The 137,174-nt window shown below is 35.4% G+C and overlaps 5 protein-coding genes across 8 annotated transcripts; all 5 read left to right on the forward strand.

Moving 5' to 3' along the window:
* Positions 1-10,141: 10,141 nt before the first annotated feature.
* On the forward strand, positions 10,142-36,253 carry LOC123555027 (RNA-binding protein RO60-like). Of its 2 annotated transcripts, none has more exons than XM_053547511.1 (4): positions 10,142-10,293; positions 28,942-29,103; positions 29,396-29,559; positions 30,609-36,253. In XM_053547511.1, exons 2-4 carry the CDS (start codon positions 29,047-29,049, stop codon positions 32,125-32,127), a joined length of 1,740 nt encoding a protein of 579 aa, XP_053403486.1. In that variant the 5' UTR covers positions 10,142-10,293; positions 28,942-29,046; the 3' UTR covers positions 32,128-36,253. The 2 variants fall into 2 exon arrangements, with proteins under 2 accessions (XP_053403486.1, XP_053403487.1); XM_053547512.1 differs by lacking the exon at positions 10,142-10,293 and adding an exon at positions 26,218-26,342.
* Positions 10,373-51,560, forward strand: LOC123556074 (uncharacterized). Its single transcript, XM_053548949.1, has 6 exons — positions 10,373-10,789; positions 46,113-46,181; positions 46,456-46,511; positions 50,667-50,753; positions 50,984-51,085; positions 51,470-51,560. The coding sequence occupies exons 1-6, from the start codon at positions 10,784-10,786 to the stop codon at positions 51,558-51,560; spliced, it is 411 nt and encodes a 136-aa protein (XP_053404924.1). The 5' UTR covers positions 10,373-10,783.
* A 1,951-nt stretch (positions 51,561-53,511) lies between these two features.
* Positions 53,512-88,860, forward strand: LOC123555026 (transient receptor potential cation channel subfamily A member 1 homolog). Of its 3 annotated transcripts, none has more exons than XM_053547513.1 (11): positions 53,522-53,661; positions 55,761-55,913; positions 61,509-61,579; positions 67,901-68,097; positions 70,064-70,292; positions 71,837-71,971; positions 75,638-75,841; positions 79,426-79,596; positions 81,054-81,122; positions 83,531-83,695; positions 84,947-88,860. In XM_053547513.1, the coding sequence occupies exons 1-11, from the start codon at positions 53,655-53,657 to the stop codon at positions 85,217-85,219; spliced, it is 1,674 nt and encodes a 557-aa protein (XP_053403488.1). In that variant the 5' UTR covers positions 53,522-53,654; the 3' UTR covers positions 85,220-88,860. The 3 variants fall into 3 exon arrangements, with proteins under 3 accessions (XP_053403489.1, XP_053403488.1, XP_053403490.1); XM_053547515.1 differs by lacking the exon at positions 53,522-53,661 and adding an exon at positions 59,865-59,893 and having other exon boundaries at positions 55,795-55,913; XM_053547514.1 differs by lacking the exon at positions 55,761-55,913 and having other exon boundaries at positions 53,512-53,661.
* Positions 88,861-97,154: 8,294 nt separating this feature from the next.
* On the forward strand, positions 97,155-103,323 carry LOC123556075 (uncharacterized). The gene is made up of 5 exons (XM_053548979.1): positions 97,155-97,333; positions 99,586-99,713; positions 99,895-99,974; positions 101,166-101,399; positions 102,188-103,323. The coding sequence occupies exons 1-5, from the start codon at positions 97,169-97,171 to the stop codon at positions 102,217-102,219; spliced, it is 639 nt and encodes a 212-aa protein (XP_053404954.1). The 5' UTR covers positions 97,155-97,168; the 3' UTR covers positions 102,220-103,323.
* Positions 103,324-113,768: 10,445 nt separating this feature from the next.
* On the forward strand, positions 113,769-114,647 carry LOC128558755 (uncharacterized). Its single transcript, XM_053548950.1, has one exon. The coding sequence runs from the start codon at positions 113,769-113,771 to the stop codon at positions 114,645-114,647; it is 879 nt and encodes a 292-aa protein (XP_053404925.1).
* Positions 114,648-137,174: the final 22,527 nt, after the last annotated feature.

The following is a 137,174-nucleotide window of genomic DNA, read 5'->3' on the forward strand; positions in this document are numbered from 1 at the left end:
GGACCCTCGTAGTAGTCCTTTACCAAGATTGTTCATATTATCTCCTCGGGGTTAAACTGGCCTCGCCCCAGGGGCACATTATCTAAATAGACTAACATGGGGAAAACCCATTAAAAAGGTTCTTTTCTTAAACCATAAGGCCCAGAGCTTAGATATTTAGTGTGTCGCATGCTCTAGTGGTTCTCTACAAAGGTTGTTCAAATCATGACCCTGGGGTCAAAATGTGCCACGCCAAGGGGCTCCCTTGATTTACATTGACTTATATAGGAAAAAACTTTAAAAATCATCTTGTCCAGAACCTAAAACCCCAGACCATAGATATTTGGTCTAGTCGTTATCTATCATGTTTGTCTAATTCATGACCCCGGGGTCAAAATTGGATGCGGCCCGGGGTCAACAGTTTTTACATTAGCTTATAAAGGGACAATTTTTAGAAAGTTCTTTCTGAAACCATAAGGCCAAGAGCTTAGATATTTAGTATGTGTCATGCTCTTGTGGTTATCTACCAAAATTGTTCAAATCATGACCCTGGGGTCAGTATAAGCCACACCCCGGTGGTCCTTTGTTTTACATAGTCTTATTTGTTTTGGCAAAGAAATTTGGACCACACGTATAGGAGAGATCGTGTTTGTATACAAATCCGGTGTATTTTCTATTTTAGAACTGATAAGACAAGTGATCAGGTGGGCAGAAGCCAATCGTCCATGTTTTTTGTAAACAGTGGTGTTTTTATAACGGTCTAAACTTTCTTAAAACACAAATTATATCAATAATTTTTTGATCAATGGAAAGGTTATTAAACAAGCAATTTATTAATTACTTTTAATTGTTATTTCTAAATGAAATAGATAAATTATGAACGCCTAACCTATAGTGTTTTTCTAAATGTTTTAAACATCACTACGCCGCATTTAAAATGATATATCATTTAAAACGGTTATTCATTGAAAAAAGATATTTGAATACGAAAATATGATAATTATAAGTATTTCAAAACGTTTTGAATTTTGAAAATCCATAAATGAGCAAAAATGTTATTAAAAATTAAAAATTCCGACCCCATACACAAACGACGTAAAAACATCTGTTTTGCCCACCTCCAGATAAACAGATATTAACGCGTGACGTCACAGCGACCTCACATATAATAAAAATTTACAGATTTCAATACTCATCTTGAATAGTCTTAATTTTGACCCACTGCCCTTCTTTTTTTGTTTTAAAGTTACAGCATAGAAACTTAAACCACATGTATAATTTTTTATACAGATTTCAATACTTATCTTGATTAGTCTGAGTCATGATCTGTTGACCTATTTCTTGTTTTTGAAAGTACAGCATAGAAATTTGGGTCACGTTTATAACTTTTGATACCGATTTCAATACTTATCTTTAATATTCTTAACTCTGACCTACTGACCTTCTTTCTTGTTTTTGAAGCTGCGGCAAAGAGAGTTGAACCACCTGTTTAATATTTGATACAAATTTTAGAAGTTATCTTGAATAATCTTTACCATGACCTACTTACCTAGTTTTGTTTTTGTTTTTGAAGCTTTAGCAAAGAAGTTTGTACAAGCAAGCAACTAAACTCAGTTGAGCGATATAGGGCCATCATGGCTCTTTTGAATAGAGATGGTACCTTAAATTTTAAATTATGTAAAACGATTAAAAATAACGCAGGTTGCTTTTATATAACATTTAAGACAGAAATAATACTTATTTATTATTTATTGTTATTTAGGATCTTCAGATACTGGACATCATATATAAAATCAAGAAACAACTCTTCAGTATTTACCATTAGAATTGACAGTGTTACATTGAAATGACTTATCACTAAGTTTTTAACCTTATAGTTACTTCATTGTTCCTTTTAATTATAACTTGTGGATACAGGTGTATAAATAAATGCAAGGTAGGATTATAATTTTGGCCATTGATTGATCTCTAGTACTATGTCGACATTTTATACAGAATTGAAAAACCTAGTCCAACCTATCATTTAAGGCATCCGGCCATTCGTCCAAATACTACAGTTTTCAGTCGAGTATGAGACCAATCAGTCTTTAAAACTGTTGCAATTTTTCCCCCGCCATAAAATGGTGGTGGTGGGGGGGGGGGGGCATATAGTGTTACCCCTGTCCGTTTGTGTGTTTGTGTGAGTGTGTGTTTTTAGTGTGTTCGGGAAATGGTGGTGTTCGTGTCTGGGCCATAATTTGAAATGCATAGTCCAATTTCAAAATGATTAGCGTGAATAGACGATATGTCGTGCGCAAAACCACTTAACTAGCTTGAACGTCAAGGTCACATTCCTTGGTTGAACTTAGCCAATTTTCACAACATATATACTGATAATGTGGTCCTCGTGTCCGGTCCATAACTTTGACATGCATGGTCCGATTTCAAAATAATTTTACACAAACAATAAACATGGATAGACAATTTGCCATGATCAAAACCAGATCCATCGGTCTAAGGTCAAGGTCACACTTAGAGGCCAAAGGTCACATACAAGAATGACTTTGTTCTGAGCATTTCTTCTTCATCCATGGAGGGGTTTTGATATAAGTTGGCTCAATTGTACACCATCATGAGACAGAATGTCATGCGCAAGAACCGAGTCCCTAGTTCAGAATTACCTCCCTTTTTGTTACTATAAATAGCTTATATTGTAGCTGTTTTATTCCTGGTTGTAGGGAAAAATCAAAACCACTTTTCTGTTGTACAACATGCATGTTACATCCAATTTTGAGTAGTATTTTGACCTACTTGGTACGGTTTTTTTTCTAAAGATTAACTTCCCTTAGTTGTTACTACAAATAACTTATACCTGTGACCTTTCTTATGTTGCGGGGGCATCCGTGTCTGTGACACATTTCTAGTTTCAATAATAGACCTTGCGAGTTTAAATACTAGTAGCTCTCTGTTGGTGATAGTCTTTTACTTTTGATTTCTGTAGTTTTATCATTCCTAAAATGAATATAGAGTAGCTTTCGATAAAATAAAAATAACAAACCAAAGTCAACGTTTCGATGTCAATTTTACATATGTATCGGAAACTGATTTGGTTGTGTGCATACCTATTTTTGACTTCATGGTATATACACGAACCGGATGCTCATCTTCCGCATGTACAGAACGCTTTAGAAGTGTTGACCAGTCACAGTTTGTGAAAATTCTAAACATTGTCCTTTCTTATATTAGATCAAATTATTTATAGAGTTGATTACAGGATTTCCAAAGCATCATAATAATAATCTTCCAAGAAAAACAAACACGTGGACAGTCCTTGAAACTGGTCACATCACCGAATAGGACTGGTGTTGTTAAATAGACAATGTGCGTGTCGTCTATCAAGTTAAGTTGTGTTTCATTATAGTAAACTGTCCACTTTTCAAGGCAAATGTTACTAATTGGGAAACAACTCTTTTATCTTCCTGGTTTATTTCTTACTAAATGTTAATAACTTTTAAGAAAGCATTTGCGTCAGCAACTTTAGACGTGTGACCAACGGCACACTGTATTATATGTTATATCAAGGGTCGATAGGAAAGTCGATAGGAAATCGGAAATATCACTACTTTTAATGAAAAGAAAAGTTAATTTTTACGAAAATTATACCTTTGTTTCTATTTAGTTGTTTTGATTAAGTTTTTATATGTAAGCTGCATAAACATATTATATACGTAAGTTAAAATAATGAGTTTTTTTTTTCAATACCGAGCTAGATAACCACTAAATGATGGCCTGTTGCATCCTTTCATAGACCTTTCTCGTATGTAATCAAATGGTTCCGCTTGACGTACTTTGTTGGCCGCCACAGCTAAAGATAACTTCTTCTCATGAGCCTCCTGATGGATCTCTATCAAACGTGTTATGTAGTATTATCGTAAGGTCCTCGCTCGAGTTTGTTCACTGTTTCCTCTCAAAGCACTTGTACATGCCACTATAGCTAAAATAGAAACAAACATTTAAAAAATTCCTTTCATAAATAACTTTATGGATCTTCGCGAAACATGGTCAGTAACATTATCATATGGACCACTCTCAAGTTTTTTCACATGGCTTCGCATGACTTCTTTTAGGAATAGTGCTAAAGATAGAAAACCGTTCATACCTGTTCATCTCATGAACAGCTTTAAAGATCGTGATCAAACTTGGCCTGTTGCATCCTTGCATGAGCCTCTCTCTCAAGCTTGTTGAAATGGTTCCGATTGACATCTTTTAGGTGCAATCGGAGATTAAGAAAAGAGTTAATTATTAAAATCTAATGGACCTCTTTGCCAAAACTTTTAACAACCTATTTATATATATATATAAAAAAAACCAAAAAAAACCACATTTTTCAATTTTATTTAAATGTTTCCGTTTGACTGAGGTAGGGGCTGCAAGAGCTAGTATAGACAAATCTTTGAACGCTTCTTACAAACTTGAATGACCAATCTGGCCTGTTGCATTTTTCGTTGGACCTATCAAGTTTGCTTAAATGTTTTTGGGGCCATCGCAGCATAAAAAATGAAAAAGCAATATATTACATTTAATAAACTGCTAAATAGATGTTCACAAAACATCGTCAAAAGCAAGACCAAAACGTCAATGTTCTCCACATGTTAGTGACATAGGCCCATTTGGGCCTCTTTTAATTAAAAACTAATTTTTGTTAGTCATACGGTCAGCAAGGCAGGGATTAACACCGATTATACAGACTTCATAGCTTACGGGTCGGGCTCTGGTGGTAAAGGTCGCTGACATCAAATCACTTGCCCCACACCGACAGGGTTCGAACCTCACTCGGGACGTTGAACACTTCATGTGATGAAGTCATCCAGTTGGCTTACGGATGGTAGGTGGTTTTACCCAGGTGTCAGCCCTTGATGAAATAATGCACGGAGGGGCACCTATGCCTTCCTGCACCATCAAAGCTAGAAAGTCGCCAGATGCCCTGTAATTGTGTCATTGCGACTTCAACCCCAACATAAAACTTAACTTTATCGATAACATAAGCCTAGGCTACCACTGGTCATGATTACTGTAAATCACTTTATATTCGCGTGATCTTTATTTCGCGAATTTCCGCACCCTGAATTATTTCGCGGATTTATGAATTCGCGAGGGGAGGGTCAGAAATTTAAATTCGCGAAGGTTCTTATCTTATATTAGTGAAATTCCAATTCCAGAAGTCGTGATTACATTAATGTCCATTATTCCGTACCGTAACGAATTTATGCCAAAGACTCGTTAAATGCATGGTCCATAACGGCTATTTCGTATTAGTAATCGACAAATTGCTTTTGTTCGACTGAAATTGAGAGAGAGCCTTTTAACCCTTTATTCAATTTACCGGCGATTATTCTTATTACATTTAATAGCTGATAAAATGTTCAAAGTTTGTTACAGTCATTTCATAAATAATTGTACGGTACAAAGTATATAATACAATGGCGTGACACATTGTTGCTAATCCCAATTGTTATCTAAACAATCCCTATTGTTATCTAAACAGTATGTGTGAAAAATCACGCGCTCTGTTTGTTTGACACATACAAAGTGCATCAAGGAGATACTCTCCATAACCTGTTAAAAACAGTTATTATTATTATATCAGATTTATGTAGCGCCTTTTTCATGATAAACACGTTCAAAGGCGCTTTACATATAGCAAACGCAGCCACACAGGGCGCGAAATTCATCCTCTACTAGTACAGACACAGAACGATCTGACCAGAGGGACAAAATGAGATAAAGTCCCCCAGAACAGATAGAGAGAAATCCTTTTAGATACAAGCCGTCCGGCTAACTTAGCCTAGCTCTTTGCGAATAGACAGTCTGGTTCTTTAACGTGCCCGGTGTATAGCACCGATACACGCGAAGCCGTCTTTCCTGGAAAGAACCAGTACAGGCCTCATGGAGAGCATATCAAAAATTTCCAGTGCCTTGACCAGGATATTATGTTATATATATATCCCTGCCAGCTGCATGTAAATCCAACCTCTAGACCTTAGCGTTAATTCTGTCTTTAAGCAGTATATTCTACATGAAATGTAATTTCGATGATTTTTATTATATTTTTTCATAACATATTGAAATAAATTGAAGTTCTTTTAATAAACATCGTGTACAGGTGGCTAGTATTCATTGCTGAAATTGACCATATTTTGGACATTTTCTTTCGGATATGTCTGTACGTAATGGAAGGAAATCTACGCGGATTTATGAATTCGCGATGCACCCATTTCGCAAAAAATAACGGAAATTAAAACACCGCGAATAATACCGGATTTACAGTAGCTGTTTGGGTAGCTCTAGTTTGTATTCAACTTTACTTCTAGAAAGTTAGAAATAATTTACTCTTTTATGATCGACTCTCACTCTTTCTTGTGGAAGTGCCACCCCTCCAGCCTAACTTGCGACGCCACCAAGATAGACATTGTTGTTGTTAAGGTATGCATGTTTTCTGATGGTCTCGACTCGCAGCAGCGATTATATCCCCAAGTGGTTTATCACAAATATCACGTGACCATGAAAATCACATGTCTGTTGAAAAGAAATTCAAATACTTTTTTCTTGTATTCATTATGTTAAGCACATTAGAATTAAATCTCTTAAAATACTAAAAAATAACTAAAATCTATTTTCAAATGATAAAATAAACGATTTATCAAAACTTTGAAAAAAGTTCGGTTTGCATAGATTCTTTTACTGTAAGGGGTGACCACTGCGTAGGAGATTGTAGTAGTCTCACATAATTATATTCCTTTTTATGTGTCTGTCAGGGCCGGCGAGCGCCAATATGATCGTTAGTGAATATTATTTTTGTCAAGTAGGATACAGGCGAACGCCGCGTGCGGCCTAAAATAAAGAATAAATACAGTACATGCGCACCTGTATATCCATTTAGATATTTTTACGTAGTTTGACATTGAGGAATGCACTCATATTACTTTGTTCGGGCAGGGCCATTCTTTCGGAAATACCCTATTTGTTACCCTATTCGTACACTTGAGTTGTAGATACATTAATTGGAACAAAAAGTGTTGGCATTATCGTTTAAAACTTTAACTTCGAGTTTAAAGAAGTAAATTAAAGTGTATCATGTAACCAGAGAACTTTATACTCGGTCTAAGTGATAAAATTGTATTTAACAACCTTTTAGGTAAAATCGATATTTTTTATATTTTAGTTGTTTTTTTTTCATTAAATTGTTTGTTGCAGGTCGTTCACGCTTGATGTGAATCCATAATAGACAACCTTAAGTTCTTTTACGATATAGTGTCTCCATTTGTAGTTTTGGGTATTTGATAAAAAACAAATAAGATACCATAATCAACGTCTAGATGTGCCGATAATCTGTGTGCATGCATAACTTTCGGCAAATGTCGCCATTTTCCGTTATATATACGGATTTTAATATTTTTATAATTGTTTGTTGTATGTCGTCTGCGCTTAATGGGGACCCATAATAGACAACATTTAGCTCTTTTGCGATAAAGTTTCTCCGTTTGTAAATCATTTTGGGGTCCTTATTAAAAGTCTAGACACGTAGGTACCATTATTCAGAAGTATGGAGAGCTGTCCTACTCGACCCGGCGTCCGCACTTTGGTTAAAGTTTTGGTGCACTTTCTCTTTATCTCTGTAGTTACTTGACGAATTTGTTTTAAATTTAAAATAGTTACTCAAATCATATGGCCGAGGGTCATAACTCTCACACCAGTACTTCATGAATTATCCCTCTTTTTACTAAGAATTTCTGGTTGAAGTTTTGATGCACTTTCAATCTAACTCAGTTATTACTAAATGGATTTGATTCAACTTTGAAATAATTGTTCTTGTTCCACATTAGCATCCATGTCTTATGACTCAAAGTGCATAACTCTGGCACCAGTATTTCATGAATTATCCCCCATAATTTTGATGCACTTTCACTCTAACTCAGTTGTTACTAAATGGATTGATTTAAATGTAAAGTAATTGTCCCACTTTATCACCCATATCATATGACTCAAGATCCATAACTGTTGTTTATTTTTGTTGTCTTGAGTTTAAAATAGTATTCCATATTATAAACCATATCATATGACACAAGGTCCGTAACTCTGGCACCACTGTTTATGAATTATGTCCCCCCTTTTACTTAGAGCTTAGGGTTGAATTTGATGATTTTTTCACTCTGTCTCTATTCGTACAGAGAAGATTTGATTCAAACTTAAAATAATTGTTCCACATCATCACTCAAATCATATGACACAAGAACTATCACTTTTGTACCAGTTTTTCAGGAATTATCCCCCCTTTTACTTAGAATGTCAGGTTAAAGTTTTGGTGCACTTTCACTCAATTTCAGTCATTACTAAACGGATTGATTTAAACGTAGAGTAATTGTTCAACTTTATCACCCACATCATATGACTCACGTTCCATAACTCTTGTCTAATTTGTCATGAATTATGCCCCCTTTTACTTAAAATTTAAAGTTAATTGTGATGCATTTCCACTATATCTTTGTTCATACAGAGAGGATTTGGTTCAAACTTAAAATAGTTGTTTAACATAATCACTCGCATCATATGACACAAGGACCGTAATTCTAGCACTATTATTTCATGAATTATCTCCCCTTTTTACTTAGAATTTCAGGTTAAAGTTTTTGTGCACTTTCACTGTATCTCAGTTATTACTAAGTGGATTTGATTCAGACTTAAAGTAGTTGTTCCACATCATTACCCACATCATCTGATGCAGGGTGCAGCACTCTTGCACAAATATATCATGAATTATGCCCCTTTTTTGCTTAGAATCATATTTATTTAGTGTTTAGATACACTTTATCTTTATGTCTCTTATTACTTATTACTTTTGATACGGACTCTAGCTATTGTCCAATATCTTCATCCACATTGGAGTTATCACACATTCGAGTGATAGCTCCAGCTTCCTCAGGTGTGCCCATTTTCACTATCCAGCATCGAAATAGTCGAGCGCGCTGTCTCCTGTGACAGCTTTTGTTACTAGGAGGTGCGTGTCGTGGGAATTGAGATATACATGTAGTTTATTCCGAAGAATGCCGCTTGCCTACCGAGAGTACGTAATCACCGTGTGTCGTAACGGGCATACTAACTTATAGAAGTCTCATGAAGACTTTCAACAAAATTTACTGTAGCGCATGACTGTCTTCCAGGTTATTCGTGCATGATTATCTTGATATTTTTTTCTATAAAATATTTTTCGTCATCCTTGTCATAAAGTGGTATGTTATTATATGATAATAATGCTTGAAAAATATAGAAGGGAATCGTCGTCAAATCATTTTGAGATTTTCTCCGAGTTTTGTTATTTTCCTTTAAGCTTTAAGCTTTAAGCAAATATGCAATTTCACGTGGCTGCCTTCCAACTGTTGGCCTGTTTATATATGTATGGTTTTGCTGCTATTTTCATTAGAATTTGCAGCACACAAGTACGTAGTGTAAACGTATTTTGATCGATTTAGAAGGGTCTGTTAAAAGAAATATTTGAATGTCGAAATTTTATACATTTTATACAGAACTCAAGAACCAAGTCCAACCTGGACTTTGAGGCATCCGGACATCCGCCAGAATACTGCAGTTTTCAGTTGAGTATGAGTCCAGTCAATAAAACTGCTCTCGAAAACTGCGACAATTTTCCATAAGATTAGATCTTGTAAGTTTTAAGTACTCTCTGTTGTCGATAGTTTCTTACTTCTAATTTCTATAGTTTTATCATCTTTATATGAGAACAAAACTAACAAATTTAAATCAAAATTGTCATCTTTTACAATTGTATCAGAAACTGATTCGGTTGTCTGCATACCTATCTTAAAGGTTTATACGCGAAACAGATTCATATCTTGTGCATGTGAAGAGCGCTTTAGAAGTGTTGATCGGTCACAACTTGTGAAATTTCAAAAATTGTCCTTCGTTAAATTAATAGAATTATCCATAGAGTTAAATACAGGATTACCCGAGCATCAGGATGTACAGTATTATTACCTTCCGAGATAAACACGTGAATATTCTTTGAAAAATAATCAAATAATCGAATTTGTAAGTTAAAATCGTGATTATGATACTATCTATGGAGTTTCTCTCCTTCACTACGTAAACAATATCCGACTTTCAAGTGCAAACTTTACTAAGTGGGAAACACTTCTTCTCTCTTCCGGGTTGCTTTGTTACTTAATGGTGAAAAGTTTTAAGAAAACCGTCTGCGCTAGAAGTTTTAAACATGTGCACAACGGTATTATATTTTATATCAAGGGCGCTACTTAATGATTCAGGGTAAGTAATAAACTTTTGATGATTCTTCAATAATATTCTGTCTTCGTTCTAAAATGTACGGAATCCTGTTTGTGTTGTCTGTCGTCTTTTAGGTCGAACAGAGACAAGTCAATAGTAAATTGGAAATAACTACTTATGATGCAAAAAGTGTTCATAATATAGAGATCAGAAAATGTTTCAGTTCTAATAAATATTACATTCATCTTATGCTTAGATCTTTATTATAGTAACCATCATATATTGTCATATATAAAAACAAAACAAACACGTTGTCAGTATTGACATATCAAGGGAATGACTTGTCATTACGTTTTAACTCGACTATTCGAAGACAAAGTAGAACTATTGGATTCACCCGTACGTCGGAGTTGGCGTTCAAGTTTGGTTTACCTTTTAGCTCGATTTTTCGAAGAATAGTCCGAGCTTTTCTACTTACCCTGGCGTAGGTTTCGGCGTCGGCGTAGTCGTCACACGTTGGTTAAAGTTTTGTATGGAAGTACGTATAACTATCATTCAAAGGCATATAGCTTTGAAACTTATTTTCTTCTTTATCTAGGTCAATTAAAAACCTCACTGGGTCAAATCCCATAACACTAACATGTATATTTGGCAAATTATGCCCCTCTTTTGACTTAGAAAATCCTGCTTAAAGTTTTGCATGCAAGTCACTATCTCAAAAACTAATGCAGATATTAAATTGAAACTTCACATGTGTTTTCGGGGTTATAAAATCTAGGTGAAAACAAGTCCCATAACTCTGACATGTAATTTGGCCAAATTATGTCCCCATTTGAACTTTGTAAATCCTGGTTAAAGTTTTGCATACAAGTACATATAGCTATTATTTGAGGGCATTTAGCTTTGAAACTTATTTTTGATTTTTCTATGTCAATAGCCAACCGCACAGGATCCATTACTCTGACATGTATTTTGGGCAAATAATGCCCACTTTTAGACTTAGAAAATCCTGGTTAAAGTTTTGCGTGCAAGTTACTATCTCTAAAACTAATGCAGATATTAATTTGAAACTTAAACTGTGTTTTCGGGGCTATAAAACTAGGTGATAGCATCGATTTTTATAACTCTGCATGCATTTTGGACAAATAATGCGCCCCCTTTTGGACTTAGGAAATCCTGGTTTAAGTTTTTCATGCAAGTTGAAAAGCTAATGCAAATATTGAATTGAAACTTCACTGGTATTTTCAGATTTTTTAAAATTCAGTCTAGTATCAAGTACCATAACTCTGACATTTATTTTGCAAAATAGTGTCCCCTTTTGAACTTTAAAACTTCTGGTTAAAGTTTTGCATGCAAGTTACTATCTCTAAAACTAACACAGATATTAGATTGAAACTCTATATAGTAGAAAAATACCACGAAACGCGAAAATTTATTAAAATTTTTTTTTTAACTCTGTTGGCGATAATTTCTTACTCCTGATTTCTATAGTATTTATCATTTTTAGCTCATCTGATTTTTTGAAAAAAAATGATGAGTTATTGTCATCACTTGAGCGGTTGTCGGCGTCGGCGTCGGCGTCGGCGTCTGCGTCGGCGTTGCCTGGTTAAGTTTTATGTTTAGGTCAGCTTTTCTCCTAAACTATCAAAGCTATTGCTTTGAAACTTGGAATACTTGTTCACCATCATAAGCTGACCCTGTATAGCAAGAAACATAACTCCATCTTGCTTTTTGCAAGATTTATGGCCCCTTTTGTACTTAGAAAATATCAGATTTCTTGGTTAAGTTTTATGTTTAGGTCAACTTTCCTCCTAAACTATCAAAGCTATTGCTTTGAAACTTGGACTACTTGTTCACCATCATAAGCAGACCCAGTACATCAAGAAACATAACTCCATCTTGCTTTTTGCAAGATTTATTGCCCCTTTTGGACTTAGAAAATCAGTTTTCTTGGTTAAGTTTTATGTTTAGGTCAGCTTTTATCCTAAACTATCAAAGCTATTGCTTTAAAACTTGCAACACTTGTTCACCATCATAAGTTGACCCTGTATAGCAAGAAACATAACTCCATCCTGCTTTTTGCAAGATTTATGGCCCCTTTTGGACTTAGAAAATCAGTTTTCTTGGTTAAGTTTTATGTTTAGGTCAGCTTTTATCCTAAACTATCAAAGGTATTGCTTTAAAACTTGCAACACTTGTTCACCATCATAAGTTGACCCTGTATAGCAAGAAACATAACTCCATCCTGCTTTTTGCAAGATTTATGGCCCCTTTTGGACTTAGAAAATATCAGATTTCTTGGTTAAGTTTTATGTTTAGGTCAACTTTTTCTCTTAAACTATCTAAGCTATTGCTTTGAAACTTGCAACACTTGTTCACCATCATAAGCTGACCCTGTACAGCAAGCAACATAACTCCATCCTGCTTTTTGCAATAATTATTGCCCCTTTTTGACTTAGAAAATCATTTTCTTGGTTGAGTATTATGTTTAAGTCAACTTTTCTCATAAACTATCAAAGCTATTGCTTTAAAACTTGCAACAGTTTTTCACCATCATAAGTGGACACTGTACATCAAGAAACGTAACTCTGTTCTGCTTTTTGCAAGAATGATGGCCCTTTTTAGACTTAGAAAATCATGGGTAGGACAATATTTCTATTACACAAAAAAATCAGATGAGCGTCAGCACCCGCAAGGCGGTGCTCTTGTTATATGAATATGGAGCAACTTTTTTTTCGAAACTATATAGACATTTTAGCTCGACTATTCGAAGAATAGTCTAGCTATTCTACTCACCCTGGCGTCGGCGTCACACCTTGGTTAAAGTTTAAAGGCATATAGCCTCAAAACTTATTTTTCCTTTTTCAATGTCAATTACCAACCTCCCTGGATCAAATCCCATAACCCTGACATGTATTTTGGCCAAATTATGTCCCTTTTTGAACTTAGAAAACTCTGGTTAAAGTTCAACATGCAAGTTCCTATCTCGAAAACTGATGCAGATATTGTATTGAATCTTCACATATGCATCAAGTCCCATAACTCTGACATGCAATTTGGCCAAATTATGCCCCCTATTGGACTTAGAAAGTTCTGGTTAAAGTTTTGCGTGCAAGTACATATGGCTAGAATTTAAAAGCAAATAGCTTTGAAACTTTTATTTCTTTTTTCTAGGTCAATAACCAACCTCACTGGATCAAGTCTCATAACTCTGACATGTATTTTGGGCAAATTATGTCCCCTTTTGGACTTAGAAAATTCTGGTTAAAGTTTTGCGTGCAAGTACATATGGCTATCATTTAAAAGCATATAACTTTGAAACTTTTTCTTTCTTTTTCTAGGTCAATTACCAACCTCACTGGGTCAAGTCCCATAACTCTGACAAGTATTTTTGGCAAATTATGCCCCCTTTTGGACTTGAAAAATTCTTGTTAAAGTTTTACATGCAAGTTACTATCACCAAAACTTACGCAGTATTGACATAAAACTTCACATGTGTCTTCGGGGTTATAAAACTAGTTGATAGCATCTAGTCAAATAACTCTTACTTGAATTTTGGCCTTTGGACTTAAAAAAAACCTGGGTAAAGAGATTTGAAATTTATTTTTTCTTTTTCTAGATCAATTATCAACCTCACTGGGTCTAGTCCCATAACTCTTACATGTGTTTTGGGCAAATTATGCCCCCTTTTGAACTTAGAAAATTATGGTTTAAGTTTTGCGTCTGCAAAACAAATGAAGATATTAAATTGAAACTTCACTTTCACTTCGGCGTTATAAAAGTAGTTGATTGCCCCAAGTCTCATAAATCTGACATGTATTTTGGGCAAATTATGCTCCATTTTGGACTTAGAAAACTTCTAGTTAAACTTTTGGTTGAAACTCTATTGATATTTCAACATTGATTAATATTCCTGCTTCTGTGACAACGATTTGAATAGTCGAGCACTGGCTGTCTTACGGACAGCTCTTGTAACATTTAGGGTACTTTTCCTTTTTCTGTGACAACGATTCGAATAGTCGTGTATTGGCTGTCTTACTGACAGCTCTTGTTGCATGTACGCTCTTATCTCAGGATGCGCTTGTAGGAATGGATGGAAACTTCACACACTTATTCACTGTTTAAACTAAATACCATGCACAGGTTCAATAGCTGTTTCGCTTTTTAGAATGTTATGCCCCTTTTTCGGCTATCTGACATGTAAATACACAGAATCCATAACTCTGCTGTAAAGTTTTAGAAAGTTATGTCCCTTGTTTGAGTTTTATATTCATAATATTGACATGGCTGTTGAATGACTGTCGAGCGTTAATGTCCTCCGACAGTTCTTCTTAAATCATACATTTAGCAGATGTTTCTGGAAGGGTTTCAATCCAGTTTGAGTCCATATGGGAAGGTAATAGAAGCATGCCATACATGAACGTGTAGTTAAGTGTCCGATCTAGATCAGGTACCTGAATTGCTCTTTAATTTCTTTTCGTATAGGCTCAATCTAGCTTGCAAACCATCAGACTTAAACATTGTTATAATAGTGATAGTTCAAGAGCGAACGCTGCCTGGTCATCTATCTATATGACCTCCTAGGGCAACACAATTACCAAATCTTGACCAAACCTTATTATCATAAAAACTTATCCCTTTTGCAGGGCATAAGTGGCAGGTTCCTGTTATTTAGGAACTTGCACTTTCAAATTAGTAACTCGAAATTTACAGATACGTAACTCAAAATTTCGTGTGACTTATTTAAAATTCGACGTATCTTTAAATTACGAGTTACGTTACTCGAAATATTTGAAATAGTATCTTTAAATGTTGAGTTACTCAGTCGAAATTTCTAGTTACTATATCACAATTTCGAGAGTTATTAAAACATATTCGGATCACTAATATTCGCCGTATATATACAGCCATATATGGTACAATCTTGTAAGAATTTGAATCATATGTCGAAGTATTATCTACCCTAGCTTCAAAAGGTAGCACAAATTTCAAATTGTATCCAGAGCGAACACTGCTTGGTCATCTTGTATTACCCTCTAAGGCTACCCGAATAAAAGGAAATTTTCTTCTTACAATGACCAAATTTGATTTGTTGACCGCTTGTTGGATCTATCAAAATTGCTTGAATGGTTTTGGTGTCATGATAGCTGAAAAAAAGAAAAAACATTATATTACGCTTAACAAACTTCTTAATAGATGTTACCAAAACATGGTCAAAAGCAAGACCAAGACGTTAGAGTCTTCCTAAGGTTAGTGGCTCAAACCCATAAATATCACGAGACCATGAAAATCACATGCCAGTTGAAAAGAAATTCAAATACTGTTTTCTTGCTTTCGATTCTCTTAAATTTTATTAATTTTATACATTATGTCTATCACATTAGCTTTAAATCACTTAAAATACTCAAAACAGTTTCAATAACTATTTTCAAATGATGAAATGAACCAAAACCTTGAAAAAATGTTTGGGCTGCAGAGGTATCATCACTGTAAGGGGCGACCACTGCGTAGGAGACTGTGGAAGCCCAACATAATTTAAACAGTGGAAAAGTATAACAAATTAAAAAAAAAAAATTTTTTTCTTGTGGCTTCCAAAACCAGCAGGCGCCAATGCGTGTGGTGAAAATGACTCGACGTGAATATAGAATAAAGTACCTTCATACCTGTACATGTACTTCTATTTAAATGTTCTTTTACGAAATTTGACACCATTGAGCAACGTAATACACTCATGTCACTTTGTTCGCTAAGGGCCATTATTTCTGCAAATCTATTTTGGTACACTTCATAGTGCAGATAAATCAGTCGGGTAAAAAGATTTACATTATCGGGCACAACTTTACCTTCGAGTTTAAAGAAGATGATGGGTTTAAACATACTTATTCCTAACAATATACATATTTATATTTCTTTACTAACATTACAGTTGCAGTTGATTTAAAGGATTTGAATGAAATACAAGTCTTATAGAGTTCTTCTCCTAGAAAGAAGAAAACTAATGTGTATTCTGTGATCAGAGCTCTACAAATTTGGAATAAACCCATTTTATATAAACTTAATACTGAGTGATGAAATTGGATTTAACAACCTTTTAGGTAAACTCGATAATTTTTTGTATTTCAGTTTTATTGTTGTTTTTAGCTCACCTGAACAATGCTCAGGTTAGTTTTTCTGATCGCTCGATGTCCGTCGTCTGTCGTCTATCGTCTGTCTGTCTGTCGTCTGTCAACATTTAGCTTGTGTATGCGATAGAGGCTGTATTTTTCAACTGATGTTCATGAAATTTGGTCAGAACAATTACCTTGATGAAATCTAGGCCGAGTTTGAAAATGGGTCATCTGGGGTCAAAAACTAGGTCTCTAGATCAAATCAAGGGAAAACCTTGTGTATGCGATAGAGGCTGTATTTTTGTGCTCCCCCCTCTCCTCCCCACCCCCCCCACCCCCCCATGAGTGGTGGGGGCATATAGATTTGGTCTTGTCCGTGCATCCGTCCGTCCATCCGAAGTTCGTGACGCACCTGGCTCGAAAAGTATTTGATATGAATTGATGAAACCTTGCATGAGTCTTTATCATGATATGAACTTGCGCATCTCCTATTTTTTGTCTGGCTCCGCCCCTATTTTCAGGGTTATGGCCCCTGAAATATTCAAAAATGCACATTTTTACCTTGTGACACGCCTAGCTCAAAAAGTATTTGATATAGATTCATGAAACCTTGCAACAGTCTTAATCATAGTATGAACTTGCGCACCTCCTATTTTTCATCTGGCTTTGCCCCCTATTTTCAGAGTAATGGCCCCTGAAATAGTCAAAAATGCACATTTTCAGCTTGTGACATGCCTAGCTCAAAAAGTATTTGATATGGATTCATGAAACCTTGCAACAGTCTTAATCATGATATGAACTTGCGCACCTCCTATTTTTCATCTGGCTCCGCCCCCTATTTTCAGAGTTATGGCCCCTGAAATAGTCAAAATTGCACATTTTCACCTTGTGACAGGCCTAGCTCAGAAAGTATTTGATATAGATTCATGAAACCTTGCATCAGTCTTAATCATGATATGAGCTTGTGCACCTCCTATTTTTCATCTGGCTGCTCCCCCTATTTTCAGAGGTAAGTCCCCTGAAATAGTCAAAAATGCACATTTTCACCTTGTGACATGCCTAGCTCAAAAAGTATTTGATATAGATTCATGAAACCTTGCATGAGTCTTAATCATGATATGAACTTGCGCACCTCCTATTTTTCATTTGGCTCCGCCCCCTTTTTTCAGAGTTATGGCCCAAGAAATAGTCAAAATTGCACATTTTCACCTTGTGACATGCCTAGCTCAAAAAGTATTTGATATAGATTCATGAAACCTTGCAACAGTCTTAATCATGATATGAACTTGCGCACCTCCTATTTTTCATTTGGCTCCGCCCCCTATTTTCAGAGTAATGGCCCCTGAAATAGTCAAAATTGCACATTTTCACCTTGTGACACGCCTAGCTCAAAAAGTATTTGAATGTAGATTCATGAAACCTTGCATGAGTCTTAATCATGATATGAACTTGCGCACCTTCTATTTTTCATTTGGGTCCGCCCTCTATTTTCAGAGTTATGGCCCCTGAAATAGTCAAAAATGTACATTTTCACCTTGTGACACGCCTAGCTCAAAAAGTATTTGATGTAGATTCATGAAACCTTGCATGAGTCTTAATCATGATATGAACTTGCGCACCTCCTATTTTTCATTTGGGTCCGCTCCCTATTTTTAGAGTTATGGCCCCTGAAATAGTCAAACATTTTGAACGGAGAGCAACGTTGACGTTGAGCTGTTGTCCGAAGAATGCCGATTGCCTACCGGGAATACGTAATCACACGGAAATTACCGAATGGCATTACGGACACACTGCCTCAAAGTTGTGCCTTTATTCTATCTCATACAGTATTTCAGCAAATACAATTGTACCTTCTATTTTATCCGTGCATGATTATCTTCTTTTTTGTATAAAATAAATGTTCCTCATCCTTGTCATAAAGGGTTATGTTATATTATGATTATAATTATTCTTTATTGGATTTAAAAATAAGGATGAGAATCCTCGTCAAATTATTATCAGACTTGCTCCGAGTTTTATTCTTTTCTTCATACAGTCTTTAAGCAAATATACAATTTCGCGTGGCCGCCTTCCATCCGGTGGCCTGTTTATTTAATAACATGTGTGTTTTTGCTGGTATTTTTAATAGAATTTTCAGCACACGACTACGTACATGTAAACGTATTTTGCTCGAACTGGAAGTGTTTTCTCCAAAGGCTTTAATAGAAAAAACAATGAATAAAATTCAGACATTTTATACAGAATTCAAGTCCATCCTGTCATTTGAGGAATCCGGACATTCTTCCGAATACTAGTTTTCAGTCAAGTACGAGACCAATTAATTAAAACGTTTTCAAAAACAGTGACAATTTTCCATTAAAATTAGACCTTGCAAGTTTAAAGTGCTCTCTGTTGGCAATAGTTTTTTTTCTTCTGATTTCTATAGTTTTATTATCTTTACATGATTACGGAGCAACTTTCGTTAGAATAAAAATAATAAATCAAAATCAAAAGTGTCAATATCATATTTTACAAATGTATCTGACACTGATTCGGTTTCTGCATAACTATTTTTACTTCATAGTTTATACGCGAAGCGGGCGCAAATCTTGCGCATGTGCAGAACGCTTTAGAAGTGTTGACGGTCATATTTCGTGAAAGTCCTTTGTTAAATTAATTAAATTATTTATATAGTTGGTAGTAAATAATTTAATTAATTTAACAGTCCTTTGTTAAATTAATTAAATTATTTAAATAGTTGATGATAAATAATTTAATTAATTTAACAAAGGAATATGCGTGTATCAGTTGCAAAATAGGATTGGTGTTATTAATTTGGACAAAAGTTTAACCTATAAAGTGTATGATATAAATAACGAACAGACGCTACTTTTATGAATGAATAGGTTATTGTCGTCGAATAACTAACATTTTAAACTTTCGTAGCCACTTAGCGTAGTATCTTTATATCTATATTTTTACTACACCGTTTATCGGAGATTGTCCAATTAGCAAGTGTGCAAACGGTGGTAAGTTTTATCTTCCCTAAATGGAAATTACTTCTAAGAAAAACGACTGAACTTTAAACGTATTCGCAACGTCATTATATTTTTATCAAGGGCGCTACATAATTATACGGAATAAGTAATAACCTTTTGATGATTTCTCATTGATAATATGTCTTTGTTCTAAAATGTTAGATGCCCGTTTGTGTTATCCGTCGTGTTTTAGGTCGACACGAAGCACGACAGGGCGCGCTACAATACGACAAGGCACGATGCACGACATTAGTGTCGCAAAATTGTGTCATATTGTCACCTGTTGTATCGTGTGTCAAACGTCGTGTCGCATTGTCGTGCGTCGTGTTGCTTGCCGTCCGCCTTACTCGTCTATGTCGGTGTACGACTTGCGATACTACGCGCCACAAAAGGAAACAACGCGCAGTACGACACAAGACTAGTCGATAGTAAATTGGAACTATCACTTATTTTAACCTTAGAAAAAGTTTCATAATAAAAAGATCAGAAAATTATTTCATTCCGATAAAAAATCAGATCCATTATTTCAGCTTATATCTGGACATAATGTTATGTGTACTATATTACCTATCATGTATTAAAACAAAAGAGAACCTTTTTAATATTTACCTCGAAAACTGACATTTAAAAGAAATGACTTATCACCAATTTTTTAGCATGACTATTCGAAGGCGTGACCTCAAGACCTCCCCCAACACTCTCGGTAGGTGACTCAACTGATTCTCACCTTCATGAATACAATCAAAACTTTCCTTGTTAAAGGCGTGAACCGTTATGCAATTAAAATTGAGTGTACTTTATCCCAGAGAGAAATACTGGAAAACCTATCACAGTTCTCAGATATCTATTGAAAGGGTACAAATCTCAGTTTCTATTATCTTATGGGTGCTTGGATGAGTCATTTGATTTGAAAACATGATCATGTCATAAATTATATTAGTATGTAACGCACAACATATTATGCTTATTAGCGTTGCGTTTTAAGGGAATTAAATTTCAATATATAAAAGACTACAAAAACATACAAAAATATAAATTTATTGTCCTAAGAATTACATGTCTTTGTATAACAGCTAAATTAAATATATACTTCAGGTTACACCAAAATACAACATTATCATTGTGATAAAAATATATGAGCCGTGCCATGAGAAACCCAACATAGTGGGTTTGCGACCAGCATGGATCCAGACCAGCCTGCGCATCCGCGCAGTCTGGTCAGGATCCATGCTGTTCGCTAACGGCTTCTCTGATTGCTATAGGTTTTGAAAGCGAACAGCATGGATCCTGTCCAGACTGCGCGGATGCGCAGGCTGGTCTGGATCCATGCTGGTCGCATACCCACTAGGTTGGTTTTCTCATGACATATTAGAATGAAACTAGTAAATAACAGGAATGACAATTGAAAATTCAAGACTGATGAAACAAACTATTTATGTATATGTAAGCATGTTATATAAGATACTTCGTGGACCTCACAATGTAAATATTTCTTTTATCTTTGGTTATCTAATACATGATGTAGATGTTCATAAATTTAGTTCATTTATTCATATTTAGTTTAGTAATATGATATCTTAATGATTAAAATTAAATGATTAAAATTAAATTGATTTGCCCTTTAAGATTTTTGTGGAATGCTCCCTCATACGTGTGTCTGTTGGGGGTGGGGGGGCATATAGTGTTGCTGCCTGCCATACGTCCGTACTTCCCAAAATCTGTGTACAACCCCTCCTACACTATTAGCCTGTCAGTGATTTGTTTCAAACTTTCACAGATGAACAAGCTTGAGGTGCAGATGACCATAAAGGAAGGATTTTTTTCTGTGATTATTGTCGAGACCGCTGGCGGTGAGCTCGAAATAGTTGTCACAATGTCGATTTGGTGTATATGCGTGCGTGTGCCCGTCAGTCCGTACATGCGTGCGTGCGTCCGTCCGTCCGAGCCTGTCCGGGCTGTAATTTATCCATGGATCAAGGGATTCTTAAATAACTTGGCACATATGTTTACCTCAATGACACGGTGTGCCGCGTGCAACGACCAGATTGGTAGCTTAAAGGTCAAAGTCATACTTAGAGGTCAAAGGTCAAAGCTTGGTGCTGTTTTTCTTGTCCTGGCTGTAACTCAGCCATGGATTGAGGGTTTCTTAAATTACTTGGCACAATTGTTTGCCTCAATGAGAGTAGTTAAAAGGTCAAGGTCACACTTAGGGGCCAAAGGTCAAAAGTTGGTGCAGTTTCTCTTGTCTGGGCTGTAACGTAGCCAGGGATGGAGATGTTCTTAAATAACTTGGCAGAAATGTTTGCCGCAATTAGTTCTGTGCCATTGGGCATCTAGTTTTCACTGCGGTTATGGTACTTTGATAGAATAGTTTTGCTATACAGAATAAAGAGAAAAACATTGTGTGCCAAACTCCTCAAACACTATTGGAAGGATTTACTTAAAATTTCACAGATAAAGGTCCTTCATAGACGACCTTAAACAATGGACTTTTTCTGTGGCTATTTTTCTAGACTTATGGCCCTTTCTTAGTAAAACCTCTGCTATGTAGATGATGGCGCAGTATGTGGGGGCATCCGTGTCCTATGGACACAATTCTAGTTTGTAACAATTTCCTTCCTTTAAGGATCTCATATCTTTTTTTCTGAGCCTTGTATATTGAATGTGTGCAAAATGTAATTGAATAAATTTTGTGTCAAAGGTTGTAATTGATTATGGTCATGAATTAACCTTTTAGAAATTATTCTAAATCTATTTGATTTGAGTAAATAAAACATCGCTTCCCTGTTGTGACCTCTTTTTAAGTTAATTTAAGTCGACAAGTCATGTGTCATCCTGTTTTGCTTCCGCATACTTCATAACAAGTTAAATACAGATTTCCATGCTTTTTTCATAAAAAAATCTTTTCACACTCAGTTGTAATAATAAACATACCGTAAATATCAGATTACGCCCCTCATTATGCCCCCACACATTTATGTGGGGGTATATAGCGTTGCTGCTGTCCGTCCGTACGTACGTCCGCCCGTCCGTCTGTCGGTACATCCCGAAATCTTGTGTGTCCAACTCCTCCCACACTATTCACTGGATTTGCTTCAAACTTTCACAGATTAACAACCTTTTCCGCAGTTATGGCCCTTTGATAATTTTGCTATATAGAATATAGAGAAAAACCTTGTGTGTCCAACTCCTCGAACACTATTGATAGGACATGCTTGAAAGTGTCACAGATTAAGGACCTTTATGTGAAGATGACCATAAATAATAATCTTTTTTCTATGGTATTTTTTTCTAGAGTTATGGCCTATTCTTAATTTCACAATATAGGCCATAGTGAAGAAATTTGCTGTGTTCAACTCCTCATACACTTTTTGAAGGAATATATTCAAAGTTGCTCAGATGCATAACCATACCATTTGCTTCAAACTTTTAGTTGAACATCCTTCATGTGAAGATGGTCTGTACTAAAAACTTTGCTATTTAGAGGATGGCACAATTCTGGTCTTAAGGATAATGATAATGCATATTATTTCGTGTTATAACATCTAGCTGCTAAATCCTGATGAATTGATTGGTTCCAGAGCCCGGAAGGGCGAGGGAACCGATATATTCCGGGGGATGTTACGTGTGTTTTAGTACGTAATGAACATGAACTAACGCTATTCTAGCAGGAAACGTGTAAAAAGCTAGAAAATAAATACATTGTCCATCTCCATGAAATGCGCGTTTTTTCAACGTTGTTGTATAACGTTGGCGCCATTTCCTATTGAATTATCCATTATGGAGCCAATATACGTTTACTGTCCATTTAACCCTTTCAAAAGATGCCAAAATTACGTCGATGGTGTCGAAAGGCGTTAGAGAAACCTGACGTCAGTGGTTACGTTATGGTTAATTGATACGTTCATTGAGTTGGTTTTGCATGTGGTAGAATAAAGTTTTTCAAATTGTAGTAAATGAAAAAAATGAAACCTTCGTAAAGCCATTCGTAAGCAGATAGTTCCATATGCTAAGCAGTTAATAACTGTGGAAAAAATAAATAATTCGGATAATCTAGTTCACTGGGTTTTGAACGTCACTATGTTGATTTTGATCTCTCCAAATTTCCCTACATTATATATATGGATAATAACATATAGCTTTCCTCTGTTGTTAAATATTCTAGTAATAATTCAAGATGACGTAACGTTTGATAACGTTTGTTAATGGTGTGATATATGACGATTTTAAAAGGTGAAAAAGCTTAAACTTGTGCGGAAATGAAATGCTACTGGGAAGTGAAAAGCGTGAATCATTGGTAGACAATATGCGATATTAAACTAGAGTTATTTCTCTGCTCGGGTATAGAAATCGGAGATAACGTCCAGGCTAACAGGGTCAATGCTCAGATCGGTTCTGTTCGACAAATTATTAAGCTTTTTAAATTGCCTATTTTTATGAAGTAAAAGCAAATCTGATGTGGCTGCATAATGATTTCCAGAGACATATTGCCACACTTAACTGCCCTAACAAGAATGCGCTACTATGTTCCAAAACTTTTATCCAAAGTATGGCTGCTGCTGTCTGTTTTTTTAGCAAAATGATAACCCATCTAATTTATGTATCAGTTTTTCAGATTGATTAAAAACCACCTTAAGTATTTAAAAAAATTTAGTTGTATTCAATAAGATCAGTTGCATGTTCGTTCTACATTAACATAACACATAGTTTGCTTTCGTTTTTTCTTTTGCCTTTATGGCATACAATATATGGAAATCAATAAATATAACACTCAACATTGTCAGGATACGCCTTTAGTATCTTGAACAATGGTTTGGGTCCAATCGCTAAGGTGACTATATCTTAGACTAGCTGACAAACGATGTAGAATATCCTTTGTTAAAACGTAAAGCTGGTGAGACCAAATATCTTATATATAGAATTTTCCTCTGGCTACCATGCCTAAATGATTCGTGTACCAATGATTCGTAAATGATTTTAATTATGAGCTAGACAATTTCAGGGATCAGGCAATTCACTAAATGTTTCAAACTAACAATTTTCAGTTAGCTCAAACTCCTATAGGCTGGAGACTCTATACTTGACTGGTCTTTTTGTTGAAGTTCCCGTCAGACAATGTCTTTGAATCAACAACATACGAGTCCTATCGCATAGATGCTCGGCCTCTGTCCTCTCAAACTCTATATGATTGCCCTGACTCCTGGATGCTCAGCGCCTATATGCTATCATATGTAGCATTCAACTACCATATAGGTATATCCCCGATGTCTTGGCTGACTTCGCCAGGCCAGTAATGCTGAACTGTCTATAAGCTGGAACTCTCTTACTATCTCAGTAGATTACCAAACTCTGGGTTTCTGTCTCAGCTTTCCAATGCTCAGCCTATAGTTGCTATAGTCTGTGGCATTCAACTATCAAAAAGGTAAAACTCATATGCGCTGGCCCTATAGCTCGAAACCTTGTTGAAATTCTGCAACCCTTCTTTAGTCTTATGAACTTCAAACGTCTTCTTTTTTAATAATTTATCCGCCCTGACAGGGTAACTGCAATAGTCTCCTTATCAAGGTACTGGGATAAATTATTAGTTGAATCCTCGATGTGTCTTCTTTGACCGCTGGATACCGAATGCTCTCTCTGTCATCCACCTACCTATTTATACCTCAGCAGACGTGCTATTTATAGAACTTGTTTCTGATTGGTCCAAATTTATACAAAGTATTTTACAACGAGTACTTGCTCTAACAAATATCTGGTTCCATTTAACTGTCGTATATAACATAGTGTGTGATGCTGGGATCCAGCTATCAACATGATAAACCCAAATTAGCCACAAATGACCCAAAATTCTATTGTTAACAGCAATTCAACAATAATTATAGCGATGATAGCATGAAAAGGGAGTCAAGCACTATCTGTGCTTATGTGTAACATTATAAATATATTAAACATACAAATTATTCTGACAAACATATAACAGATGCTTAATATATTCATAGCCACCGAGATATTAAAGACGATATATACTTTTCTAAATATATCAAAACAGTATAATTTCTTTCAACCTACGTAAAACTGTAAGAAAACATTTTATCTTCAATGGGATTTTACGATATTTCTCAAGGACATATTCTAGTTACTGTATACCCTTATAATCAGACTCCTCTGAGCAGCGAATACCACCTTGTAAAGACGAATATTTTCTTTCTCAGTTGAAGTAATTCATAGTAAATTAACTTCTCAAGAACATTTTTATCTTCTTTGGGATTTTACGATATTTCTCAAGGCCATTCTAGTTACTATATACTATCTGATAAAGACACCTCTGAAGAGCGAATACCACCTTGTAAAGACAAATATTTTCTTTCTCAGTTGAAGTAATTCATAGTAAGTTAAATTCTCAAGAACAACAACATCTGTACAACAAATACATTTCCGTCTTACCAGCGGCGTCCGCTCTAGAGGTTGCACTGTGAATGCGTTGCATGGTGATTTGCTGAGTTAAACCATATGTTTTAAACTGCATTTTACATACATACTAAGTTTAGTTACCATTAACAGTGTTACTTGATTCCTTACAAGATTCCTTCTAGTATTAACATACATGTATAGCAGCTACATTATATGTAATTCTTATATTCTCTGCAAGTGACTGAAAGAAGTTCCTTGCATGAATCCGAGGTGGGCGACGTGACATGATTCTGTCTCCAGTATAAATCATTATGTTGAAAATATGTCTCGATGTGGGATGCAACACCTTCCCAGTTTTAAGCATTTTGTTTATTCCTGTTGAACTAAGTAGATGGAAATGATGTACTGATACAATTCAATGAAACTTATCAGTTTTCCATTCATTCAATCTTTCTTCCTCTTCCTCCAGGATATCATCCTACAACTTCGAAAATTTTAAGTAATTTGTTTTAGCCTGTTGAGCTAAATAGATGACAGAGATTTACTGTAACAATTAAAGGTATCATCGTTTTTTTATTCATTTAAAACGGATATGGCATTCTTTCTTTCGTTGCATGTTCTTTTAAATATGCGTGTAAAACTTACTTCAGAACAAAAGGTCAATAATTAAAAATTAAATAACTAAGACAGGGTTTATGTGATGTAAACACAAAATGTACAACTACGAACTGAACTGTAACAAAGCTACCTCTGTATTCTTAGAACTATGCAAAATTGCAAATATCACAAAATTATGCTAAAAAGCACAGTAGCTATGGTTGGCATGAGATATTATGACGTTCTTGTCTGGACCTTTTTGATTACAAAACTTGGATTGTGGCGGATGTTATATGACCGAAAGATATTAAGATATAATTGTACTTTTAAAATTATTTTATGCACATTTAACCGTAGTTTTGGCAGAATTTTTATTTGTTAAATGTCAGGTCAGTCTATGTTTACGTAAAAGAAATATCATTTACAAATATGCAGCTCCAAAGAAATATTCACGGAGAAAAAAATCAAATAATTAAAATTCAACAAAACCACATCTAATTAAACATATAAATGATATATTAAAATTTGAGTGTGTATAATAATTATAAGGTTTATTGTAACAAAGGTATGATACGGAATCGGATTCCCATCCAGCACATACGGAATTTGATTTCTGTCAATATGTAATTTTTTTTGTGAAACACAAGCCGCATTTTAACAAAATATATCGAGGTATTTATAGTCGCACTGCAGCAAATAACTGCATCCTATCCAATAAATTTGACCCGCAATTTTCCGTAACGTCATGTTTTAACGAGATTGCTCGAAAATGTTATATCTAACTCTGGAATTGATTAAGACTGTCGGATAATTTGGATAAAATGAAATGACTACTACACGAAATTTTCGTTAAAATGTCTTAAGTAAATATATCAGTTAGGTTTTTCCGCGCCTGCATACACTGATAACCATAACAATAAATTCTCGCTTAAATATGTTGTTATTATTACTTAGATCGCGATCATATATCTTCTTTATATTTATAGAAAAAATATATACCATATTTCAGATATTTCTTATTTAAAATGAAACGAACAAGTACAGGTTTCATGTTTGTATAACTATAACACAATTGAAGTAGTTTCAATAGCAAGGAACATTCCTTGAATAAAAACGATGAAAAGAAAAATATTTCAACAAGATACTAATTTGTCCGGGTTTTTTTAATGAACATGTACTGTACTGTGAACATATTGATCTGACAATTCTCGTGCAGTTTGATGAGCTTGAATTAATTTTTTAGTTTTTAAAGATAACATGCTACGTTGAATAACGTCTAGGTAGCCATCACTACACTCTTTTGTTATTTGTTCAATGATTTTCGGTATCTTGATGTTAAGAACATTTTATTTTGACATTTCTTCTTTAAAGATTCGAAGTCTCTATACAACTTTTACTGTATGATATCTTTGATCAGACTTACTACATTCAAACGACTGAAATTTATTTATTATTACGTACGTTGACGTCTCTTGTGTAATGTAATCTCAGAACTGACTTCATGATTTGCTTGTAACGTTTTGTATATTATGTCCATAGCAATATTTATATACAGGAGAAATATTTTGTGTCTGAGCTCGAAAAAAAAACAGTTGACTTCAGTCAGTTGAACGGTGTAAATGTTCTGTTCAGACCGGTGTCATTCGGCCCAGGGCACTCAACGTAATAAAAGTAATCGCCTAAAATCACAAGTGGTTAAAACACCCGAAAATCGGTTTTATTATAGGATACGTGTAACAAATATTTCACGTTTCAGTAAACATGAGCATTTCTGTTGCCGTCAGGTCGTCTATATCTAAATTTCAGCTTTTATAGGAGATCTGAATTTAATTTATTAAACTTAAAACATTTTCTGTTGTCATACAATATGCATTATTTCGCATTGACAAAAGTTCTTCCCTCAGTGATTCAGTTATAATTTGGGATTTAATATTTATCAAAGGTTTGATAAGTAGGACTTTTTGCATTCAGGAGCGGCTGGAGTTTCTAAAATTCTTAAATAACATGCTTCAAATAATAAAATCAAGACTTAAGTATTATACTTGGTCTTAAATGTTATATACAAGCAACCTGCGTTAATGTTTTAATCGTTTTTCATAATTTTAAATTTTAGGTATTATCTCTAAATGGTAGTCACTTATTTGAAGCCGAAGAACACTTTAATGTCAAAAATAAGTGAGATAATGAATAGGCGTACCAATATGTGAAATTCTAACCTACTCGACAAAATAACTCGGAAATCGTATTGAAAGCCGACATTTCAAAGCGTGACAAATACCATTTCATGAAACTCTAATGATTTTGTTTATCAAAAGAAACGTGAAATGTTTTATGTAGGATTTAGATACGAATATTAAATTGATCAACAAGAAAGTTTTCTAGTTTTATACGATGCATAGGAATGAATATTACATCACAAAGATACTAAATTTGACAGTTAAATGACATGAAAAGATTGGCTCAATATCGTTGTTTTGAGGTAAAGAATTGGAGAAATAATGGTTTCGCTTTAATGATCATATTGTATGTTGTCTCACTGAAAGTTATTTTCGGACTTTCAGATTCGGATAAGTCTCTTTGATCATCCTTAAAGCAGGACAAACAGTATTTTGCATAGATATATTTCCGGCGTTTCATATACAACCAGCCGTTTATAAAACTCACCCATGGGAAAAGCAGAGTCAAAGCACGAATGGACACCTTCAAGGAAACCTTGCCAAGAGGTGAGATTATTTCTGAAAAAAAATCAGTAGAAAAATAATTGTATCATTTTCCTGATTTAAACAAACAATTAACGTTACCCTAAGTTGTCAACAAACAATTAAGGTTACCCGAAGTTATCAACCATCAATTAACACAATCCAAAAAAGGTTTGGTTTTCCAAAGAAATGTAAGCAAAGCATATAATATTAAATCCAAAGCAAAGTGGTTTGTATTCCTACGATGATGTATTTATACATTTGTTTTATCTCTTGATCTAAATATACAAATGTATTTGTTTTGTTTCTGTTTCAGGATGAAATGCCACATCCGAAACAAGTTAAAACGGATGATGGTTCCTATGTATGGATTGTTGAAGACATGGATCTCTTAATGCGATTCGTTTTCCTAGGGTCAGACACTGCGTACAGTGCATCAAACAAACATCCAGAACGAAAGTATGCTGAATGTATAGACAGGTCAGTGAACAGAGCAAAATGTATACATGTATTACCGGGTATTTGCAAAATGATGTTTACGGCGTTTTAGTCGCAATACGAGTACAAATCCTCGCTCTATGTAATTTGTTAAAGTTATACATGTAGTAAAAAAACTTTATTTATCATCATGGACATTTTATTATATAGTCCGTGCGTCCGTTCGTCTGTCTGTCCGCCCGTCCGTCATATTTCATGTCCGTAGCATAACTCGTATACCATGTAGGTATTGACTTTAAACTTGGCATAAAGGTAGGTGGCGATGAGGCAATTTACCAAGCGTATGAATCAGGTTAGTAGATTAAAGGTCAAGTTCACAACTGGAACTGAAAGGTCAAATTTGTCCTCCATATTTCGTGTCCGGAGAATAGCATAATAATAATTCACGTTATTGACTTCAAGCTTGGCATTTAGGTAGGTTGCAATGAGACGATGTGCAAAGTACATGAACAAGGTCTGTAATTGTAAGGTCAAGGACAAATCTGTCCGTCTTATATTGTGCTCAGATCATAACTTTATTACTATTCAAGGTATTAACTTCAAACTTGGCATATAGGTAGGTGGTGATGAGACAATGATCATAGTTTATAAACTTCGCCGGTAGGTCAAAGGTCAAGGACACATACTGAGTGCAATTCTACCCTTTGTATTTTGTGTTTAGAGAAAAATTTCAAAACCATTCAAGTTATTGACTTTATACTTGAACTACAGGTGAATGGGGATGAGGTGACAAACTACATTACTCCCCCGCACCGCATCCCCGCTCCCCATAAAAATCACTAAATAGTTTAGTGCCTTAGTATTTGAGCGCACGAATTCACTCATGTCGTTAGGTCAAAAATCAAGGTTTGCGAAGCTCTTGTAATTTTGCAGGTTTCAGTTAGTTATAAATACATACAATGCTCGCTGGAACATCGATCATTCATTGGTATTAGTAGTTCCCTATATGTTCATTGATGTTACCATAATACTAGAATGGGGTTTCACTTTTCGTGCACCGGGTATAAATTTCATATTATAATATCTTTTAGATTGATTGTCAAAGGAAGAGGAGAAGATGTTGTGCGTCTTATATCAACAATAAGTCATTGTGGATGGGCTCCAAGGCAGAATTATTTAATATTTGCACTTGCAGTTTGTGCGAGATCTAACAACATTGTAACTAAGAAACTGGCTTACGACGAGCTGTACAACATTTGTCGTACTCCGACCCACTTTTTCTTGTTTGTTCATTATTGCAAACAAGAAAGTGGTTCATCAAAGGGCTGGGGAAGAGCTCATAGAAGGGCTGTATTAAAATGGTACGAAGACAAAAGTAGAAACCCTGAAGGTCTTGCGCGTCTTTTGACAAAATATAAAGCACGTAAAGTGGCTACAAATGATGGAAAGGTAGAGAGTTGGTCTCATAGGGACATTTTTCGACTTGCTCACCCATCACCATCTGATGATCTGATGAAACTGGTGATGAATTTTGTCCTGAATGGCTGTGGGAAAGCTCAAAATCTTGCGTCCAAGGAATCAGAAAATACTGACAGAGTTACGAAGTTTTTGACTTACATTGAGGGAACAACGAAAGCAAAGAAATGCACTGATGAAAATGATATGGTAGAGCTTATAAAGAGATATAGGCTAGAAAGAGAACACGTTCCAACGCAAATGGTGAACTCAGAAAGCGTTTGTGAAGCACTTATCCAGAACATGAAGCCTGAAGCTAAGATTCGCAATATCGGCATGCTGTCTGCCAAAGGCTTTTGTGGTGAAAATTCCGACATCGAAAAAGAAATAGTAGAGACGCTTACAGATGCTAAGATTTTACATGACGCAAGGGTACATCCTCTAAAGGTGCTATCGGCGTTATTGACGTACGAAAACGGAAAGAGCACAAAAGGGAAATTAGAATGGACTGTGAATAAGAATATTGTGAAGGCTCTGAACGAAGCTTATTATTTATCTTTTGATGTCCTACTTCCAACAAAGAAGAGTTTCCTGCTTGCAGTCAATGTAAGCGACAAAATGAAAGATCCATGTGAAGGCTGTCCCGCAGTGAAATGTCACCAGGCTGCGGCCGCGATGATGATGATGACCGTTCGAACTGAAACCAAATGTAAGATATTTGGGTTCTCTGAAGCTTTGACACGAATTCGCATTGCCAAGACAGACACACTTTCTCAGATTGAAGAGAAAATGGATTCGCTGCAAGGGGGAAAAGCTGATAGTGCACTACCAATGATGTGGGCCAAAGAAAACAAAAAGAAGATAGACGTTTTTATCGTGTACACTGACAACCTGCGTACCAAAGGGCAAGTTCATCCATCAAAGGCCTTAAAGGACTATAGAAACGAAATGAATATACCTGAGGCGAAACTAGTTGTGGTGGCGATGGCACCTAACAATTATACAGATGCAGATCCTGAAGAAACTGTGGTAACGGCTGTAGAAAATCTCCGTACTGAAGAACCTGAGAAGCCTGATTACGGAGCGATAAACATTGTCGGTTTTGATGCTAATGCGGCCATACTTATAGCAAAATTCATTCGCGGAGAAATATAAATTATGCACCCAAGTGGCTTGAATAATTGACGTTTTGTTTTGTAACTCTCAACGGCTTATCGGTCGAACAGCTACTAAGCAAGTATTTCAGAGAAAGTAAATGCTGTCCTATGACAACGAAATTTGATGTGTCTAGTATGGTGGCTAATTTTGAGATATTATATATAAGAACGACCGGAATTTGTTTTTCTTGAATAAATTTAACCGGTATTACCGCCTTTGAGCGACCTGCGTCCACGCCGTGTCGATCTCTTACGCACGTAATGGTGACACGGGGCACCGTATGTAAACATGCAGAAAGATGTTTTGTATTACTTTAGATAAAGCATTGTACACTGTGCCGGTAAATCATTTTCATTAGGTATCCAAAGCACCTTAAGGTAGATGACCTTTTGGAAAAGACGCCATATCCTTTTTCTTTCAAGGTATAATGTAAATCATTCACGCTTCGTTAGTCACATATTCCCAATTGATTTGTAGCGTGTAAATTTCATACCACCTACCTGACGTCACCAATGACATCAAGTTAATGAGTGTCTTACCCAGCCAAAAGAACAAAATGTTTCTCATTACGTTGCTAAAATGCAGATGTAACAAACAAATTAGTTTCGCGATGACAAATAGGCACTCGCCTTATTGCGCTCTAATTTCGTGCAAAATCTTTGCTAGTGAGATCGTGCATTTTTCCGATACAAATCAAATAACCCATAAATGCAGACATCACAATATCATAATTATAAGGACGTGTTTTAGCTCATACGGCAGGAATCACCCGGTCGCAGTCATTATGAGAATTTTCAGTTTAGGTCACATAGACGGTTTAGATATTTTACGATTGGTATCTTATGTTTCATTTAAAACAACTTATCAAGTAAATTACATGAATCTAGTTTCCACTGAAATGTTTTAATATCTTGCAGAGATATCAACATTGAAGTGTGCAGTTAGAAAAACAGTTCAGTGTAAACTTTACCTACTACATTTTTCTTTGTTTCCAATATCAAACTGCACTAGAGCTGTCCTACTTGACCTGGCATCAACGTCTGCGTCCTTCCGCGTCCACGTCTTAGTCAAAGTTTTGATGCGCTTATCTCTGTTATTATTTAATGGAATTGCTTCCAGCCTTAAATAGATTTTCCTAATCATCACTCATATCATATGGCACAAGAACCATAAGCCGCGCCAATTTTCATGAATTATCCCCCATTTTTACTTAGAATTGCAGGTGCCTTTTCACTCTATCTCAGTAATATCAGACTATATGCTGTTTAGAAAGAATGGGTGGTCAGATCTCAGTTTAGTTTGACTATGTGTCTGATCAGCGTAGAAGGTCTATAATTATGTATATACTTATTTTAACATAGGAGGGTTACGTTAAATCCTAATACAATTTTCTAATTATGACGTTTTGATATTCGCTCTATCCGTTGATATTTTAATGTTTTTTTCTTTAGAATTAAGATATGTTAGTGTGTCCGTGCCTTATATTTGATAATTCGCTATAAGCGTATTCGATGTAACCGTTTTGTTTTACATAGAATAAAGAAGTGGGAAGACGGGACGTTTGAAATTGTTTCTTAGAACCGGAAATTCGTTATAACCATGTTCGCTATTAGAGAAGTTTTGTATAATGAGAGATGTTTGCTTTCCTAGTTTTTTTTAGCTCGACTATTCAAAGAATAGTAGAGCTATTGGACTCGCCCGTGCGTCGGCGTCCGCGTCCCGATTTGGTTAAGTTTGTGTATGTAAGCTGGTATCTCAGTACCAACTAATGGGAATGGATTGAAACTTCACACACTTGTTCACTGTCATCATCTGACATGCACTAAGCAGGTCCCATAACTCTACTTCGCATTTTTTTTCAAAATCATGCCCCTTTTTTGCTTAGAAGTATTTGGTTAAGTTTTTGTATGTAAGTTGGTATCTCAGTATCCACTAATGAGAATTGATTGAAACTTCACACGCTTATTTACTGTCATGAGCTGTCATGAGATGTGCAGGTCCTCTGCTTTGCATTTATTTTCAAAATATGCCCCTTTTTCGACTTAGCAGTTTTTGGTTAAGTTTTTTAATGTAAGCTGGTATCTCAGTATCCAGCTAATGGGAATGGATTGAAACTTCACACACTTGTCCACTGTCATGAGCTGATATAAAACACTATGCAGGTTCCATAACCCTGTTTCCCATTTGTAGAAAATTATGCCCCTTTTTCGACTTTTGTATTCATTCAATTGAAAAGGTTGTTGAATAGTCGAGCGTTACTGTCCTCCGACAGCTCTTTTTTCTTTTTTTTTTTTTTTTTTTTTTTTTGCTAAACTTTATCTTTATATTGAATAATAGATTTACAGTTACTACGAATGTTCTAATATATATTTGCTTGCTTTTTATACGCCCGTCTGAAAGGCGGGACTATTATAGGAACTCTTAGGGTGGTTCTGGGACGATCTGTGTATGAAAAGAATTGGAACCACTGCCTTACCCTTGCATGATCGTAAGAGGTGACTAATAGGGTCTTAACACTTGGTTTTGCAGTAACTCTGTGCAAATTTTGACTTCATACCTCATGTTTTTATTTTGATGTAAATGAAAAGTGAAACCAAAATTTATAGTCCTGTTTGGCGCCATATAACCTATACTGTGTTGGTGCGCCGTAAACCCCCCCCCCCCCCCAAAAAAAAAATAATAAATGGTGGTGGGCGGGCGTCGGAAGGGCGATCGGCCGGCGTCCACAAACATTTCTGGAGCGTTTCTTCTTCATGCATAGAGGGATTTCGATTTAACTTGGCACAAATGTTCACCATCATGAGACAAAGTGTCGTGTGCAAAAACCTGGTCCCTAGGTTTAAGTTCAAGGTCACAAAGGCCAAAAGTCAACTACAAGAGAATGACTCTGTCTGGAGCATTTCTTCATGCATGGAGATTTTGATGTTACTTGGCACCAAAATGTTCACCACTATGGAGCACCCTTGGTTTTAGAATTACTTACCTTTATTGTAACTAAAAATAGCTAAAATTGTAACTGTTTTTATTTCTGGCCGTTGGAAAAAACCAAGACCACTTTTCTGTGTTACAACATGCATGTTATATCCATTTTAGGTGTATTTTGACCCAGCTCTACCCGGTAAGAAGTTTTGTGTGCAGTTATATTATTTAGATTTTTTAAGGATTAACTTCCCTTTGTTGTTACTATAAATAACTTATATCATAATTTTTTATACTGGTAAAATCCATATGCAAATAGAGGTGCTAGTGTGTAGCAATTTGATATGACGGGCGTATATTGTGGCTTTCTGGCACTCTTGTTCAGTATCGGTATCTGTATGATATTTATTCATTTTGTGATTTTTAGAGGAAAGGGTATCAGCAAAACATGTATATATTGTTTAGAGGACAATGTTTTGCATGTCAAAAAAGCATGCCTAATATACCATTACATAGAATGAAGCCTTGTTCCCACATGCGGATTCTGAATTCAAGCTCTTGTAATGGCAATCAGTATGTAAATACATAAATATTCAAGAGAGTAAATAGAATTGTTATGTTTGTGTCATTCCCCATTATGCTTCATTTTTATTATTATTTGTTTTATATTGATGACTCATTGTTACTCTAAAGCCTGTCCTAGGTTTGAGACATTATGTATTTCAATCAGTTATTTAGTTATAGTCTATGGTTTTCTAGAAGGTTCAAGCAACAGGCTGTTTACATTATTGTAAAGTCTGGATTATTCTGGATTTTTCCAGAATCTTCTTTTTATTCTTTGTGATACATGTAACATGAAATTGCTGGAACCTTCCATGATGCTTTAAATTTCGACACTGTTTGAGGGCAGGGAAAAACCTAAGTAACATTTTACTGAAAAACGTTCAAGTATTTTTAGAAAGCAAAATATTACCAGTTGTGCTTTAAAAAAAAAGAAATTTATCTTTAAAGTGAGGATTTAAGTTTGTTGAATAAACTAAATACAGTTTGAATACTATGAGGAATTCGGAATTATTACTAATTGGATCGAATTTTACTAGGACAGGATTTGGAATATTCTTGCATATCAGACTAGATTTTACGGCTAGTTGACATTATAAAGGCATTTTAATTGTTAATATTCGTTATAAACTTCGTTATTGTTCTTTTACCTTTAGTTCTTTAAGTAAGAAGAATATGTTACCCCTAGTCCTAACAATAATAAATGGGACCCTCCGAGGCCGAGTGGTTTAGGTCGCTCTGACTTCAAATCACATGCCCTTCACCGATGGTGGTTCAAGCCTCACTCCGAGTGTTGCATTCTTCATGTGAGGAAGCCATCCACTGGCTTACGGAAGGCCGGTGGTACTAACAAGGTGCCCGCTCGTGATGAAATAATAAACGGAGGGCATCTTGGGTCTTCCTCCACCATCAAAGGTGGAAAGTCGCTGTATGACCTGTAATTGTGACGTTAAACCCAACAAAATTAAAATAACGAAATTAAAAATGTTCACACTAATAAAGAAAGAATGTCATAGAATTTTTATAAGGTTATCGGGTATCTTTTCAGATTGGTGAATATCTCTAGAACAGTCAATAATGACAGGAATAACTAATGTGGTTTTCTGTATGTGACCATCAGAAACATAAATAAAAAGTGTTATTTGTTGCTATGTATGCACTTAGCAGATGTTCAACGCTGATTTGTTTTTAAAAAATCCTTGCACATAACCTACTGTTTCAGTCAATTTCAATAATGAGCAATACTACGCTTGTAAGTTATGTCATTTAAGGTAGCCAAACGTCATATTTTGTCCACATGTGATAAGTTTACAGACAATATTGATTGAAAGGGCATAACTGTTTCAGTTATACTAGAGTTATTACCCTTGAATCAGTTAATACTGCTCATTTGCATATATATTTATAATAGTTTTATGCTCTCTGAAAGGAAACATATAGTCGCCGCTTCTTCCGTCCGTGCCGCAATTCTTGCTCAGAGTATTTCTCAGCAATCACTAGTTGGAATATAGTGAAACTTTATAGGACGCTTTACTATCAATAGGAGATGCGCACATTGTCTTCGTGGTTTGGTCGGTGAATTTTTAAAGAGTTATTGCCCTTTGGTTATTCAATAGGAGTATACTAGTGTACAGTTCTTGTCCGCCAACCACTGGAATTTCGTGAAACTACATAGGAAGTTTTACTATTAAGAAGAGACGCGCATATTTTCTTCATGTTAAGGTCGAATGATATTTCATTGAGTTATTGCCCTTAGATTATTCAACAATAGTATACTATAAAACAATCCTTGTCCGAAGAATTTGTCAGCAACCAGTGGTTGGAATTTAGCCATGTGTTAGAGGAAACTTTATTATCTTAATGAGAATTTCATACTATCTTCTTGTACTGGTCAGATGATTTTTCACAGTGTTCTTGACATCTAATTATTCAACTATATTATACTAAGGTACATTTCTTGTCTGGAGTATTCCACAACAACCAATGGTTGGAATTTATTGTAACTTCATAGGAAACCTCACTTTCATGATGAGATGAACATATTGTTTTCATTTTCCGGTCGGGTGATTATTAACCGAGTTATTGCCCTTTGATTATCCTAAAAAAGTGTACTGTAATATATTCTTGTTCAGAGTATTTCTCAGTACCACTGGTTCTTCATAGGAGACTCAATTATTATGAGTAGATGCGCACATTATCTTCATTTTCCGGTCGAATGATTTGCCACCATGTTATTGCCCTTTGACTAATTAACAGTAGTATACTATAGTACAATTCTTGTACGGAGTATTTCTCAGCAGTCATTAGCCCGAACCTAGCGAAACTTCATAGGAAGCTTCACTATTAAGAGGAAATGCGCATATAATCTTTTTGTTTGGGTCGGTTGAGGTTTCGCTCAGTTATTGCCCTTTGATTATTAAGCAATAGTATACTATAGTACAGTTCTTGTCTGGATCATTTCTCAGGAAACATTGGTAAGAGTTTAGCCATACTTCTTAGGAAAGCTCATCATCACTAGGAGATGCGTAAATCTTGGTGTTCCGGGTCGGATGGTTTTCACATAGTTATTGCCCTAGATTATTAAACAATGATAACCTATAGCAAAATACTTGTCTTGAATATTTCCCAGCGACCATCATAATCGGGAGTATTTCACAGCTACTACTGCCAAATTCAGAAAATGCTTCACTCTCTAGAGGTGATGTGCATATTTTCCTTATTGTCCGTTTGAATGATCGCCCTTTGATTATTCAATACATGTATTAGTAAACCAGTAAAATTACACTTTTGTTCTTTTCATTAGCAATTTTCGAGGAGCATTCATCGGTTTTACCGATATCTTCTTGTTTATATTTATCTATTATCGCGTGAAACACCACAACATTTTGGTATATTTTGTTGCAGTTTTCAAACTAGCCATCGCGTTTCAACAAGAAAAGAAAACGCATATTCATATGTTTCTCTTTTTATAATGAATTTTACCCGAGGGCATCACATTAAAATGGGAAAGCTAAAATTGGGAAATCTTGCCTTCAGATATATAGGGGTCAGTATGATAAAGGGGGTGGGGTGGGCGAGGCGTTAGCCGAGTATCGCTATCTATCATACTGTTTCAGAATAAATCTTTGTTGCTTGTTGCAGAACGTCGCTAAACCAGGTGTAGTAAGTTATGTACTGCATCTTAGTTTGAACGGCAGCAGAAACAAGTTTAACTATATTTACATGCCTACTCCTACCAAAATGTCTCCTCAAGAATTTCTGATCAGAGGATTAATGATTGGCGTGAAATTATAATAACATGGAATGCCAGAGAGTTACAGATAGCTTCTTTTGATTAGCTTTTAATAGCCCTATCAAATTACCAGCAGCATTCTCCACAGTCAGTTTTTTAGCTCTTGATAGCCCTGTGTCCGTCGTCCGTCGTCGTCCGTCGTCAACTATTTGACTGTTAACACGATAGAGGTAACAATTTTAATCCAAGCTTAATGAAACTCGGTCGGAATGTTACCCTCTATAAAATCTTGGACGAATTCGATATAGGATTATCTGGGGTCAAAAACTATGTCACTAGGTCAAATCAAGGAAAAAACTTGTTAACACTGCAGAGGCCACATTTATGACAATAACTCTATGAAACTTGGTCAGAATTTTAAGCTTTAGATCAAGTTCAAATCTTGGTCAGTTGGGGTCAAAAATTAGGTCACCAGGTCAAATCAAGGAAAAGCTAGTTAACACTCTAAAGGCCACATTTAAAACTTATCTTCAAGAATCTTAGTCGGAATATTATTCATGATGATTTTTAGGTCAAGTTCCAATCTGGGTTAGGTGGGTTCAAAAACTAGGTCACCAGGTCAAATCTAAGTAAAAGCTAGTTAACACTCTAGAGGCCACATTAATAACCATAGCTATATCAAACTTTGTCAGAATTTTAATCTTGATGATGTCCAGGTCATTTTTGAGTCGGCTAAAAGCTGAAAGCGTTTGACGAGTCCTTGCTATCGCCCGATTTCTCATTCTCATTAAATGGCCTCACAACACAGCGAAGTTCTATTAGATTGTCTCTAATTTCAAAGAGTTCATTGATCGGATAAAGTTCAGTTATGTCAATCCCATTTGCTATGACCAATATACGATGTAATCTGTCAAATCTATGACTTGTAATTGTGCAATACTCAAATAAAGCCACGTATTTTCTTCCGCGATAACTCATTAAGCATAAACACGCATAACGATTCTGCGGATTTGGTAATACATTTGCGCATATGATTAGGTGACTAATTTTATGCCCTCTTGTCACAAATAGCAAATATGAGTCACAAATCAAATAAACTGCATATTAACTATTAGCCAATTATCCATTTGTTACCTGTCCTTTTCAAAAATTTAAACTTAAATCATTGCGCAAATAACAAATTTATGCGCTGTGCGTTTATGAATTGGCAGCTTACAAGCTGCGTAACATCAGCGAAAGACAAAATATAGTTCCCGTACATACTGCTATATTTTATTGAGTCGGTACTCTGAAAGCATGAATTCTCTTACCAAAGTTTACACTCGATGAAATTAATTATGACAGCTTCATTTAATGACCCGAAAAGTATTGCAGTACGTTAATTCTCCGCGAGAACTAATTACATCTGGACACTTCGCGAACACGCGTGGCCTGTTTATAACAACGCTTCTACGACTTTGCGTGGGTTGCATTTTGCAGTCAGTAAGCGGATAAATTATCGGGAAAAGAAGCTCTTACTGGTTTGTTTAATTACTACTGATTTTAAAAATGATTTTATTTCTTATTTTTCGAGAAATAAACAAATCGGCGAAACATTAAATTGTATTTTCTTGTAGTTTTTGAAATCGAAAGTAGATCGTCTATGTTTGGCTGCTTTCACGAAACGAAACAACTTTTTTATGAAAAGATTTAAATAAGAGGTAATTTAACCGTAAACTTCAATGTCAGATACTGCCAATTGCTGCTAAATGTCTTCGTATCATCACAATTTGTAAAATATATTGTTGAAACTGGAGAAAAGTGTAATCGTATCCGGATATAATATTTTGGGTAAATATCGAGCTGTGTTATGAAATTTTAAGAAAAAAACTAAAAACAAACTGAAACTGGTAGACTATACTGTCAGTACATCAATCTTTAGCCGACTCAGGCCCTTCAGGCCTTTGATTATTTCTGCGAACCACTCTTCAATTTTAGAGAAATATATTGGGTTTAAATACTTGTATAATGTCAATCAAAGTTTTACTAGGCATCGACTGAATGTTTATTTCATTTATTGTAACAACATCTCTGTTTAGTTGGGGGAAAATACTAAACACAAACATAAACTGGTAGACTATACTACCAGTACATCAATCATTAGCCGACTCTCAGGCCCTTCAGGCCTTTGATTAAATCTAGTTTAGATGGAGTCAAAAACTAGGTCACCAGGTCAAATCAAAGGGAAAGCTTGTTAACACTCAAGAAGCCACATTTATGACCACATCTTAATGAGACTTAGTTAGAATGTTAATCTTGATAATGTTTAGGTCAAGATCAAATCTGGGTCAGGTGGGTCAAAAACTAGGTCACCGGGTCAAATCAAAGGAAAAGCTGATTAACACTCGAGAGGCCACTTTATGACCATATCTTAATAAAACTTGGTCAGAATGTTAATCTTAATGATCTTTAGGTCAAGTTCAAATCAGGTTCAGGTGGGGTCAAAAACTAGGTCACCAGGTCAAATTAAAGGGAAAAAAATAACACACTAGGGGCCACATTTATGACAATATCTCTATGAAACGTTTTCAGAATGTTAATCTTGATGATCTTAGGTCAAGTTCGAATCTTTGTCAGGTGGAGTCAAAAACTAGATAACCAGGTCAAATTAAAGGAAAATCTAGTTAACATTCTAGAGGTCACATTAATAACCATAGCTCTATGAAACCTAGTCAGAATGTTAATCTTGATGATGTTAAGGTGAAGTTTAAATCTGGGCCAGTGGGGTCAAAACTTAGGTCACAAGGTCATACCAAAAGAAAAGTTTGTTTACTCGCTGGAGGCTACATTTATGAATGTATCGTCGTGAAACTTGGTCAGAAAGTTAACCTTGATGATTTTTAGGTCAAGTTCGAATCTGGGTCATGTGGAATGTGACCTACCGACCTACTTTCTTGTTTCTTAAGATACAGCCTTGAAATTTTGATGACCTGTTTAGTTTTGCACACCGATCTTACAACTGACTTTTAGTGACTATGAATATGACCTACTGACCTACTTACTTGTTTTTAGCTCACCCTGAGTCAAAGGCTCAGGGTGAGCTATTGTGATCGCTCACCGTCCGGCGTCCGTGCGTCGTCCGTCCACACATTCCTTTAAACAGCATCTCATTCTAAACAACCAGTATAATTTTGATGAAACTTCACAGGGATGTTCCTTTCGTGATCCTCATTAATTTTGTTTTCAAAGAATTGAATTCCATACAGAACTCTGGTTGCCATGGTATCAAAAAGGAAAAATTCTTCTCGAACAATATAGGGCTTTGATATTTGGTATGTTGCATTATCTAATGGTACTCTACCAAGTTTGTTCAAATCATCCCCCTAGGGTCAAATATGATCTAGTCCCAGGAGTCACATGGTTTACATAGACTTATATAGGGACAAACTTTGAAAATTTTCTTGTCCAGAACGACAAGGTGTAGAGCCTAACTATTTGACATGTGATATCATCTAATGGTCTTCTATAAATATTGTTCAAATTATGTCCCCGGGGTGAAAAGAGGCCCCGCCCCGGGGGTCCCAAGTTTTACATAGACATCTTCTTGTCTAAAACCATAAGACCTAGGCCTTTGATATTTGGTATGTAGCATTGCCTTGTGGCCCTCTACCAAAATTGTTAAAATTATGCCCCTGGAAAGAAAAGAGGCTGCACCCCGGGGGTCCCAAGTTTTACATAGACTTATATAGGAAAAAACTTTTAAAAGTCTTCTTGTCTGAAACCACAAGGCCTAGGCCTTTGATGTTTGGTTTGTAGCATTGTTTTGTAGTCCTGTACCAAGATTGTTCAAATTATGCACATGGGGTGAAAAGAGGCCACGCCCCGGGGAACCCAAATTTTACATAGACTTATAAAGGAATGTTTTTAAAAGATCTTCTTTTCTGAAACTGCAAGGCCTAGGCTTCTGATATTTTGTAAAGAGGCCCTTCCCTGGGGGTCCCAAGATTTACATGGACTCACATAGGAAAACATTTCAATAATCTTCTTGATTGAAAGTTTAATGTCTAAGCTTTTGATATTTGGTATGTAGCATTGCCTAGTGGCTGTCTAACAAGGTTGTTCAAATTATACTCCTTGGGTGAAAAGAGTCCCCGCCCCGAGTGTCACTCAGTTTTTATATGCGTCAAATAGGAAAAAACACTACAAAATTATCTGATCATATTTCCTAGGCTGTTTAATTATAATTACCTGATGACCCCAAGTAATTAGGGGTTATTTAACTGTAACCATGACCTATTGACCTACTTTCTTGTTTTTGAGACATATTCAGTTTTGCACACCGATCTTAAAACTGTTTTTCAGAGACCATGAATGTGACCTACTGACCTACTTTCTTGTTTTTTTAAGATACAGCCTTGAAATTTGTATGACATTTACAGTATTGCAGACTGATCTTAAAACTGAATTTCACTGAACAAGAATGTGACCTGCTGACCTACCTTCTTGTTTTTAAGGTACAGTTCTGAAATTATGATGACATGTACAGTTTTGAGTACCGATCTTAAAACTGACTTTCAGTGACCATAAATGTAACCTTCTGAGCTACTTTCTTAAGATTGCTGTGAATATTGTTTTTGTGTCTTACAAAATGACGGGGCGCTGTACTTTCTTTGTTTACCTTTTCAACAAGCGCATCGTGATCCAGATTTTGTCCCAGTTTTATCGCCATTTTCACGCATAATTCTGTCTGACAATCTGTATTACCGATTTCTATAGATCATATAATGTCTTAGCTTCATTTTGAGACCAATTTCAGCTTTTAACTCACTTGTTTTATCGAGTTATACGAGTTTCAAGCAGACCGCGCTATCCTGCACGTTGTGTATTCTTGCACCGTGTGACGTCATAGTGTACTAGGTCGCGCGCCCTTATTCTATTTACGTCCACTCAGCATCTTCTTGTAAACAGTAGCTCTAGAAGGCTTAAACCGGCTACTACACTGAAAATGTACACTCATATTGAGGTTAAGACCCATTTTAATTAATTAAACATTTAACCTGTCACTGATCCTAGATCTTTACCCATTTTTATATAAATCTAGTTTATTTATTATAAGGTTTAACCCGCTTTTGGAACTTGACCAGATCTGGAAGTTGACCAGATCTTGACTTGACCGTTCCGGTCAAATACGATTTTCTACCTTATCCTTCATTTTATATATAACTGGTATGCTTGAAACTCGGACGTGTATGTATTTATATTGAAAACCGACATCGATAATGCACAATCTGGTTTAACCAGATTCTTTTATAAATAGTTTAACCGTCTGTTGTGATATGAAATTATAAAGGTGTACATTAGACCTTTAATAAAATAGATAGAACTGGACACATCTTTCTTGTCTCTGTAGATTAGAAACGAACCCAATTGCCTATTATGTTGTTACCCCTATTAAACGCCTGACAAGCTTAAGCCTTTTTAAATCCTGACTCATAGAAAAGAGAACATCATTCTCATTTTAGGGGACACAACAATATTTTAGCATCAGTTTGACATTTGAAACATGTAGTAGCTCATGTCACTTAGGTTAGCAATCCAGGGCCATCATGAACCTCTTGTTTTTAAGGCGAACATTAGGTCAGTTATATATGTTTATAGAATTCATTGCAAGAAAATAACAAATTGCTTCAAGAAAAAGATAAATTATTGTATTACTAAAAATGTATTTTGAATGCTTAGGAAATTAAACACACTTGGAATTCAAGCTGAGCATATGAAGTTAAACAATTTAATGTGTATCACTATTAAAAGAAACAATTAGCAGTCCATATAAGAGCTATAGTAAAAAGGCCCAGTAACACTTTGGAGGTAACAATTACAAGTAGCATTTATTTTACCAAGAAAGTTATCTTTCCAATGGAATTGGCCTTTTTTGCTCAGACAATAATCCTAGTGTTGCTTTATAAGTTGAAACTATACACCGGAAATATAGCACAGTATTTTTTCAATGACATTGCAAGAAAAGAGAAAAATGTCTTTTGTTAACTGTTTTCCAAGAAAATACTAAAAGTTCACAGAAAGATATGTTTATAACTTAACTAACAACAACAAATAATGTTCTGTAAGTTAATTCTAAGTGTTACTGGACCTTTAACAAACAAAACAATCATGTCAAGATATTACTTTGTAATAGTAATCAACAAAAAAGCATGTTGTAAAGAAGTGGAGAACAAACATTTATAGACAAATTACAGCATAAGACTAAGTTCTTGTATGCCTCCAATACCAATATAATTTGATTAGACGCTAAGTTAATAACTACTACATGTAGTTGCTTTTCCAGTATTTTCTTTGAAAGCTACATTAAAAAATAGTCATGTCATAAAACTGGTGGATATTGGAACATACTCTCATCAGTATGTAAATATCGCGGTACTGTAAGTAGAACTGTCAGTATATCAGGTTTAATTTTTAGTGTCTATTGCAATTCTTATTTACAGTCAAACCTGTATAAAAGACTACTTTTGAATAAAGACCACAACTACAAAACCTGTCGTCAACGGTCACCATTTTTAACTCATTTTTTTTTATTTCACAACATATAAGTGTACTAGAAAATGATAATGAAAAAAATCCATGACACATTAATATTATCTAAAAAAAATCTGGGCACTTATGCACTTAAAAGAAAAGAAAACCCCTAGTCAGGTTTGCTTAGTATTGTTAAAGCAAAGACTGAAAAAAGATAAATTGCAATTAAAGAATTTTTCCATATTCTTCGGTTTTGGGGTATTGATTCACTAAAAACTGGAAGCTTTTAAACTTTGCAAGTTACTGCTATCTGTATCATCTTATATTTTATTATATATCATATAATTTGTTAGCTAAGTTGAATATATTTGAAAGATTTTCTAAATTTAAATCAATATTTAATAGAATGATAAAATATTTTAGTTAAAGATAAACACGGCACATTTTTAACGTAAGTATTGTACAGTTTATCTGACCTGTCAAAACATGTTTCTGGCTTCCATGTTAATCTTATACAGGCGTGACTAGAATATAATGAAAGCCGGGAACATGCTTTGGCAGGTCAAAATAATTGTACAATATATTTGAAATATCTGCTGAATGAATAGGAAAATAGTATATTGTTTTACTTTGTTAGTTTTTAACTATTTGTGATTTGTAATATTATCGTTTGATATTAATAATACTATTTTACTTTGTTCGTTTCCTATTTTTACAATTCATATTTTGGTATTTTCGTATGTAATAATTTTCATTTAAGATGGCGAATGAGACAGATCCTATGATTGGGGTTGGAAGTGAAACAGAGAATAGTCATGAAATGCACACGGTATGAATATTACGACGAAATAGTCATCATCATTTCTCCTCTCAGTAAAATAATATACTTATTACACGTGCACAGTGCAAGATGGCCCATTTCGATATCTCATTCAATTGCAAAGTTAACAACACTCTACAAAATGTATGAATTAATTGTTGAAATGCCACACCCCATTTTAGCTTAGTAAAATATTTAGCAACTGAAAAAAATGCTACAACAGTTGTAGCATCAACATATTCACATGAATCTAATGTAATAGAATTATCAATTTCCATATTAGATCGAAGAAAACGTTACAAAGAATACAGAAGAACGACAAGCCTCAAATGGTGCTAAGTATGTCTCTTCTTTAATACAAGTTTTTAGCTCGACTATTCGAAGAATAAGTAGAGCTATCCTACTCACCACGGCGTCGGCGTCGGCGTCGGCGTCGGCGTCACACCTTGGTTAAGTTTTTCGTACCAGTCCATATTTTGACAAAGTCTTTTGAGATAAAGCTTTGAAACTTTCAACACTTGTTTACCATCACCATGGCCAGTTATAGGAAAGAGTACATAACTCCATCAAGGATTTTGGCTGAATTATGGCCCCTTTCGACTTAGAAATCTTGGTTAAGTTTTTCGTACCAGTTCATATTTTGACAAAGTCTTTTGAGATAAAGCTTTGAAACTTTCAACACTTGTTTACCATCACCATGTCCAGTTATAGGCAAGAGCACATAAGTCCATCAAGGATTTTGGCTGAATTATGGCCCTTTTTGACTTAGAAATCTGGGTTAATATTTCGTACCAGTTGATATTTTGATAAAGTCTTTTGAGATAAAGCTTTGAAACTTTAAACACCTATTTACCATCACCATATCCAGTTATAGGCAAGAGTACATAACTCCATCAAGGATTTTGGCTGAATTATGGCCCCTTTTGACTTAGAAATCTTGGTTAAGTTTTCCGTACCAGTTCATATTTTTTGTAAAGTGTTTGACATATGGCTTTGAAACTTTTATCACTTGTTAAGTATAATAGTCTCTATCTGTAGGAAAGAGTACATAACTCTGTCATCTATTTTGGCTGAATTATGGCCCTTTTTGGACTTCAAAATTGGTTCTGTTTTCATACAAGTCCACGTTTTGTCAAAACTATTTGACATATGGCTTTTAAACTTTGAACACTTGTTTATCATTATGATTTCCATCTGTAGGCAAGAGTACATAACTATTTTGACTGAATTATGGCCCTTTTTGGACTTTGAAATTGGTTCATACATTGCCATTTAGTGCAAGACTTATCGAAATCAAAGAAATACAGGAACATTGTTTGTCTAATCTATTTATTTCTTTTGTCTGAATATCTGTGGAAATATTTTGACCCCATTCTTCAATCAATTCTTCGAATAGTCGAGCGCGCTGTCATCAGACAGCTCTTGTTACATTATATATTATAACATGTATATTATCATCTCTATCCGTATTTCATATGCTATATATTTTATGTTTAGTTTGTCTTAAAAAACATTTAAATACTTACTGTGGCACTACGTGTGGTGACGTCAGGACCCCTTGCACACTGCACACATAATTCCAACTGATACAAAAACGCATCTATCTAGCTGACTTAAGGAAGGTCGGCGGTTCTGCCCAGGTGCACGCCCGTGATGATATAATGCCCGGAGCGGGATCTGAGGTCTTCCTCCACCACGAAAAGCTGGAAAGTCACCATATGACTTGAAATCGTGTCGGTGTGACGTTAAAATAGAGAAAAGTGGAAATATCACAGGTCGCTCAACACGACAAAAACGAAAATGTTGCAGGCTCGGTTTGATTGAGCCTGTTAAACCGAACCAAAGCTTAAAGTTTTGCCACTGGACATTTGAATGTGACTCACCACTGTGTTCTTTTATTTGTTTGTTTAATCTTTGTTGTTATTATGTTTTACTTTCTCTGTGCATGTTTGTGTATAGTTTGGCGATGTGCTCATCCATGTATTCATTGCTGTAAGGTGTCGGCATGTTTAGGCTGTCTTCTTTCCACTTAACTTTGGTATTGAATCTTAGGCTTTGTTTGATATATTTCTGTAATTTTGAATATCAATCGTGTATTGCTTTGAACATCGCAGTTCTGTATGGATTCATATTTCGCTCTACTAAAAATCATTGAAATATATTTTTATCTTTATTTACAAGTGTTAGATACCATCCATAACCAAGGTCTTCGCATTGCTCTTGGTGCATTCCGAACATCGCCAGTGGAAAGTTTATATGCTGAAGCAAACGAACCCTCTCTTTACACACACCGAGAAAAACTTTCATTGCAATATGCTTTAAGAGTGGCTGCCGACAAATCCAATCCTGCTCATGAAATTATTTTTAAACCTAAGTACTCCGATTCATATGAGGAAAAACCAAAACAAATCAAACCGTTTGGATTTCGCATAAAATCTTCTATGAATGAAACTGACTTTGAAATCGTTGGTATTAAAGAAAACTCAATTCCAGATACAGCACCATGCCCCTTTTCGATTTGAAAACTGCCTTTAGAAAGTCTGAAACAAACCCTGAAATATTCAAGTCCAAATATCATGAAATCAAGTCAACTTACAAGGTTCAAAAGATGAATCAAAGATTGGCTGTGCTGCTGTCAGTCTCATTCATCAATCAAAATTACGTTTGCCAAATAATGCAACAATATTTTCAGCCGAGGCCAAAGCTATTGGTTTAGCTCTAAATTTTATATCAAAGAATAGCGAAGACAAATTTATTATCTTTTCCGACTCGCTTTCTGTTTTACAGTCAATTCACAACCGAAATATGGAAAATCCATTCATTCAAAATATTCTTCTCAGGGTTCATGAACTATCTTTAAAAAAAGTCTATCATATTTTGTTGGATTCCCAGTCATGTTGGTATTCATGGAAACGAGGATGCTGATATTGCAGCAGATAAGTCCCTTTCATTATCACAATCTAATTTAAAATTACCACATACCGATTTTAAGCCGAATATAAACAAATACATTTTATCTAAATGGCAATCGTCATGGAACAATGCTTCAATTAACTTCATGATATTAAACCTGCTCTAGGGGAATGGCACCAAGGGAACAGATCTGGTCGCAGGGAGGAAGTTGTTCTTTCTCGCTGTCGAATAGGTCATACCCGTTTGACTCATTCTTATCTTTTGAATAAATAAGATCAACCCGAATGTATACCATGTGAAACACCGCTAACTATTAAACATATTTTTAATCGACTGTGGGGACTTTGCTACACAACGCAGTACATATTATATTCAATCTTTGAAAGTGTTATTTGAAAACGTTTCAGTCGGAAATATTTTATCGTTTTAAAAGCAGATAGGAATATATCAAAAAATCTAACATTTCATATTTTTATTTACATCTTGCAATATTATTATGTTTGCAGCTGATATTTTCACACATACGTATATACATTTTACATAATTGATTTTAGATATGCTTTACATTTTTTACATGGATGTTTTTAGAAATGTTTTACATTATTCATAGTGTTCTTTACATTTTTACATGGATGTTTTTAGGTATGCTTTACATTTTAAAATCAATGTTTATGCTTTACAGTTGGCGCTTGCAATATGACTTCTTCTCGGCGATATATGACCATTTTGTATCGATTCGCCGTAAAACCCAACTCACTCACTATCAGTCATAAGGCTTAATGCAAGATTTCACTATTGAAATACTTAAGTGTTTTACTTTATTCTTGCAAACTGTTGACCTAATACTTGTACGCAAAACACACTTACAATCTTTATCAATCAAAGTCGCAAAAACAGTTACCTAGATTAACGAGAATCTCTCATTTACATAAAACATCGACTGTCATTCCTAACATTCTATCCTTTCTTTTCTTATGATGTTGTTTCTTTATACTTTCGGCGTCGTGGTTGTTCTTGTTTTCAGTTACTTGGTTTTCTACATTTGATAAACACAAAGGTAAATCATTACACCGCCAATATTGATACTTGCTACCATCTAATAGACAGTCTATGTTGAAATTTAATGCTTCATCGATAATTACTGCCATTTTATCTATGCTGAAATCTGATGCAACATGTCTAACTGACGGTCTATGTTGGTCTTGAATGCAATTGTTACATTGATAATTATTGTCATATAATCGACAGTATTTTTTGGAATCTCATGAAACATTGATAATATCTGCCATCTAATAGAAATGCTGTAATGGAATCAAATGCAACATCGATGGTTGGTGCATACTACAGGCTATGTCAGAATCTAATGTAACATCAATAACTATACCCGTTTAATATAAGTCTGTGTTGGAATCTAATGCAACATCGATTATTGCCGCAATCTAATGCTACCGGCTTCTTGTGATGAAGTTTTTTCTGTGTACAGAATATACCAAAGAATACAAAGTAACGTTTGTGTTTTAAGTAGTTTGCATAAAATCACTTTTCCATTTAGTATGATTCTTTTTTTTTTTGTAATTTCAGCTACATTCTAGATTGTGTGAAAAAGAGTCCAATAGATATAGACACACTGAAAGAGTTCATTAAATCTGGTGCAGATGTAAATTCTTAGTAGGTATTCTTTCGAGTTTAGAAAATGCTAATTTATCTTTCTACCGCATCAAACTTTTATTGAAGTTGCTTCGATTTATTTTCTTAAGTTACATACCATCGTGTTCCATAAACACTTGTAAAAAGTGTAAAATACCCGTGCTAATAATCAATACTGTCGAAATTTAACAAGAATACAAATCAAAAATATAAAATTTGATTACCGTCTTACGATTTTATATTCATTGCAGCGACAAGAATGACAAGAGAACGGCTTTGCATGAGGCTGCCTTGAAAGGAGAAGAAGAAGTTGTCGATTTGTTGCTGAAAGCCGGAGCTCATATTAAATTTAAGTGAGACTTCCGCTTGTTTTACGCATACTTATTAATAATAAGTAAATCTGTGAGAAGTTCCCTTTGAAGTATGAAATTCAACAAGGCAAAGAAATAGAGCACAATCGGTTTGACTGAGGAAATGAAATTTTCATAATCTCATGCATCCGCCTCAGCAACAGGCACTTTGTTTTAAAGTAATACTTAATGGTCTCAAACGACAAGAAACAAAATAATTCTGAATGAAAAACTTACTTGATACATTTAGGTTTCGTAGGAAATCTTTATCTAAATTTATTCGAAACTATTTATCTTGTTAACATTCAAAATGAAACTTTTACGACTTCCAAAAGTAATAAATTATTCCTCCAATATCCGATAGAATTATTTTTTCTTGTTTGACAGAGATACCGGTGAAAATACTGCACTACATTTTGCTGTACAAAGTGGTTCGGAAAAAGCCTGTATGTATTCAACGTCTCTCCCCCAAGGGTAGAAATAAATAGATAGCCGTTCACTATGACACAATAAATTTTACCAATGCTATTCTCTTATGCGCCTGTGGAGTATACCCGCCCGCTTACTCATAGGAGACGTGTACGTCGGGCGCGAGTTCGATCGGCGGCGTATGTTACTGCGATTGAAATTTTGGAATCATTCGCTAGTCTGGTTTCATTAATTGGGCAATTTCAAATTTTTTAAACCAACTGCTTATTACTCCTCGTTACATGACGTCTGTTGAAAAAGCGTTAACACACACACAGTAGCTAGTTAGAATGTGTTGGTTAAACGTTCGGAGTCCGAGTATCATCTTCTGCAGATGTATCAGAAATTTGAAAGCAAGAACTTTTTCTGTATAAAATATGTACCTTCACACTACAATGATCTGAACAAAGGAATGCCAGTTATATTTAGAAAGTTGAATAGATAAGAATCCAGGACCCTTTAAGGTTTAACTGCGTCTTACAGCATGAATCTTTCAATAACCGTGGTTCCACAATGCAATCCAATAAAATACTAAAAACAGATTTTATTGCATAAAAATATGGAATATAGTTTAAAATTGTTTAAGAATATACCAGTATAATTTCTTAATGAAGATGTATCAGAAATTATGTAACAGAAATTTCTTCTAACAAAAATTTTGTACCTTTCAACATACATAAATGTATTGACAAAAGATAGCAATTGACCACATATATATATTTATTTAGTGATAATAAGCATAAAACAAGTGACGCCGTTTTACAGTAGTTATCCATTTAGTTTCACAATTGGATGTTCGGTCCTCCGTAGCATTGTAAGTCAATGTAACCGTGATGTTTTGAATTCCAGAATAATGACGATGACGTCGATAAAAACGTTCATTTCTATTTGCATAAATTCGGAAGTTTTATAGTTTTGACATTTTTTATAAATACCAACAAATAGTTTTATATGAAATCAAAAAAATTATGTGATTTCTTCTATTGCAAAAGCAATTTTTTCACTGTTGTCATCAACATAAATATACATGTTTTAAGTATTGTGAAATTTAAATTTTTTACTACAAACAATACCTTTAATTTTTATGTTTTTTGCCAGTTTTAGATTTATAAGTTTTCTAAGAAATAAGGATATTACTTTTATAAGTAACAATATATCATTTTAATCTTTACTTGGTTTTTGCAAACATGGTCCCCCGTCGACGTTAGTCAAATGTATACCGTCTATATTGATACGGAACCATTTGAGATGACGTTCTAAAAGAGTCATTGATGTGTTTATGTTTCGTTAATTTTTGCTGATTTTCTGAATATTTTTATAAATTATGCATAAATAAAGTAGTTTTCTATAAAGTTACAAAACAATTTTGTTTGTTCAGTGCAATATCTAATTTATACACTTAGCAACAGAAAAAATTATCAATTTTTTAATTTACACTTGAAAAAATGTGATGGATTCACTGAAACACAAAAATCTAGGTAACATTTTACTCGACATAGGTGGATTGTTGATACGCCAATCAGTCCAAAAATAGTTCATGTTTTAAGACTAGAGGATATAGCGTAGTAAACAATAATCATCACTGAGGTGTCAAGGTAAAACGTTGTTTTATTGAGAAAGGCTCGTTGACGTTTAAAAGGACACAGAGTATTATATTGATATGAACCAATGCAAATACAGAATGCCTAAAACTAGATTACATCAAAATTGTTTGTTTATAAACTTGTAATTGGAAAGATTTGAAACATTGTGAAATTCATTACTAGCGTAATATGTTTTGAAATGGTATGTTATAAAGGGTAAATTTGTTTCCCTTTACAATAGTTTTGTAATATTATTGTTAAACGATGCAATTCTAAACAGTTTGTAATGCAGTTGAACGAATTATATTACAATAATCCTTAAAAATCTATCTACTGGTAACATTTATTCATTTCCAGTATGAACACAATTTTCACAAGCTTCAATTATATAATTTCCGTTAAACTTTAGGAAAATTGTCCGTTATATAGTTGGAGAAACTGGTCGTGATTGCTTGCTTAGACTGCTTCGAAACAATACTGGAAAGACATTCAGCACGCCTTTTCGTGTACTCATAGAAAAGATGCCAGGTAACTGTTCATTTTCTCTTGTCCATACATTAAATTTTACGAGATGTATTGAAATAAAAAACAGCTCAATAAATATTTAATAGTCACATACTTTAAATAATATCATAACATTCTATGTCGCCTTTGTGGAAGCATTTAACCAATAATTGTGTATGCTCCTGATATAAACAGTTATTTGGTGGACAGGGAAAGTTATTGCGGCCCAGCAATAGTATCGATTTATCGTTCAAGTAGAAAAATACACATGAAGGACAAGCACTAGCATTCAAAATGAACGCAGCCTCCCGAAACAAAACCTCAAAACAGCGCCTGTTTGTGTGTTCAAAAGATAGATTACACATAAACCGTCTGACTTAGTAAAACAAATAGAAATCAAAGACAATACAAACACATTAAGGAAAAGTGGGACAGCGTCACGGAACTGTCAGTCGCAAATTCACCACTCAGGAGCTTAAAACGGCTTATTGCGCGCAAACCTTCACTCGTTATCCTAACCATGTTCCAAATTTACATTAACAGTGTAAATAAAAGTTATCCCCGCCAGGTAATTCCTCCACGTGGTTATTATTAGTTACACTGCTTGACGGTGACAGGATACGGGATATACGCTGTCGAGGAAATCCATATCAGGCGAGAGCGAAGCTCGAGCCTGATATAGATTTCCTCGACAGCGTATATCCCGTATTTTGTCACCAACAAGCTGTGTAACGATTTATCTTGCCGACTACCCTTTACTTACATGCTATAATCAACACATTTTGTAAATTAACAAAGCTACTTACAGTGCAGACTTGAATCCTACAATCATTTGTTTGGTCATCATGTTTTGTTTATAGTTGATTTATACCAGCCATAAAATGCACAATGACCTGTGTTTTGGTTAAATCACAAAACACAAAAGCTCATTTACACAGGTTATGAACTGGTTTAGATCAGAAGCACTAAAAATCTTCTTGTTCCATCCCTTCGAAAGTCACCAGATTTCACGTTGTCACAAATGTCTTGATAGTTCGGCTTTCATCCCGTTTCCTGTTAGATCATTTATCTTGCACGTAGATTAAATGATCCCAAAACAAACTGCTGAGTAACAAATATGTCAATTCCTTTATTTTACGATGATTTAACTTAAAAGAAGATTTCAACGTCCGTGTATCCCATACAGAGTTATTACGCTTTTACGGTTAACTTTCGCAAACTTCAAGAGCCTAAACTTAAGTAGAATGAAATCGGCAATAAAACACTAAATTTACTCTCAGAAACGATACTATCGCTGGAGCTAATAAATAATCTGACTTGATTCAAATACGCCAGCAGTGTGGCAGCCATTTTGTTTTAATCAAAATTCATATCTGAAATATACTAGCAGGATATGGAATATATCCTGTCTCCACGTGACGTCTATTGACCAATAGAAATGCAAGAAACATGTAGGAGGCAAGATAATGGTAACTAACGGCACAGAAATATTCGTTTAAAATGTATATTAAACATAAAGCACCGACGACACAATCAAAGAGGAAACTATCAAAGAGTGAAATACAAACATATGTAAAATATTTTCGCAGATTATGACAGCGGTAGCCCTGTTGAAGGAGATTTTTGGTAATATACTGATTGTGTTCATTAAAACTTTCAGCATGTCTACATGCTTCAGAAAATCTGATTAATTGAGAAATATAGACCCCATAAAATATTGCGCGTAGTACATCTATATGAGGGAAATTAGCATTACCAGGATCACAATGATCTTTCTTATCATAATTTTTTGTATCTATAACATGATTAGATATATAGATAATTAAATCCTAAAAAGAAGCAACAATATCCGAACAGTTTGTTTCATTCAGCATGAGCTCCCGGGGATAAATGATATCAATGATTTGAGGAAAAACAACGGAATATGCATTATATTAAACATTTCATCCAGATAGCGTGGTTTAATGCACACCTATATACATTTAGCCAATTGATACCTTTTCTTTATACACTTGGCGATATATTGTACTTTGAGACTTAAAATGCATTCGAGGTTTTTTAAGTATAAACAGCAAAAATAAATATTGATAACAATAATATTTATTGTATTTTTATGGCATAAGAGATTGCAATGGAGGTGATGAATAAATGTATTACAAGGAAAGGGAGGGAGATAACTTTTCATTATGAACTCTTGGACGACACTTATTTTCTGAAGTACTGGCCGCCGTACCATGATGATTACCCGTCTACCTGGGAGCACCATTTATTGAAAGGTGGGTTTGTTGAAGTTCTGTCAAGTTATGTGCGCAATATGATTTTATCAAATATAAATAATAAAGACATAAGTAATGAAGGTATAAGTAATAAAGACATAAGTAATGAAGGTATAAGTAATATAGATATAATGTGAATATATAGCAATTATGCCTGCTAGAATAAATGCAGATGAATTAATTTTAGGGGAAAAAATCTTATTCAAATGTACTAATGCATATATCAGCTATGAAGTTGCATCCGTTATAATGCCGCCTGTTTCTCGCAATTTTTAATGTTACATTCCATACCGTTTTATCCGTTGTTTATTATTATTTTTCCCTGAAAAAGGCAGAGCCCAAACGTTGGAATATAGGTAAATTGTAAATTGACTGCGTGTTTGGTTTTTAACCACAGTATGGTGAATTAATTTTGAAATACTCAGTTGCCTCACTTTTTAAAGCTTTTCAAACTTTTTTGAAGTCTGTTGATAAAGAATAAAAGGAAGCGAGCAAAATAATAGCTGATTCTGTTTAGAAACATTTATTAGAGGTAATAAAATGGATATCAGTCCTCCATCCAAGAACTTCTTTAAAAGGAAAACGATCATAGAACAAAATTGAATGCACTCGATGACCCGTTGGAACAAAAATAATAACAATGCTGAGTCAAAGTACGGTCATCATTTTTGCGACCACCTCAAGGAACGTAAGACCGTTGTTGTGAAAATTAATGTGATGTGTAAGAAGACCCTTTGAAAACATACCAGTGCGAAATTTTCTTAGGCGGAAGCCAGTTTTAAAAATCTGCCCAGACAATTTTAGCAGGGAAATATCTGCCTAAAACTTACGTCGAGGAAATTGATTATCAGGAAAAAATCCACCTTTAGAAATTCTTAACAGGCAAAATGTCTGCTTAAGAAAAAACATTTGGTTAATGGAAGTATTTAGAAAATACAAGGTTCAATGCTACAATTGCATTTCCTACTAGGGACATTAAGTATTAGTCAGTCGTCTCGTTCAGTATCAGAACAGACGTAAATACTATGAAATAGGATTTTCCTGCCCATGGTTTGTGCTTTTTTAGCTCGACTGTACGAAGTATAAGGAGAGCTATCCTACTCGACCCGGCGTCGGCGTCTTTCCGCGTCCCACCTTGGTTAAGGAGGTAGGTTACCTTCATATTTGTATGTGCGCATGTCTAACCGGAAGCTAACGTGACGATTTACGACGACGTTTACGACAAACTAAATGTGTTTGTATATTCATTCTTCTGAAAACAAATCATGAACCTGTCTTCGATCTGATGCTTTATGGTTTAATAATGCAGAAATAATGAATAAATTGCCGCAGAAACGCTTCAAAACAATGTTTTCTTAAAGTGACGTCATTGACGTCATGACGTTACGCGTCAGTTACCGCGCAAAATGAATAGCTTTTAACTTGAAAGTATGTAATTCTGTGCATTTTCTTTATTTTAACTATTTTCAAATAACCATTATTTGTTGAATTATTTGTTATGAGTCTTTTACTCTGAATAATAATCAATATTTTGCTTCTTTTATGTAGTTATATTGAAACGTTATGCGGAATGTAAGAAAATGGATGATAGTAACCAATGTTATTTGGAATATAGTTGGGTGAAAGGTTACTTGTAACGGCCATTTTCAAATGAAAAATCTAGCAGTTTGATTTGTAATACCTATTTTTCAGGTTCCGTTGATAAATTGTTACTTATATACTAAAACTAAGATCTAAAATTGTTCAAATTTCAGTAGAAAATGATGGTTTCTTGAATTTAATTGATGTTACCATGGAAACGAAGCCCGTGACCTATGTATCTAAATGTAAAATTCGAAAGCGTTGACACTGGTCTATTTAAGAAACACAGCTTCAGCTTTTTATTTTCATTTCAACAATATCCATGAGAATAATAGCAGCATGCTGAACGATTTTTCCATGCAAAATGCCAGACGAGGGGTACTGCTGTAAGTATTCTAAGCTGTGAAATTTGTTTGAATAAATGCAAATAACACGAAAATATAACTTACGTTAGAAATAATATGTTTTAAAGCTATATTAACTAGAAAGATAATCTTATTCAATTTTTTTTGTAAGAAATTACAACAAAAAGCAAGATATAAGCTATTTTAAACATCACTGTTGCCATGGTTACTGTAAACTTTAAGAAAAAGAGGGTACCATGTAAAGTGCTTGGTATTTTGCTAATAATATTTCCCAAATATTCCATGTTGGTCATTAACAGAATGGCACTGAAGCCGTCGAAAACCCCTATTTTTATACATAGTTGTTTAAAAATGAGAGAAAATGCGTTACCATGGAAACACGAGCCCCGCGACATATACATTTAAAGCTTATATTAAAAAGCTAACGTGCATACTAGTAAAATTATCAATTACGCAGACTTCTACGGATATCAATGAAACTGAAATACACTGAAAAGTGTTAAATATCCGTATTTTCCTTCTTCTTTCAATATGAAATACCTTTGGAGGGTCATGTTCTTCAAACCTGGATAAAAATTGAACTTGAAGGGACAGAGACAAACGAAATTGAGATTGTAACACTTAAAACTTCATATTACACGAAATACAAAAAAAATGCTGCGGTTCAACTAATTTTAATTTACCCTTGTAACAAGGTAACCTACCTCCTTAAAGTTTTTTCACACTTTCTCTTTTTTCAACTTTTCTCTGTAATTACTGAATGGATTTGTTTCAAACTTGATATAGTAATTCCTCATCATCACCCACATCATTTGACATAAGGGCCATATTTCTGGCACCAATATTGCATGATTTATCTCCCCTTTTCACTCTTTTTTAAGGTTAAAGTTTTGATGCACTTTCACTCTGTCTCTGTTATTACTGAATGGATTTGATTCAAACTTGAAATACTTGTTCAACATCATCACCCACATCATATGACACAAGTTGCATAACTCTGGCACAAATTTTTCATGAATTATTCCCCCTTTTTACTTAGAATTTCAGTTTAAAGTTTTGAAGCGCTTTCATTATATCTCTGTTATTACTGAATGGATTTGATTCAAACTTAAAATACTTGTTCAACATCATCACCCACGTCATATGACACAAGGTGCATAGCTCTGGCACCAATTTTTTATGAATTATTCCCCCTTTTTTACTCAGAATTTCAGGTAAAAGTTTTGATGCACTTTCTCTCTATCACTGTTATTACTGAATGGATTTGATTCAAATTTAAAATAGTTGTTCAACAACATCCCCCACATCATTTGACACAAGGTGCATAACTCTTGCACCAATTTGTCATGAATTATTCCCCCTTTTCACTTAGAATTTCATGTAAAAGTTTTGATGCACTTTCACTCTATCACTTTTATTACTGAATGGATTTGATTCAAACTTAAAATAGTTGTTCAACCTCATCACCCACACCATTTAACACAAGATGCATAACTCTGGCATCAAGTTTTCATGAATTATGCCACCTTTTACTTAGAATTTAAGGTTAATTTTGATGCATTTTCACTATATCTCAGTTATTATGAACCTCTCTTATTACTTAATATTTTTGTCACAGACTCAGGCTATTGTGCAATATCTTCGTCCACCATTGGAGTTAATAAACACTCCAGTGACAGCTCCAGTTTCCTTAGATGTTCCCAGTGTCACTATCCAGTATCGAAATAGTCGGGCACGCGGTCTCCTGTGACCGCTCTTGTATCTGTAAAAATTTGTATCTTGATATTGACACAAGTATTCGTTAAATCTTTGAATGTTTCATTACCTCACATGAACAAAATCAGAAACGAGGACAAAAGTTCAACAAGAAATGCCATATTTAAAAATGTATTCACCTATACAAAATTTCGCATGAGTTTCCATACAATTTACTAAAATTGGCAAGTGTTATTACATATCTTCATTTCTGTATATGATGCTAATGTCTTGTTTTTATATTTTGCAGTTTACAAAAAGAATCATTATCTTTAATCTGTAAATATAATGTTTGGTACTATGAACCTTTTAAAACACATGCTTTAGGACACAAGTTCCGCATATTTGTCTTTAATATTGATATACGCTTTGTGGTGTAATAGTAACTAAGGTTCACGCTACTAAATATCCGCAACAACAACAACTACTCTTTTATAACTACTATTTAATATTGTACTAAGTTCTAAGATAATATATACATCAATGCCTTTCTTTATAATCTTTATAATTCTCTAACATAGTTCACTAACATTTTCTCGCTTATTAACAGAACTTCTATTCTTCAACGTTAATTGCCTCGGCCCTGACCTAACTTATTCATTTTGCGTGTATCGGACATACATATCTAACCTAACTGAGTACCAGAATGATACTAAAGTTTTGTCTCAAATCTTCTGCTTATGAAAGAAATGATTCGTGACTTGAGTCATGCGGTGTGATCAAAACACTGGGTGTTTATAATTACCCTGTCATTTATCCAGCTAGTCAGTTGTCAAAACTATTAGTAATTTTGAAACATGCATTGCTGGACAATGCACTAACTGGGCGATATAATGTAGCCTGTCAGTTATTGCACATGACTAATTTCTAGACCGGAAAGCTAAGTGTGAAAAGGAGTGCGAAATGTTTTCTCCAAGTACATAACTTATTCTTGACCGAAAAGCTTTCTGAAAAGAATGCATAAAATTATTTGGTATAATGAATTCTTAAAGTCATTATACCACAGCTTGTCGGCTTTTCTAACTAGACCCCTAGCATTTCTAGGAATTATACCAATTTCATAACTCATTGATTCTTGAAAATTACTTTTATAAGTACATTTTGTACATGTAAGTAAATTGTTAACTCACTTTATGAGAAAAGATCACATTTTAACAATTGTATCACTGGTAAAAATAATGATCCACAACAAGACCCATACAGTCACAAATAGTAAAATAATAGTTAGAAATGTATACATAATTAAATTTTGCATTTAAAAGTGGGTTTATCCTGCTTTGACTGCTTGTTAAATTACGTAATCAGTGACTCATGATGTTTTTATAATACCTGATGAAATAGAGGTCAATATTGGTCCAATCTAAGGAATTTTAAGGGCACTGTCGAACTGCCTAAAAAGTAGTGGTAATGGGTTGGCCACACATTCGTGCAAAACAGTTCTTTTCTAAAATAAAATCGAAGACAGGTTTAAAAAATGTGTCTGACATATGTTAAGACTTGATTCTTTTATGTAATTTCATAACCATCCTGTGTGACATTCCGGCTTGTACCGTCCTTACTCCATGTGCTTGTTTTTAAAGACGCAACGTAGTATTGTATTTTAACTCTGAAATACGCAACTATAAGAAAACATATCTTTATGATAATATGACCAACTGCGAAATAACTTATTTTGCACGTGCAATGCATGGTTCAGTTATTTTCCAAAATCATATGTGTGTGTAAGGAGTTAATGCTAAGCAGATGGCTAGTTGTAACAGACTTCCATATTATTTTTATTATTGGATAATTAACAAGTTATTTAAATACAGATTGGTTTGGTTAGATAAAGTCCGGAAGAACACATGCGTATGTTTTAGATTCTTAATCTTTATAGTAATTATTATATTTACAGATACTGAGAAACCTGAGGCATACAGAAATAGTATGAAGAAGATGAAAACAAACCACCCCCTCCGGTTGATGGTATTACCTTTATTTTAACAAATTAGTGCATTGTCAAAACATCGATCCATGTAATATCTCTTTAGTGTGACCATAAAAGTATTTTCGCTGATGTTTACTCAGTTTATTTTAACTAGCTTAAACTAGTTATGTTAAGAGCCATTAAACTAATTCTCAACACCATTAAATAGCTGCAACAAACATTATTTTAAAAATCATTACATGTGGTGATACTAACCATTTTCCCAAGTCTATTTTTTCTTCACTTTCACGTGGTTTAATTTTAAAGTAGTTTCATATAGAAAAGAGCTCAACACTAAACCCGGCCATTTTACACATCAAGTTTGCCTTGGCGGCAAACGGGTGACTGTAAAAACTGCCTCAATAATCAATATAAACACAGCCTATTTCAAGCAAAACTGGCATGAGATATAGATATAATATACATGCAGTTATCAGTGAAGGGGAGTTCTAACAAAATTATTTCTCTTAGTATCATAGTTTGGGCTTATCTGGGAAAATATTCAATATTTGAGATAAGTAGTACTCAAGGAAATTTAATTATACCGCAATTATGAACGAAGTAAGTTAACAGATACATATCCTTGTCACAGGTTCGTACATTTGGTCAATTTCTAAGCATACAATGTGGTCAATTGACCAAGCGCCGTAAGGGAGCATCCACCGATTCCATAGCCTATCCATTTGTCGTTGATAATATGAGGCCCATTATCGTTAAACACTACACTGGGAATGTTATATCTACTGAATTATGCTCTGAGTTATATATATTAAAATGTTTGGCGCAGTGTTTTTACCTGTAAATCAATCTCATAGAAAATCAAATTATAGTCTATTGTTATAAAGTACGATCTGTTCTCAAATACGAAAATGTCAATCCCTGTTGTTTTTCATAGGGTATGTAATTCATAAGGTATAAATTTTTCATATGGCTGTTACATGTCAAAGTCCTGTAAATTTTCACAATGACCAATTAACCCTTATCATGCTAAACACGATTGATTCTGCCTTTGCGACCAGTGTAGACCATGATCAGCCTGCACATCCGTGCAGTCTGAGCATGATCTGCACTGTTCGCCATTTAGTCAGTATCTTTTTGGTAAGCGCCCTTTTTAACAGCTAATGGTGCTGTCCAAATTGGAAGATGGACAACTTCATTATAGAAATTTAGCAGGATATAGGTTAAGTTTTTTTAATCTCTGCCCTCATTCTAAACCAGACTCGTATTTGCTTGGCTGTCATTGTCTATCCCGACATGTACGAAACAAAATAACAAGTTGTATTCTTTTTAACCTTAGAATATTTTCTTTCCTGTGACAAAGAGTTCTGACTGCAAAAGCAACTGATTGCCTTCCAGACGGTGTTCTTTCTGTAATACTTACCCTTAATCAGCATTGCAATAGTTTATGTGATACAACTGCATATAAAGTCAAAACACATCAGAAATTTTTTTAAAGCATTTTGCCAAATATGAAAAGAGTCTCCAAATGCTTCTGAAGATACATCAGAATGGCGATATTCGTTGGATTGATGATGTTTTGAGTGGGTTAGGGTTCAGTTTTTGGTACATACATGTACACAGAGTCTAAAGTTTACAGGATTTAGGTTTCTACATCAATTTAATGAACCTTCCTTAGTTGTGATCTCTTTTGTTTGATCCTCTTTATAGATGTGTTTGTCATCTTGTAGCTTTGTAGCGTTGCTGCAGTCCATCCGTCCGTCCGAAATCTTTTGTGTCCAACTCCTCCCACATAATTATCCTGATTTGCTTCAAACTTTCACAGATGAACAAACTGCTTGTGCAGATGGTCATCAAGGAAGGAACTTTTGCTGTGACTATTCATACCGCAATAATGGTCCTTTGATAGCTTTGCTATTATAATATAGAATAAAGAGAAAAATCTTATGTGTCCAACTCCTCCTAACCTTTTAGCCTGATTTGCTTTAAACTTTCAGGGATGAACAAGCTTTATGTACAAATGACCCAGAAGGAAGAAACTTTTTCTGTGACTACTCTTACCCCAGTAATGGTCTTTTGTTAGTTTTGCTATATAGAATATAGAGAAAAAAATTATATGTCTAACTCCTCCCACACTATTAGCCTGATTTGCTTCAAACTTTCACAGATGAACAGGCTTGATATGTAGATGACCATAAAGGAAGGAACTTTTGCTGTGACTATTTTACCACAGCTAAAGTACTTTGATAGTTTTGTTATGTAAAATATAGATAAAAATCTTGTGTCCAATTCCTCAAACACTATTGAAAGGATATGCTTGAACGTTTCACAGGTGAAGGACCTTCATATGAAGATAACCATAAATAATGGACTTTTTAGCTCGACTATTCGAAGAATTAGTAGAGCTATCCTACTCACCCCGGCGTCGGCGTCGTCGTCGGAGCCACATCTTAGTTAAGTTTTTCGTACCAGTCCACATTTTGACAAAACCTTTTCAGATAAAGCTCCGAAACTTTCAAAGGGACCTCCGTGGCCGAGTGGTTAAGGTCGCTGACCTCAAATCACTTGCCCCTCATCGATGTGGGTTCGAGCCTCACTCAGGGCGTTGAATTCTTCATGTGAGGAAGCAATCCAGCTGGCTTACGGAAGGTCGGTGGTTCTACCTTGGTGCCCGCTCGTGATGAAATAATGCACGGAAGGGCACCTGGGGTCTTCCTCAACCATCAAAGCTGGAAACCTACGACCTATAATTGTGTAGGTGCAACGTTAAACCCAACAAAATAAATAAATTGAAACTTTCAACAATTGTGAACCATCACTATGTACAGTTTTAGGCAAGAGTACATAACTCCATAAAGGATTTTGGCTGAATTATGGTCTCTTTTAACTTAAAAATCTTGGTTAAATTTTTCGTACCAGTTCATATTTTCTTGCACCCCCTATGCCAGATGACTCTCGTGCTGTTAATGACAACTAGCGATTCATGCATTGGTTATATATTGTTTATGTAAAATACGAAAAAATCAGGTACATTGACAGTGTCTCCGTTCCTTATAGTATATTTCTCGATTCAAAACGCGTTATTTTACAGTAAGAACATACCGTTACAATACAAACGATAAAACTAAAGTGGAACTTTGTTATTGTGCGTCACTGATACGTCATGACGTCACTTCTGCTTACGGACGTTAATTTCCCGCGCTTTGTGTATATACTCTACTATAGAAAGAGTGCTACAAAGAAAGTATTTCTATTTGCTTTATTTATTCTATTATATGCAAGAAAAATAATCTGTCAGAATAAAAACCTTATATGTATACGATATGCAAGAAAACATCAGTCATATGTTTACGAATCGGATAGAAATATCCGTCCTTTGGCCACCAGCCTCGTTACCGCCCAATGCGCAGGTGCCCTCGGGACGGATATTTCTGCACGTGCCCTCGGGACGGATATTTCTATCCGATTCGTTAACACATGACAGATATTATCATTGTGTAAACTGTGTGACGTATGACTGTGAAACGTTTGTCACTTGTTTATTATAACAGTCGCTATCTGTAGGCAAGAGTACATAACTCTGTCAACTATTTTGACTGAATAATGGCCCTTTTTGGACTTGAAATTGATACAATTTTCGTACTAGTCCACGTTTGAATCTTTGAACACTTCTTAATCATTGTGATCTCCATCTCTAGGCAAGAGTACATAACTCTGTCAACTATTTTGGCTGAATTATGGCCCTTTTTTAACTTGGAAATTGGTTCAATTTTCGTACAAATCAACGTTTTGTCCAAACTATTTAACATGTGGCTTTGAAACTTTGAACACGTGCTTATCGTCATGATTTCCATCTGTAGGCAAGAGAACATAACTCTGTCAACTATTGTGGCTGAATTATGGCCCTTATTGGACTTGAAAATTGGTTCAGTTTTCGTCCAAGTCAACGTTTTGTCAAAACTATTTCATATGTGGCTTTGAAACTTTGAACACTTGTTTATCGTCATGATCTCTATCTGTACACAAGAGTACATAACTCTGCAACTATTTTGCTAAATTATGGCCCATTTTGTACTTGGGAATCAGTTAATTTTTTCAAACCAGTCCATATTGTCCTGTTTGACTTTGAATCTTTGACCACTTGTTTACCATTATAGTCTACACATGTAGGCAAGACTACATAACTAGGACAAGGAACTTAGCTCAATTATGGCCCTTTTTGACATAGAAATTAGTTAAGTTTCGCATACCATTCCATATTTTGTCTAAACTATTTGATACATGGCTTTGAAACTTTGAACACTTGCTTACCATCATGGTCAGACATTGCCATATAGTGCAAAGATTATCCAAATCCACAACTACAGGTACATTGTTTATCTTATCTATTTTTCTTCTTTTGTCTGAAAATCTTTGGTAATATTTTGACCCTATACTTCCATTAATTCTTCGAATAGTCGAGCGCGCTGTCAACAGACACTTCTTGTTTCTGTGGCTATTTTTTCTAGAATTATTACCCTTCCTTAATTTCACTAAGTAGACTATAGTGAAAAACGTTGGTGTGTACAACTCCTTGTTCTACGGAATCCGGTTAGTGCCACATTGAATGTCGTGTGTCGCTCTTTGAGGGTGCCACACCACAATCAACGTAACACATGACACGACACGACACACGACATTGCAACGCGACGGACGACAATGTACAACAACACAGGACATTTTAACATTTGAATGTCTCATTGTCGCGCTAGGTTTTAGCGAAAACTATTGCAGTAAAAATTGAGTGTCTTGTTCATTGTCGAGTGTTGTGTTGTGTGTCGCGTAGAATGTCGTGTGTCATGTCGTGTGTTGCGTTGAGATGTCATGTGACGCACTGAGAACGCGACACACGACATTCAAAGCGACTGACGACAATGTACAACGACAGTCGACATTATATCGCGCAAATGTCATGGAATTGTCGTCTGTCGACTTAAATTGCTTAACCACGACACATGACATTCAACGCGACACATGACAACGAGCAACGACACACGACAGTCTATCGCGCAAATGTTGCGGAATTGTTGCATGTCGAGGTAACTTATTGAAGGCGACACACGACAAGACACACGACATTCAACGCGACACACGACACGACACTCGACAATGAACAATGGCACTCAATTGTTAATGCAACATTTTTTTGCCAAAACCTAGAGTGACAATGAGACATTCAAATGTTAAAATGTCGTGTGTTGTTGTACAGTGTCGTCCGTCGCGTTGAATGTCGTGCGTCGTGTCGTGTGTCGCGTTGATTGTCGTGTGTCGCACTCAATAAATTACCTCGACATGCGACAATTCCGCGACATTTGCGTGATAGACTATCGTGTGTCATTGCTCATTGTCGTGTGTCGCGTTGAATGTCGTGTGTCGCCCTCAATAAATTACCTCGACATGCGACAATTCCGCGACATTTGCGCGATATGTTGTCGAGTGTCGTTGTACATTGTCGTGTGTCGCGTTGAATGTCATGTGTCCCGTTCTTAGTGCGACACACGACAACTCAACACGACACGACACTCGACAATGAACAACGACACTCAATTTTTACTTCAATATTTTTTTGCCAAAACCTAGCGCGACAATGAGACACTCAAATATTAAAATGTCGCGTGTCGTTATAAATTGTCGTCCGTCGCGTTGCAATGTCGTGCGTCGTGTCGTGTGTCGCGTTGATTGTCATGTGTCGCCCTCAAAGGGCGACACACGACATTCAATGTGGCACTAACCGGATTCTGTATTGTACACTTTTTGAAGAAATGGATTCAAAGTTCAGATTCACGACCTTATCTGAATACAATTTGCTTCAAACTTTTAGTCGAACATCCTTCATGTAAAGATAGTCTGTACAATAAACGTTGCTGCAATATGTTGGGGCATCCATGTCCAGTGGACACATTTCTACTTAATAAGTGTGGTGATATATAAATAATTTAAACGGTCAAGTTCAAAAATTTCTTTTTAATAGAAAGTGGCACTTGACTTTTCACAGTGTTCTTAATTGTAAATGAAGCTTGACCAAGTGTAGTGAGCTTAAAATGAACAAAGTTAGTTTCGTCCTTCTGGCAAATCCCATTTATTCACATTTAATAGATGGTTTTATATATTTCCAAGCTGCAGGCAAAAAGTTCAACTGCATAGGGTTTCAATATGGAACAAACTGAGAATGCTTTTGTCAACAACAAACTTACAGCTTGAAACATGTCGGTATGACGGCGTAATTTGAATGACGTCACTTCTATATAAAACTGATCCAACAGAATTACGTTGCTCACTGATAACAAATGGACTTTACTGAGTAATTTCTGATTAAATTTTAGATAAATGGCAAACTAACAGATCATTCATGTGAAGGAATCTACCAACAACTTTTGGATCACCCCCTAGCCCTAGTCAGCCGTAAATGGAATCATATTGGATGGAAATTCCATGCAGTGAATGTTCTACTTTATTCGATCTATCTGGTTGTTTTCACTGTATGTGTGAGTACCACTGTTCCGCCGTATATGCATTCTCAGTAAGTAGGCATTATGATTTTCAGTTTGGTTTAGAATATTAATGGAAGTTATTATACAAACTTGTATACCCTTTGTGCATTTTTTGACTGAATAAAGGGCCGTTACTCTGGTGTACCATCAGAAATCCAAAACAAAACTCAAGGTGCACAAATGTACATGCAGAAAAATATGCCTATTATGTTTCATGACCCAAGATCAAATACGTTTTAAGATACATATGACAAAAATATACACAGTTTTACTAAATCAAGGGCCATAACTTTTGGCTGAGTGAAATCTCAAACAAAATCCTAGGGACAAAACTTCGTTGAATAGCATTTCTTTGCTGTATCATAATCCGAGGTCAAATACTTTTAAACATACATGCGACATAAACTTTTAAGCCCTTTTAACTCCCTGAGGCCGATATCATAATATACATGCTGCGGCTAGATAAGAATTACCACCTGACGTCGAAGAACATCATCTGATCTTATCCTAACCACATTCGCATACGCATGGAAATATTATTAACATGGGTGTAAATCAAACTATACTTATAAAATCTTCCAAGTTTTTACAAATATCTATATATATCAACTTTCGTCCGTAACTTACATCCAAATAGAAAATAATTTCACTTCGAAACATTCACCATTTTACACACCTATTGCGATTAATAAATATTTGAACATTTCCGATTTTTTTTTCACATGTAAACACATTAAATTCCAATAAATATAAATACATTATTAACACAGAGTATTTATATTAGCATTACTCAAAATTAACACCCATTTTTAAGTGAATATCTGTGGTTTGTTTTGATGTATGATTAAATTCTACAAATGTTGTGTGACATGCACTGAGACAGTTAAGTTGTAATATTTACACCCATCTTTGAAGAATTATTAAATTTACTTAAAGCGTTTATATACACACATTGTTGTGTATGAAACAAGTTTTGCTGTGTTATCTTTATCCTTTTTTATTTAATGCGATATTAGAGTACGAATATTTCAGCTTTCTAAAACTTAACATTTTCCGAGCATTCATTTCGGCCCCAATGAGTTTTAATGCATATTTATGACTAAGTCAAGGGCCATAACTCTGGTTTGGCTGTGTGAAATCCCAGTTATAACACCAGGTGTACAAAATATGTCGTATGTGGCATTCTACCAAGATTGGCCAATGTCCTGACATACACTAAGAATGAAATATACTTCTGGTTCTACTCAAATTTGCCATGGTCCTGACAAACACTAAGAATGAAATATACTTCTGATTCTACCAAGATGGCCATGGTCCTGACATACATTAAGAATGAAATAAACTTCTGGTTCTACCAAGATTGGTCATGGTCCTGACAAACACTAAGAATGAAATAAACTTCTGGTTCTACCAAGATTGGTCATGGTCCTGACAAACACTAAGAATGAAATATACTTCTGGTTCTACCAAGATTGGCCGTGGTCCTGACATACATTAAGAATGAAATATACTTCCGATATTTAATATCATTTTTGTAAAACAAAACAACAATATTTACTCGTCTATATTCCACGAATTCATGATAATCACAAGTTTTATGAATACATGAAGAAACCATGTTTGTGTTTTATGTGATTTTTCAAAAATGGAATGAGGTCGTAACATGAATAGAATTTTATGATATTGTGATTCAGCTGTGTAAAAATTTGTTCTAGTATATCACCAGGATATACAAAAGGATCATGTTTTGTATAACGTTTCAAAATATTTTTGAATCTATGTAACAAACTGATGAAGCAACTGTCCAAGCATCATTGCAGTTTCAGAAAAGCAACAGTTTTAAATGTTGCTCAATCTGAGCAGTAAAGAGGGGTAATAAAACAGTGTGTGCAATTATACTTTCTACTAAGGTAATGAAATAGGTGAACCAGTGACAATAACCGAAAATTGGAAGTGATAAGAATTTAAGATTTCTGTGTAATACTGTTATTCTAGAAATCAAAGCAATGTAACCACTTACGGGAACGCAACTACTGACCCAAACCTCACAATCTCCCCGGCAGAGACTACGTGCCAGAACACAACTACGTGCTTGAACAAGACCACGTTACGAAATCCTGAAACCAAAGTGGCGTGTAATTCCTTTAAAAGTAACAGAAAATCAACGACAGTAGATGTGCAATACTTAGTCATAGGCTTATCTGTCATCATGATTTTAAAAGAGGTAAAATTTCTTGTATAGGAAATATCAACTACAAACGCTGATCCAAAATTACATTTAGATGAGAAATACTTAGTAATTAATAAACTCACCGGTTGTATAACTATGGTATTGTTATGAATGGTTTTACTGCTATGTTGTAATGTTTGAGGTTAGATTAACCCTTAACCTGCTAAATTTCTATAGTGAACTTGTCCATCTTTCAGTTTGGACAGTACAATTAACTGTTAAAAGGGGTGCTTAGCAAAAAAATACTGACTGAATGGCGAACAGTGCAGACCATGATCAGACTGCACGGATGTGCAGGCTGATCATGAACTACACTGGTCGCAAAGGCAGAATCAATCGTGTTTAGCATGATTATGGTTAGAATAGCTTGGAACGAAATGTACACTGAATCGCCTTACATAGTTATAAATAACATCTACATTAGGTGAAAACTCCACAGGTTGCCCATAAGTGGAAATTGAGACTATACTATGGGTCAGGTTAGTTGGTGTTGCAGTTCAGACAATATTCAAACGTAGTGCTTTCAAAATGTTTCGCGTCGTTAAATCGCCCTCAGTGTGCATGGCGATTGAAAAAGTCGACATTTATCATGTCTACATCTTTTAAAGTTACATAAGCCTTTAATCTTTATGTTAAAAACAGCTCTCTAAATAGATGTTATGCAAACTTACATGGTTAGAAAAGTGCTACTTTTAATACTGCACATGAACTTGTGCAGTTACAGTAATAAAGGGAGGTAACCAAAACAATAGATTTAAAAATACTTTCTACTGTGTTAAAGAATATTCAAACCTTTGACAAATATCACAGCAAATAATTATCAGAAGTAGGATTCCACAAGAAATTATAATATTCTATATTCACAGCGAAAAAGGTGGCAGCCACACTATACCCAAAGGCGGGGCCTCCGTGGCCGAGTGGTTAAGGTCGCTGACTTCAAATCACTTGCCCCTCATCGATGTGGGTTCGAGCCTCGGGGCGTTGAATTCTTCATGTGAGGAAGCCATCCAGCTGGCTTACGGAAGGTCGGTGGTTCTACCCAGGTGCCAGCTGGTGACGAAATAATGCACGGAGGGGCACCTGGGGTCTTCCTCAACCATCATAACTGGAAAGTCGCCATATGACCTATAATTGTATCGGTGCGACGTTAAACCAAACAAAATAAAATATACACAAAGGCATTATTAGCCTTTAAAGAAAACTTGTTTTCAGGACCGACCATCGGTATGAAAATGGTCATCACCATTACTGATCCCACATATTGTCGCATATTAGTGACACATCTGAAAACGCCTAATTATTCATTTTGCTTTCAGATCTAAACATTTGAAATTATTCGAACCAGGTTTTATTTATTTCATTAATTAAAATCATTTCAGATTTGCACAATAATTGTTGGCAGAACGTTAAAATTGGCGTGTTATTAAGATGGTTCATTATACTAAAGAAACGCAAAGATAAGAATGTGTAGTAAGCCCTATTACAAAATTTTAATATCTAGCAATGATAAATTTCAACACCTCTGAAATGTTTCACAGGTTTACCAGCTGGTCCGAATGTACGGATGTGAGTACTTCAAACAGAAAGAAAACTACGTGGAATTAGCTGTCTACATATCCTTTATCTTGTTTGTTATAAACTTCACAGACTGCGAAAATACAGACTACCGAACCGTATGAAATTTCTGTTATTCTACATCTCGTATATTATAAGACTCTTTCACTGGGTGAAGGTGTAGATAGAAATACCTGACCCTAGAATAACTCTTTAGGCTGTAAGTTACCGGAAGAGCAATCACCCGAGAGACAGATATTTCCATCCACGCCTTCTACCAGTAATAAATTCTTTTTGGCATACTGTATTTTTCAAATGATAGAAGAAAAAGAATCAAAGGACTTTTTTTCTTTTGATCACTTTTTTACCATGATAGTAGTGTAAGAATTCACGCATTTATTCATATATTACAGCACAAGAGTCATCTTACACCCTGGGATGTATGATTCCTTCTAGCAACGGCACCAGCACTGGAAAATCCTGTCTGACATACTAAAAAAACTTTATGATTTTATACCTATATAAATTTAACCAATAGAATGCTTTCAATTCTGTCAGGTGATTGTCCAATAGAAACCAGTACATGTTTTGTGCTGTGTGCTTTTTAATGTATTCACGATCTTTTTAAAGTATATATAACATTGTCCGAAACCTACAGTCCAGAAGGCCATATTTTTCTCCTACTGAACTACAGTCCAAAATATCCATATTTTTTCGTATCTGACGAGGCAACCCTTTTGATTTCTTAATGCAAGGAGTTGATGGGATTACTTCCCTTGTGTAATGCATTTCAGTAAAATTAGAACTAAAAACTCCGAATGTTTTTCTTATTTTTCGACGAAAGATATAACTCTGAGCACTCGGTTTTTAAGTTAGAACATTTCCTATCTGATGATTATGGTTTCGGTTAAAACATTGATGAAAAGTTTCCATTTCTTAGCGCTGGAGTAAAAGCATGATTACGCACAAATGTAACATTTTGTATCACATGTTTGACGTCGCGGGAGTGTAATAAAACCATTACGAAAAAATGATAATACACTATAGTGTAATAAAGCTTTGACGTCGACGTCGTTTATAATATATGAGACGTTGGTCAAATTGACTTGTTTATATAGTAAAAGAAAGAAGAAGTTTTGATGTTTCAACAGGAAAAGCTAACATGTGATGAAAAGAATATTACATTTGTGACTTTCCACATTGAATTTATTAAACTCGTTGAATAAATTTAATATGAAAAGACACTCATATGATATCCTCTATGTATATACATATTATGAGAGAAAAATATCATTTTCTTATGTTTGTTGTATTTGGAAGTGTTTCCAATCGTCATTTAAAAACGTGTTAATACTTGCTTTTCTGTCATTTTTAGCTCGTCTGATTTTTGAAAAAAAATCTACAAGGTATTGTCGCCACTTGATCGTCGGCGTCGGTTAAAATTTTTGTTTATGGCCACCTTTTCTCAAAAACTAAGAGCTACAGGTTTGAAATTGCACACTCGTTTATCATCATTAGGTGACTGTGTAGGCCAAGAACCATCACCAGTAATTCTAACAATATCTGATAAAATTCTATCATAAACATCAATTTCTATATCATTTTCTTCGCTACTCCCTTCTGGGATAACATAAAATAAACAAACATACATGTCAACTTCTAAACCAAACCATTCTTTCGAGAAAACAAGCTATAATATATCGTCATCATCACTTTTATGAAAAGTCTGTATATTAATTATTAATATAACAGCAGATACCCCCTGAATTACGTTTTGCATTAAACTTAAACGTTTTACTTTTCCTATGTAATAAAAAAAAGATTAAAAACCAGGATATATCATATTCATCATCTCATCTGTCCATGTTTCAGTAAGAAATACGAAATCGTTTTATCAAATATTTCCTGTAGATCTAGTTCCCTGTGTTCAAGTAATATAGTCGCTATACAGTCGTAACGGAATTTCTAGTAATATAGTCGCCATACAGTCGTAACGGAATTTCTAGTAATATAGTCGCTATACAGTGGTAAAGGAATTTCTAGTAATATAGTTGCTATACAGTGGTAACGGAATTTCTAGTAACGGAATTTCTAGTAATATAGTCGCTATACAGTGGTAACGGAATTTCTAGTAATATAGTCACTATACAGTGGTAACGGAATTTCTAGTAATATAGTCGCTATACAGTGGTAACGGAATTTCTAGTAATATAGTCGCTATACAGTGGTAACGGAATTTCTAGTAATATAGTCGCTATACAGTGGTAACGGAATTTCTAGTAATATAGTCGTTATACAGTCGTAACGGAATTTCTAGTAATATAGTCGCTATACAGTGGTAACGGAATTTCTAGTAATATAGTCGCTAGACAGTGGTAAAGGAATTTCTAGTAATATAGTCGCTATTCAGTGGTAACGGAATTTCTAATAACGGAAATTCTAGTAATATAGTCGCTATACAGTCGTAACGGAATTTCTAGTAATATAGTCGCTATACAGTGGTAACGGAATTTCTAGTAATATAGTCGCTATACAGTCGTAACGGAATTTCTAGTAATATAGTCGCTATACAGTCGTAACGGAATTTCTAGTAATATAGTCGCTATACAGTGGTAACGGAATTTCTAGTAATGGAATTTCTAGTAATATAGTCGCTATACAGTGGTAACGGAATTTCTAGTAATATAGTCGCTATACAGTGGTAACGGAATTTCTAGTAATATAGTCGCTATACAGTGGTAAAGGAATTTCTAGTAATATAGTCGCTATACAGTGGTAACGGAATTTCTAGTAACGTAATTTTCTAGTAATATAGTCGCTATACAGTGGTAACGGAATTTCTAGTAATATAGTCGCTATACAGGGTATAACGGAATTTCTAGTAATATAGTCGCTATACAGTGGTAACGGAATTTCTAGTAATATAGTCGCTATACAGTCGTAACGGAATTTCTAGTAATATAGTCGCTATACAGTCGTAACGGAATTTCTAGTAATATAGTCGCTATACAGTGGTAACGGAATTTCTAGTAATGGAATTTCTAGTAATATAGTCACTATACAGTGGTAACGGAATTTCTAGTAATATAGTCGCTATACAGTGGTAACGGAATTTCTAGTAATATAGTCGCTATACAGTGGTAACGGAATTTCTAGTAATGGAATTTCTAGTAATACAGTCGCTATACAGTGGTAACGGAATTTCTAGTAATATAGTCGCTATACAGTGGTAACTGAATTTCTAGTAATATAGTCGCTATACAGTGGTAACGGAATTTCTAGTAATATAGTCGCTATACAGTGGTAACGGAATTTCTAGTAATATAGTCGCTATACAGTGGTAACGGAATTTCTAGTAATATAGTCGCTATACAGTGGTAACGGAATTTCTAGTAATATAGTCGTTATACAGTGGTAACGGAATTTCTAGTAATATAGTCGCTATACAGTCGTAACGGAATTTCTTGCCAATATGTACTATATTGTACCCTATACGGAAACATATTTGACGGTCAAGTGGTAAAATGTAAATTAGGTTAAGAATAAAGTACTGATAATATAACATAAAAAATAGAGTATAGATTTTGTTAATTGTAATTTGATTGTCCTTGCTGCTATGTATTAACTTAGTTTAGTATTTTAAGATTTGTAGAGTATAAATGTCTAGTAACTAAAATAACTTATTTCTGTTAAATTGTAGTATCTTAATTGTTAATTTTATTCAGGTTAAATTGAAATTATTGTAATATTGTACAACGTTGAAATACTTCGTATCAATTTAACAGACTTGGCAATGGTACTTCGGCACATTCTCTGTCCTCCTTGCGTGGACTAATTTGCTTACATATGCAAGGAAGACTTGTTATCTGGGAACCTATGTTTTGATGTTATTGAGAATTAGCAAAACATTTCTGACGAGGGTGTTTCCTATGGTCGCCGTCTTACTCATCGCACTTGGTACAGCATTTTACTGTGTACTCCAAAATCAGGTTTGAACTTTTCACTGACATTTTTAGCAGACAGTTATTTCCCTAAATTTTATAAGTAAGCATTTATAGTCAAACAGACAAAACAGAAGTGATTTAAGTTTCACATAATTGAGCCGTGCCATGAGAAAACCAGCATAGTGGGTTTGCGACCAGCATGGATCCAGACCAGCCTGCGCATCCGCGCAGTCTGGTCAGGCTCCATGCTGTTCGCTTTTAAAGCCTATTGGAATTGGAGAAACTGTTAGCGAACAGCATGGATCCTGACCAGACTGCGCGGATGCGCAGGCTGGTCTGGATCCATGCTGGTCGCAAACCCACTATGTTGGTTTTCCCATGGCACGGCTCATATGATAATATCCAAATTGAAATATTTAAAAAGTTTACATATCTGAGAATCGTATTTACCTCAGGCGGATGTTTTTTTACAAACTTACGAAACATTATCGAGTCAAGCGCTTAAAGCGGTTTTTAAACTTATATATTCAAAGTGTTACTGCTTTTTCCGTTTCACATACGTAAGAACTTATTGTTCCAATTCTGAACTATGGGTGTGAAGACTGGGGCTTCAGTGAGTCAAAGAAATTAGAAAATATGCACATACACTTTTGCAAAAACGTTCTAGGTAACACAGAATTCTTTTATCTATGGCGAACTAGGAAGAGTGCCATTGATAAATCAAAGAATATTCCAGAAATTTAAATTGAACATAATATATTATGCACTGTTTATATACAATGTGAACTCACGGGTCTATGACCATTTGTTCAATAAAATATCTATCTACCTTTGTAATGTTTGTTACCGATCAAAGCTTGATCTATTGCCATAGCCCCAAATCCTTCATAACGAAATCCCAATAAAAATCGCGTACATATATTTTGGCTTTGATTGTTTGTACAAATGATAGTATTATTTGTTTTGGTTATTACCTTAACATGAAATTATTTTTTTAAACAGTAATAATTGCTTGGCTGTATTAACTGACATTCTAACACGATCCGCAGCAATTGCTATATAAACATATAGCGAAATCGCCTATACATGAATCTACGATAAAATATGGTTGGCTGTTACATTTCACCCCCTATGATTGTAACATAAGAGATTCTACTTCAGTTCCATTACATACGAATTATTTCAGGGCCAAACGGTTGAAAACAGCATTTCAAAAACATAAATATAATAAAAAGTCATACTGACTTATGTGTAGGTCCTTAAAACACGTTCTGATCTCTACGAGCGAATTCAATTAGCTCAATTATGATTCAGCGGTGACGTCATAAATGTATGACATAAAGTATGACGTCATAATGATGTGACGTCATATAAAAGTTAAGTTCGTCACTTGTAACACAGGGTCAACTCGCCTAATTTGATGATTCTGTTCATAATTAGTTTGCGAGCTGTTAGATTACAAATTTATAAATACTTCTCAAAATTCTGATAAAAAAGAAACAAATATCTATACGTTCCGTTGGCTATGCAACACTTTCTAACCATAGGGGGTAAATTGTAACAGCATATGACCCGAATGACGTATTACGCTGAAAATGTAGTACTGTAAAATGCGATTTATTTGCGTTGTTAGAATCGAAATAATAAATATGTTCCAATAATTTTATCAATTAATAAAACATGGGCAGTCGTTTGGATGCGAATAATTAAATCACTCGCGCTACGCACTCGTGATTTAATTATTACGCATCCAAACTCCTGCCCATATTTTATTAACTGATAAAATATAGGAACAGATTTATTATTTCTTAAATATGACAGAATAAACAACAACAAAAAAATGGTCCACAAAAATAGATACCGCGCCATATATGGCGTCATGTGGATAAAATTAGCAGTTGTGCGAAATGTGTGCCCATACGACTAGCCTAAAAATGTAGTAGAACATGATTCCATTCGTTTATATAATCCTATATGGGCAAGCTAGTCATACCTGATGTTTCAAAATAGATATTGAAATACGTGGGATCAGTCATTTAATTGATATTTTACACCCGTGTATTTATTATTACTATTATTATGTAGTGTCAGTATTTTAGAGGCTAAAACCGGTCCCCATTCCGTTTCTAAAATGTAAATTTGTTTCCTCGGATTTAAGATATAGTAAAATACAATTTCATATTATCGAAGCTGATGATAACGACAACTCTGTAGGGGGACATTAGTGGTAACATACTTATTACGTTCCGCTATATAATACCACGATTGTCACTGAGAAACGGGTGTTGCATAATGTTCATCCACATTTAACTAAGGGATTTTTTTTAAAACTAAAATAAGAAAAATCTATTTTATCATTATTTTTGTACGGAAAATATTAGTATAAATGGGGAGGTTTAAATCCTAAAATAGACACAATATTTTCAGAATAATAATAATTCCGACATAAAAAGTTATTTAATAACAAATTCACACAGGCTGCTCTGATGTTATTTGCTAGAAATGTAGCATTCTCCCTGATAAATATATTTGTATCTGATTTATTTGTGTTTAAACAACTGCTTCTCCAGCAATATTTGTTTGTTTGTTTGTTTGTTTTGGGTTTAACGCCGTTTTTCAACAGTATTTCAGTCATGTAACGGCGGACAGTTAACCTAACCGGTGTTCCTGGGTTCTGTACCAGTACAAACCTGTTCTCCGCAAGTAACTGCCAACTTCCCCACATGAATAAGAGGTGGAGGACTAATGATTTCAGACACAATGTCGTTTATCAAATAGTCACGGAGAACATATGCCCCGCCCGAGGATCGAACTCGCGACCCCGCGATCCGTAGACCAACGCTCTTACCTACTGAGCTAAGCGGGCGGGCACCAGCAATATTTGTATATTCAGAAGAGGTCGAAATTCAAAAACATGAAAACAATTGCATGACTCATGAATTCTAAAAGATGACTGATTATTTTTAATCGAGTAATTTCTTTTTAAGAAATAACTATTGTTTTCAAAAATGATATATTCTCAGGTGACAAGGAATCGATATTAGTTAAATGTTGAATCTGGTCTGCGCTATACATGTAATAAGTACTTCGGCATTAGACCATATCTATTCCTAGCATGCTTTGTTGAATTGTATTATGCATTGTACACTCTTGTGTTACTGTAATATGTAACTAGAGTTAATAAAGTGATGTTCTGTTCTGTTCTGTTCTGTTCTGTTCCTAAAAAAAGTCTTTCAAATCAAATACAACTGGACCTGAAGCATCACCGGGAAGCAGCCATTCAACACTATGCTGATGATGGATGTTGTTCCGACCGGAACAAATGGGACATTTTCTTCTCCTGATCTTATGGAATTTAACATAATTCGGCTAAACGCATGGTCAAGAAATTAGGATTTAACTTAAGGTAGCACCCCACCCTTAGACAAAGTGGCTTGACTTGTAAGGAGACATTAAAAGATTACATCTATCTATATTTGTTTAAAATTGTTAAATTTGGTTGCATGTTGTTACATATTGTAAAAGACGAATTTCTTGAGAAATTGTAATACATATTTCAAATAAAACTTCGTTATTATAAATTGTAATCGTAAAATTGATCTTGTTTGTGATTTCTTTTATTCTTACAGGATGAATTTGGAAATTTTTGGCATTCCATACTGGCAACATCGTCATTCTTGGTTGGCGGATTCGAGTATGGGGAATTTCAGGGCTTTGTCGATAACAATGATTTAGCCCCTGTCGGTTACATAGTCTACATTCTATTTTTATTTATTACGATTATCGTCTTAAACCTGATGGTAGGTGTAAACAATATTTGTGCTTGTTAATTTTTGTGCCCCTGAAATATCAAAGAGGTCACTTAAGTTGCCCTTGTCCTTGCGTCCGTCCGTCCGAATTTGCATCGTACATATCTTTTAAATACGGACAGAATTTCCCATAGACAAAATTTCCATGCTTAGTTTGATCAAGGTGGGAAATAATTTTCAAATATATGCTAATATTGAATTCATTCCGATAATAAATTGAAAGTAACCACCTTTTGTTTTTCAGTTTATATTGTCTAATGATATATATTTCTTAATTTTAATTTTTAGCTCGACTGTTCATAGAATAATAGAGCTATTGGACTCGCCCATGCGTCGGCGTCCGCGTCCGCGTCCCGATTTTGGTTAAGGTTTTGTAAATAAGGTGGTATCTCAGTAACCACTTGTGGGAATGGATTGAAACTTCACACACTTATTCACTGTGACAAACTGACTTACACTGCACAGGTTCCATAACTCTATTTTGTTTTTTTACAAAATTATGCCCATTTTTCGACTTAGAAATTTTTGGTTAAGGTTTTGTATGTAAGCTGGTAACTCAGTAACCACTTGTGGGAATGGATTGAAACTTCGCACACTTATTCACTGTGATGAACTGACCTACATTGCATAGGTTCCATAACTCTATTTTGCTTTTTTACAAAATTATGCCCCTTTTTCGACTTAGAAATTTTTAGTTAAGGTTTTGTATGTAAGCTGGTATCTCAGTACTTACTAATGGGAATGGATTGAAACTTCACATACTTGTTCACTGTCATGATCTGACATGCACTAAGCAAGTCCCATAACTCTACTCTTTTTTTTTCAAAATTATGCCCCTTTTTCGACTTAGCAGTTTTTGATTAAATTTTTGTATGTAATCCGATATCTCAGTATCCACTAATTGGAATGGATTGAAACTTCACACACTTGTTCACTGTCATGATCTAACATGCACTGTGAAGGTCCCATAACTCTGCTTGGCATTTTTACAAAATTATGCCCCTTTGACTTAGCAGTTTTTGGTTAAGTTTTTGTATGTAAGCTGGTATCTCAGTATCCACAAATTGGAAAGGATTGAAACTTCACACACTTGTTCACTGTCATGATATGACATGCAGTACAGAGGTTCAATACCTCTACTTTGCATTTTACAAAATTATGCCCCTTTTTCAACTTTTGTATTCATTCAATTGACAAGGCTGTTGAATAGTCGGGCGTTGCTGTCCTCCGACAGCTCTTGTTATTAAATAAATTTAAAGGGGACGGGAAATCGTCTGCCTTGGCCAATTTAAACAGGGGTGGGAGATGTAGGTGTTTAGCGGAATTTTGTCCAGCAGTGGATAGTTCTCGCTGTATAGCCTTAAATTGAACGGTATGTCTATGTGTACACCGTAAGCAGTGTTTGGAACACCTAACGTTTTTATAAAAATAAAATTATATTTTTTTAGATCGGTGAAGCAGTGGAAAATGTTGAAAAAATACACAAACGTGCATGTGATACCAGATTTGCTCTACAGGTTAGTAATCACAATTTATATAAAAACAAACTGTGGTTGCTCGCCCTTTTATGTTCGTCAAAGTCAGTCTATAGTACATGTAATAGATTTTAGTTTCTACATGTACCTATTGAATACCCCTTATGCAAAACTTACTATGGCATATATGTTTATTTCGACTCGACATATGACTTTATGCATATGAGTTCCTTTTTGTAATCTTGTTCATAGAATGAAATATTTCTCATATGGGAGATACGTGTACAAACGTGCATTTTTAATGTTTAGTAACTAGTAACAATTGTGACAGAGATTTCAGTAAAAACAATTCTTGGGAATCATAGACCTCAGCCAAGCAACATACTACTAATAGCTCCCCTTGTTTGATTGAGTCTGTTTGTTAAAGGTAATGAATGTACAACACTCTCAAGCCCTTATCACCGGCTTAAGCGGAAATCTAATATTCATACAGAATAATCATTTAATGGATTCCATGATCCCAAAAAAAAAATCCAAAAAAAAACCCAGAAACTTTAACAACACTAAGTAAAATAAATTTTGTTGACTAAATTTCGGAACAAATGCCGTCGTATTTATATGAATATATATAATTTATATATCAGAATCTAGTTATTGTACCCCGCGACAACAAAGTTGTAAGGGGGGGTATACTGGTTTCAGGTTGTCTGTCTGTCTGTCTGTCCGTGGACGCAATATTGTGCGCACCATCTCTCCTTATCCCCTTGACAGAATGTAATGAAACTTCACACAAGTGATCAGTACCAACAGTAGTTGCGCATGGGGCATGTTAGGTTCTTTTAGAAAAAAAATTTGCAGAGTTATGGGACTTTGTTTTTTGTTACTTTACTATATACATAGACACAATCTTGTGCGCACCATCTCTCCTCATCCCCTTGACACAATTTAATGAAACTTCACACAAGTGATCAGTACCAACAGTAGTTGTGCATGGGGCATGTTAGGTTCTTTTAGAAAAAAAATTTGCAGAGTTATGGGACTTTGTTTTTTGTTACTATACTATATACATAGACATAATCTTGTGCGCACCATCTCTCCTCATCCCCTTGACACAATTTAATGAAACTTCACACAAGTGATCAGTAATAACAGTAGTTGTGCATGGGGCATGTAAGGTTCTTTCAGAAAAAAAATTTGCAGAGTTATGGGACTTTGTTTTTTTTGTTACTTTACTATATACATAGACACAATCTTGTGCGCACCATCTCTCCTCATCCCCGTCACACAATTTAATGAAACTTCACACAAGTGATCAGTAACAACAGTATTTGTGCATGGGGCATGTTAGGTTCTTTCAGCGACAAAAATTGCACAGTTATGGGACTTTGTTTTCTTGTTAACATACTATGTACATACAGTCTGCATATGCAATCTTGTGCGTGCCTAATCTACCAAACCCTTGCACACAATTTAATGAAACTTCACACAAGTGATCAGTACCAACCCTAGTTGTGCATGGTGCATGTTACATTCTTTTAGATAAATATTCTGCATAGTTATGGGACTTTGTTTCTTGTTACTATACTGTATACATACAGTCTATATACATACAGTCCACATAATTATGCAATCTTGTGTGCGTCAAATTGCAATGTACTGTGTCAGTGCATGCGGGGGGTACATTCATCACCTTTAGTGATAGCTCTAGTTAACATCTGAACAGATTAATTTAGATATTGATTTATTGATATGAATAATTCGTTTCAATTTTCGTATAAGCTGAATTAGTGTATGTCTGTTTTGTTCTCTTTGTTTGGGACAGATACAAAATAGCTATATGTAAATAATCATACCTTACCTTTGTAAAATAACTATATTCAGAGAGCTTTGAAGAAAATAAATTTATCATCATACAGTTTGATTTTGTTATCAAGGTCGCTGTTCCTAAAAACAGAAAATTGTTTCTGCTTTATAATTTCAGTAAGGAAAAGGGTATTGTGATCAAACTTGAAATTTACAAAATTTACGAAGCTTGCAAGGAGGCCATGGCTTTAGATGTATTTTGGGTTGATTTGGCAAAGATCAAAATCATTGTTACTAAAAATAGAAAAATGGTTATCTTGTAATAGCTTCAGTTATGAATGAGGTAAGCAGACCAAACCTGGTAAATAGGCAGCTATCATAGAGACCAACGTGTTTGTTTCATTTTGTGTACCTTGGATCAAGGTCATTCCTACTAAATATAGAAAAATGGTTTTTCATTAAGCAAGGAATGAGTAGCTTACAAAGAGACTAAAATTCAATTGCATTTAACAAGTGTTTTTATAGGCAGAGTATGTTTATTGCGTAAGGCGGGAGATACCTTTATTCCGTAAGGCGGGAGATACCTTTATTCCGTAAGGCAGGAGATACCTATTCGCTGATTTTGCTTGTTCTCTTTTCACTACTAGATTAAATACGTTTTGGAATTCGAAGGAATCATATGTTTTGTCAGTTCCAAACTGAAGACACATTGCGGCATCTTCAAATTGAAGAAATGGTTTATTCTCAATCCAAACGAAACAATCCGGCTGAAAGATCTTAAATCAAGAGGACTTCAGGATCTGATAGATAAGGTAAGAACGTAACTACAACTACTACAAACTGCCAGCACGTTTATCTCCCCTAGTGCTACATTAATCACTGCATCATAAATATCACGTGACAATGAAATTCAACGTTGAAAAGAAATTAGAATCACGCAAATTAGCCTTAAATCTATGAACAGTACTCAAAACGATTTCAATAACTAAAATTTAATATCAGATAATGTCAAAAAAAACAAACAACGAATTATCAAAATCTTGATAAAAATGTTTGTGATAACAGAGGTCTTTTTTTCTGTAAGAGGAGACCGCTGCGTAGGAAACATATATTTTTATCACCGAACCTACACATGTTTTTATACTTTGGTATTTATTTTTCAAAGAAACATGTATCAGATTTGAAAAAAAAATCTTTTGCAAAGTGCAGAATTCTTCGGGGAGCTTTGCTTCCTCTAGTTGTTACATATTGATGAAGGTTCAGTTGATGCATATAACAGATAAGTTTTATTTACTACACATGTATTTTGATCTTCCAAGTAACATGTTTTTCGTTTTGCAATTCAGACAATATACTTTTCAGAACTATATTCATATATTAGATACTAACTGACTATATACTGTACATTTATCAATATGGTTCCGTATCAGATTGCCATTTCTAACCTTATTTTGAAACATACGAGAACTTCCTGCAACTACTTATCATTAATAGTGAAAACTTAATGATAGATGTTTAGTATCTTTAAAGGCGGTGAATCGAATTTTGATCAAGTAACAGAGACATAGCCTTTCAAACGGCTGTTGTGGGACTACTGACTTCACGGTTGATTGATTTTTAAAACATTATCCCGTGAAGATCTTTAAGTGTAATTTTGGTACGAAGAAACATTTCAAACTTGGAAAATTAATTTTTCATTTCAAAATATACCAGTTATACATCTGGGGCCGGTTGTTCGAAACTTTAACCGGCTGTTGAACTAACCGCAGGTTAAATTTTGATTCAAAATACAAGAATTGGTGGGAAAAACTACTATGATTTTTGATTTTATTGTAAAGAGTCTTCAGTGTTCATAATTCTTACCTCATACATTTGTTTTTCAAAGTCTTCTGAAACGCCGAAAAATAACTCTAACAGTCAATCAACCGTTAGATTAATCGCCTGTTAAAGTTTCGAACAACTGGGCCCTGGATAATTTCGTTTGCTGTTCAGTATAGTTTTGCCTACAATGTGTTAAGTAACGTTCCGGAAATTACACGGCACTGCTGGGGTTTTATTTTCAGACCAAGTCAACAGAAGGACAAGACGGTTTACATGAAAAAATGAACACAATAGACATGACTGGTGAAATCACTACTATCAAAGATGAAATTCTGAATGTGAAGGAAATTTTGAGGCTGCAAAGCAAAGAAATGACTAATACAAACAAAAGAATGAACAAAATAGAGACTGAACTAAGTACCATTAAAGACGATGTTCTGAGTATCAAGGAAATGCTGAGGTTACTTAGCAAAGACTTGGCTAATACAAACAAAACATCAACGGACCTGAACTGACTTGAAAGATTCAAATGGCTTTCAAATGGCTTTTATGTGAGACAATCCTATTGTATGCTATCAAAATAGTATTCATACTACCAGATTCACATATTATTGATACATATTTGAATAGTAATAATAGATAAGTCAGTTGTGCATCTAAATTAAAAGTCACTTTATAAATTCTAAAAAGCGATGGCAACCGTTGAAACATAACGTTGTAAACCAGCACTAGCTAAGAGGATGAATATTTTAATGATTTAACTTAACTAGATTCGTTTTAACTTATATCAACTTTTAACTTATATATTGCCCTTACTACCTTAAAACTTCTAAGGTTCACTTTGGATACGCACCGTCTCAAAAGTTTGTTTACAAATTTTAACATTTGAAAGCTTAAAAAACATCAGTGGTTTTTGGTCAAACTAATGAAAAAATTGTTGGAGTATTTTGACTCAATAAAACTTAAATATTTTGTTTTCATGAAAAACTGATGTAGATATCTTAGCTCAAACTGATAAGATTCCTTGGCTTGAACTTGTTCTTTTTCATTATATTCTTCGATGCACGTCTGATGTCCAACGGGTGCATGTACACCGCACACATGACACTACTGTGTAAACAATCGAGAAGCTTATCATTTTAGATCAGTTAGGATCTGGATGAAATAAAAAACGATATCGGAAAAAGGAAATAAAGGAAACCTGATACTTACAGAATTATAAAAGATTTTTTTTTTCATCAAGTAAATTAAAGTTATTTTTTCAGCTAAGTTTGTAGTGTTGGAGTCGCAGTCATTTAAGAATATACGAACGGTTTCATAATTTAGCTTCGTTGCTTCATATACTTCTAACATGTTTAATTATATAATATATATTTACTTAATGATCATATGTCAATGTACTTCATGCTTTTGGTTATGTGGTAGTTATTTGTTTACTTGTTATATTTCTCTTTGCTCATAATCGTTAGAGAATTAACATATGTATTTTTGCTGAGCTGCAGTTAGATGCTTTACTCCCTATACTTTAGTTGTTGTTTGTTTGCTGGTAGACAGAAGATGATGCAAAGTACCTTTTTGCCGAAGTGCGCGTTTTAGGTGAGAAGTGCGCCACAGAAACGGGCTAGTATATATTCAGATCGGATTCAATTCTTCTTATTCTTTTTGTCAGTTTAATGTCGCACTGACGCAGTTATTTGGCGACTTTCCAGCCTTGATGGTTAAGAAAGACTCCGTATGCCCCTATTTGCATTATTTCATCACGAGCAGGCATGTGGGTAGAACCACAGACCTTCCGTAAGCCAGCTGGATGGCTTCCTCACAACACAAAATGAAGATTTCAAAGCCCGGTGTGAGGCCCGAACCCACCTCGGTGAGGGGCAAGTGATTTTAAGTCAGAGCCGTTAACCATGTTTCTCATAGTATTCCAAGGGATAGAGTTTTATAACATGTACAATGGCATTTCCTTTCTGCACTGATGCGCCAGCGCCTAAGATTGGATATAAAATTCATTTTACATTTTACCCAATATATACTACAGTTATATAAAAAAAAGGTTAACGAGTCTAAAAGATATCACAAGCTGTGGTTTTATATAGAATGGTTCATTTGCGCGTCTCGCGTTATTACATCTATGAATCGATGTTACATTTTATTTGTCCGTTTAAAAGTAGCGTAATCGCATTTAGATTTAAATACGGAAAAGTTTCTAATGCATAATTCAGTGAAACAGTTAGTGAAAACAAGAATTTGTGTGCTTTGATTGTGTTATTTTTCTCATCAATGGAACACATTGTCTAACTCATATGTCGTTCGAAAACACGCCCTACTGCGGCGTTTTTCTTTATGTTCATCCATACGTATAATTGTGTGGACCTAACATATAGGACTTCCGCATTACCGTTTATTAAAATGAAGGTTTCTCCAAGAAAGCGATTCTGACTACATCATAAAGTGTAATTTATAATCCTAGACTTTTTATGCCCCGCCATAAAATGGGGGGGGGGGGGGGAGGGGGCATATAGTGTGTGTTTATGTGTTTGTGTGTGTTCGGGAAAAGGTAGTGTGCTTGTCCGGCCATAACTTTGACTTGCATGGTCCGATTTCAAAACAATTTGACACAAATGATAAGCATGGATAGACAATGTGTCATTTGCAACAACAATTTCGCTAGCTGAAAGGTCAAGGTCACAGTCATTGGTTGAACTTACAGGTTACTAAAATTTCTGGTTTGCCTACAATATTCTTTTTGCAAATAAATAGAGCCAATGGTCCTTCTTTTAGTTTGTGAGCAGTACCATGCCGGTGACCTTTCTCATGTTGCGAGGGGTGGGGGGAAGGGGGCATACGTGTCTGTGACACATTTCTAGTTTTAAAAACCGGTTAGTGATGTACTTAATCTCACTCTTTATCCCTAACATGCTCCAAAGTTAAGGACGATGTATATCTACCGGACAGCAGTATAGAGAAAAGTATAGCGTACATTTGGAAAGAGATATTATAGGAAATGTTGCGGCCGAACATTAACCTCGATGAATGAAACATTTTATACTAAGGGACAAGGGACAGTTGATTTGAAAATTCAATATATCTGCGCTGGTACCAGTGCGAAAAAAAACATAAAAAAATCCAATTTTGATAAATTCAAGGTAAGTTTTGAGCGGATGTATTGCATATACTTAGCACTTCATTATGTGACATTTTAAGCCGGCCGATGCTGTTGCTTCTGTGATAAAAACGAGTAAAACGCCGGTTTCAGGACACTAAATTTTGAGGCAAAAAAAGGCTCAAAATGCACATATTGCGCGACCTGTACCGTATTATCTGCAAGTGACAGACCTAAAACAAATGTATATTTTTAAAGCATGTGACCAGACGACAATAATGGTGGGAAGAAAAGTGTCTCTAAACCGTTTACTTTTCCGCAAATCTGAGCTGAATCTGGATGGATGGATGACCGTTTCCATCTCGTCTGACTTCCGTTACCTCAGCAAAGATTTTAGACCCGGCCGTCTACACGGAGCTAGGAAAATCGATTTAAGCACATACACTCAGTTCCAAAAGAAAGTGTGCACTTAGTTTTCTATTTTTTCTCGGTTATTTTCATGAAAACTTATAATGTTTGGTACCAAAATTTAAATCACTTCGTAAACAGATTGGTGTGCATTTTAGATTTTGAGTTATACCTGAGAGTAAGTGTATGAAAAAATGCAACAAAAACTTCGGGGAATTTTTTTGAAATTTAAAAAGTGCACACTTTCTTTTGGAACTGAGTATATTTATTTTACACAATAATTACTCGTACGCAGGAATCCTTAGTTCTATAAACATCATAAATAACCAGTTGAATATATATGCCTGTAAAGCACATTATCTATTTTATTTAAAAAACGTACCCGGGCCAAATGCGTAACTGGCCCCTGCCACTTAACCATGCTACAGTATGAAAATTGCTAATGATCTGGAATTGTACGAAGTTTGTAAATTAGCATCCTCATAAACGTCAATTGTGATATTTCTTGTCGTGAAACTGTGTTATTGCTTATTTTTAAACTTGAAAACAAATTTTAAGTACGATAGAAAAAAAATAGGTAATGTATTTACGTAAATTGTGATGGCGGTACATTGCAGATGAAGTAAAAAAAAAAAAAAAAAAAAACATTGGCCAAACCGACAATTAAAGGTGCACTTAAGGCATTTTAACGATGTAGCCGGCACAATTAGCCCAATCGGGAGTTCGCAGATTTACGGATCGCGGGGTCGTGAGTTCGATTCGCCGGACGAGACGTATGCTCTCCGTGACGCTTTGATAAAAGACATTGAGTCTGAAACCATCTGTCAGCCACCTCTGATTCATATGGGGAAGTTGACAGTTACTTGAAGAGATTTTGTTTGTTACATAGTGGTACAGGATCCAGGAACACTGGTTAGGTGAACTGCCCGCCGTTACATAACTCAACTACTGTTGAAACATGGCATTAAACCCAAAACAAAGCTATATAACTGTGTTTATAAGGGACTGTCATAAGTTTAATTCTAGATGGAGCTATGTTATAACACATGGCACTTAGTTCCTCTAACTTTATTATTGCTAACTCAACATGATGACACTGATAATAAAAACTTTAATTTATCAGTTACATGTTCTGCCATTATTGGCCTCTGCACCAGAGAGCCGTCTGTACCAGATGACATGTCTGACAAAATCACCGATGTGATTCGCTAGTAAATGTCGCAAACATGAAAAGTCTTTGAGTGTGATTCTATATGAAACTCGTATTAATGAAATGTAAATTTTAAACAAATTGAATTGATTTCTGTCTTCGATCAATCAGCCATAAAGTTCGTCAAATAAAATATTAAAATTTTATTATTATTTCAGAAATATCTCAAACGAATTGAATCAAAATCAGTGTTTTGTGTTCATACGCGGAGCGATTGGTGTCACGAGGGCGGAACAAGATTGATTTAACATTACGCATCTTAAACAGCGAATGTACTTTACCCTAATGTTAACGTGATTCCTGCGCAAAGTTAGGACGCGTCCATTTCCCGAAAATTGTTGAAACAAACAATTTGCATCAGTTGCACATTATTCACAGCCTGATATCAGTATTTTGTTTAGTGTAACTGCCCAGTATATATTCGAAATAGCTCTGTCGGGTAAAATGCACATAACAACAAATATTTGAGTCCCCATAAAGAATTTTGAGATCTTGTTTTCCCTATCATTTTCCTTCCTGTTCCCATTTCCCTATTTTGTTCTTTTCTGTTTTTCATTTTGATAGTTTGTATTCACATATATGTCTTTAGTTATCATATTCTTCTTATTCACGTCCTGTTTAAACGTTTATTTGAATTTAACCTAAATCTCATTTGACTTGATACTAAACTTTTCCCTTATGCCGTATCGACTGTCGTTGTCTCTTAGCGAAAATAAGAAAACACTCAAACATTCTAAACATTTTTAATGCAAAAATGAAAACAACAACTGCTGTCATTGAGTTTCGAACCCTGACGGCAAAACTCTTTTGAATATTATTAGGATAATCTAATCTACATGTATGCTAATTTGTCGCTGGTGTAATAACTTAAAGTAATTTGCGTTTGAAAAAAAGTGTTATATTCCCCATGCATCATTTAAAATATTCATTATAAGCATCACCTTACAGTTCGGGAATAGTACGGATAAAATTATAGTTTCAGTTTTGATATTAGTTAATTGCCTTTGGCCACAAACATAATCAAGACAAATATGGCTCAGATATAAAATGATAAAAGAAATTTTAACAGAAACATACTGGTAGAAAGCAACGTGAGCAACTTCATTAAAAAGATATTTCTTAACTAAGAAGCAGTTTTCCTTTCCTAGCTTGAAAGCTTCGTTTACATATTTTGCTACATTTAAATATGGTTTTCTCGTTTCTAGATGATATAAAAGAATTAAACATATGAATATTCGGCCATGCAGTGTTTCTTAAATAATTTAGTCTTTTTGACAAGTATAATGGACAGCACAGTAGAAAATGATATTCAGATTCAGTCATAATCAAATCACGAGGATACCCTCCTAGAGTGAGGCGATTACTGAAGATGATGATGATGATATTACATGAACAAACTTGACAAATACATCCCTCTGTAATAGAAAATCAACCAAATTCTATTACTAGCTCTCATAGCAAAAGGTCGATTTAAATCCTTAGAACTAGTGGTGTGGTGAATAAAAATTTGCCATTGCCGTGATTACCTATGTCAGTAACTTGTTTATATTTACTTAATTAAAAACATATCACTCGAAGTGACACTTTGTCAAAGTGGCGACAATTGCCTATCATTAAAATATAATATCTTTGTTGATTCTGTTACTTCAACGTGTATTTAGCGATCGATGTGCTAGACTATATCACCTTAACATTTAGCAAAAAATAGTATTCTGAATGTATAATTAGTGATGTAATAGCTAAGCATGTAAAAGTCTTAAATCAATGACATTTAAAGTAAAGATTTGGTACAAAGAAAACATTATCCTTTCAAGAAATCAATGACTTAATTGTAAACTTAATGTATTTTTATCGGTGGAAAACAGTCCGGATAATCAGTTTGATTCGTACGGCATGAATAACTTTAAATGTCCCGATATATAGGGCAAATAGAAGGCTGACGAAACGTTTTTGTGACATGAATATGAGGCTATACGTCTCGATGAATGATTTAAAAATGTATACACGTCTATGCAATAATGTTTGTTTTAGGTTGCCTATGCATTAATGTTTTGTTTTAGGTTTAGTACGTCGTCGGGCAGTTAACCTACCCAGTGTTCCTGGATTCTAAACCAGTACAAACCTGTTTTCTGCAAGTATATGCCAACTTCCACACATGAATCAGAGGCGGAGGGACTGATAATTTCAGACACAAGGTTTTTTTTATCAAGTCGTCACAGATCGAACTCACGACCCGCGATCCATAGATCTGCGACCTCCCTATTAAACCAAGCGGGCGGCGGGCTCTATTCGATTCTGATTATTATAATTAGACTATTACATTGCACTGTTATATCATTTTGAATCTTTTTTTTTACATAAAGTAGTCAATCAAGTCAGGCAGCACACTTTTTATGTCAACATGATGACAGTATTGCCTTGTTTTAATGAAAATAAACTATATTTTTACGTATTAGAACTATGGTTAATTGGGAAAGGCATAATATTAACGAGAATTACGGTACGAATGAACTAACAATACTTATTTTTACAAATATATGTTTTACTATATGTTCTTTATAGACACGGAACAACATTGTAATTCTGTATGCATTTCAAACCAAAAAGGGTAGCTGCACTAATGTACTGTATAAATATAAACAGAAATGTTCGAGAGTAAAACATCCAGACCTAATAAACCGGTAAATGACTTTTTCCCATCAGTTTGAACCAAAGCACATGCGTATGAATATTAGTCTGTAAATGCCACAAACAGAAAAATGTTGCTATTTCAATAAGTCATGTTACGCATATTTTTACATTCTAATTACAAATGCTTATGAAATTGTACATATCCACTCTGTCAAATAATGACATTTATTGCAGGTCTTTCACTCAGAATCTTGAACAGTTACCTTCTATCATGGAGTGAAACAGTAACACATACAAGGAGTCTTCTAGCAAAACAGTCACAAAATGCAAAATAAAATGTTAATTACTGTAAGCATTTTTATCTGTTAATTTTTATCTCACATAGAGGATTTTAGATGAAGAAGCTGACAGCATATATGTTGATTTCTATGCGATGCTGTAACCGCTCTTTGATAATCACTTGAACAGTTTTGTAACATGAACATTTTTATAACTTGAACGGTTTTGTAACATGAACATTTTTGCAACTTGAACAGTTTTGTAACTTGAACAGTCTTGTAAAATGAACATTTTTGTAACTTGAACAGTTTTGTAACATGAACATTTTTTTAACTGGAATAGCTTTGTAACATGAACATTTTTACAACTTGAACAGTTTTGTAACTTAAACAGTTGTGTAACATGAACATTGTTTTTACCTCGAATCAATGTGGGTGTCTCCAGTTTTCAAAACAAATGCTCGCTCTGGCAATACATTAGATTGTTTTAAATTACTTTTAAATTAGTACATAGGAAATTTCTATAAGTTACCTAAGATTATAAAATGATGAAAGTAACGTATACAAGTATAACATCATTAAAAGTTAATATTTAAAACAAACAAGTCGCGGAATAACTGTAAGTCACTGCCATATATATAGTGGCAAATCAAAATTAAGTGAATGAAGCGTCTTCTTTCTTTTTTGGCACAAAGGTATCATTCTTTTAGGATTAAAATTTGGACAACACATAAATGACTAAATAATTATAAACATTTTATTTAGAAATTTTACAACCGCATGTTATTCTCTCAAATTGTTTCTTATAAAATCTGTAAAAAATATCTGTTGGATGCATAGAATGCAGCCAGAATAATCGCATACTCGTTTTGATTGAGTCTATTCATGAGAGTTGATAAAATGTGCAACACCTCTCATGCCCCCTAGCACCGGCTTAAGCGGAACTCTATTACACATCTATTAAATAGATTCCATTATCCCAAAAGGACCAGAAAGTTCATACATTTATGACTTAAGTATAAATGAAGTTTCTTTTTAGTACTGTAAACATTAATATTTATCTCATTTTTAAAATAAATATTATCGGTTTGAACTGGGGAAATCAGTATAGGATATAGTCGACAATTTGGTATCAATATACATATGAATTATTTATGTATAATTCTGATCGCCACTTTAGTATTGTATAGTTATTGATATACTTTTGTGAATATTTTGTACTTTCAGATAGAAGGCCACTGTATATTATGAACTTTGATTTGTAGAGAGTACCAAAAGAACCTACGCACTATGGTCCGTACTAAAGTGTTGTTTTTTTTTTCTAAAGATTTCATTTCATCATTCTAATCATGATAGGTCTAACGTAGGCAATGTAATCATGCAGATTTTATTTGTGCGGATCATTCTAATTTGAATTGTACTTATATTAATACATTAGATGCTAATAAATTTAAAGTTATTACTCAATATACGGTCTGCTCTTACATAGCCATCGAATATTCATTCGATACGCACCAGGCTATAGTCAAACTGAACTACAGGAAATTAGATCCTTGAGAGTGGTTTTTTTCATGTCTAACTTTGTAAATTAATTATAAACAAATATCAAAATATTAAAAGACACAAGTTTAGGCTTATTCCTATCATACAGAGCACTTTGACTTTTGTAAACATTTATTGCAGATACATATTCATAAATCAGAATGACAGTTTCCTTTCATTGTAATTCATATGTTTCTGCTTCGAACACTGTCAGTATAAAAACAACAGTAAGTGGAGCTGATTATAATATTTTAATACGTTGAGTGATTGATGTACCAATCTACAATTATAATGCTTAACTAAGAGTGCAATGATCATATAACTTGACATTAACTTTGCAGAAAGTAAAAATTGTTATTTGATCGCAACCCCCAGTACTTTTAACAACATTGTATTATATCAGTACACATGTATACAGTAATATATTTGTAGGGAAGTTGTGTCGCGCTATTTATGTACATCTATATCTTATCGATTTAAGACAAAGTTCGATTTAATGGGATGAGTGTCGTATTTAGAAAAATAGTACTTAGAACAATAACAAAAATGTACAAAATGATAACTTATTATCTAAAATTAAAAGCCTCCATGTTATAACTTTAAGATGTAATACAATTTTGCGACGAGAAAGACTTAATCAAACAGGCTTGCTATTATATTGCTTAGTTGCGGCTTTTGATTTCTAAGAATTTGCAAACCAGCGCCTTCGAAATATCAAATAAGCCTTTAAGTCATCTCATGTCGACATTGTTAATGAACAATCTTTGTATTTTTAACAGATAATAGGTGCATCAAAATACTGAAAATATTTAGAGATAGAACTAAAAATACTGATTAAATCTATAAACTGTATTCCTGTTTTTAATTAAAAGTTGCGTTTACGGTCCGATTCAGAATCAGTACTTTGAATCAGATACAGCTTCATAATTTAGATGCATATGGATATCTAAACCTAACAACATACTTAATTCTTATGAATTTATTGTTATTGCGATTTTGATCGAGCCCGCTTGCGGAAGCGAAGACATAGTTGTCCAAACGGCTGTTCGGTGTGTGCGTGCGTCGTGCGTCCGTACGTGCGTCCTTGTGTCCGTCCAGATTTGGTTGTCCGGACCATAACTTGACATGCATGGAGCAATCTTGTTCATAGTTGGCATGAATGTTTACCGCAGTTAGACGGAGTGTCTTGTGCAAACCCTATGTTTCTATCTCAAAGGTCAAGGTCACAGTTGGAGGTCAAAAGTCATGTCAGAGCTTGTAGGTGCATAACTTTGACATGCACTGAGGAATCTTGTTTATATTTAGCATGAATGTTTACCGCAGTTAGACGGAGTGTCACGTGCAAACCCCAGGTTCATATCTCAACGGTCAAGGTCACAGCTGGAAGTCAAAGTTAATAACAGATCTTGTCCGACCCATACCTTTGACATGCATTGAGGAATCTTGTTTATATCTGGCATGGATGTTTAACTCGATGAGACGGACTCTATCTAAAAAGTCAAGGTCACAGTTAGGGTTCAAAGGGCGGGCTCGACATGTTGCCCGTGGGCATCTAGTTTAACAGTGTTTCCAAAATCTGGTTTTAAATGGGTATTTTTGTTTGCCCAGTGTTTGCAATCTTTGTCTAAAATATAAGATCACACTATTATTAGATCACACTAATGCAAAACTGATTATTACCTACATTTAGATGTATCGTGTGTAGATTTCCAGTGACCTCTATGAGCTTGACCTTTAGACAAATATATTTTGAACGTATATCATAATTTATACAGAATACGGTATCTATTAAATGCTGAATGGATTGCCCAGTATGTAAAAGGGTTATGGTTCCATTGTATACAGATCAGGTTAGAATCCCTTCCTGATGAATGATGTAATCAATTAAAATTTACCTGGTTTTAATTTTTTAATTTTTACCTTTTTAATAAACTTTTATTTATGGTTCATATTGCGATCGAAAGTTCTCCAGTCCACAGTTTATTTTCGCTTGCTGTATCTGAGAGAGAGAGGGGGAGGAGGGGGAGGAGGGTGGGGGGGGACGGGAGAGAGAGAGTGGGGGAGGGTATTCTTAGCTGACTGTTGTTTGATTGAACTTGCATAAAAAAAAATTGTACTGATTAAACTTGCATATGTACTGGCTAATATTTCAATGACGAATTTTTAACAGTTGTGATTTCTTATGTAGGTTAACGTTTACTCGAATTACAAAAGTTCTACTTTTTTTTAAAATTGCAGTCACGGCTCAATGCAGAGTGTCGAACTATATTGCAGTTATTATAATTTTAAATGATGTACTTTGCATAGTCATTCGAATGACACGTAGACGTTGTTCTGGTCTGATTTAAATAAATACGTCATTCAGAGTTAAATGCTGCTATAAATTGTGTTGCTTGGGGGATGCCCGGTCGTTTGCACGTTGGTTCCCGAGGAAAATATCATATTGCTTACCAGATACGTATGTAGATTATTTTCATTTTAATATATTTGACGCATTATCATGATTATGCTAGTAATTAGATTTAGTCTGAAGTCTAAAAAAAAGAAGTCAGATCTATTTGAACAAAATTAGATTGTCTTGTTATTGTAAACTTGAAATTGATCATGCAAATGTTATTGCTAGTTCGCAGTACTTATTTGGTTTATCAAAACACTAGACAAAAAATGTTCATAAGATATGTAGGAAAGCTATGTATTACGCTAGTTATTGAATAAAGCACTGATATTAATTAGTACGAATGAACAGAATCTCATAAAATATTAAGTTAAACGTAATTAGTATAAGTATAGGAGTTTTGATATTTACAAACGTTGCTGTCATATTGTTTTTGCTTGCAATGTTCTTTTCAAGCATGCTCTTAAAAGCGTATTACAGTAGTCTTTCGTATTTAACTTTAGCTTAGATTTGTAGGCACATAATTATCAATTAGAAATACATTTATGTATAGAAACGTTGCTCCACGCTATTGACAAACTCTAGTTAGACAAATATTTATTATTTACTTAGATGACATCCTTGCTTGATACTTACGGTATAATATATAATGTATCTCAAGAATACCCTGTGTCAACGCAAAAAAACTTTTAAAGGTTATTCTTGAGATGCATTATATATTATAACTACCTGAAGATATGTACAATTGAAAGCGCTTGCAGTGAAAAAAATAAAATTATTGAAAAGAATTCGGAAGTCTACTGCTGTTATTCCTTGGAAATTGAACTTTTTATATATATAAAGTTTAAAATGGTTCATTTTGCATTTATTCGTTTAGGTTAAAACGAAATAAAGACGATGACCTTAAAAGCTTTGGTGGTTCTTGCTGTCCTAACTTACACTAATAGCCAACCTCGGGAGATTGGAACGAATTCACATTATCAAAAGAGAATATACCCTGGAAGCGTAAAGGAAAGATTAAAGACACCGCCTCTGCCAATGCCCGGCTTCGATCTTCAAGCAGTGAGTTTTTTTTTTATTGTTTATACGGTCTGATTAAGAGTTAGAGTTCCTTACAATGTGAAATAGATGAAAGAGATGTTTTGCCTCTCTATTAAAATGTTTTCAAGTTAACTTACGGTAGTAAACACCGTAATGCCACTAGACAAGTTTCAGATGATTACATCTTTTGTAAAGCTATTAGGCATTCTTCAGGCGTAATTGTAGCTCAACGGTACTTTTGCATAGTTCTTGTCTTTAAATGTTACAAGGAGTGCCCCCTTTCGGTACCTCCATTTCTCACGGAAAACTTAGTTATACCTCTACAAGTCGGGTGAAAATGGACCGAATTTGATTACTTTCCACACATGCATAAAAAAACTTTATTTTTGAATGTTTGAAATATTCACAAATCAATTTTAAAACTATATTTAAACAAATTTGTGAAAAGCTCGCACGTTTTGATCGGCGAAATGAGAACACAAAAGTACATGTCAGTTTGCATATCTCATCACATAATAAATAGAATTCCAAACGGACACGTGCTGTGATGTCAATGACGTAGCATCAACGGAGACCTGAAAATACACAAGGCCAAAATTCACATTTGAAAGCATTAACAATTTCTTAGCAGTATCTTTGTAAACCTAAGATGCATATTTTACTGCACAAACAGTGTTAAACGCCAGGTTTAAAGTGATAAAATTAATGACTGTTACTAGATAAACATCAAATGTGATTGAAACTTTCCATACTGAACAGTACAGCTACTACAGAATTCTAGCATGTTCATTGGTTAAAATGTGGTCACACGGTGACCTCCTATATTTGTGAAGAGTGTCAGTAGTAATATATACTTTTCAATTTAAAATAGTTTAAGGGAAAATAATTGTGATGGGATATAGTAGTTTACTACACGTTCAAATCCACTGCGGCCTCAATACATTGACATGCATAAAAACTGTATTTATAGGATACAAATATAAAGCAGAAAATGTTATTGTATGATTATTATTATTTAAATGTAAAAGTTTATGGCCATGACCAGGTGAATATTAAACTTCACAGACTTATCACTATGATAAACTGACTTACATTGCACAGGTTCCATAACTCTATTTTGCTATTTTACAAAATTATGCCCCTTTTTCCGACTTAGAATGTTTTGGTTAAGGTTTTGTATGTAAGCTTGTATCTCAGTACTCACTAATAGGAATGGTTTAAATCTCCACATGCTTGTTCACTGTCATGATCTGACATGCACTAAGCAGGTCCAATAACTCTACTTTATTTTCAAAATTATGCCCCTTTTCCACTTTGCAGGTTTTGGTTAAGTTTTTGTATGTAAGCTGGTATGTCAGTATCCACTAATAAGAATGGATTGAAACTTCACGCACTTATTCACTGTCATGATCTGACATGCACTGTTTAGGTCCCATAACTCTATTTTGCATTTTTTCAAAAGTATGCCCCTTTTTTCCACTTAGTAGTTTTTGGTTGAGTTTTATTATGTAAGCTGGTATCTCAGTATCCACTAATGGGACTAGATTAAAAGTCCACATACTTGTTCACTGTTATGATCTGACATGCACTGTGCAGATCCCATTACTACTTTGCTTTTTTCAGAATTATGCCCCCTTTTTTTGCTTAAGTTTTTGTATATAAGCTGGTATCTCATTATCCATAGTGCACTAATGGGAAAGGATTTAAACTTCACACATTTGTTCACTGTCATGATATGACATGCAGTTCAAAGATTCAATAACTCCACTTTGCATTGTTTAAAAATAATGCCCCTTTTTCAACTTAGCAGTTTTTTTGGTTAAATTCTTATATGTAAGCTGGTATCTCAGTACCAACTGATGGGAACGGATTGACACTCCACACACTTGTCCACTGTCATGAGCTGATAAGCACTGTGCAGGTTCCACACTGTTTTGCATTTTTACAAAATTATGTCTTTTTTTTACTTAGCAGTGTGGTTAGTATTTCAGATTGTCCATTAGAAAATGATGTTCAACGACACGCAAAACACAAGTTTATCGAAATGGTACGAGTCTCCTGATTGGAATAGATATGACTGACTGGTGTTTGACAGATCTGTATTTAGTAACGCGCGTCATTTGTTTCGAAAAATAGTTGCTTATTCAAGTTTGTTTACAAGGGTATCACTTTTATGCGGCTGATGTCATATTCTATGGATCTACATTAGAACGGTTATCGACCAATGAGATAAGCGGAATTTACGAGTCATAAAATGAATTTATACATTTCAGTGGAGCGGCCAGTGGTATTTTCAGTACCATAAAGCTCCGTGTAGCTGGGCTGTATCCGAGGAGTTCTCAGATTATACCCAGTTCACTGAGTTGCATGGAAACGTAGCTTTATACCACGAAACTATGAGGTAGAGTTCCATCAGTTCTAAGATATTAAATCAATTATTATAATAAAAAGAAAATCATTTTGTTAAAGAACAACGTAAGTGAGTAGGATATAAGTATAGTAGATATCATAAATCTTTATCTGTTTTGTATTAAAATATATTTTGTTAAGGTTGCATTCACAGTTAACATTTTTCCTTTCAGGAATCATGACTTGTGTAATTCCGTTACATCATCATTACGCATTACTGGCCCTGGCACTTTTATAGGCAATGACCCTGTTGGTAAATACATACCTATTTTTATCTACTTTTGTGAAGATATTAACATTTCATTTAGTGTTCTCCATTTATATGTAGGCTACGTCCGTTTGTTTGTTTTGGGTTTAACGCCGTTTTACAACAGTATTACAGTCATGTAACGGCGGGCAGTTAACCAAACCAGTGTTCCTGGATTCTGTACCAGTACAAACCTGTTCTCTGCAAGTAACTATCAACTTCTCCACATGAATCAGAGGTGGAGGACGAATGATTTCAGACACAATGTCTTTTATCAAATCGTCACGGAGAACATACGCCCCGCCCGGGGATCGTACTCGCGGTCCCGCGATCCGTAGACTGACGCTTTCCCTATCGAGCTAAGCGGGCGGGCTACGTCCGTGGTTGTGTGGTTAGGACAACTGCCTTCAATTTACTTATCATCTATTTGCTTGGCATTCGAACTCGCCCAAAGTAGGCGTCTTCTATCAAACAGAATGATGTCATCCATCTCCATCTGGTTTGTGTAATACCGCCGTTTTTACCTGATTACACGTAATTACACCCGTATGTGGTATCCGGAATTTTCCCCTACAACTACCGATGAAATGTCGCTTTGACTTGTATTCGAACAAAGACACAAACCGACAATTCTTATGAATGTCTCAAAACTTATTTCGGTATTTTCAAATGAAGCAAATATGCTTATGCCATGTTAAACAAAAAAAGGCTGAATTTGCACCAAGTGTTGTAGATGTATTAGTTATGTCTAAAATTATGTAATTATCGTCCCTGAGTAGGAAATACTAGCGTATAGTATACACGTCAGTTTACATTTTCCGTAGAAATTCGAAACAGCACTACAAGATTTTAAAAAGCTATAATGTCTGATGCCATTCCATCTTACGTTTGCAAAATTATATATTTCAGAACTAGTCAAACTGTAATCCTGTAAGAACTGGCAAAAAGGCTTCCTTTTAAAATGGGACAGTTTGTGTTAAAATCCGTGTTTATCATAATTCAATTTATTATGACAATGCGCTCACAACCTTAATTATTTTGAATTTTTAGCTTATTATGAAATTAAGATTATACAATAAAGAAGCTCAGTTAGTCATAATGGCATATCATACTACAAAATTATAAGCATATCATATAGATATGTAGGAACGCTTTTCGTATCAATGATCATTTTTTATACCAACTAGTATGTTTCAGGCGACAATTGGAGTGGAAAAGTAATCGTGGCAGACACGGACTATAAAACTTATTGTATTACCTGGGGATGCACAAAATGGTCAGCTTTTTATAATACATGTGAGGATCCTTGGATATACATTAAAACAAGACAGATGAACCCTCATCGAGAAGTACTGAGGCGCATAGAAATGGCCCTTTATAAGCTATGGGGTATCTCTATTAACCAGCTGACGAGAATAATTCACGGAAGACGTAAGTGTTTCTTCTACTTTCTCTGTTTGATGATTGTGTAACGATTACTTTTGCTATAGGTTAAAGATCATTCGATGATCTTCACAAAAATAAGAATTTGAGGTAACTGAACGCAACAAACTATAAATTATTTTCAGTTAAACAGGTAATATTGTAAGTAATCGTTAATAATCTCGTATTGACCAAATAAATAAACTACTTCAAGAAAGTCAGTTACCCTGGAATAACAATTGTTTAAAGACCTGCTCCCGTCCTACCTTTTAACCTTAAATTGTCACTGAAAAGCATGAAAACCCTATGAAAAGTGACGCCTGTCAAAATAGAGTCTATTTTATATAAAATTCTTTATAAAATACCTGTGGTTTTTCGTGCTTAAGTGTGGCGCGAGGCCGTTAACTGTTACCTTTTGTAATAATGGGTTGCATATACACATTAGAGTTTGTATAGCCGTGTAGCAGGGCTTTAATTACGTGAAATATTCCATAGAGTTCAATCAAAGCCGTAGATGCAAAACGAAAAAAAGCAGCAAAAAAACAACAACATAAAACATACACGTCATCTTAAATAGGTCTTATTCCTATGTAAAGGGAGATAATTTACCGACTGTTCACCTTTCAAGTGGGAATGCACGTGACACGACATGTTCTGAATGTTTTTGAAAGTCTTTTTTAAATCAAACGGTGATATATGTGAATATTTTTTGAAGCAATGACAGAGAAACTATAATCAATCTTAAAATCATTTACTAGTATTTTTTTCAATATGAGTATTTTTTTCCTTTACTTTAGCTTGCTCAGCCAGAGGGAAACTGGCCTACTGAGTTAGCGGAAAACAACAGCAAATGGAGTGACATGACAGCTTTTGAATCGACGTACTTGTAACTGATAAAAATGTGAAATGTATGATTGCGGTTTGGCTATGATCAATGTTTTTACCCTTTTGGTGAAAAGACATAAAATAGTTTTGTACCCGTTATTGGGAGTATTGTTATTTAATTTTAGATCTAGAGCCAAAACAAAGTGCTTTCTTTAAAAAAATAAGTTTGTTCACAGATCCTGACTGATCCATCACATTAAATTTAATTGTCTCGGGTCCAAATCATTTTGAACGTAAATTCTTTAGTACGGCAGTCAGATATTCTATCAAAATGCATATATTCAATTAAAAAAATGTTTAGCTTTTCAAATAAGTAGTGTAGATATAAAATAATTTCTGTCGTATTGTAACCCCAATTTTCCCTGTTTGTATATTAATTGGCTGTGAATTGATTGAAAGAAAGAAATTGAAAAAACAGACCTTCCCAACTCAAAATTTCTTGGTCAATCAAAGCACAACAAATAACACTTTTAAGTGTGGTCATATTTGGATACTTTTTTGTCCGTCTGTTATCATTTTTGACTGAAATGAACCTCTACCACAAAAACTTGAGCTATCCTGATTTGTTAAGAAATTATTCCAATGGGATTCGAGCAATGTCGAAGCATTTGTGTGCCCAACTCCGTTTGGTCTCATTGGTCAGTGATTTATTACTTTCCCCTCACCTCTACCGGTTGGAGTTTTACTAGGGGCACAAAGTTGCTCATGTGTCGAAGCCATCTAACTGGGTTTCAGAAGATATGTTATTCCACATGGGTGCCCGTTTTGTCTTAAATATTCCTCACCATCCTCTGCCGATAAATGGGCACGCCTTCAGATTAATGTAGAACAATCAAAATTAAAAATAAGACACTCATCCCTTAGTAATTATAAATACAAAATAAAAACAAACTGATTCAGTGAGTTTTGGCAAGAATTTATTTGCAAAACCATTCATGTAGTCTTTAAAACATATAGAAAAGCTATCTACTGTGTTAGTCACACTGTAAATGTTTGATTTCTGTGTTATTCTTAAAGAAATGTTAACTTCATGTATAATCATAACTGGTTATGCCTCCTTTTAGGGTCCAAGCTGAAAAAAAAAATACCCGCTCGCTCCATGTAAAATCTACCCGCCTCTGGAAAAATCAAAATTGAGAAAGAAAAAAAATTTCGCTCGCTCGCTCGCTCCTATTTTTTTTTGAAAATTTTCCGAAGAACTATTAATCAATTTGGTATGGCCTAAAGTTTTAATTTTAACATAAAAGTGCCTACATAAAATACGAGTTATAAGTGAATAATTTGTCAATTTTCAAAACTATGTTCCTACGTCATTGGAAGAGATCATCCAGTCAGATTCTTCGTTACATACTGTCTAGAAAAAAAAAAGAAAGTTTGCTTGCGACAAGTTCTTTTTTTTAATAAAATGTAGAAAAATTTAGCACTTGATCAGAACAGGCATTGAGTTTTGTTAGTATTACATTATATTCATATTTATTAACTGCGATGAGGAAGGCGCATTCATTCAAAATGGCTATAAATTTAATCGAATGTACATTTAATCATCGACTCTTTTAATTTTTTCCAAAAATGAAATATTTCTTCTTCTAGGTAGTTTTCGTTATTTTCATTTTGCCTACTATTTATTTCTTAACTGCATTGATTTATCAAATATTCGTTATTATTAGTTAATATATGAATGTCACGAAAATGCAAACAAAATTATGCTAATTTTGTTAATCTCGGTATGACTATTGGGAGGTGCCAGTTCTCTAATATTGTAAATTTGTGGCATGGCCCTTTTGCTTTTATTAATAAATATAATCTCTATATACATGCATTTTTGAAATTATTGTAATTTAGTTCGCTTTTTTCCATGCACGTCTTGTAAATTTGTATTGCGTTGGAAAGAAAGCAATAAAATATGATGAAATCATCGCACAGAATTTTGTTCTAAGACATTGCTTGATGATGACTGTAACATTAACACTTGAGAGTCTAGTGCTAACCCTTTTAAGCACTTCTGTGGAACGTTCTAAGGATGGCGACATGATTTCAAGAACTTATTAGTCTCTGTTCCATCTTCAAAACGATGTTTCAGGATATTTTATCGACAATAAGGTAGCTATATCATACATCTATAATATCCTGAGGCGTAAGAACTACTAATTCCCAATCAGTGATTTGTCGCTGAATAAAATCAGTGTTAACTTTGTAGTTCAGATGCGAAGGAATTGTATGACTGACGAGGGTTAAAAAATACAAGTCTGAACGGACAAATATTGATTTTTTTTTTAGAGAAATATATTATTTCGAACCTATATCGAAGATCATTATAGACATCCTTGACGACGTCCAGTAAATATTTGCCTGTTCTATGTGTTTTTCTTTTCCAGCGCGCTGTTATGACTTTTGACGCTATGAGATAATGATTTTGACGTAAACGCTGTGATTGTGTTGCATAGTCTAACACAGTTCAATTCATTTTCCTATTTGACAAAGAAAACAGCAAATATGTGTAATTATGAACATTCACTGTCTGTACGTCACAATATGCCATAGCGCCAAACTGCACAGGACAGCTACGCCCTCGTGGTATAATTCCTCCAACTCTGAACTCTTAACTACTTTTTTTTTCAACGATAAATCACTGTTTTGGGATACACTTATTCTGAAATATCATTCAGTGTGTAACTGGAAAGTAAATCGGGTCGTGTTAGAATGCAATCTAACTTATACGACTCATGATAATATGTTAGCCTTTCAGTACTTTGTACAGCGTACTTTAGTCTCTGTGTGCCTAGAACAAACTTTGTACTGTCAAAGAAAAGTAACAAATGGAAATCTAGTTGTCTTATTCATAAATGTTTAGTAAAAAAACATATCTGCAAAAAAAGATCCTTTAAAAACAAATAACACAACCAAGCAAAATAATGACAAAGTTAAGTGAAAATACATTCAAAAATATCCTGCAGTTACAGAAAAAGTAAATTTTCTTGACTGATTTAACAAATTATCATTAAAAATGATATTTTTAATTGCTTATTTTGCATGACGCAGAACTCAAAGGCAGGTAAACATTAAACAGGTTGGCTTTGATCTCCTCTTTCCCCACCCCCACATGCTCATCACCCCGACCCCGCCTCTCCCCTCTCCCATGTGAAAAAGGTTGAAAACAAAACAATCAGCTACCATAAAAGTGATCTAAGCCTTTTAATGTATTGAAATGAAAATTAACATTGTTTTTTGATAATTTTATCAAACAGATAATCTGATATGTCCGGACTTGCAGTACGTTTGGCAAAAATATCATTGCTCGTGGCATGCATTATTTCAAATTTATAGTCTTTAAAACTTCTTTTCATACTTGAGTATCGTAATTGATGCATTTCTTAAATCAATAATATTTATGAAATAAATAGAAATCAATTACATGGATTTGAGAAAGAAATGCACACAAGTTATTTCGATTTTATATAAAAAAAAAAAAACATTATAGACTTTACGAAAACATTACATGTCTATGAAAAACGTCATATTTTCAATTTTATCTTCAGATCTGTATAATAACTCCTTGTAAACTATTAGCGATATTTACGTTACCAATAGTAACGTAAATATCTTACAACATAAACATTAATCAATGGAATTAGCTTATCCACTTTGTAAAACAGAAACCATTTTTATTCTTACTGCTTCGTTTACAACAGTATGAAATAAAAAATATCAAAATTAGTACTCCCCTCTGTCTTTATTTGCCTTCCCTTTAATGCCACTGAAAAATTCACTTGACCGAGCTTTCGTAGCTTTTTCCTGCCACAAACTTTTTAAAATAATGGCTGCCCGGTATTGCAGTATGCCTTACTATACAAATGATGTATATAGCTATATGAGGGACCACTCTGTACGTACGTTAAGCTCCAATATCTACTTTTTAGATAAATAATGTATTGTAAATACCGGTAACGTAAATATGTTTTCAACATGTTTACTTACTTAAAAATTCTTCATTGATGAAACAGTGAGTTTAAATTATGATATATGATGCATGAATCCATCAAGCTTTTAGCTGATGTAAAGTTCATATATAGTCCAGTGGTGGTAGTCTAACCATTCTAAGTCACATAAATATTGCAGGAAAATGTCTCTTGCAGAAAGGAAAATAAAGGTACAAGATTTACTTCAAAGATAATAGTGTTTCACTAAAAAATTAAATTACATTACAAATTGGAGTCTGTAATCTTTTGTATAAAGTTGAGACAATTTGTTTTTATCATTTAATTTATTCAAAATTTATTGTGTACCTTTATGATTCATTCTAAATGTTGGCAGACTGAAATTATGAGACACCGTTTTGATCGCTATTATGGAAATATCTTATCTCTCTGATTGTTGGAAATACCGATCTCATAATCTCTGATATTTTCTAATTAAAGATATGTTAAACCAGAAAGCAATTACCTATCTACCTGTCTTTAACGTCAAGTTTTAATACATCTCTTGGCTTTGAGACATCACGTAAATATCGTTTTTAAGCATAAATGAAATAGTTAATCAATTTTGTTTATTCACAGTAGAAAATATAGGAACTTTAGCTATGATAACATGTAATAGTACCATTAAAAGTATAGGAAAAATGATCTTGATACACATATAGTCGTTTCAATGAATAGCTATGATAATGAGACAGAGTTTACTCTGAATTGGGGCATTTTAATGAGATTGGCTGATAAGCGGCGTTAAAATACTTTTGTATGCATGAAATACCCGTGTAAAGTTACATAGAAAACCCATTTACGTTAATATACACTCTTGAAACATGTGGAAAGATTTACATGCTTTTTTTTGGCTATTGTTCAGCTGCACATAGTTTTTTATTCTAACTTTACTACACATTAGTGCAGACTTAGATATTCTCACGAAACTGCGCATGATATCGTTTGCGAACTATACTGCTCACAATGATCTTGGAATGCTCTAACACTCTAAGATCCTTCCATTCTAACAAGTAAACAGTTTTCCGTGAAATCAGCGCCTCATGTTGAGCAGTATGTTAAGCAGTATATTTATCTCTTAGAGTGAAGTTTACGTTTTATTCTTGGGAATCTGTACAGCAGAGATTTTATTATTTTTGGTGAGTATGATAAACTTTTGATATTTCAAATATGCTGTATAATAATGGTCAAATATAAAAGGAAAATAATTGAGGTGTTTTTCGCTATTTATTTGTTCATAGCGTCTTTGTTTTGGTGTGAGAAAGTATTGAATAAAATTGTGTACATGTACAATTACTGGCAGTATCATTATCAATAACTCATGCTATGTGCCGATTTAAGCCTACATGGGTTGTCTCCCATATTGAAATGGACGAAAAAAGAAAAAAAAGGAAGATCAAATGATTGAAATTATAAGACATCAATTATATTAAAGTGCATAATGATAAATTAGTGATATCTGTAGTCAGCTAAGTATGTAAGTATATCAATTTCAAAATTGCATATTATATTGATCTAACATTTAAATTAATTATTGTACTAATATGTTGAAGTACTGCCAAGTAGCAGAATGCCTGATAATTTATCGTAGATTAACAAGAAATATGTTGATAAGTATTATTATACAAATCCTAATGCTGTTAAATTGTCAGTTAATAAACAGTGATGATAAGTCTACCTTGCTGAAATAGGCCATATTCTGTAAAAAAAACAAAACAAAAAAACATCATGTCCCCACTGAAACAACTACAGTAAAATATATTTATTATGCCTCATTGTCCATTAAAAAGAATTATCTTTTTGTCAATCATTATCTATTATTTTTCTTTATACATTACCTATATGAATTATGTCAAAAATTCTCAAGTAAATATGAACAGGCAGAAAAAAATCCATATTGTACCTTTTGTATTGTATGTTGCCGAACTACTTCCATTCAATATGCGTAATCTGGCACAAATCTGTAAATAGCACACACAAAACTTCACTCATTTCTATTTTAATATTGATAAACATTTAAGATTTCATTCGATAACAATTCAACGAGGTATAGAATAAAAGGGTCATTACAACAGTAGCTCGATCTGATTCGGCTATCATGGATTTTTGCGCGCCTCGTGAGATCCGTTCTGGCAAAATCCACTCGAACCGGATACCGCATCCCAGATCGAGCTACTATTGTAATAGCCCTATTGTATTATTATGTTATGTTATTTATGTTGCTTTGCTTTGTTGTGTCAAATGCTCTAAATGAGCCTTGACTTTTCAAAATAAACTTTCAAAGTTCACTCACTTTGATTACTGTTGAATTTCGTGGTAAAAGTCTGAACTAAAGAGTAACATTCTATTCTGTTTAGAAATTACACAGTTTGTTAGGAGCTCTCAATATCTACTGTAAATAAAGTGACCGAAAGTTAATTCAGCAATAAATACTATTTTTAAATTTACAACAACATAAAATGTTTTTCAAGACGGGCTTTGAGATATTTTTACACTATTGCATGTACCAACAACACATGCTTTGTAGCTTATTCAGCGTACATTTATTTTTATAAGCAATTTCTATGTTATAATACGCCGAAAATTTTATTCTTTGTTCGTTGCCTGATATATGATATTTATTCTATATCTATTTTATTTATCCAATCGTGAACGTTTATTTGCAACACGTGACCGAACAATATATTACTGTTTTGGACGTACGTCCGTACCAAAATACCTGTATTTTTTTCTGAATTTGGACGGTTCAACAGTCCCATGTTAAACATACGATAAAGCTCGAAACGTGTGAAAACGTCCCGAATGTAAATCGGGCGAAGTAAGCGCTCTATGTACAGAGTTTGATATCGCGTCTTGAAAGCTGGGAAAATACAGAAAAGGCATAAATACAATATTCAGTGAATCATTTTAATTTAAACTAAAATAAAATAGATATAGAATAAAAAGGTTATTTAACATTGTTCTGTACAATACGGAGATATATTTGGACGAGTACCCAGCTAAGAAAACCATATTGGACGAGCCGGCTAGGCTGAGTACTTCAGCGGCTCGTCCAATGTGGTTTTCTCAGCTGGGTACTCGTCCAAATATATTTCCGTATTGTACAGAACAATGTTAAATAACATAATAATATTACATAATTATATATAATATAAGATATTTATGGCATACTCGTTTCTCTTTCCCGTTAACATACAATGGTACCGGAAACGTCAAAATTGTTCCATACACTGTCGCCTGAATCTCATATTCAGTACGTGACTTTGAATTTAATGTGTGTCTTTTATTTTATGCTAACTGGTGAAATACTGAAAAATATCAGTGAGATATTTCTCTATATCACTCACAGTGCCGAGAGTATTGTCACAGTATTGTCAATCTAATTCAGGCTACCGAACAAAGTCCTAAATTACATTACATGTATATGTGTAGATACATATGTATTAAAAAGGTTATTATATTTGCATCCGTTCTTTAGCGGAGGAATAATGCACTCCTAAAGGTTATATGGTAGTAATTCGGTCAAAAATGTGCTTCCGTGGTGTAGAAAGAAGTCCCTAAAACAGATCCTATTTTTACCATTTTTCGCGCATTTGCGCGTAAACGGGGGACCAAATGGGCATTATTTCACTCGAGGAATAAATTTTACATAAAATAAGACACTTTTCATGCTAACATTCGCATGTTTTCAAGTTGTTTACTTGAAAACGAAAGTATGGTGTTTATTCTGCGGACCGCTTTCTGAAATGAGGCATTATGAGGGTACCTGACTTCAGTTGACTTGCATTTCACTGCATACTATTCAATTCCCCCTTTTTCGTTTCGTTTTCTTAAAGCAAATGTATGAATATCTTGTGGAAAATAGGTCTACGGCGGAGTGAAAGTCTAGAAATTGTATCAAAATTGTTCTGAAGTAGCTGAATTTTATATGAAACAAAGAACAATTTTTTTTATTGGTATATAGCCAGAAGTCGAGCAGTATTTCCGCTACAGAACTCGTGCATATTTCCCGATACAAAGCCAATAAACCTATAACTATTTATTTTCTTTGTTCCGATATGCAAAGTATATCTCAAAATTAACCGCTTAATTTGTACAAAGATTCGCAGCAATCAATTTCGTTTATTAGTTTTAACTACTTGCAGTCTTCGACAGAAGGTAGAAAAAACATGGCTGACAGTGTAGCACCTCTTGATGCTTCTAATGAATCTGGGACGGAGACCTTGATTTTCAATGTTGGAGGAGTGATATTCGAGACATACAGGTAAATTGTACATTTTGCCTGGGGTGGGTTCTATTTTTTACCCCGTTTTCGCCCGGTACACATGCGGGACATGGCTAATAGCCCGATGCATCTTGGTGTACCGATCATATGATCGGAATAGCCCGGTGCATTTCGATGTACCGATCACGTGATCAGGATAGTCCGGTTCTGTATGCAACAACTTAACTTATTTAACTTTTATTCTGAGCAGTGCTACGGCGTGTAGCTTTCCAGGATGCAAACACTTATTTTTATACAGAGTCTGTTGAATTTCATTTGAATCACATCGCCTTATTGGCCTTTATTACTTCTAAATCAGTATATATATTGAGCGTATCACTCTTATAATCCAAACTGAGTCACAACATGGTTATGTTCTTCTATTCCAGGTCTACCCTGTTGCGAATCCCGAACGGGCCCCTGGCCGACAACAATATTCTGGCAGAACACTTCAGACCGGAGAGGAACGACTACTTCTTCGATAGGGACCCAGATGCATTTAAGGTCTGACAATATATTTTTATTTCATTTAAGTATATACGCATTCGTACATTTGGTGAAATGATTTCTTCAGTGAATATTCTTTTCAACAGTCCACTGTTTGTTTACGGGGTATACAATTCCAGAATAGTAAACTTAACATGTGGCTATATACGTAATTCTATCACGAAACGGAATCAGCTTGTACGTTACATTTATTATGTTATATCGTCAAACGTATTAGTTAGTGTGCTGGAAAGGAAAACTACACAAAACAGGCAATTATTTGGGAAAATCTACTACTGATGTAGATAATAATACTTGATATCCTGTAAGAATCAAAATATTATATCCCAAATAGTGATTTGTTCTTAAATGAAATCATTTTTTGTCGTTCAGATGCGTAATATCATATCACAAGGGCGCATTTTAAGCTTCAAATAATGATTTTATTCTACGACAAAACACTGTTTGGGATATATTACTTCTTAATTATTGTGCGCTTTATTCGATCTGGCGGGGCGAAATTAATCTCTGACTTTTGCAAAAAAAATGTAATCTCAAAAAAAAAACGAGCAAAATACTGTGGCGAGATACCTATGTTGATTTGATTTAGTAGTCACATACCTTAAGATTCGTACCTAAAATATTCGCACCACGTTTTCGACCCACCGATGAGTCGTCATAATTCAGTAGACTTAATTAAGTAAACATTAATCTTTCATGAAAACATAGAAGAGAGAAAGTTCTATCTACTACTACTATAAAACCAATATTTAAGGCGTTAATAATGGAAAATATACAAAGATTAGTCAAATTACGCACTTAGATGATCATTGTACTAAGGAGCTTGATTTTGTCATTATCATTGAGCGCTCATTAATTACAGTTGGGAAAAAGGTTATAAATACCAGGGCAGCATCACGAAGTGATCAGAATCTGCCAAGCTACCGACTGAATAACATCGCTGAAAAATAATAATATAATAAATTGCCAAATACTATCGGGTTCTTGACCTCCTATCATAGTCTGGGTTCTTACTCAGAACATTGCGTTCCGTTTAAGTTCCACGACGATAGGAACTCGACATCTGGTGGTATTTAGGTAAAATCTTAATGTATGGTATTCACCTCAGGCATAGTTTGTTGTGAATCGCCATACTACAAGAGATCCCATCCACGAATTTTGAGTGCTCGTCATCAGTTAAATTGAGATAGATTGATTAGCATTAATTATTTTATATTTCACCAATCATTTTAAGAATCATTTGTTTTCCAATCATTCGGCAAGGAAGCCCATAGGAAAATTATATTATATTGAATATACTGAGCTAGACCGTGCACGCTACAAAATTTGGCGCCCAACGTGGGGCATATTCATAGCTTCATATAGGCTATCTTATCCACGCTAAAAGATGGCTGAGCACACTTTTGGGTTGCCTCATCACGACGAAACCATGGTTGAAGAGGTTGAGAGGTTGAGAAGACAAAATAGGATTTTGATACTTGAACGAGAGATTTCAAAGTTACAACAAGAAATAGATAAGACCTTGAGTGATATTGGCACCTCGACCCCAATACAGAGTGATAAAAAGTATGTCTTTGAAATGATACCACCAGGTAGACCTGATGAAGGTTATCTACGATACATAAAGGAACCTTGAAACCTAGACGTCTGTTACCAGAAACACCTACATCAGAAGATAAAGAAGAGTCATTAAAACCAGATAGATTTGTGACGGAGCGCATAAAAAAGGTTGACCATCCACCAAAAATTGAGGATAAGCAAACTTTAGATTCAAGTGATGATACAAAAATATCAAGCTCCAGTAAGACGACTTTGGTGAAGCCAGCCACATACGACGGGACAAGTGCATGGACAGATTATAAGGCACACTTTGATGCCTGTGCTACTTTAAATGGCTGGGATGATAACAAGAAAGGCTTATATCTATCGGTATCACTACGAGGACAAGCCCAGGGAGTTTTTGGCAACCTTAATTCAAAGACTACGGATTATCATGAATTAATAAGAGCTTTAGAAGATAGGTTTTCACCGAGAAAATCAAACCGAGTTATTATAGGGTTCAGTTGAGAGACAGACAACAGAAAGCTACAGAGTCTATGGCCGAACTGGGACAGGATATCCGACGTCTAGCTAACTTGGCCTATCCTAATGCCCCAGCCGATGTTCGTGAGACCCTGGCTAAGGAACAATTCATCGATGCTCTTGTGAGTTCAGAAATGCGTCTCAAGATTAAGCAGGCCAGGCCTACGGATCTAAACGATGCCGTCAGACATGCGGTGGAGCTGGAGGCATTCTATCGTGCTGAGAAAAAGCAACAAGGAATTCTTAGAACTGCAGTAAATGAAGGACAGTCAAAAGATATTGAAAATCTCAAACAGGTAGTTTCAAATCTGAAAGATAGTGTAGATAGTCTGAAACGCCAAGGACAATATAATAAGCCTGAAAATAGGCCTATGCATAGACCTTATGGTTATGATCGACGAAATGCTCAACGAGGACAATACCGACATCCACCTCCTCGGCCATACCGATATGATGATAGATCAAGAAGATACTATCCTTCGAATCCAACAGTTAGAAACCCTCCTCCAAAGGATATGAGACATGACCCATATAATCAATCTAAGTCAGGCATCTCAGAAACAAGATCTGAGACAGACAAAAAGAAGGATAAGAATACCGAACACAGTTGTAAGAGGACGAGCGTGCGATCGTCTGGTTTATTACGTAACAGCTAGCATTAATGGGATGTCAGTTGATTGTCTGATCGATACAGGGGCCACGTTGACAATCATTTCTGAGAAGTTGTGGAGTGTCATTGATCAACAGTGTCCAGTTCAACCATTTGACTCCCGGATTGTATCCGCCAGTGGAAACTACTTGAATATCAAAGGAAAAACGGAGATTTCCATTTTATTTGGTGATAAATATTGCAAAGTTGATGTTATCATTGCAGAAATCGACATAGATGTAGTACTTGGCCTAGATTTCATGCAGAATCACGATGTAAGCATAGACGTTGTCAGCAATACCATGAAACTTCATGATCAAACATTTAATATCTTCTGTTCTGGCAAGATAGGATGTTTTAGGATAGTCTTATCAGAACAAGTTGTGATACCTGCTGAAACTGAGATGATAACCAAAGGGATGGTGACTGAATCAGGTATTAAAAGGATAGGATGGGGTCTTATTGAAGCAAGTGATACATTCAGGGAGCTAGGACAGGGGATGGTCGCAAGAACTCTAGTTCGAGCAGATAAAATGGTTCCTGTAAGAATTGCTAATTTTTCGAAGCAGCCACAAACTTTCTATCCTGGGACTAATGTCGCAACTATATGCAAAATTGATAGGGTAGAAGGAGAAGGGACACACAATAATAAAAACAACATTCTTCCTGAGCACCTTCAAAATCTATATGAACGTTCAACTTCTGGGATGGCCACCGAAAATAAACAAAAGGTCAAGGAACTTTTAACAAGATATTCACATATCTTTTCGAAATCTGACAGTGATTTAGGTAGGACTGGAATTATAAAGCATCATATTCCAACAGCCAATGCCCAGCCCATCAAACAACCGATTCGGAGGATACCAGTACATTTGCAGGATGAGGTTGAAAAATAAATTGACCAAATGCTAAAAGATGATGTGATACAACCTTCAACTAGTCCATGGGCCAGTGGGATAGTTCTTGTAAAGAAGAAGGACGGATCTAGAAGGTTTTGTATTGATTATCGTCGTTTAAATGAAGCCACGATCAAGGATGCGTATCCACTCCCCAGAATTGATGAGTCCCTTGATCAGCTTGCTGGATCCTCATGGTTTTCGTGCCTGGATCTAGCTTCTGGATACTGGCAAGTAGAGATGGCGGATGAAGATAAACACAAGACGGCGTTTGCATCAAGGCAGGGTCTTTTCGAGTTTAACAAGATGCCTTTTGGTCTCTGCAACTCGCCTGCCACCTTTGAGCGTTTGATGGAATATGTGTTGGCTGGTCTTCATTGGAAAATATGCCTCGTTTACTTGGATGACATTATTGTAGTTGGTAAAACCTTTCAAGATATGATCAAAAATTTACAGCAAGTTTTTGAAAGGTTTGAAGAAGCTGGACTTAAAATGAAACCCAAGAAATGTCATCTGTTTAAAAAGGAAGTCGAGTTTTTAGGACACATAATTAATGAAAATGGGGTAGGAACAGACCCGAAGAAAATCGAATGCATCAAACAGTGGCCAACACCTCACAATGTTACAGAAGTACGCTCGTTTCTTGGACTTTGTGGATACTATCGGAAATTCATCTTGGGATACTCACAGATAGCTAGACCTCTTGTAAGATTGACAGAGAAAAATATTCGTTTTTCTTGGGATACAGATTGCGAAGAAAGTTTCAAAACTCTAAAAAATAAGTTGATCACAGCTCCGATATTGGCGCATCCAGACTTCTCTTTGCCATTCATCTTAGACACGGATGCTTGTGATTATTCTATCGGAGCAGTGCTTTCACAGAAAAGTGATGGACAAGAAAGAGTCATAGCCTATGCTAGTAGAACACTAAACAAGTCGGAACGAAAATATTGTGTGACCAGGAAAGAGATGTTAGCTGTAGTATATTTTATCAAATATTTCCGCCACTACCTTTATGGTCGTGAATTTCTGGTCAGAACAGATCACGGATCGTTACGATGGCTGATGTATTTCAAGAATCCCGAGGGTCAGGTAGCTCGCTGGATAGAGATTTTGTCATCATATCAAATGAAAGTAGAACATAGACCTGGAAGACTGCATGGAAACGCAGATGGCGTTAGTAGGATACCATGTCGGCAGTGTGGTTTAACTGATCCAGAGAAAATGCAAATTTCAAATACAGTTCCTATCACTGTAAATCAGGCGGCTTTCATTGGCAAGATAACCCAAAACGAAGATACACTAGAAACATTACAGAAACAGGATAAAGACTTAAGTACAGTTATTGAATGGGTGTCTTCAAAGAAAAAGCCTCTTTTCAAGGAAATCGGAGCAGAGGGATACACTGTAAAATCCTTGTGGAACCAGTTTGACAGACTAGAAATGAAAGATGGTCTTTTGGTGAGACATATGGAAGATACAGAAACTAAACAATCAAGATACCAGTCATTAGTGCCAAGATGTCACAGAAGAAAAGTGCTCAACTGTGCACATGACATAAGGTCGGCCGGACATTTAGGGATCAGAAAAACTCTTTCAAAGATTAGACAGAACTTTTATTGGCCTGGCATGCAAAATGATGTTCGGCTGTACGTTGCAGGATGTGAGATATGCATGAAACGCAAGGGACCTAATAAAACCAAGCAAGCCCCAATGCAGGTTGTAAGGAGTGGCTATCCTATGGAGAGGATAGCTATTGATATCCTCGGAGAGTTGCCCGAGACAGAACAAGGAAATCGTTATATTTTAGTGATAGCTGACTACTTCACTAAATGGACAGAATGCTTTCCAATGCGAAACTTGGAAGCTGCTACGGTTGCCAGAATTTTAGTAGAAGAAGTTATAGCTAGGTTCGGAATACCTTCACAGATACACTCAGATCAAGGCAGACAGTTTGAGGGAAAGTTATTTAAGGAGATGTGTGAGGTATTAGGTATAGTAAAGACAAGAACAACGCCATATCATCCTCAGTCAGATGGCATGGTAGAGAGGTTTAATAGAACACTAACGACGATGTTAAGTGCATTTGTAAATGAGAATCATCGAAATTGGGATGAGCAAATACCATATGTGATGATGGCGTATAGAAGTGCTGAACACGAAACAACTGGGATGAGTCCAAATATGCTTATGCTTGGTCGTGAAGTATCTACACCACTAGATTTGATATTTGAAATGCCATCAGGTATCAAACCAATACCAGATCATGAATGGGTCTGGGAATTGCGCGAAAGGTTAGAAACTGCACATAACATTGTAAGACAGAACACCGAAAAAGCAATAAATAGGCAGAAACAATTGCATGACAAACGAAATTCATTTGAACAGTTTCAGATAGGGGATAAGGTATATGTTTATTTCCCAGTAAAGAAGGTTGGAACTTCATCTAAGTTCACATCCTTCTGGCGAGGTCCTTATACAGTGCTTGGGAAGTTATCCCAAGTTCTGTATAATATTGACTGTGGACGAAATCGGGCTCCACAAGTCATTCATTGTGATAGAGTTAGAAAATGTAAGAACCAAATCTTACTTGATGAAACAGAGATCAATTTTGATAGAAATAGTGATGATGAAGGTAGTACTGGCAGAAACTCAGATGTAGATTTACCGGGTACAGATGATATTGATAAAAATGACGATTTGACAGACATCCAGAGTAACACTAGAACTCGTAGGAAACCGGTTTGGGCTAAAGACTATGTCTTTTCTTATTTAAGGTCTAAGATGCCAAAGATAAAGACTACAGTTCGTACAAATCCATTTTTGCCCATATGTCCTGTATGTAAGACAAGCATACAGAAAAGTGAGAAGATTGAAGCTCATGTTGAAAAATGTAATAGAAGGGACGAACTAGAAAGGACATGTAAAGTCTGTAACAAAGTTATGATGAAGTATGCGTATCTTAAGAAACATATGAAGTTAGTACACAAAGTAGATGGATCCGGATATATAGAGAAGAGGCATAGTGACAAAAAGGACTGGGATAAGAACCCAGATATAGAATTGGATTTTAAGGACAGTGAAAGTGAGAATGAAGAAAAATGTGATGCAAATTATAATACCAAGAATGGTAGCAAATGTTATACGGTGAGTGCTCCCGAAGATACGGAGAAAGTAGATAATAGGAAATCAGTGGATGAGAATACAGATAATGAAGATGAAAATTCAGGAAAAAGGGAGGTTGAAGTTAGTATCTGTCGAAGTGATGAAGGAAGTAAGAAGAGACAGAAGATTGTTATAATTGAAGAAGGAGAGGTTAATTACGAATCAAACCTTCTATGCCCAGCAAAGCGATCATTAGCTGGTGTGGATCTTAATCTAGGAGATTATGTTGACGAGGGTCATGTAAGGCCTTCAGATATAAATATTGCTATCAATCAGAATGGTGAGATGACCATAAAAATGCTGGTAGAGAAGTAATTTGTAGTAAAAAAAAAAAAGTATTTGAAGAAAGTCTTAAAAAATAGATATATGAAATGGCTTTGTTAGCCAGGTTTGACTTATAAGAAATGTTACAATGATAATACAAAAATGAACTTTTCTGAATACAGTTACTATAAATGCTTCAGTTTATGTTTGTGTTCCAGGTTGAAACATTAAAATAATGGTCTCATATTTATAGTGGTGTACTTTGTTCTATAAATGTTAATCAAGTTTAGTGTGACGATTGTTATATTTGTATATATATATATATCATGCGGGACGCATGAATTTGGAGGAGGGAGTAATGTGGCGAGATACCTATGTTGATTTGATTTAGTAGTCACATACCTTAAGATTCGTACCTAAAATATTCGCACCACGTTTTCGACCCACCGTTGAGTCGTCATAATTCAGTAGACTTAATTAAGTAAACATTAATCTTTCATGAAAACATAGAAGAGAGAAAGTTCTATCTACTACTACTATAAAACCAATATTTAAGGCGTTAATAATGGAAAATATACAAAGATTAGTCAAATTACGCACTTAGATGATCATTGTACTAAGGAGCTTGATTTTGTCATTATCATTGAGCGCTCATTAATTACAGTTGGGAAAAAGGTTATAAATACCAGGGCAGCATCACGAAGTGATCAGAATCTGCCAAGCTACCGACTGAATAACATCGCTGAAAAATAAATAATATAATAAATTGCCAAATACTATCGGGTTCTTGACCTCCTATCATAGTCTGGGTTCTTACTCAGAACATTGCGTTCCGTTTAAGTTCCACGACGATAGGAACTCGACATCTGGTGGTATTTAGGTAAAATCTTAATGTATGGTATTCACCTCAGGCATAGTTTGTTGTGAATCGCCATACTACAAGAGATCCCATCCACGAATTTGAGTGCTCGTCATCAGTTAAATTGAGATAGATTGATTAGCATTAATTATTTTATATTTCACCAATCATTTTAAGAATCATTTGTTTTCCAATCATTCGGCAAGGAAGCCCATAGGAAAATTATATTATATTGAATATACTGAGCTAGACCGTGCACGCTACAATACGTAGAGAAATATAATTGTTTAATTCCGTACCCAACGACTAAAATTCAACGCTACATTGATTACAATGTAATACCCCAGTCACACATACGGCGCAGATAGCTACGTCTAGCCACGGACAGAAACGTAGTAATCCGTATCGATCCGTACCTGAGCTGAACGGATTGGTACAGATTGATACGAATTACTACTTTAAGGTACGGCCCAGGTACGGATCGATACGTATTACTACGTTTCTATCCGTGGCTAGACGTAGTTATCCGCGCCGCATGTGTGACTGGGGTATTTGGTAGATGGCCATCAGGTTGCCGAATATACTACATATCCTGCACAATAATTCAATGGACTGTCGCGAAACCCCGCCCCGCCAGGTCGATTAAAACACACAACAGTGTTGTAAGATAATAATGAATCCTAGGTGACACAACTGTCTCATTTTATGATATATTTTATATTAGCTTAGCCTAATTCATGCAGGACAATAACCACAAACTTGACACAATCCACGATGTCTAGGCTGGCACACACAACACATGGAAACGAGATTTTGGATCATGGTGGGAACGTGGCATCGTCAACTTTATGAGTTTATTTGCTTTTTTAGATAGTTGTCAACACTCTGCGTACCGGAAAGGTCACTATCCCAGTAGGCATCACCGACCCTTCCTTGAAGAATGAACTGGTATTCTGGGGACTGACTTCCGATCTAGAACAGTCAGGAAATACAAATATCGCGCAGGTATTTATCATTCTATCTAACATAAAGCTTAATATTTGGAATTACTCTGTTCTGTCCATATGTTACTCCGACTTGAGGTCAATAACTATGACTCCACAATTGGGGAAGGGTGCAGTGGGTTGCTGTTTAGGGATCCTGTGTTTTTATAAAGTAGTAAAACGAAATGTCACATATTAACATAACTGTGGTGAATAATTTACACACGTACTGAGTTGGTTATTCGCTTTGACATAATGTCTACGAACTTGGTGTAGAGTAATGTATGTATGTATAATTTACAAGGTTATATGCAGCATAAACTGGATTGTTTTCGTGGTTGCTATTATTAAAGATAACTCTTTAATTTTTATACGCCCGAAGGGACGTATTATGTTATGACGCTGGTGTCCGTCTGTCCGTCCGTCCGTCCGTCTGTCCGTTAGCAATTTCGTGTCCGCTCTGTAACTCGTAAACCCCTTGAAGGATTTCAAGGAAACTTGACACAAATGTTCACCACACCGAGACGACGTGCAGAGCGCATGTTTTGGATGTCTCGCTTCAAGGTCAAGGTCTCACTAAGGAGTCAAAGGTCATATCAGTTTGTTTCGTGTCCGCTCTGTAACTCTTGAACTCTTGAAGGATTTCAAAGAAACTTTACACAAATGTTCACCACACCAAGACGACGTGCAGAGCTCAGTTCCGGATGACTTGCTTCAAGGTCAAGGTCACACTTAGGGGTCAAAAGTCATATTAGTTTGTTTCGTGTCCGCTCTGTAACTCTTGAACTGCTGGAAGGATTTCAAAGAAACTTGGCAGAAATGTTCACCACACTAAGAGGACGTGCAGAGCGCATGTTCCGGATGACTTGCTTCAAGGTCAAGGTCACACTTTATTATTATTATTATTATTATTATTATTATACTAGATTTATATAGCGTCCTTTTCATGATCAATTTCATGTTCAAAGGCGCTTTACATAGTTCAATGCAACCACACAGGGCGCATAATTCATCCTCTACTAGTACAGACACAGAGCGATCTGACCAGAGGGACAGAGTGAGACAAAGCCCCCACGACAGAGAGATCAGAAATCAGATACAGGCTTGTCCGGCTAACTTAGCCTAGCCTTGCAAATAGACAGCCTGGTTCTTTACCCAGTGTATAGCACTGATACACGCAAGGATTGCCTGGGTTCCTGACCAGTACACTTCTAGTTGGGTGGGAAACACTGAAAAGCGTTTCTGAAAATTCCCGAGTAGCTGCCGGGGATCGAACCCCCGACCTCAGGATTGGAAGGCCAGTGTGCAAACCACTGAGCTATCCGTCCACCCAAGGGTCAAAGGTTATATATGGCTTTTCTTTGTGTATATTGCACTGCATTGCAGTGCTCTTGTTTTTATTTGGCAGATCTCTTTTTGTTCACTTACAATAATTTCTTTTTGAATTACTTCCCTTTTATGTTACTATAAATAGCTTATTTGAAACTTTTTTATTGTTGGCCGTAGGGAAAAACCGAGACCACTTTTCTGTGGTACAACATGGATGGTACCTCCACTTTTTAGGTGTATTTTTACATACATGTACCTGATAAAAAAATGTTTGTGGACTTTGAATATTTTTTTTTTGTGGACTTAGATTTGTGTTTTTGAAGTTTTCCCTTTGTTGTTCCAGTCCTTTGGGCTACAACAGTCAAGTTCTTTAAATTTTGCTACCACCCGATGATGTAACCCTTCGGGCGTATATTGCCCCGCTTAGCGGAGCTCTTGTTTAATGAGATATTACGACGGAAATTTTTATGTAGCTTAATTTGACAGAAAGGTTGAGAGACTGTTTTCGTGGTCACTATGTTCAATGTGACTGTTGGAAAATGTCACTTTTACTAAAGTATGCAATATTTGCAAAATATTGTTTTCGCAATTTCCACGTCCCATGTTTCTCGGTATTTTGCCTGAGGACAACATACAAATCATTTTTTTTTTTTTTAAATATACATTTTTATTTGCTCTTAAATTAATTAATGAGATATACGCAGTGCATTTCACAAGGTACCCATAATGTGGTTTTACAGTAAGTAAATGATTGCATGTAATTGACTAATTGGGTATGAAAATAAATACTGCTTATACCCTTTAGTAAGACAGCCTACCGTAGTGTGTAGTTTTGTTGTAGTACCAGTAATACAAATTGATAAAGTGATGGACAAGCAATGAGACTCGGCATTTTCCGGGTAATTACGTATTCCCGGATTTAAATGTAGGTCAACACGCACAAGGTTTTCCGTAAAATCCGGAGAATGCCGGAATCACATACGGAGATCACGTGATTTACCGATTGTCATTACAGATTCATTACCTTAAAATTACGGCAATAAATAGTATGTAGTGTAAAATACTTATATTTATCAGTAACAATAGTCAGTTGCAGGGTACGTATAGTTACTAGCTAATAAGGAAATGATGCTGTAAATTGAAGCTGCTTTCTTGTTTTTATTTTCAGATGCCTGTAAACATTGGAAATAACTTTCATGCTGGAGCAAGCGGAGGGAGCACTAATCGAGAAGGTAGAGGAGACAAAATATGGAATTTACTCAGCAATCCATCAACGTCAATGTGGGCAAAACTTTATGCGGCGTTATCTTACATTTTAATGTGTCTGTCAGTCTACATTCTTGTTGCCGTGACAACATCATTGTTCCATGTACCTGCTCGTGGAGGGGCTAACTCTACACAGTACCAAGACACACGTGAAACTAAATCATCGAGAGATCAAGCCATGGATTATGATATTTTGTACTTCATTTCCTTGGTGTGTTGTTTCTTCTTCATCATAGAGTACATCCTCCGTGTCGTGTTTGCGCCAAACAGGTTGAGGTTCGTCTTGTCCTTTCTTGGTGTTATAGATCTACTTGCCGTTCTCCCGGAATTTGTAATGTTCGTCATATCATTTATTTCGGCTGATCAGTCGCTGAGTCTTAGAGTGTTACAACTCTTGACAGTTTTTCAAATCCTACGTATTTTGCGATTTTTCAAACACTTCAAGACGATGATGAGGACGGAGGTTTTCGTGCGTACGTTGAAATCGAGTTTTGGAGAGTTGGTGTTTCTGCTTAGTTTCACGGCGATTGGCGTCCTCGTTTGGGGAACTCTGGTATACTACGTTGAAACTGAAGACGAAATTATATTCGAAAGTATTCCAGAAGCATGCTGGTGGGCTATAGTTACCATGACAACCGTTGGATATGGCGACATCTTTCCGATATCGCCTCAAGGAAAAATATTGGGTTCTTTCTGCGCAATGTCCGGTTTGCTGGTAATTGGGTTGCTCGTGTCTGTGCTTGTTAACAACTGGAGAGTTTGTTCAAAGGAGATGCAGAAAATGGGAAAAGGAAAACAGTAATGACACCAGATGCCATCCTTGTTCTCAAGCATCTCCTGATTACAGGGGTGTAGTTGAATAACTTAAAGTCTTCATACAAATGGACAAATGCATGAAAATATATGGCTGTTGACAAAACATGGCTTACGGCTTACATACGTATACAAGGCCGTTGTAAGGTTCAGCATATATTGTATATATTTTAGGCTTTATATATTGTACATATTTTAGGCTTTATATATTGTATATATTTTAGGCTTTATATATTGTATATATTTTAGGCTTTATATTTTAGGCTTTATATATTGTATATATTTTAGGCTTTATATATTGTACATATTTTAGACTTTATATATTGTATATATTTTAGGCTTTATATATTGTACAGATTTTAGGCTTTATATATTGCATATATTTTAGGCTTATATATTGTATATATTTTAGGCTTTATATATTGTACATATTTTATATTTTAGGCTTTATATATTGTACATATTTTAGGCTTTATATATTGCATATATTTTAGGCTTTATATATTGTATATATTTTAGGCTTTATATATTGTATATATTTTAGGTTTTATTAATATGCTTATAACAGCAGCTGTAAAATGTTCAATACCTTTCAAGCTGGAACCACTGATACGACCTGATTAGACCTTCCTGCTTTCAACATAACCACAGCAACTAGTAGTGCAAATATATCTTCTTATTATTCTTAGTTTTAGTTTGTATTGTATATGTATTTTGATTTCATTTACTGCGTATATATGTTGTGTTATTATCAAAATATTGTTAAGTCGAGCAATTAACCGTGACAATCAAATCAGTTATTGACAAGTAGCAGGGAACTAGTGTATCAAATTTTAAGTGGTGACGAATTTTGAAAAAAAAAACGTCCTGTTCTTTTTCTTGGATTCTGCTCTATATTTTTGTTGTTTACGGCGAACGGGTACGACGATATCGGCATGAATGATCCACCGTCACGTGATAATGAGGATTTACAGACTGGCTCAGTTAGTATAGTGTGTTATGGCGATATACGACGTACATACGTGCATATCTAGTATGATAGTTTTGGACACTCTCAGTATTCTACAGAGACAAGAGAAAAAGGCACATTTGCTGCTGTAAGATAAGCAGAATTTATAGCTTTATATTTCATGTAAAATAAAAATTCCGGTACTTGATGCTGTCGGATTCGTATTTCTTAACATAACAGCCACCTACCATCTACAGTAACCTTCCATTATACTTACAAAGTTTGCAATTGCATTTTATTGCCCCTACATGTACATCCACGATGATCATTTTATACAAGCACTTAACAATTGGATTTTATTGCACCTACATGTACATCCACGATGATCATTTTATACAGGCACTTAACAATTGGATTTTATTGCACATACATGTGCATCCACGATGATCATTTTATACAGGCACTTAACAATTGGATTTTATTGCACTTACATGTACATCCACGATGATCATTTTATACAAGCACTTAACAATTGGATTTTATTGCACCTACATGTACATCCACGATGATCATTTTATACAGGCACTTAACAATTGGATTTTATTGCACATACATGTGCATCCACGATGATCATTTTATACAAGCACTTAACAATTGCATTTTATTGCACATACATGTACATCCACGATGATCATTTTATACAAGCACTTAACAATTGCATTTTATTGCACCTACATGTACATCCACGATGATCATTTTATACAAGCACTTAACAATTGGATTTTATTGCACATACATGTACATCCACGATGATCATTTTATACAAGCACTTAACAATTGCATTTTATTGCCCCTACATGTACGTCCACGATGATCATTTTATACAAGCACTTAACAATTGCATTTTATTGCCCCTACATTTACGTCCACGATGATCATTTTATACAAGCACTTAACAATTGGATTTTATTGCACATACAAATACGCTCTCAGATGATCATTTTATACTAGCAGTTTAAAACTGCATTTACAAACTACGCTTTCGGATGATCATTTTTACAAGCTATTTTCAACTACAATTTATTATATAATATCTACAAATACGCTCTCAGTTAATCAATTCATATACATGTATGCAGTTATGACTGCCTTTTATTGCCTCTTAAATATTAGGACTGGGACGATTACTCGGTTAATCGGATCCGATTCGATTACTAGGTGAAACCGATTTCAATTTTGCAAAACCGGTAATCGTTCTCAAACAATAAACATCACTAGTTGTACTTTTATCTTTATACTTTTCTTTGACCAGCACATAGATCCACAGTATATTTCCGCTAAAACACAACTGAACATAAGCAATAGTCTCGGATTTGCATGTCGTGATATATTTAAAATAACATACACCAAAATATGACTTATTTATTGTCCCACTGCTTGCAAACGATAAAGTCTGTCAGTTTCTAACGAAGTCAGCTGCTGGAAGTACCTTGATACAGTCTTAAGGAAAGAAAACAGCATTTTCAACATGGCAGCCGATTAACCGGTTCGATTCGATTTCAAACAAAAGATTAACCGGTTTCAAAATTGTTAAATCGTCCCAGCCCTATTAAATATGTCCTTAATTGATCATTTTATAGTAGCAGTTTACAACTGCATTTTATTGCATTTACAACTAAGCTGTTAGACTTAAGCAATTTACAACTGTATTTTATCGAATCTACAAATACGCCATAAGATGACCACTTTATACTAGTAATTTACAACGACATTTCATTGCATCTACAATTGCGCTTTCAGTTGAGCACTCGATACCTGCGGTTTACAACGACATTTCATTGCATCTACAATTGCGCCCTCAGTTGAGCACTCGGTACCTGCGGTTTACAACGACATTTCATTGCATCTGCAATTGCGCACTCAGCTGAGCACTTGATACCTGCGGTTTACAACGACATTTCATTGCATCTACAAATATGTCCTCAGTTGAGCACTTGATACCTGCGGTTTACAACGACATTTCATTGCATCTACAAATACGTCCTCAGTTGAGCACTTGATACCTGCGGTTTACAACGACATTTTATTGCATCTACAAATACGTCCTCAGTTGAGCACTTGATACCTGCGGTTTACAACGACATTTCATTGCATCTACAAATACGTCCTCAGTTGAGCACCTGATACCTGCGGTTTACAACGACATTTCATTGCATCTACAAATACGTCCTCAGTTGAGCACTTGATACCTGCGGTTTACAACGACATTTCATTGCATCTACAATTGCGCACTCAGCTGAGCACTTGATACCTGCGGTTTACAACGACATTTTATTGCATCTACAAATACGTCCTCAGTTGAGCACTTGATACCTGCGGTTTACAACGACATTTTATTGCATCTACAAATACGTCCTCAGAAGTTCATTTTATACTAGCAAAACTTATACCTACATTCTACTGAGTCCCATTAAGCGGCTGTCATTGGTTCAAACGTCCATTATTATATTTAAATCAGTAAAGTCTTTTTCTTTTCTTCTTCTTAATCATCATAATCATAATCATTTTCTTCGTCATCGTCTTCTTCTTCTTCTTCTTCTTCTTCTTATTATTATTATTATTATTATCATTATTATTATTATTGTTATTATTATTATTATTATTATTATTATTATTATTTTATTATCATTATTAACAATTATCATTATTATTATCATTATTATTTTTGTTACTATTTTATTATCATTATTATCAAGTATTATTATTGTTATTATTATCATCATTATCATTAGTAGTAGTAGTAGTAGTAGTAGTATTTTATTATCATTATTATTTTTATTATTATTTTATCATCATTATTATCAAGCATCACAAATGATAGAGGTAGTTTTAGTAGAAGTAGTGTCATCATTATACATATTAAATATAGTATCAGTATGATATAATCACATATCTGCATGGAAGATAGTTCAGAAGTCGTTTTGTAAATATGCTTAGGAAAATAGATTTAGTAACATTTTACAGACTCTACTCAATATTAAAGTTCGTAAAATCAGATCCTATATTTTGTTCATAGGAGATAACTCCAAAGGCTATTCAAATGTTGTTTAATTATGTCCAATTTTCTTCTTAAACGGAATAACAGGGAAATTGCAAATGCGACAAAATATAATTTTTAGAATAATGCGTTTGTGTTGTCTTAATCAAAAGATATTATCTAGTCTGTAGATAGACATAAATTCTGCGAGTTAATGTAGACCTTTTATCAACATAGTTTCTAGTAAGGTTCTACATGAAACTCGTATACATATCATCGATTATTATTTATTGTTATTTTTTAATTCATAAAGTTAACATTGTTTGGTCTAACTGATTCTGTGACGTTCTAGAACTTATATACGAAGGACATACTGAACATATCAAATGATCAGGGGGACAGCCACACAACGATTTCGAATTATAATCATATACTTCGCATTGCACTGTATACAATAGGCTGCTTTTGACGATTTTTAGGGTGGTGTTCCTGGCCGTTTGCGTACTTATATTTGAAAGTGGGTCAGTGCTTGGTCTTCTAGGACAGTCCTAGCATGAAATGCAGGCAAAAAATCCGGGTTGCCAAAGTCGACCGAAAATGCGAATTTTGCGAAATGACGATTTTTGAGGGTGGTGTTCCTGGCCGTTTGCGTACTTATATTTGAAAGTGGGTCAGTGCTTGGTCTTCTAGGACAGTCCTAGCATGAAATGCAGGCAAAAAATCCGGGTTGCCAAAGTCGACCGAAAATGCGAATTTTGCGAAATGACGATTTTTGAGGGTGGTGTTCCTGGCCGTTTGAGTATTTATATTTGAAAGTGGGTCAGTGCTTGGTCTTCTAGGACCGTCCTAGCATTAAATGCAGGCAAAAAATCCGGGTTGCCAAAGTCGACCGAAAATGCGAATTTTGCGAAATGACGATTTTTGAGGGTGGTGTTCCTGGCCGTTTGCGTACTTATACTTGAAAGTGGGTCAGTGCTTGGTCTTCTAGGACAGTCCTAGCATGAAATGCAGGCAAAAATCCGGGTTGCCAAAGTCGACCGAAAATGCGAATTTTGCGAAATGACGATTTTTGAGGGTGGTGTTCCTGGCCGTTTGCATACGTATATTTGAAGTTGGTCAGTGCTTGGTCTTCCAGGACAGTCCTAGCATGAAATGCAGGCAAAAAATCCGGGTTGCCAAAGTCGACCGAAAATGCGAATTTTGCGAAATGACGATTTTTGAGGGTGGTGTTCCTGGCCGTTTGCGTACTTATATTTGAAAGTGGTTCAGTGCTTGGTCTTCTAGGACCGTCCTAGCATGAAATGCAGGCAAAAAATCCGGGTTGCCAAAGTCGACCGAAAATGCGAATTTTGCGAAATGACGATTTTTGAGGGTGGCGTTCCTGGCCGTTTGCGTACTTATATTTGAAAGTGGGTCAGTGCTTGGTCTTCTAGGACCGTCCTAGCATGAAATGCAGGCAAAAAATTCGGGTTGCCAAAGTCGACCGAAAATGCGAATTTTGCACAGGTCCCCTACCTGTGGCGAAATGACGATTTTTGAGGGTGGCGTTCATGGCCGTTTGCGTACTTATATCTGAAACTGGGTCAGTGCTTGGTCTTCTAGGACCGTCCTAGCATGAAATGCAGGCAAAAAATACGGGTTGCCCTACCTGTGGAGAAATGACGATTTTTCAGGGTGGCGTTCCTGGCCGTTTGCATACTTATATTTGAAAGTGGGTCAGTGCTTGGTCTTCTAGGACAGTCCTAGCATGAAATGCAGGCAAAAAATCCAGGTTGCCAAAGTCGACCGAAAATGCGAGTTTTGCGAAATGACGATTTTTGAGGGTGGTGTTCCCGGCCGTTTGCGTACTTATATTTGAAAGTGGGTCAGTGCTTGGTCTTCTAGGACAGTCCTAGCATGAAATGCAGGCAAAAAATCCGGGTAGCCAAAGTCGACCGAAAATGCGAATTTTGCGAAATGACGATTTTTGAGGGTGGTGTTCCTGGCCGTTTGCGTACTTATATTTGAAAGTGGGTCAGTGCTTGGTCTTCTAGGACAGTCCTAGCATTAAATGCAGGCAAAAAATCCGGGTTGCCAAAGTCGACCGGAAATGCGAATTTTGCGAAATGATTTTTGAGGGTGGTGTTGCTGGCCGTTTGCGTACTTATATTTGAAAGTGGGTCAGTGCTTGGTCTTCTAGGACAGTCCTAGCATGAAATGCAGGCAAAAAATCCGGGTTGCCAAAGTCGACCGAAAATGCGAATTTTGCGAAATGACGATTTTTGAGGTGGTGTGTTCCTGGCCGTTTGCGTACTTATATTTGAAGTGGGTCAGTGCTTGGTCTTCCAGGACAGTCCTAGCATGAAATGCAGGCAAAAAATCCGGGTAGCCAAAGTCGACCGAAAATGCGAATTTTGCGAAATGACGATTTTTGAGGGTGGTGTTCCTGGCCGTTTGCGTACTTATATTTGAAAGTGGGTCAGTGCTTGGTCTTCTAGGATAGTCCTAGCATAAAATGCAGGCAAAAAGTTCGGGTTGCCAAAGTCGACCGAAAATCCGAATTTTGCGAAATGACGATTTTTGAGGGTGGCGTTCCTGGCCGTTTGCGTACTTATATTTGAAAGTGGGTCAGTGCTTGGTCTTCTAGGACCGTCCTAGCATGAAATACAGGCAAAAAATTCGGGTTGCCAAAGTGGACCGAAAATGCGAATTTTGCACTGAATTTTGGCGAAATGACGATTTTGAGGGGAGGCGTTCCTGGCCGTTTGCGTACTTATATTTGAAAGTGGGTCAGTGCTTGGTCTTCTAGGGCCGTCCTAGCATGAAATGCAGGCAAAAAATCCGGGTTGCCAAAGTGGACCGAAAATGCGAATTTTGCACTGAATTTTGGCGAAATGACGATTTTGAGGGGAGGCGTTCCTGGCCGTTTGCGTACTTATATTTGAAAGTGGGTCAGTGCTTGGTCTTCTAGGACCGTTCTAGCATGAAATGCAGGCAAAACATCCGGGTTGCCAAAGTCGACCGAAAATGCGAATTTTGCACAGATCCCTACCTGTGTCGAAATGACGATTTTTGAGGGTGGCGTTCCCGGTCGTTTGCGTACTTATATTTGAAAGTGGGGCAGTGCTTGGTCTTCTAGGACCGTCCTACCATGAAATGCAGGCATAAAATCCGGGTTGCCAAATTCGACCGAAAATGCGTATTTTGCACAGGTCCCCTACCTGTGGCGAAATGACGATTTTTGAGGGTGGCGTTCCTGGCCGTTTGCGTACTTATATTTGAAAGTGGGTCAGTGCTTGGTCTTCTAGGACTGTCCTAGCATGAAATGCAGGCAAAAAATCCGGGTTGCCCTACCTGTGGCGAAATGACGATTTTTCAGGGTGGTGATCCTGGCCGTTTGCGTACTTATATTTGAAAGTGGGTCAGTGCTTGGTCTTCTAGGACAGTCCTAGCATGAAATGCAGGCAAAAAATCCGGGTTGCCAAAGTCGACCGAAAATGCGAATTTTGCGAAATGACGATTTTTGAGGGTGGTGTTCCTGGCCGTTTGCGTACTTATATTTGAAGTGGGTCAGTGCTTGGTCTTCCAGGACAGTCCTAGCATGAAATGCAGGCAAAAAATCCGGGTTGCCAAAGTCGACCGAAAATGCGAATTTTGCGAAATGACGATTTTTGAGGGTGGTGTTCCTGGCCGTTTGCGTACTTATATTTGAAAGTGGGTCAGTGCTTGGTCTTCTAGGACAGTCCTAGCATGAAATGCAGGCAAAAAATCCGGGTTGCCAAACTCGACCGAAAATGCGAATTTTGCGAAATGACGATTTTTGAGGGTGGTGTTCCTGGCCGTTTGCGTACTTATATTTGAAAGTGGGTCAGTGCTTGGTCTTCTAGGACAGTCCTAGCATGAAATGCAGGCAAAAAATCCGGGTTGCCAAAGTCGACCGAAAATGCGAATTTTGCGAAATGACGATTTTTTGAGGGTGGCGTTCCTGACCGTTTGCGTACTTATATTTGAAAGTGGGTCAGTGCTTGGTCTTCTAGGACCGTCCTAGCATGAAATACAGGCAAAAAATCCGGGTTGCCAACATGCGAATTTTGCACTGAATTTTGCACAGATCCCTGCCTGTAGCGAAATGACGATTTTTCAGGGTGGCTTTCCTGGCCGTTTGCGTACTTATATTTGAAAGTGGGTCAGTTCTTGGTCTTCTAGGGCCGTCCTAGCATGAAATGCAGGCAAAATATTCGGGTTGCCAAAGTGGACCGAAAATGCGAATTTTGCACTGAATTTTGGCGAAATGACGATTTTGAGGGGAGGCGTTCCTGGCCGTTTGCGTACTTATATTTGAAAGTGGGTCAGTGCTTGGTCTTTTCGGACCGTCCTAGCATGAAATGCAGGCAAAAAATCCGGGTTGCCAAAGTCGACCGAAAATGTGAATTTTGCACTGAATTTTGGCGAAATGACGATTTTGAGGGGAGGCGTTCCTGGCCGTTTGCGTACTTATATTTGAAAGTGGGTCAGTGCTTGGTCTTCTAGGATCGTTCTAGCATGAAATGCAGGCAAAAAATCCGGGTTGCCAAAGTCGACCGAAAATGCGAATTTTGCACAGGTCCCCTACCTGTGGCGAAATGACGATTTTTTAGGGTGGCGTTCCTGGCCGTTTGCGTACTTATATTTGAAAGTGGGTCAGTGCTTGGTCTTCTAGGACCGTCCTAGCATGAAATGCAGGCAAAAAATCCGGGTTGCCCTACCTGTGGCGAAATGACGATTTTTCAGGGTGGTGTTCCTGGCCGTTTGCATACTTACATTTGAAAGTGGGTCAGTGCTTGGTCTTCTAGGACAGTCCTAGCATGAAATGCAGGTAAAAAATCCGGGTTGCCAAAATCGACCGAAAATGCGAATTTTGCGAAATGACGATTTTTGAGGGTGGTGTTCCTGGCCGTTTGCGTACTTATATTTGAAAGTGGGTCAGTGCTTGGTCTTCTAGGACCGTCCTACCATGAAATGCAGGCAAAAGTCCGGATTGCCAAAGTCGACCGAAAATGCGAATTTTGCTCAGGGTCATACCTGTGACGAAATGACGATTTATGAGGGTGGCGTTCCTGGCCGTTTGCGTACTTATATTTGAAAGTGGGTCAGTGCTTGGTCTTCTAGGACCGTCCTAGCATGAAATGCAGGCAAAAAATCCGGGTTGCCAAAGTGGACCGAAAATGCGAATTTTGCACTGAATTTTGGCGAAATGACGATTTTGAGGCGAGGCATTCCTGGCCGATTGCGTACTTATATTTGAAAGTGGGTCAGTGCTTGGTCTTCTAGGACCGTCCTACCATGAAATGCAGGCATAAAATCCGGGTTGCCAAATTCGACCGAAAATGCCTATTTTGCACAGGTCCGCTACCTGTGGCGAAATGACGATTTTTTAGGGTGGCGTTCCTGGCCGTTTGCGTACTTATATTTGAAAGTGGGTCAGTGCTTGGTCTTCTAGGACCGTCCTAGCATGAAATGCAGGCGAAACATCCGGGTTGCCCTACCTGTGGCGAAATGACGATTTTTGAAGGTGGCGTTCCTGGCCGTTTGTGTACTTATATTTGAAAGTGGGTCAGTGCTTGGTCTTCTAGGACCGTCCTAGCATGAAATGCAGGCAAAATTCCGGATTGCCAAAGTCGACCGCAAATGCGAATTTTACTCAGGTCCATACCTGTGACTTAATGACGATTCATGAGGGTGGCGTTCCTGGCCGTTTGCGTACTTATATTTGAAAGTGGGTCAGTGCTTGGTCTTCTAGGACCGTCCTAGCATGAAATGCAGGCAAAAGAATCCGGGTTGCCAAAGTCGACCGAAAATGCGAATTTTGCACAGGTCCCTACCTGTGGCGAAATGACGATTTTTGAGGGTGGCGTTCCTGGGCGTTTGCGTACTTATATTTGAAAGTTAGTCAGTGTTGGGAAAGTACTACATTTTAACAAAAAAAACTGCATTCGGTTGTCAGCTGTATGTATTGGGATGGGGCTGCAGACACTGACCTGGTAAGTAATACAGAAAAAAAAATAAAATAACAGTCTCTCTGGTCGAGGCTAACAAGTGCTATCACAATTTATAAGCTTGAAATTATTTTTGGAATTTTAAGTATTAGCCATCTTTCATGTTACAATGTCTTTTGAGTAGGGCCTATCATAATATGCCATTAACTCTTATCATGCAGGGCACCATTGATTCTGCCTTCATCCGTGCAGTCTGATCATGGCCTGCACTGTTTGCAATTCAGTCAGTATCGTTTTGGTAATCACCCCTTTCAATAGCTAATGGCACTGTCCAAATTGAAAGATGGGCAAGTTTATTATAGAAGTTTAGCAAGTGAACCAGCTTCTGTTTAATTACCCCATTAGCAATATATTATTTTTTGTATTTAAAGAGAGTTAAATGTTAAATAAAGTTTATAGCTTTATTTCTATAGGTTATACTTCTTTATTATTCTTTATTAAAATCTTTTGCAATTGATTGTTGTAATTTGGCTAGTTTTCTGTGATTGCCTATGTGTATGTTGTACATGGCAGTTTGAAATCCTTATTTCGCCATGTACAGTACAAAGAACCAAAATGTCAGCTATCTAGAGATAGAAATGACATGCCAAGTACTCTATCATCGCAGGTCATCTCGACCTGAAGTGTAACTGATATGTTACGCTAGTTACTAAGTAACTGTGGAATATATTTGTCAATACGAACAATCCTTGCAATCCTAATTTACCTGACTGAGGTCAGTTGGTACAAAATATTACATGAAACAGAACAGTCAAACAGGACATGCCAAATTGTTATCTACTGCACTGGCTTTTAGCTGCATTTTTTGAACGTGCTTGTTCCTGTTTAATCTTTGTATTTGCTTGTTTTTGTCGAGCCCGCTTGCATAAGCGAAGACATAGTTGTCCAAATGGCTGTTCGGTGTATGTGCATGCGTCCGTGCGTCCGTCCATGCGTGCGTCCATGCGTGCGTCCATGCGTCCGTCCGGATTTGTTTGTCCGGACCATAACTTTGACATGCATGGAGCAATCTCGTTTATATTTGGCACGAATGTTAACCTCAGTGAGACGGAGTGTCATGCGCAAACCGCAGGTTCCTATCTCAAAAGTTAAGGTCACACTTGGAGGTCAAAGGTTAAATTCAATAATGACTTTGTCCGAAGCATTTCTGTTTCATGCATGGAGGGATTTTGATGTAACTTGGCACAGTTGTTCACCATCATGAGACGGAGTGTCATGTGCAAGAACCTAGAATTACTTCCCTTTGTTGTGACTATAAATAGCTTATATAGTAACTTTTTTATTACTGGTCGTAGGGAAAAATCAAGACCACTTTTCTGCAGTACAATATGCATGTTACATCCAATTTTGAGGTGTATTTTGACCTATCTCTACTGTTAAGGATTTTTGTGTGGACTTAGATTTTTTTAAAGATTTACTTCCCTTTGTTGTTATTATAAATAACTTTTTGCAATCATTTTTATTTGGCATAAATGTTTGCTTCAATGAGACAGGGTGTCATGTGCAACTCCTAGTCCTTTTGACAGTTGGCGGGCTCGACATGTTGCCCGCGGGCATCTACGTAGTTCTGTAATTACTTTAATTTCCATTTTGATGTTTGTTAAAGTTTAGACTGCTGGTAGAATGTGATTCTGCCTTTGGGAATAGTGCGGACCAAGATCAGCCTGTACGTCCATGCAGGCTGATCATGGTCTACACTGTTCGCTATTCTTTCAGTAGATTTGATGAAGCAGTCCATTTTAGAAATTTAGCAGTCTAAACGTTAATACAAAGTAACAGCGAAAATTTTTATAAGTACTATGTGAGATATTAAATGCAACAACCTGACATTGCTGAATGAAATGCTAACTTATAACAATGCTAAGATTTCCCCCAAAACCTCGAATTTTGGAATGTGTAACCAAATCACAGTGACACATTTTGATCTATTCTCCCTAAAATGCTAAAAAATTGAGCAAAGTTGTTTCCTTCAGAAATTGTAGGCCCCCTATGCGTTTTTATGCTGTCTTCCCCACCCCCACTACGAAGCGCGGCACATAGTAATCGAACCTACCAGACATCTGTCCGTCCGTCCCCGCTTTCTATGTCCGGAGCAAAACTTAAAACAACACAAGGGATTGATTTCCGACTTTGAATATAGGTATATGGTGACGAGGAGGAGCAGTGCAGTGTGCAATAACCGTAACTCTGCGGAAATACTTGAGTTATCCAACCTTTTCATTTTTCTAGTGCTTTCTCTGGCGCATACCTTTAGAACTATTCAGACCTGGAATACAGGCACACTGTAGATGAGAAAGGAAGAGTAGTGCAGAAGGCAGCAATCATAACTTGATCATCAGGCGTTTTTCTTAACCGCCTCGACAACCTAGTGGTAGAGCGTCCGCTTCGAGTGCGGGAGGTCGTGGGCTCGATCTTCGACCGCGTCATAACAAAGACGTAAAAATATGGTTCCAGTAATTGACGCCTAGCATTAAAAGAGAAACTGGCCTCTTCTCTTGTATATGCCCTCGTTGCGATGGATTCCATCAGGAATGAGGTGTCGAGAGTGATTAATATAAGTTGTAGACCTTGTTTCAGAATCGACCTTAAATAAATTATTTCGTTTAAACGAAATCATTTCGTTTAAACGAAATAACTTATTTCGTTTAAACGAAATCATTTCATTTAAACGAAGTAACTTATTTCGTTTAAACGAAATCATTTCGTTTAAAGGAAATAACTATTTCGTTTGAACGAAATCATTTCGTTTAAAGGAAATAACTTATTTCGTTTAAACGAAATCATTTCGTTAAAACGAAATCATTTTGTTTAAACGAAATAAAAAAAAGTCTCACATTACCTAACTGGAAAGAAAGTGTGTAACATGTCACTTTAGGGGCACCGTAATTAAATGATATAAACGTGCATTATTATAATAACAGAGTTATTATTCAGTACAAACATATTAAAAGGTTTGGATTTATTTTGTAGCAGAACGTAAATTCAAAGCGTGGTGGTCACAAGTTTATGTTCCATGTCTGGTGGTAGGGACGGAACTGGGCAAGTTGGACAGTCTAACTTCGCCTTCAAGGCCTTAATGAACTCTTTTAGAAATCTTATAGCTATTTAAAAACCTAGTTTAATATACACGCTTTGCTTGTTCCGAGTTTAATGCCGTTTTTTCAGCAGTATTTCAGTTATGTAACGGCAATCAATTAACCTAACAGTGTTCCTTGATTCTATATACCAGCACACACCTTTTCTTTGTAAGTAACTGCATGCCAACTTCGCCTCAAGGTAACTGCATGCCAACTTCGCCACAAGAATCAGAGGTGGAGGACGAATGATTTCATATCAGATAGTCACGGAGAAATGTACACGCTTTGATCATTAATATGGTGCAGTGTTAGTCCAAATAAGAGGACGTTTCGGGACAGCGTGATAACTTTTGACTGTCGCAGTCCCGTCACGTAGAGGGATGACAACTATAAAATATCAGTTAACAAAATAAGGCATGCCGATAAGCAAAATGAGTAAGGCTAGTTGATCAATATGTCACTGCAAGCTGACTGAAAACAGAGGAATACAAAAGTCAATATTTTTTTTTCAGATAAATCTTCAACAACTGTCTGTGTTATCAAAGGGAGTTAACCCCGGGGCCTGCTCTGCTTAAACTTAAAAAATACTGGTGCTAGAGTTATGCTTATACTACAAGCCTTTTAGCTGCGGACACGCGAATTATATAGAAAAATGAAAAAAATCACTTTCAGTTTATACTAACTTATTTCGTTTAAACGAAATAATCATTTCGTTTAAACGAAATAACTTATTTCGTTTAAACGAAATGATTTCGTTTAAACGAAATAACT

Source organism: Mercenaria mercenaria, chromosome 7 (assembly GCF_021730395.1).
Source record: "Mercenaria mercenaria strain notata chromosome 7, MADL_Memer_1, whole genome shotgun sequence".
NCBI lineage: Eukaryota > Metazoa > Mollusca > Bivalvia > Venerida > Veneridae > Mercenaria > Mercenaria mercenaria.

Coding starts and splice junctions, on each gene's coding strand:
- LOC123556074 (XM_053548949.1), top strand. Junction 46,512..50,666: donor CAAGCCTCAAATGGTGCTAA/GTATGTCTCTTC, acceptor TTGTAATTTCAG/CTACATTCTAGATTGTGTGA. Junction 50,754..50,983: donor GGTGCAGATGTAAATTCTTA/GTAGGTATTCTT, acceptor TATTCATTGCAG/CGACAAGAATGACAAGAGAA.
- LOC123555027 (XM_053547511.1), top strand. CDS start 29,047: ATGGGAAAAGCAGAGTCAAAGCACGAATGGACACCTTCAAGGAAACCT. Junction 29,104..29,395: donor CAAGGAAACCTTGCCAAGAG/GTGAGATTATTT, acceptor TTTCTGTTTCAG/GATGAAATGCCACATCCGAA. Junction 29,560..30,608: donor TATGCTGAATGTATAGACAG/GTCAGTGAACAG, acceptor AATATCTTTTAG/ATTGATTGTCAAAGGAAGAG.
- LOC123555026 (XM_053547513.1), top strand. Junction 55,914..61,508: donor GGAGCACCATTTATTGAAAG/GTGGGTTTGTTG, acceptor TTATATTTACAG/ATACTGAGAAACCTGAGGCA. Junction 81,123..83,530: donor ATACCAGATTTGCTCTACAG/GTTAGTAATCAC, acceptor TTTCACTACTAG/ATTAAATACGTTTTGGAATT.
- LOC123556075 (XM_053548979.1), top strand. CDS start 97,169: ATGACCTTAAAAGCTTTGGTGGTTCTTGCTGTCCTAACTTACACTAAT. Junction 99,714..99,894: donor TTATACCACGAAACTATGAG/GTAGAGTTCCAT, acceptor TTTTCCTTTCAG/GAATCATGACTTGTGTAATT. Junction 101,400..102,187: donor GAGAATAATTCACGGAAGAC/GTAAGTGTTTCT, acceptor CCTTTACTTTAG/CTTGCTCAGCCAGAGGGAAA.
- LOC128558755 (XM_053548950.1), top strand. CDS start 113,769: ATGTCAGTTGATTGTCTGATCGATACAGGGGCCACGTTGACAATCATT.